Genomic DNA, 144,179 nt, shown 5'->3' with positions numbered 1-144,179 from the left:
AAAGTGGCCCGGCTCAGGGAGGAGATCAAAACCCTGAGAACCTTAGACCGAAGGGGTGACCGCCACTGGTGGAAGAGGGGGAGACAACCCCGCTAACTGTGATGGTGGGAGACGTGGAGGACTTGCTGAGGGGTCCTGAATTAGCAGACCTCAATGTCTCCGGGGATAATTTTGTTACTGCCCAATGTAGGGACCCAACCCTATCCCACGCCTGGAAAAATGTGTTAATAGTAGATGGAGAACCACGACAACCTGGGGCAGAGTCAGCATTTCTCCGTTTTGTGGTTCATCAGTATATGTTGTATCAGGTAAACCAACTACGGGGTGAGCCTATTGAACAGTTGGTGGTCCCCAAGGCTTATCACAAGCTTGTGTTAGATCTAGCCCACCAACACGTTCTCAGGGGTCACCTAGGGCTGCAGAAAACTCAGGATCGTATTCTACAGCGGTTTTACTGGCCCAGCATATTCAAAGAAGTGGAAGAGTTTTGTAAGTCTTGCCCGACCTGCCAGATAACTAGCCCCCAGCCACATTTCCATAGTCCCCTAGTTCCTTTCCCGATTATCAAAGTACTGTTTGACCGAATAGCTTTGGATCTCATAGGCCCAGTACCAAAGTCCGCCAAAGGGCATCAACACATCTTAGTCATTCTAGACTACGCCACTCGGTACCCGGAGGCGGTGCCACTGCGACATACCTCGGCCAAACTCATAGCTAAGCAATTAATGGAGATGTTTTCCCAAGTAGGACTACCTAAAGAGGTTCTGACTGACCAAGGGACCCCTTTATGTCCAAGGTGATGAGGGAACTCTGTGAGTTGCTGCACATAAAACTACGGATGTGAGTTTAACATCCGCAAATGGACAGTCTGGTAGAACGGTTTAACCAAATATTAAAAAATATGTTGAAAAAGGTGATGTCTAAAGATGGGAAGGACTGGGGCCTCCTTCTGCCCTATCTCATGTTCGCAAAAACAACCCACTCCACATAAAAGTGTCATTGAGTACATTACCCAGATGCAAGATCGGATGGAGACAGTGTTGCCTCTTGTTAGGGAGCATATGGAGGCATCTCAGCAAGCCCAGAGTCGGGTCTATAATCGGCAGGCTCGGGTCCGGATCTTTAACCCGGGAGATCAAGTTTTGGTTCTGGTGCCGACCGTGGACAGAAAGTTCCTGGCTAGGTGGCAGGGGCCCTACGAGGTACTCGAATTTGAAATGTAAACTTTAAGGTACACCAGCCAGGGCGGCGAAAGCCGGAGCGGGTTTACCATGTGAATTTACTCAAACCGTTGAAAGATAGGGAAACCTGTACAGAAGACAGCCCGCGGCCGTGTTTTCTAGAAGAGGTATCGGACCCCCTGTCTGATGCAAGAGAGGCGGCTGCCACAGTAAATATTGCTGACAGCCTCTCCTCTAAACAGACTCAGGAGGCCAGGGAGTTCATTAGTCATAACACGGATGTGTTCTCAGACCACCCTGGACGCTCTTCCATAATCCAGCATGACATTGTCACTGATCCTCAGGAAAAAGTCAGCTTAAGACCATATTGGGTACTCGGGGCTCGGCAACAAGCCATTTCGGAGGAGGTGCAGCTAGACGTCATTGAGGAGTCAAAAAGTGAGTGGGCCAGTCCTATAGTATTGATACCCAAGCCGGACGGGTCGTTATGGTTTTGTAACGACTTTCCAAAACTTAACAAGGTTTCCAAATTCAATGCGTATACCATGCCCTTGGTGGATGAGCTCATCGAGAGGTTTGGACAATCCCGGTATTTTTTTGTTTTGGACCTTACGAATGGGTACTGGCAGGTGCCCTTAACGGAGGCTGCCAAAGAGAAAACTACCTTCAACACGCCCGAGGTGCTGTATCAATATAAGGTCTTACCCTTTGGTCTGCATGGCGCCTCCGCCACTTTTCAGCGACTAATGGACATTGTGCTTCGTCCACATTGTCGGTGCGCTTCGGCTTACCTTGACGATATTGTCATGTACCGACTGGAAAAGTCACCTACCCAAAATGCAGGCTGTAGTGGACTCCCATTTGAAAGCTGGCCTAACCGCTAACCGCAAAAAATGTGCGATAGGGTCATAAGAGACTAAGTACCTGGGGTATGTCATTTCTAAATTTCACCTTTTTCGCAGATTATTGCTGACAGCGAAAACAAAACTTAATATTTATTACCCTGATTCTGCGGTTTACAAAAACACCCCACATGTGGTCGTAAACTGATGTAAGGCCACACGGCAGGGCGCAGAATAAAAGGAGCGCCGTATATTTTTTGGAAGGCAGATTTACCTGAACTGTTTTTTAGATGCCATGTCCCATTTGAAGATTTGAAGCTCCCCTGATGCACCCTTACAGTAGAAACTCCCAAAAAGTGACCCCCAAAGTTTGTCAAATCAGTTTTGAATATCTTAGGTGTATTTTCTAAAATGGGGTCACTTTTTGGGCGTTTCTACTCTAGGGGTGCATCAGGGGGTCTTCGAATGTGACATGGCAACTTAAAATGATCCCAGTGAAATCTGCCCTCCAAAAACCATATGGCGTTCCTTTCCTTCTGCGCAATGCCGTGTGCCCGTACAGCAGTTTAAGACCACATAAGTGGTGTTTCTGTAAACTACAGAATCAGGGCAATAAATATTGAGTTTTGTTTGGCTGTTAACACTTGCTTTGTTAGTGGAAATTCACTAGAAAAAGAGAAATTCCGTGGTGCCGTGGTATCCCGGCATGGCATCCTGCTGACAGCAGGAGCACACAGCGTCATTGGTTGCTATGACGCCGTGCGATTCATGCCGCTTGCTGCACTACAGTAATACACTCGTATAATCTATACGAGTGTATTACTGTAGTGCAGCATCGGCATGAAGCGCACTGCGTCATAGCAACCAATGACGCCATGGGCTCCTGCTGTCAGCAGGATGCCAGGCCAGGATACCACGGACCGCTCACGGCCGTGTGCATTTGGCCTTACTTATCCTGAAAAAATGTAGTGTGACTTCTGGTGCAGAGGGTGCAACAGTTGCAAAGAGAGCAGAGCCTCTAGGTGTAATGACAAGCCCCCGTTGCTCCTAGAGGCTCATTTGCATATAATAAAACATTATTTTTCAGCGTCCCAAAATACCCTCACTATTAACCCCTTTACTACCAGCCATGGGCAAACATGGTGCACCTTCGCGCATGCAGCAGGCGTCAAGGCCGGCAGGTCTCCATTGTTTCAAACAGCAGAGACCAGCAGCTAATCACCATGACTGGCACTAATGCTGATCGTGGTCATTAAAGCCTTTAGATTCAGTGATCAAGGCATCTAAAGGGTGAAAAACTTCTTAACGGTGCCCTATGCTGGAAATAAGGATGCCGTTAATTGATTTCAATACGCTGGGTCTCTCTGAAGAGAACCAGGGTATTGAAGCTGCAATTCTTATTTTGGCCAGCAGGTGGCAGGTCAACATAAGAAATTACCAATTCTGTACCAATATGGATATATAATAAACATAATGGTGCAGAATTGAAAAAATAAAATAAATTATATATATATATATATATATATATATATATAGAGAGAGAGAGAGAGAGAGAGAGAGAGTTTTGTAGCCTCAAACACGAGCTACAAAACCATTAAAAAGTTTTTTAAAAATGTACAAAAATATATAAAAAATTAAAACATTATAAGTATGAATCACCCCCCCTTTCCGTGGAATAAAAAAAAATACATAAATAACTAAAAATATAAACATCATGAGATTCACCGCATCCGAAAACGCTGTACTATTAAAATACAAAAATATTTTTTCAATACGGCGAATGGTGGAACGAAAAAAAAGGGTTAAATGGCCGATTTGCCATTTTTTCTTTATTTCTCCTACCCAAAAAAATGCAATAAACTGTGATCAAAAAGGTCACACACACTCCAAAATGGTATCACTAAAAATGAGCCCTCAAACAGCTCAGTAGACATAACTAGTGAAAAATCATGGGGGAGAATATGGCGATGTAAAAATGTTATAATTTATTTTTACACTATTTAGACATAATAAAAAACCTATACATATATGGTATCTAGGGCTGCAGTTAACTATTTGTCATGAGAAGGGGGGCGGAGAAGGTGCAAACTGACTCCACCCACGCCCCTGTCCCTGCCTACTTGCACTTACCCGTCCTAGGCAACGAAGCGCAACTGGGCGGCGATCCCTAACCTGAGTAAGTGCGTAGAGACAAACAAAACAGACAAACACAAAGAGGTCGAACTAGCAAGGTCCAAACCAGGAGGTCAAGGCGGTACCAGGGGTGATGCAGAGGCAGCGTCAATATACAACCGAGAGTCAAAACCAGGAGAAGCAAGTTAGACACGGGGAGCAAGCGAGGGACTAAGTCAAAAACAAGCCGAACTTCAAGTACCGAGTAGAATGTCAAACGGGAATATACACAGGGTATAGGACCTTAATCACAGGCAACCTGTGGCCAGCAGGCTGCCTGTAAAATAGGGGAGAGAAGGAGTCATGTGACGTGGCCAGCGTGACTCATTCCCTGCATACTGCTGAGCGCCGAGTGCCCAGTTCAGGGCTCAGACTTTTCGGCAAAACTACGGGAGCGGAAGACGCCGACCAAACTAAGGAGGTGTACTGCAGGCCGGGTCCTCTCCGCCCCCGTTGCCCTGGAGACGAGGACACAGCGCACGTCCTTGCTCCGAAGTTATCGCAGGGTGGCGGCGGCACAGAAGGGAAGGAGCGCGAAGTCGGCACCCTGTGACATGATTATTTCAGCAATCGAGTATTTTATCGATTATTTTTTACAATTAATCGAGTATTCTAATAAGAACAAATGAATTAATAGACTGTTTTCTTTTATAAAAACTCATCAGACCCCCTGCCATCAGTCTCCAACACCCTTTGTTCCCCCTGTGTGATCAGCCCAAGTGCTTCAGTTCCCCCAAGTGTCATCGGCTCCACTATCCTTCAGATCTTCCCCCCCTTGTGCCAGCAGCTCTTTCCACCCTTGTGCCAGCAGCTCTCCCCCCTTGTGTCATCATCTCACGCCCTTGTGCCCTGTGACAGCACCCCCCCTCCCTACTACGAGGGGCCACCGGACCCAAAATCGCTGGAGAAGGTTTTTCTGGATGAGCGAGATGAAATTTTCGAATCAACCTAGAAGCATTAATCTTATTCACTGGCACTAAGGACCTTTCCTCAGGTCCATAACCCTTTCAATAGACAAGGTATTGAAACGAGTTACGAACTCTCCTAACATCAATGATTTTATAAATAATAAATTCATTTTGACCATTCACTTGTACCGGGGAAAGGACTGCCTGAGACGGAACTACGGTTGAAATATATTTTTTAAGAAAAGCTTTATGAAATACATTGTGAATACGAAACGAGTCTGGCAGCTTCTATCTAAATGATACAGGATTAATGATGTCGAGAATTTCATATGGTCTAACAAATTGCGGCACAAATTTCCTAGAAGACACTTTTAAGGACAAATTTTTTGTGGACAAACAGGCTTTCTCCCTAACCTTAAATTCAACCCCTTTGGAACGCTTCCTATTAACTTTAATTTTCTGAACTTCCTGAGCTTTTTCCAGGTTTGATTGAACCCGAGCCCAAACTGTGCACAGTTCTGAAGTTACGCTATCAGCTTCAGGGTTAGGTGAAGAAATAGATGAACAAGAATTAAAATCGAGGATGGAAACCAAAATTACAGAAGAACGTCGAGACTCAAGTGGAAGAGTTCACACGGTTATTGATGGCGCACTCTGCCAAAGGAAGATATTTCACCTATAATTGCTGATTATCAGAGATGTAAGATCTTAAAAATTGTTCCACAGCCTGATTCAATTGTTCAGTCTGTCCATCAGTCTCGGGATGAAAAGGACAATGATATCTCACACCTCTGACAAAAGGCTCTCCAAAACTTAGAAACAAATAGAACACCCCTGTCAGATACAATGTTCTCCAGAACTCCATGCAATCGTACCACTTGCTCAATAAAAACAGAAGCCAGAGTCTTGGCATTTGGGAGCTTGGCCAGAGGAACAAAATGTACCATCTTACTAAACCTATCGACCACCACCCAAACCATAGATTTACCCTCAGAGGGTGGCAAGTCAGTAATGAAATCCATAGAAATATGTGACCAGGGTTTATTAGGAATAGGTAATAGTCGTAATTCACCAGCAGGAAGTGTTCTAGGAGTCTTGGACCTGGCACATACCTCACAAGCAGAGACAAAATAACTGACATCCCTAGATAACGTGGGCCACCAATAAGACTGGACACCAGTTCCCTGGTGGCCTCAATACCAGGATGACCACATAAAACAAAATCATTGCACTCACCTAGCAGCCGGAAATGACCAGGAACAAATAACTTATCTGTGGGTGTTTGCTCCAGAGCTAGGTGTTGTGCCGCCTCAATATCAGAAGCAAGATCCGCGGATAAAGATGCCACAATGATGTTAGCCGGCAAGATAGGTTCAGGAGGAGTGTCAGGAGGTTGAAACGCACAAAAACTTCGAGAAAAGTATCAGCTTTCACATTCTTACTTCCTGGCCTGAAAGTAATAGAGAAGTTAAAACGTGTGAAGAACAATGCCCATCTGGCCTGGCGAGGATTCAGGCGTTTTGCGGATTTTAGAAATAATACATTTTTATGATCAGTAAGAACAGTGATGCAATGTTTGACCCCCTCCCAAAAATGTCTCCACTCCTCAAATGCCCATTTAATGGCTAACAATTCACGATTACCAATATCGCAATTCCTCTCAGTAGGAGAGAATTTTCGTGAATAAAAAGCACAAGGTTTTAGATTAGGGAGGTTAGAGGGTCCCTGAGAAAGAATAGCCCCCACCCCATCCTCAGAAGCATCAACTTCCACCACAAAAGGTTTCTCCTGATCCGGCTGAATCAAGACTGGGGTGTTCCCAAAAGATTTCTTAGGAGTTTCGAAGGCTTCTATGGGCTCTACAGGCCAGTTAACAAGATCCGCCCCCTTTTTGGTTAAGTCGGTTAAGGGTCTAGCAATTACTGAAAATGTTTTAATAAATTTACGATAATAATTAGAGAACCCAAGGAACTGCTGTAATGCTTTAAGGGAAGATGGCCTCACCCAGTCTTGAATAGCCTGTACCTTACCAGGATCCATCTTAAACGAGTGTGGAGTAAGGATATAACCTAGATACAAAATTTCTTGTACCCCAAAAATAAATTTTTCTAACTTGGCAGATAATAGATTTTTTCTTAGAATTTCAAACACTTGTTTGATATGAATAACATGGAAATGCCAAGTCAAAGAAAAAAAAATCTAAATATCATCAAGATATACAATCATAAATTTACCAATTAATTCTCTAAATATGTAATTCATAAAAATTTGAAAGACTGCAGGAGTAGAGATGTCGCAAACATAAAATTTTCTGTTCGCGAACGCAAATTTTTGCAAATGTTCGCGAACGGGCGAACCGCCATTGACTTCAATAGGCAGGCGAATTTTATAACCCACAGGGACTCTTTCTAGCCACAGTAGTGATGGAAAAGTTGTTTCAAGGGGACTAACACCTGGACTGTGGCATGCCGGAGGGGGATCCATGGCAAAACTCCCATGGAAAATTACATAGTTGATGCAGAGTTGGGTTTTAATCCATAAAGGGCATAAATCACCTAACAATCCAATTTTTTTTTTAACAACGTGGTTTAAAACATCCAGTGTGTGTATACGATCAGGTATGATGTTGTATCGATCAGGTAGTGTAAGGGTTACGCCCGCTTCACAGACTTTGACAGACCAAACTACCCTTTTAATGCACCTCAAACAACTGCATACAGTCCATTTGCCCAACCGCAAACTCCCCATTTGCACAAGGTTGGATACCAAGCTAGCCATGTCCCATTGATGTCATTGAAGGTTTCTTCCTCCACCCAGCCACGTACAACACCAAGGGTCCCCGAAAGGTGAATTTAATTGATTTTTCGAACGGGGAGATGGTTAAAAAAACGCTGGCTCCGTCCCCTTTGTTTGAATCCACGCCAAGGTCACTGCGTCTGCGCCGTGCAATTTACTGTCACACCCGATATGAGTGGTATTTTCTGTAGTACTATTCTCATCAGTTTAATCCCTGTTACATGACGTCCCCAATCTGGGGTCCATTTATTAAATTGATTTTTCGAACGGGGAGATGGTTAAAAAAAACACTGGCTCCCTCCCCTTTGTTTGAATCTACGCCACGGTCACTGCGTCTGCGCCGTGCAATTTACTGTCACACCCGATATGAGTGGTATTTTCTGTAGTACTATTCTCATCAGTTTAATCCCTGTTACGTCCCCTATCCGGGGACGTGTGTTGAATTGATTAATCATTGTTGAATTAACGATATCCTGAAATAATTTTGTTCTGAGCTCTGTACTTGTTTTGTATTAGAATTGATGGGGATTTTTTAAATTGTGTGCATTATTTCTAATTAAAAAATCATAATAAAGTCTCTTAATAGTTTATTTTATGTATTAAAAACCCATACAACAAAAAAAAATAATAATAATAATAATGTTTTTTCTATGAAAAATTATCCAGCCGATCGCTTTTAGTCTGATCATAATGAAGCAATGGCCTTATCTGGGTTGTGGCAACATTGCCAACACACTCATAGAGGTGATGATCGCTTTATTGTGATACGCAACCCCCTTCACCACAATAAGGTACTGATCACGAAGGGGAATTGACACATGTCTGTGCCTTGTTTTTGCAGCCACAGTGCAGCACTAGAGGCCAGAAAAATTAGGCATGTACACATGCCTGAAAAATTAGGTATTGTTGCAGCAGCAGCAGCGGACGGAAAAATTAATGTTTTCCAGGCAGAAAGGTGACTAAAACATTGCGGCTTGAACCCTAGTTGGTGGCGGAGAATTCACGAAAGTCATCCGGTATGCAGACATTAAATACAGCAGCGTGGGGACCATTTTGAGGCCAAGGCATGTCATCAGGCATTTTGTTAGTCAAATGTATCCCCCACTGTCAGTCCCTTCGGGATCCATGCCTCATTCATCTTAATGAAGGTGAGGTAATCAACACTTTTTTGACCGAGGCGACTTCTTTTGTCAGTGACAATGCCTCCTGCTGCACTGAAGGTCCTTTCTGACAGGACACTTGAAGCGGGGCAGGCCAGAAGTTCTATCGCAAACTGGGATAGTTCAGGCCATGGCCGTGTAGGAACGCCTGAAATGGCCACACACCTTCCTGGCCTGCTTGAGAACGTCCTGTAAGCCTGGGTACTTAGACACAAAGTGTTGTACGATGAGATTCAACACATGTGCCATGCACGGCACATGTGACAACTTGCCTAAATTTAATGCCGCCAACTAATTGCTTCCATTGTCACACACCACTTTGCCGATCTCCAGTTAGTGCGGGGTCAGCCACTGATCCACCTGTGCGTTCAGGGCGGACAGGAGTGCTGGTCCGGTGTGGCTCTCTGCTTTCAGGCAAGTCAACCCCAAGACAGCGTGACACTGTCGTATCCGGGATGTGGAATAGCCCCTGGGGAGCTAGGGGGATTCAGTTGATGTGCAGCCAGACGCCGCAGCAGAAGAGGACTCAGCTGAGGGGGTCATGGAAGAGGATGGAGTAGGAGAAGTAGAGGAGGTGGCAGTAGGCCTGCCTGCAAGTCGTGGCGGTGTCACCAACTCCGCTGCAGAGCCACGCATTCCATGCTTGGCAGCCGCCAGCAGACGTGCTTTGCAGACCAGGTATCAGTGGTCAGACGGACCCTTGCCCCAACACTGTATGCCAGAGATGCCATGACATCCTTTTCAATCACTGAGTAGACGTTTGGGATTGCCTTATTTGAAAAACAAAATTGTCCGGGTACCTTCCACTGTGGTGTCCCAATAGCGACAAATTTTTTGAAGGCCTCAGACTCCACCAGCTGGTATGGTATAAGCTGGCGGGCTAAGAGTTCCGTCAACCCAGCTGTCAGACGCCTGGCAAGGGGGTGATTCTGTGACATTGGCTTCTTACGCTCAAACATTTCCTTTACAGACACCTGACTGTGGGCAGATGAGATGGAACTGCTGAAGGTGAGAGGCGGAGTTGCGGGTGGTTGAGAGGCGGCAAGGAGGACAGCAGTGGTTGACGTGGCTGAAGATGCTGGACCATGAGGAGGATGGTGGCTTTGAGCTTGTGTGCTGCTTTACTCGTCATCATGTGTTGATCCCATAGGCGTTTGTGATGTGCGATCGTGTGCCTTCACAAAGTAGTTGTACCTAGGTGGCTGTTGGATTTCCCACAACTCAGTTTCTTTTGGCACGGGTTGCAAATGACATCGCTGTTGTCAGAAGCAGACACACAAACAATAATGCCACACTGCTGAGCTTTGCAATGACGGCATTCTGGTGGTGGCAACAGCATGCGTTGATTGGCGTGCTGTCTGGCTGACCCCGGGTGCCGATACATGCTGTCTGACTGTGCCACTAGCTCCTTGTGACGACCTCCCCCTGCTTCCAACTCGTCTCCTCCTACTCTCTGTCTCCCCTTCTGAACTTTCCCCCTCTTCTTCTTCTCTTCGAGCAGGCACCCACGTGGCATCCACGGACACATCGTCACCATCAACCACTTCACTTGTATCTGACACGCAAATGAAGCAGCAGCGGGTACAACATCATCATCACACTGCACGTCCATGTGTGTAATGCTGCCTGACTGAGACATATCCCTGTTATCTACATCCCTTGGCAATAATGGTTGCGCATCACTAATTTCATAAAACTGATGTGTAAATAACTCCTCTGAGGGATCAAGTGAAGCGGCTGTGGTGGTAGTGGTGGTGGCGGCGGGCGGGAGAGTGGTAACTTGAGAGCAGGTGACCAAAGCTGAGCTGGAGGAGGATGGTGCGTCAAGGTTCTTAGCGGAAGCTGTTGAAGATTGGGTGTCCTGTGTAAGCCAGTCAACTATTTTCTCCGAATTTTTTGGGTTCAGGGTACGTGGCCTCTGAACACTGGGCATTATTCCAGGGCCAGTGGAAATCACAGCACCACGACGGCGCCTGAGGGGTGGCCTGCCTCTGCCTGTCATTTTTTTTAGATAAGTGGTACTATGCATGCAAGGTACTGTGCCACCCTATATAAGTGGTTGGCAGTGGGCACAGTACAGTCTGTGTGGGCCTGACACACACGGGGTTGCAATTTGCCAATGTAATTATATCACAGAAAAAATGTTAATAGAATTTGTTTTATCTGCAAGGTATTTGAGTGAATGACACCCTGTAACTGTATGAGTGGAGGCCTAGCCACTAGCCACAATACAGTCTGTGTGGGCCTGACACACACGGGCTTGCAATTTGCAAATGTAATTATATCACAGTATAATTTGAAATATAATTTTTTTATCTGCAAGGTATTTGAGTGAATGACACCCTGTAACAGTATGAGTGGAGGCCTAGCCAGTGGCCACAATACAGTCTGTGTGGGCCTGACACACACGGGATTGCAAATGTGATTATGTCACAGAAACATATTAAATAGAATTTTTTTTTATCTGCGAGGTATTTTCTGTCACACCCTTTATGAATGGTGTGTACTGTGCACACAGTGCTGTCTATGACTGAGCCTGCAGCCTTTCACACACGGGCAGCCAGGCAACTGCAATATATATATATATATATATATAAAAAAAGCAGACTGATATACCAGCCCTGAAAAGGGCTTTTTGGGGTGCTGTCAGGACGCTGCCCTTACAGCAGATGAGTCTGTGGACACAGAACATTGCCCTAGCAAACGCTTTCCCTATTGAATCAGCAGCAGCACTGTCCCTCCTCTCACTGTGAATGCAGCTTCCGAATGAATCTAAAATGGATGCTGTCCAGGAGGTGGGAGGGTCTGGGAGGGAGGGTCTGCTGCTGATTGGCTGGAATGTGTCTGCTGACTGTGAGGTACAGGGTCAAAGTTTATTCAATGATGATGTATAGGGGGCGGACCGAACATCGCATATGTTCACCCGCCGCGGCGAACGCGAACAAACTATGTTCGCCGGGAACTATTCGCCGGCGAATAGTTCGGGACATCACTATGCAGGAGCATTACTGAGCCCAAAAGGCATGACAGTGTATTCAAAGTGGTCTTCCATTCGTCCCCTTCTTTGATACGGATGAAATGATATGCCCCTCCTCAAATCAAGTTTGGAAAACCACTATGCCCCCAGAACCTGATTGAACAGATCAGGGATCAATGGAAGAGAGTATTGATATTTAATGGTGATTTTGTTCAATTCACGATAATCAATACATGGTCTGAGGTCTCCATCCTTCTTTTTGACAAAAAAGAACCTCGCCCCCATAGGAGACAAGGAGGGTCTGATGTGTCCCTTATTTAGACTTTCCCTAATATACTCCCTCAAAGAATTGCGCTCTGGACCAGATAAATGATATATCTGAACTGAGCTTAGCCCTGCCCAGGCAAGTTGATACCAGTGACGTCACTGGGCCTGCGGTAAACAGTGAGAAGGCCGCTGCGCTGCCTTCTCAAAAAGCTGATCGGCGGGGGTCCCTGGTGTCGGACCCCCGCCGATCAGATGATGATGATCTATCCATTGCGGAGCGCTCATTAGTGCAGCTTTTACCCCCCCCCCCCCCGTTATTTGAAAAAAACAAAAAACACTCACCTCCTCCATTTGCCCTCACTGCTGACTGGAAGCTCAGGACAAGACCTGGGAGACGTCCTCAGGCTGGAGCACAGGTCCTGCCCGGAGCTTCCAGTCAGCAGGGGGTGTTCACCACAGCGCGAGTAAATGGAGGAGGTGGGGGGCACTTATGGATGGCATTATTCTTCCTAGGGTGTACTAATAGGGGCATTACTCTTACTTGGGCGCACCAATGGGGGGCATTAATATTACAAGGGGCACTAATGTGGGCAGTATTAATTCTGGGGGGCGTTAATGGGGGCATTACTATTACTGAGGTTACTAATGGGGGCATTATTAATTCTGTGCGGCACTAATGGGGGCATTAATATTACTGGGGTCACTAATGTGGGCAGTATACATTTTGAGTGGTACCAATGGGAGCATTACTATTACTGGAGGCACTAATGGAGGGCATTATTAATTCTGGAGACAATAATGGGGGCATTATTATTATTGGGGGCCACAGTATGATAGCGACTAGGGATGAGCAAATCGACTTTGGATGAAACATCCGAAGTCGATTCGCATAAAACATTGTTCTAATACTGTACGGAACAGGAGCTCATTACAGTATAAAAAAGGAATTGGCTCTGATGAGCCGAAGTTATTGCTTTGCGAGACTTTGCGCAATAACTTCAGAAATTAATTTGTACTGTAAAAAAACATTTCCCGAACTCGGGTTCGGTTCCAAGGTACCGATAACTTCAGCTCATTGGAGCCAATACATTCTAATACTGTACGGAGCTCCTGCACCCTATGTTAAGCCAAGCCCTCATAACCACACACCCTTTGGGGTGTGGCTTAACTTATCCGGTATTTTTTGTTGGGAAAGGCGGCAACCCTAATTGTGTGGCCAGGGGCGTAACTACCATAGCTGCAGACCATGCGACTGCTATGGGGCCCAGGGCAAGAGGGGGCCCGGTCTTAGTTGGGATTTTCTACTGGAGGTAACTTGGTCAGGACTCTACCCTCTAAAGCAGGGATGCTCAACCTGCAGCCCCCCAGCTGTTGTAAAACTACAACTCCCACCATGCCCTGCTGTAGGTTGATAGCTGTAGGCTGTCAGTGCATGCTGGGAGTTGTAGTTTTGCAACAGCTGGAGGGCCGCAGTTTGAGGATGCCTGCACTAAAGGAACAACTTTTAGTAAATGAGGCAGTGGGAAAATGCCCAAGGGTCTTTGAAAGGGGTTTAGGCGGAAACCCTTCTGTCCTGTGTGGGGGGCCCTGGTTTGATCCTTGCTATGGGGCCCTTACTTCTCTGTGTACGTCACTGTGTGTGGCATATTAAAAGGTGGCATTAAAAAAGTACAACTTGTCCCACAAAAATTACGCCCTCATATGTCAATGGAAAAATAAAAAAGTTATGGCTCAAAGAAGATAGGGAAGAAAAATGAAAACGCCAAAACATCCGGTATCTTAATGGTTAACCGGTTCCATTAGAAAGTACAACTTGTCCAACCATCTCCTCAGACTGCTCACAGAGCAGAGACTAGAGGCAGCTTGTCAGCAGAGTCCGACTATCTCTTCACAGACTTCTCCTCACACAGCCGGATCCAGCCGCCGCGCCAGGCTTCACTACCATGGCAACCCTCCGCTGACGTCACCACGCAGGCGGCCCTTCACGTCCCGGTGTCTCGAACCTCCACTGCGCATGCGTTCTCTTCCCGCCACATTGACCTTTAAACCTGACGTCACAGGCGGGTTTCGCGCGTAAACACAAAGCGCGGGAGAGTGCGAGGGGGCGGAGTCACGTGATCCCGGGGCCATTTGAAAAGCTGGAGGGTTAGCGTGCTGCCTGGTATCTCTGTGATTCCGTTAATCGGTTGGTGACGGTGCACAGTTCCGGTGGGCCCTGTCGTCTTGTTTCGGCTCTGTTATTCTTGCACGGCTCCTGTGTTGGCGGGAAAGGCGGCTATTCCCGCGTTATTTTTACCTGGTGCTCTAGTTTTGTTTTTACCTTCCCGTTTCTTGAAGGATCCTTAGTCCGTGTGCCCCCCGCGTCATGCCTGCCCAGGCCTCCTCTCCCGCCTTGCCCGCTGACGTCAGAAAGCGGTAAGTGGCTCATGTCGTCAGAGCTCTGCGTGTATGACGTCACTGTGCTTGGGGAGGGGGCTGACTGCAGAGCCTGACTACACCCAGGTGTGTGTGTGTGGAAACCATGGTTGGCCTACACCCCTAGCATGCTGAGACTTGTAGTTCCACCGCAGTGCCAGCCTGTCAGTACTCTATGAGGGAGCTATAAGTGCCAGCCTAGCTGCTGACGTCATGCAGTGCGACATGCTGGGTGCACTGCAAGTCCAAGCATGCACCCAGCACAAGAAGTCTCAGCAATGTCACTGTCTGGAGCTCACATGGGCCAAGCTGACTGGGAGCGCTGTAGTGTTTTTGCTGTGTTCAGTAACACTGCTTGCTGTTAGTGAATGGAAACTATCTTGTTTATCGGCTGGGGGTAGTAGTACCACTGCAGGTGATGGCAATTGGTTCTGACCCTGCAGTGTTATTAGTCACCTCCTCCAAATGTGATGTCCTGTGCTGCTGTCATTGAATAGTGCATTGCTGCATACTGTTGTGCCATGTATCGGCCTCCTGATGTCACTGTGTAATGGACGCCGGTCATATCTGATCATGTGTCTAGAAGACGGCTGTCAGTGAGTGGAAACCTGGATTACTCTGAACTGTCCTAAACCTTCACACTTTAAGCTTTTTGTAAATGTGATGGAAATTGCTGTCATTTATCAAACTGGTGTGAAGCAGAACTGGCCTAGTTGCCCATAGCAACCAATTAGATTCCACTTCTTATTTTTCAAAGGAGTTGTGGAATCTTGTTGGTTGCTATGGGCAACTGAGCCAGTTCTAGTTGACAGGACTCTGAGCTGCACCTGACACCCCCTGCCCTGCTGTGTGCAGTGGAGAGGGCTCCTGTGCGGGGTAGTCGAAAGCAAAACAAAAAAAATCTGCAGAAAACCCTTTTGTAAGGCCTGGTTCAGGTGACACTTCTGTGCTATCCACACTGCACCCATCTAAGGCTACTTTCACACTCGCGTTTCGTGCGGGTCCGTCATGGATCGGTTCAGATAATACTACCGTCTGCATCAGTTCAGAACTGATCCATTTGTATTATCTTGAACACCATTGAAAGTCAATGGGGGCGCGGGGGTCTGTTTTCGATTCAGTGAAAACGGATCAGTCCCCATTGACTTGCATTGTGTGCCAGGACGGATCCGTTTGGCTCAGTTTTGACAAGCGGACAGCAAAACTGTCTGCCTTTGAAGCGGAATGGAGACGGATCGGAGGCAAACTGATGCATTCTGAGCGGATCCTTTTCCATTCAGAATGCATTGGGGCTAAACTGATCCATTCAGGGATCTCGCAAGCGATCCAAAACGTATCTCAGACGGAAAGCCAAAACTCCAGTGTGACAGTAGCCTAATGCACAGAGTTCAAATAAATGGTGCCGTTCACACGAGTTTCTCGCACTGTTCACTTTTCCATCAGGTTCACTCCAATACGTCGGGGGGGGGGGGGGGGGGGGAGACGGTGACGCACCTAGATATCGACTACTGGACAAAAATATCTGTCATCGGTCGGCTGAAATTGTTCATAACCATTGTTTTGCTTTAAGCCATCTATTTTGGTGTGCAGGTGACTTGAAGGTCTTTTCCCATTTAAGACAATGGGGGACTATCCTTAGGGTATGACCCTGTTGTCTGGTGGGGCAGGACCTGCCCATATATTGAGAACTAAGCAGGGAAAATTGCTGGGTTTCACCAAGCGCTCTCCCCATAGTGGGTTGGAGTGACCTGTGCATGCGCGTCCACCGCTCCCATTCACTTCTGTGGGCCCAACGGAAATAGCCACGCTCAGCAACCTCATAGGAAGGCTTGGAAGGTGGCTGCGCTTGGCTAGTGCACACTCCACCGTTTCGGGGCTCTCTTCAGTGTAGGTCCGAATGGTGGGACCTGCACCCATCAGCGATATTCCCCCTCTGCTGTCGGTGGGGGGGGGGGGGGGTGGTAAACACCCAGGGTCCCTGACGATCAGCTGTTTGAGAAGGCTGCGGTGCTTCTCCTAGCTTATTGATCACGTGGCCTAGGAGCGCATTACGAAGCACGGCCGCTATACAGTGTACCGTGAGCAAGGAAAAGGCCGGTGCCTTCTCAAGCAGCTTATTGGAGGGGGTGTCAGACCCGCCACAGATATTGAGGACCTCTCCTGAGGATAATCGGTATAAAAATGTCAGAAATAAAGGAACACCGCATCAGTAGTGACTGGCACAAATGGTGGTTGAACTGCGCTGCCGATGCTGCTCTCAGATCGGAGTCCCGACACACGTTGATTGCGCAAGGACTCGCGGGGGGCGGACGGACGGACACTTTGGCCGAATGTGATGCGGTGATTGAACAGTGAAGTGGACTTGGGATACAATTGTAGAAAAACAGTGGCACTACCACGTAGCGCTGCCTTAACAAGATGTGAGTGTTTCTAGCTTTGTCTTACTGAGTTCTTGTTTCTCTTTTGTGCAGGCTGAAGGCTTTGGATAAAGAACAGGACAGGCTGTCTGAGAAGGTATGGGTGTCACTCAGCCTTGGGGTCAGTTCACATGGAGGCAGGTTGTCTGCAGAATCTTGCTGAAAACCTGCCCGTGTCATTTCTGCCTCTTTAATTTCAATGGGCGGCAGCTCTGAGAACTGAAGTGGCAGCTTAAAGTCGTGGCAGCATTCTTCCATTCCTTTATTCCTGCTAGGATTTATGACCTAGTAGTTTGCAGTGAAGATCCTCCTGGGTGTTACCACCTGATGGTGGCAGTGCTCATTGGATGATGTAAAAACTGTGCAGGGACACGCCCACAACTGGTAACATCCTGACCGCTGGTAATTCATTCATAAACTTCTTGTAGGGATATGAGTAATGGCATAACAGTCATAAGAGTAACAATTCTGGAGTATTATCTGGGGACTAGGGTTGTCCCAATACCAAAGATTTGATTTCAATACCTTTTAAAAAAAAAAATAATAATAATTCATGCTCCAATACCACGTGGGGAAAAAAAATATCCAAAAAAAAGCTGTGTGCATTCCGCATTTTATAGAACATCCTGCCCATAATCGAGCAGTCCTAGCATAATTTTTGGGTGGACAAGGTGACTAAAAGATGGTGAATTGTGCTATTTTTATTTTCCCTGTTACAGCAGTCACTGCGTGTGTGGTGGGCGGGTGTTAATGATTAACCTTTAATACAGGAGGCAGGTGCCGGTGGTAGAAACGCATATCTGCTGAAGGAACATGGAGCAGCACGCTCCATGTTCTGTGATGCTAGGCTGCCGGTACAATAGTAGCGATTGGGTATTGATATTTCGATACCCGGTGCACCCTTAGTGGGGAATGGCAGTTACTAAATCAGATGTCAGGGTAGGTGATCTGGGGCTGTAGAGGGTAACTTGCTTCTAGGCCTTGATAACTTTCAGTAAATGTCTGATAGTCGGTGCCATGATGTGAATGGCCGCCCTGGTACTGTCGTGCACAGTGGAAGACTTCACAGCTGGTATTGTACCTGGATGCTCTGCAGTGGTCCTGAGCATTAACCTCTTCCTGACACATGACATACTATTACATCATGGAAGTCAGTGCGTTCCCGCATCATGATCTAATAGTACGTCATGGGTGGGCACCGGATCGGTGCATGCCCAATCACTGCAGGGGTCTGGCAGTCCCTGATAGCTGGGCCCCAGCTGTATCTGCTGGCATCGATGGCGGATTAACCCCTCCTATGCCGCAGTCAGCGCTGACCGTGACATCGAAAGAGTTTGGTGAGGGAGCCCATCAGGTCCCTGTGCTGCTGTGGCGGGAACCCAATGGGTAAGAAGGCAGCCTGATGCCATGCAGAGGCTGCCCAATGCCTGGGCATTGGGGCAGGGGAGATCCAGGCTTGGTCTCCTAGGCAACCTGTTAGTGTATTACAGAGTAATACCCAAACTGGCAATGCATTACAATACAGAGGGGATCAGAACCCCAAGGTGACGTTCCAGAGTGGGACAGAAATAAAGTGAAAAAAAAAAAGCAAACATGAAGTTTCACATAAACTCCCCTTTCCCCAGAATTTATAATTTAAAAAAAATGCACCTATTGGGTATCGCCGCATCCGTAACGACCGGCTCTAGATATATCGCATGAGCCATCCGCCCAATAAACGCCATAAAAATAAACTGTCAAAAGCTATTTTTTTTATTTTTTGTTTCGAAAATGCTGTTGTGTGAAACTTAAATAAATAAGAAAGTATACATATTGGGTATTGTCACGTTGTAACATTTTATAGAGCAGATTGTTACATGATCTACCCTGTCAGACGTAATATAGAGCAATCTAAAATTATATGTACCCCAAAATAGTACCAATAAAACTGGCACCTTATCCTCTAGTAAGGGTGCATCAGGGGGGCTTCAAATGGGACACTGCATCTAAAAACCAGTTCAGCAAAATCTGCCTTCCAAAAACCACACAGCGCTTTTCTTCTGCTCTGTGGTGTGCCGTTACATCCGTTTACAACCACATGTGGGGTGTTTCTGTAAACCGCAGAATTGGGGTAAAAAATATTGAGTTTTGTTTGGCCGTTAACCCTCAATGTGTTAAAGAAAAAATTGAGTAAAATGGAAAATCTGCCAAAAAAGGAAATTTAGACATTTTATCTCAATTTTCCTTATTCTTGTGGAACACCAAAAGGATTAGCAAAATATGTAAAATCAGTTTAGTTACTTGAGGGGTGTAGTTTCTACAATGGGGTAATTTATGGGGGCGGTTTCCATTATGTAAGCCCACAGTGACTTCAGACCTGAACTGGTCCTTAAGAAGTGGGTTTTGAAAATGTTCTTAAATTTAAGAATTGCTTCTAAAATTCGAAGCCTTCTAACATCCTAAAATGGCATTTCCAAAATGATGCTAACATAAAGTAGACATACAGGGAATGAGAAGTAGTAAATATTTTGAGGTATCGCACTGCGCCACCAATGAAGTTTAAATCTCTAATTTATTCATATACAGGAGGCGGGAGCTGGCTGCAGAATGACATAGCCGGCTCCCGACCTCTGAGTGGTAGCTGTGATCTGCGGCACCTGAGGGGTTAACCGAGGATCGCAGCTACAGCTCATAGAGGTCGGGAGCTGGCTGTCATTCTGCAGCTCCCGCCTCCTGTTCAATATATCGGCAAAATAAATGCCGATACCGATAAGTCCAAATCCTCTATTGGCCGATAATATCGGTAAAACCGATAATCGGTCGATCCCTACTACTTTCACACTTGCGGCAGAGGATTCTGGCAGGTGGTTCCACCACCGAAACTGCCTGCCATATCCGTCTAAACGCATGCAAAAGAAATGCTGGATCCGTCTCTCCGGTGTCCGGAAAAAAAACAGATCCGGCATTTTCTCTCACACTTTTTTTTTTTTTTTTTTTTTTTTTTGCAGTCTGAGCAGACAATGCCGGATCAGTTTTGCCCAGACACTCTGGGCCGGATCCAGCATTAATGCAAGTGTTCCGGAATTTTGGACAGGGATAAAACCGCAGAATGCTGCGGTATTATCTCTGTCCTGAAAAGGCAAAAAAATACTGAAGACATCCTGAGCAGATTGCTCTCCTTCAGAATGCATTTGGATAAAACTGATCAGTCCTCTTCCGGTATTGAGCCCCTAGGACTGAACTCTGTGCCGGAAAAGAAAACCGCTAGTGTGAAAGTATCCAAAGGCATTTTAAAAACTGATGTACGTCTCCTGCGCATGAAGGAGATTTGCTGCTGGAAACATTACATGGGTTATGTAGAGGAAAATCCCTCTTACCAAGGGTTAAAAAGTCATCATTTTTCTTTGAGACCTTCCTCAGGTCTTTTGCCCCCTTATGTCTTAATGAATCTCTGGGCCTCCCTGTAGGAATGTGTAGAGCAGAAGCTGAGTCTGGTGCTGGAGTACCTGGAAGCAGATGTGAAGGCTGAACTGACTGACCTGGAAACCAAGCTGAACAAAGAGGAGCTGTCTGAGGTAAGACCTTGTAGGAGAAGGATGGCGCCTGCCTGTTCTGCACAGAGCCTTCCATAGGGCCTCTTCCGCTGTCTTTGCCTTGGGTTTTCTGTCCTATTTTGAAGCACTGGCTCTATGGGACTCTTTGCATGAGCCTTAATCTGACCCCCATGCAGTGCAGGAAGCTGCTGCTGCTTCATCTGGTGACGGATGGGACACTGCATGAAGTGTTTGGCCCAGTTTTCTGGAGTCTCTGGCTGTTGTCAGACAGTTATTTCCTGCTGTACTGACGCTGCTTGTGTGAAGTGAACTCAAAACATTTCTGAGTTCTGGTCTCGCTGCTCGTTTACTGAATGACCCTCCATGTAATGCAGTGACCACAGTTTAGTAGATCAGCAGTTGGACTGGAACTCGCATCATAAATGGTTTTAATGCTGTGAGTAGGGATGAGCGAATTGACTTCAGATGAAACATCCAAAGTCTATTCGCCCAAAACTTCATTTCAATTCTGTACAGAGCGCCCGCTCATACAGTACTAGAATGCGTTGGACCCAATGAGCCAAAGTTATTACTTTGCGAAGTCTTGTGTGACTTTGCATAATTCCAGAAATTGATTTATACTGTAAAAAAACATTTCCCGGACTCTGGTTCAGTTCCATGGTACCACTTGGAACCGAATCTGAGTTCGGGAAATTTTATTTGTTTTCATACATTGTTTCATCCGAAGTAGATTCGCTCATCCCCAGCTGTGCGCCCACTTCACAGGAGCAGCGTTCACACTGGGGATGATCACTCGCACAGAGCTCATTTCTGGAATGAATGTCGTCTGAAACTAGAATGGTGCTCAGTCTACTCCTTCTCTCCATCCAGGAACGGTATCTGAAAAAGGTGAAGGTCCTGCTCGGGAAAGAACTAGGCATTGAGAACGGGGCTCTGAATGGCGAGACTAATGGCTGCTCTCCAAACGGCACTTGTGGTAGTGAAGAGGAGGATGTGGAGATGGAGGCGGTGACGCCTAGTTCTAAGGGGCGCAGGGGCAGGAAAAGCAAGACTAATGGAGAAAACAAAAGTAACTCGCTTATTATGCTAGTCACCCCCCCCCCATGTTTTTGAGAGCATGAGGATCCCAAGCTATGTTCAGATTGCCATGTAATGTTTCTCCAGCATAGGAAATGTATGGCTGGAAATAAGATGACTGTTGCTGGAATTTCCAGCAACAATCGGTGGAACTCTTCATTGTAGCATGGCATCCCTGATGGAACATCCAGTCATATTTGCTTGGCTTCATTGTGTTTTGTTTTTTGTTTTTTTTAATGCAGAGTCTTCTAGTCGTGTCCGACCTGCAAAAAATGGAAGTAAACAGCCAACCATCATGTCTATGTTCTCCAAAGGGTTAGTAATGTGTGGGCCAAATGGGGAGTCCTGTGCTGTACTAGTGGGAAGTACTTAAGTTAATCTGGGGGGGTCTGCCCATGTCTTAGGAAAATGGGGTCATGTGTTTCCCCCAAACCCCAAGTGCGACTGCAATACATCACTGTCTGCTCCCTCCAGCCTATTTATTGTGTCCTTCATATGTAATGAGAATACTTGGGCTTGTACAAGGAGTTGTATTGAGCTGTAATTTTTATTTTTTATTTTTCTCTCTTCCACCTGCAGTCCGGGGAAGCGCAAGTCTAATGATGTTGTCAATGGTGATGTGAAACTGGAAAATGAGGTGTCGGAAGAGGAGCCCGCTGAAGAGGTGTGTTGGAATAGAGCAGGGATGCCCAAACTGCGGCCCTCCAGCTGTTGCAAAACTTACAACTCCCACCATGCTCTGATGGCTGAATACTGGGCATGCTGGGAGTTGGTTTTGCAGGGGCTGGTTGGGCATCCTCAGAATGGTGTTTGAAGGGTACCCACTACTGGCTTGGGCTAGTTTCAGATCGATGCATTCACTGGGAGAGCATTATTTTGCACACAGAACTCTGCTTCTGTGACCTCATGGCACTTATAATGTATAACTGTGTCCCTGCCTTAACCACCTCCGGACCGCCTAACGCAGATGTGCGGTCCGGAGGTGGCAGCGCTGCGCACAGTCACGCATATACGCGTCATCTCGCGAGATGACGCGAATATGCGCATGCGCAGTTCGCGCTGGCATTTCGCACAGCAGTATTTCGTCAGCAACCTGCCAGCCAATGATCGTGGCTGGCAGGTTGCTGATTTTTAAAAAATCCAATCAAAGTGCCAGATATCAGATCATATTAGTAAATATGATCTGTTATATGGCTGCCTGCTCCTCTGCTGGTTCTTTTCGTCGGTTGGATCCAGTAGAGGAGCAGGCTTCACAGTGAGTACACCAAACACTACACTTTAGCCCCTGATCACCCCAATTAACCCTTTGATCACCCCTGTCAATCACAAGTGAAAAGAAAAAAGTGATCAGTGCAAACTGTCACTTTTTTTTTTTTCACTGTTATTGACCGTTAGGTATAGTTTAGGTCCCTTGGTTAGGTAGTTAGCGCCCACCGCACCGCAGTCCGTTATTCGCTGATTAGCGTATCGCTAATCAGCATTTGTACTTTTATAGTATCTGGAAGTGATCAAAACTGATCACGGTCAGATCTATAATAGTACTAGTGTCACTTTAGTTCGCCCTCCACCCAAAACACAGTGTTTGCCCGATCAGGCCTGATCGGTCGCCCACACCTGCCCCACCGCAGTGACAAAAAAAAATTGTTCAGTTAAATGTTCAGTTAATGTTCAGTTAAAGTTAAAGTTTATATGTTCTGTTGCACAGTTAATAAAATTATTGCGTTGCAGCCTTGTGTTTTTTTTTTTTTTTCTTTTTTTACCTTCCAGGTGGACCAACCGATCGACTAGCTGCAGCACCGATGTGCATTCTGACAGAAGCATTGCGCTGCTGTCAGATTACACACAAGTCGGTGTATGCGGCGCTGCAAGACGGGATTTTCTCCTCTGCAGTGACAGATACGTTTGCCGAGGCATATGAGCTGAGGAGGAGGCGGCGTTCCTATGCTTTGGCAAGCACTTTGTGTATATATATATAAAAAAAAAAAAAAATCCCAGCAATGATTTATTCATCCACATCGATTGATGTGAATGGAGAAATCTGGTTTGCCAGGGCATACGAGCTAAGTGGGTATGGATGTAGGGCGGAGCTCCTATGTCCTGGCAGACGCCTTTCCCCTCCCTTTTTTTTTTTTTTTTGGCAGAGATTTTTTCATCCACATTGATCGATGCGAATGAAGAAATCTGTGCCGTTCATTTTTTTTTCTTTCAGCCCAGAGGCTGAACGGAAAAAAAAATCTCATTACCTGTATGCTCAATATAAGGAGAATAGCAGAAACTCCTAATGCTGGCCATACATGTAATGATTGCGGAGACCCTCAAATGCCAGGGCAGTACAAACACCCCACAACTGACCCCATTTTGGAAAGAAGACACCCCAAGGTATTTGCTGAGGGGCATATTGAGTCCATGAAAGATTTAAATTTTTGTCCTAAGTTAGCGGAAAGTGAGACTTTGTGAGAAAAAAAAAAAATCTATTTCCGCTAACTTATGCAAAAAAAAAATTTCTAGGAACTCGCCAGGCCCCTCATTGGATACCTTGGGGTGTCTTCTTTCCAAAGTGGGGTCACATGTGGGGTATTTATACTGCCCTGGCTTTTTAGGGGCCCTAAAGCATGAGAAGAAGTCTGGGATCCAAATGTCTAAATGCCCTTCTAAAAGGAATTTGGGCCCCTTTGCGCATCTAGGCTGCAAAAAAGTGTCACACATGTGGTATCGCCGTACTCAGGAGAAGTTGGGCAATGTGTTTTGGGGTGTCATTTTACATATACCCATGCTGGGTGAGATAAACATCTTGATCAAATGCCAACTTTGTATAAAAAAATGGGAAAAGTTGTCTTTTGCCAAGATATTTCTCTCACCCAGCATGGGTATATGTAAAATGACACCCCAAAACACATTCCCCAACTTCTCCTGAGTACGGCGATACCAGATGTGTCACACTTTTTTGCTGCCAAGGTGGGCAAAGGGGCACATATTCCAAAGTGCACCTTTCGGATTTCACCAGTCATTTTTTACAGATTTTGATTGCAAAGTACTTCTCACATATGGGCCCCTAAATTGCCAGGGCAGTATAACTACGCCACAAGTGACCCCATTTTGGAAAGAAGACACCCCAAGGTATTCCGTGAGGGGCATGGTGAGTTCCTAGAATTTTTTATTTTTTGTTGCAAGTTAGTGGAATATGAGACTTTGTAAGGAAAAAATAAAAAAAATAAAATCATCATCATTTTCCGCTAACTTGTGACAAAAAATAAAAAGTTCTATGAACTCGCCATGCCCCTCACGGAATACCTTAGGGTGTCTACTTTCCGAAATGGGGTCATTTGTGGGGTTTTCTACTGTTTGGGCATTGTAGAACCTCAGGAAACATGACAGGTGCTCAGAAAGTCAGAGCTGCTTCAAAAAGCAGAAATTCACATTTTTGTACCATAGTTTGTAAATGCTATAACTTTTACCCAAACCATTTTTATTTTATTTTTTATCAGACATGTAGAACAATAAATTTGGCGAAAAATTTATATATAGATGTTTTTTTTTTGCAAAATTTTACAGCTGAAAGTGAAAAATCATTTTTTTGCAAAAAAATCGTTACATTTTGATTAATAACAAAAAAAGTAAAAATGCCAGCAGCAATGAAATACCACCAAATGAAAGCTCCATTAGTGAGAAGAAAAGGAGGTAAAATTCATTTGGGTGGTAAGTTGCATGACCGAGCGATAAACGGTGAAAGTAGTGTAGTGCCGAAGTGTAAAGTGCTCTGGTCATGAAGGGGGTTTCACCTAGCGGGGCTGAAGTGGTTAAAATGGCTGTAACAAATCGTACTGACTGCCTTATGTCAGTACAGCGCAAGCCAGGAGGACATATCGCAGGAGCAGAGTTCTGTATGCAAAATGACTTCCATGGGAGCGTGTTTCGTGCATGCGCTTATCTGAAACCGGCCTCAGGACCCACTAAACCAGCATGTCGTGTGGTTGGGGGATAGCTCCCTAGATATGCCTGTGTGAATACCAGCTGTAAGCATTGGTGTGTAAACTTCTAAGTTGCACAAGATAGTAGTGGCTGTAGTTTAGCAGCATCAGGAGCCTTGTGTTAAGGATGCAGAGGACCATGTTGTGAAGTCTCAGTGCATTGTTCTGAAATATATTTAATCTTTTTCCTTCTTTAGGAGCAAGTGGAGAAGAGGCTGAAAGTAGAGCCAAAGGAGGAAGATGGGTAAGGACGGCTAATGCTATGTCTTGGAATTGGAGGCTTAAGATTTGACCCTTTTACTATGTAACCAGAATGTTATATAGACATATAAATATTTTTATTTTTTCAGATCTGTCAAAGGGGAAACTCCAAAGCCCAAATCTGTTCAGGCACCAAAGGTAAACCCTTGCCTCACATCTGACACGGCATGATCAGAAGAGCAGAACTTGTGTATCTTCATTGTGTAACTCTTCTCTTTACAGACACCACCTCCAAAGTGTATGGACTGCAGGCAATATCTTGATGACCCTGATCTTAAGTACTTTCAGGGTGACCCAGATGATGCTGTAAGTAATGCTACATGGTGTGCACATGCTGTACTGTTAGAGGGCTTTTATACTAATGGAAATGTCTGGTGCACTGAGTTTACCAAGCCTGGCATTTCATAGGATGAATTAATCATGGGTACATAAATTCAATAATCTACTAGTAGAGCATTTATCTACCGAGCTCGTGGTCACACATGCTCAGTCAGCCTCTTCATAATCAATGACAAGGACTCTCCTGCTTGTTAGGGAGGCAGAGTGTCTGCAGTAGCATAGCCATGTAACTGAGATGATGCCTTCTGAGGTGGAAGCAGGAAAAGGACTGGACTATAGTGTTAGCTGCCAGAGCAGGAAGGAAAATGATTCTGTTCAAACCTTGCAGCATTTCAGGACTTTTTCACATGAATATAACTTGAGGCATCCCATCTAAGACAAGCAAAGGTAAGACAGTAGGAGTCTTCTCTAATGGCATGCTCTGCTTCACAGCTGGAGGAACCAGAGATGTTAACCGATGAGCGCTTGTCGCTGTTTGATGCCAATGAAGATGGGTTTGAGAGCTATGAGGATCTTCCCCAGCACAAGGTCACCTGCTTCAGGTCTGTGGATTGCTGCTGCTCTTCCTATGTTAGTGGTCTCTGCACTGTACTTTAATTCTATAATGTCCTTTATTTTTAGCATTTACGACAAGAAGGGACATCTCTGTCCTTTTGATTCTGGCCTGATTGAGAAGAATGTGGAGCTATACTTCAGTGGTGTTGTGAAGCCCATATATGATGACAATCCGTCTCTGGATGGTAAGTGGTCACTTGAAGAGGATTCAGAAGTAAAGCAGATATGTTAAATTATACATTATTTCCATAATGCTAGTCCTTAAATATCCACTCTTTACAAGAGCCATGCAGATCATATGGAAATATAGCGTGATTTGGAGCATGGACTGACCTTATGGAGATCAGCAGTGTCTAAGAGTGGAGTTAAGATGAGCATATCTTTATTTTATAAATCATACAATTAACTTGGTTTTGGCTTGCAGGAGGAGTAAGGGCGAAGAAGCTAGGACCCATTAATGCCTGGTGGATAACTGGTTTTGATGGCGGAGAAAGGGCATTGATTGGCTTTACAACAGGTAAGTGTTCTCCTTCTACAGACAATGGAGTGTCTTACACTATATAGGATCTCAATCATCCATGTCTCCATACATGTTCTCTTCAGCTTTTGCCGATTACTTCCTTATGGACCCCAGTGAAGAGTACAGCACAATCTTTGCCTTGATGCAAGAGAAGATCTATATGAGCAAAATAGTGGTCGAATTCCTGCAAAACAATCCAGATGTTGCCTATGAAGATCTGCTGAACAAGATTGAGGTGAGTCGAGATGGGTGGGGAAGAAAAAACCTGAGGTTTGCCAGTCAGCAGACCTGGGGTGTAAACCCTTCTCTCCTCCTTCCTGTTTCAGACGACCGTCCCTCCGGCAGGACTGAACTTCAACCGCTTCACTGAAGACTCTCTCCTGAGGCATGCGCAGTTTGTGGTGGAGCAGGTGGAGAGCTACGATGATGCTGCTGACAGTGATGAGCAGCCGGTCATTATCACTCCCTGCATGAGGGACCTGATCAAACTTGCTGGGGTCACACTGGGAAAGAGGTGGGTGACTTGTATCTTAATTTTGAAGTTTAAATGGTGTGGTGCTCCTCTAGATGCAATGAATGCTCAGGAGAGGCGCTGTGAACACTCTTAAGTCCTCATGCGTATTTTTTTTTTATATTTTTTTTACGGATCGCACACAGTAACTTCTGTTTTTTGCAGACCATTACAGTGAATGTGGGGGGGGGGCAATTTCTCCAGTTTTGTTCCCATGGCATTTTGTTTGCAGCAAAACTGACCCATGCCCTTAATTCTGCCATAACAATTACAATACCCCATATGTATAGTTTTTTTTGTTAAATAGCGTAAATTTTACTTTTTTTTACATCACCATAACTTATACTTATGTCTACTGAGCTATATTAGGGCTTTTTGCAGGACAATCCATAGTTTGATACATTTTGGAGTGACTTTAGTTTTTTTTTTTTTTTTTTTTAAGAAGCAATGATGCGCATGATTTATATTTGGCTATTTTTTTTATACAAAGTCTTTGTTTTAAACTTTGTTTTTTTTTATATACTTTTATTTTGATGCTCATATGAGCCTATAATTTCTATTTTAAATTTTGTTCTATTGGGGATTTTTAAAATTAGCTTTTTCTTATCCTGGCCTGCCCTCTGGTGGACAAAAGAATTGCAGCATGAATACTATAAGCCTTGTCATCCTATTTGGATGCTGTGATCTCGCCTTATTACAGCATTTAATTATTGCTGGGCACGGTAATTGGCCGCAGGTCTCTTCTGTATGAAACAGCAGAGACCTGCCGCCCATGGCACCCGCTGCACATGTGAGCAGGCGCCATGTTTACACACCGATCTAGTGACTTGCATGTACGGTGCTGGTAGCGAAGGGGGTTAAACCAGCAAATATTTAATCAAGACTGATGTGGATTCATAGCCTTGTATTGGAGGGAGGCTTGCACATATATAGTGAAAGCAATCTGTTTTATCTTTTTCTATGCAGACGAGCTGTAAGGAGACAAGCCATCAGACATCCTACCAAGATTGTTAAGGACAAGGGGCCAACAAAGGCCACCACAACCAGACTGGTGTACCATATCTTCGACACTTTCTTCTCTGAACAGATTGAGAACGATGATGAAAAGGAGAACTCAAAGCGAAGGCGCTGTGGAGTATGTGAGGTAAGAGGCGCCTGTGTAGAGCGCCCTACAATTGTGTCTCCTGTAGCGGCTTATTAACAGGCGGTAACTTGAGTGTCTCTACCCAGGTATGCCAGCAGCCAGACTGTGGCAAATGTAGAGCTTGCCAAGATATGGTGAAGTTTGGAGGAGCAGGCCGCAATAAACAAGCTTGTCTCCAGAGGAGGTAAGTTCCTAATATACACTTGCCCTTTTTTAAATTGTGAAACTCTAGAATACAACCTGACTTAACTCTTTCAGGTGTCCAAATCTGGCTGTTAAGGAGGCTGATGAAGATGAGGAGCTGGATGACAATATCCCTGAAATGCCTTCTCCCAAGAAGATCCTCCAGGGTCGTAAGAAGAAACAGGAGAAAAAGAACAGAATCTCTTGGCGCGGGGAACCAGTCAAGGTAACAAGTCTCTACTGTCATGGACTTCTATGGAAGAAATGTCTGATGGAAGGATTGACCTAATTGTCCATTTTAAGGTTGAAGGGAAGAAGGAATATTACCTTAAAGTTTCTATTGATGACGAGATCCTTGAAGTTGGTGACTGTGTATCTGTGAGTCCGGATAATCCCACAGAACCTCTGTATTTGGCAAGGTTTGTACGATCGCCTTATAGCTGTATATAGTATGGTATGTCAGCTTGATATAAAGTGCAAACAGTCTTGAATGCTCTTTGACCCTGAATCCTGCAGACAAAATATATGGATCCATTCCACGTGCATGCATTTTGGGCATTGGTGACTTTTTTTTTTTTTGTACCTTCCAAGAGCTTTAACTCCATCTTTCCATAGATGCAGCTGTATGAGGACTTGTTTTTTGCAGGAAAAATTGTAGTTTTTAATGGCACCATTAGATTCTAAAGCTTATTTTATATTTTCTAACCGCTCCAGAGGATAGGCCATCAGTCTAATCGGTGGGGGTCTGAAACGTGGGACCCTGTCCAGTAAACTATTTGAGAAGGCAGCAGTGCACACACTAGTTCCATGGCTGGCCCTTCTACTTTTCCTTAGGCCAGTGAAAACACATTCATGTATCGCATGGCCTAGGAGCAGCTCATAGAAGGAAGCATAGCCGCTATACAATGTATGGCACTGTGAGAAGGCCACATTGCTCACAGGAGCACCGGTGCCTTCTCAAATCGGCAGACTTGGGTGTCAGACTCCACTGATCAGTTACTGGTTACCTATCCTCTGGATGGGTCATCGGTTAAAAAACTCAGAAAACCCATTTAAGGGGAGGCTTTTTGGTCTGTAATCCTTGCTCAGACTTATACTTTTACTCTAGAATTACATCTATGTGGGAAGATGCCAATGGCCCCATGTTCCATGCACACTGGTTCTGCCTGAGTACAGACACCGTCCTGGGGGCCACATCTGATCCTCTAGAACTTTTCCTTGTGGATGAATGTGAAGACATGCAGTTGTCGTATATTCATGGCAAGGTTAATGTGGTCTACAAAGCTCCATCAGAAAACTGGTTTATGGAGGTGAGCTGTGAACAGATCTATATGTAGGATTTACTGTGAACCGATCTATATGTAGGATTTACTGTCCACTTCATATCCTTCTCTCACCTCTCTTCTCTCGTGCCTAAACTTAGGGTGGCGCTGACCAGTATGAAAACATAGTGGAAGATGATGGAAAATCCTACTTCTACCAGTTGTGGTATGATCCAGAGTATTCTCGGTTTGAGACTCCTCCAAAGGTGCAGCCAACAGAGGACAACAAATACAAGTAGGAGGCTTTGACTTCAAAGGTCTGAAAATCTGGTGAAATGGAGAACTATTATTCAGACACCCTGTCCACCTTTTTACTCAGGTTTTGTGCCAGCTGTACCAGGCTAGCAGAAATAAGGCAGAGGGAGATGCCCAGGGTGTTTGACATCGCGGAAGATTTGGATGGAAAAGTCTGCTACAACATGGCCACAAAGAACGGCGTCCAGTACAAGATTGGCGATGGAGTCTTACTCCTGCCTGATGCTTTTAACTTTAGGTATGAGACACAACAAGCAAAGTCTGAGTATTACTGATGTGTAATCATATGGGTATGGGAGGCCAAATGAGCCTGTTAGACTAGCAGGCATTTACGTGCCACGTTGTCAATTGTTGTGGACAGACTTCTTCATAATGCCACATGTTAAGGGACAAACCCTCAGATTGAAGACCCTTTGGATAGCCTAGATCTGTAATCTAGTTGCATGCATGACCCATTTAAAGGGGTATTTCCATCTGAGACACTTTTGGGATATCCACATGCCATAACTGTCCAGTAGGTGCAGTTCCCACCCCTAGGACCCTCTCCTATCAGATGTTTGACATCTTGTGGATATGCCATAAATGTCCCAGGTGGGACAGCCCCTTTAAGCATACCACTGTTCCCACTAGAGGACCCAGCTCAAGGAAAGACAAAGGATTTGGTTCTCTGGCCCTTTTTTGGCATTGGTGGGGGTTTCTATAGGTTGCCTTCCCCCACAAAAAAATCAGTCATGTTATCACTTTACAAGATGTAAATGTCTGTCTATTAACATTGTCTGCTTTTAGTGTCAAACTAAGCAGTCCTGTGAAGAGGTCTCACAGGAAAGATGATGTGGATGAAGATCTGTACCCTGAGTATTACCGCAAGTCCTCAGACTACATCAAGGGTAGTAATCTGGATGCCCCAGAGCCATACCGGCTAGGCCGCATCAAGGAGATCTACTGCAACAAAAGAAGCAATGGGAAGCCCAATGAGGCGGATGTCAAACTGCGGGTGTACAAGTTCTACAGGTATCTGACTGAGCAGAAGACTCGGGTGGCTCTGCTTTATCAAAGCCAATGGGAAAACTGGTATACCCCCTTTAACAACCAGAGGCCTGCTTTTTATTTAACCTCTTGGCTACCTGAGGTTTTCACATCTTTATTTTTCTTCCCTGTCAGAGCCATAACTTATATTTTTTTCGCATAGCCATGCATTATTTTATTTTTTAATGCATGCAATGTAGTATTCCTAATGGGGTGGTATGGGAAAAATGCAGTTATACATGATTTATCCCTACAGTGTTCCCTATGTGACAAAACTGACCTGCTGGCTAACATAGGAACTGCAGAGACTCGGTGTATTAGAGCCAAGGACCTGCTTCCCCAATAGCGGCACAGGGAGCTGGTCTTGACACAGAGCATGCTTCTGGGTTCTTTGCCATTTAGTTCCTGTGGTCACACTTGAGCACACTATCTAAAGGGTTAAATGCCTGCACTTGATGTTTTTGAAACAGCAGAGATCCACCAGCTAGGCACTCATGAGCGGGCTCCATATATGCTATGTATGGTGGAGTTCCTGATTGCTTTGGCCAAGAAGGCAAATGTTTATAACCTCTAAATGTCTTCTCAGGCCTGAGAACACCCACAAGGGCTTGAAGGCAAGTTACCATGCAGACATTAACTTGCTGTACTGGAGCGATGAGTATGCACTGGTGGACTTGAAAGATGTTCAGGGTCGATGTACCATAGAATATGGGGAGGATCTGACAGAGTCTCTACAGGAATACTCCGCTGGAGGAGCGGACAGGTTCTACTTCCTGGAGGTAAGTGGATAGTCTTTTGTTGAAGATCCTAAGAAAGTGCAAGGCGATGTGGCCCAGAAATGTCCACTGTTTAAAGGTATATTCCAGTTATCCCTTACCCACAGGATAACTATTGATTTTGTGGACCCTGTGACAATCGTGAAACAAACCTGACAGCAGGAGAGCCAAAAATCATGGCTCTGAAGTGCATTGTGAATTGTGTTCCTTTTAGCTAAGCTGTAGACATCATACAGGGACTGACTTCTTTTGTTTCAGGCTTACAATGCAAAAACCAAGACCTTTGAAGATCCACCTAATCATGCCCGTAGCGCTATAAACAAAGGCAAGGGGAAGGGCAAAGGAAAAGGTAAGACTTCTGTAGATATTACATATTCTGTTCTGAAGGTTTCTTATGGCTTAAATCCTAAACTCGCCTCTTGTATCTGCAGGAAAGGGAAAAATGTCATCGGCACAGTCTGAAGATGACAGGAGGCCGGAGGATCGCGTGCCTAAACTCCATACTCTGGATGTGTTCTCTGGCTGCGGTGGTCTGTCTGAAGGCTTCCACCAAGCAGGTGAAGACCCTGGCATCTCACCTGCTTATTCTCTATACCGCTCCTTCTCTTCTACATTGTATTAACACTTTCATTTGTTTCTAAGGCGTTTCAGAAACTAAGTGGGCCATAGAGATGTGGGACCCAGCCGCACAAGCCTTCCGACTAAATAATCCAGGGGCCACAGTGTTTACGGAGGACTGTAATGTCCTGCTGAAGCTGGTCATGTCGGGGGAGAAGACCAACTCTCTGGGCCAGCGGCTACCTCAGAAGGGAGATGTTGAAATGTTGTGTGGGGGCCCACCCTGCCAAGGCTTCAGTGGGATGAACCGATTCAACTCCAGAACTTATTCCAAGTTCAAGAACTCCTTAGTGGTTTCTTATCTCAGGTGAGTAAGTGGAGCTGTGATGTAGCGTGGTCACTGTTTGCTGCCTTCTAGAACTAGCAATGACTGTGGCTGGGTAGACACATGTGCACACAGGAGTACTTGCATATTCATATGAAGCGTCTAGTGCTGCCACTAACCCCAGCCTGTTAACTTTTCACTTAGTGTTTTTTGTTTTTTCTGTTCCCCAGTTACTGTGACTATTATCGGCCCAAATTCTTCCTGCTGGAAAATGTGAGGAACTTTGTTTCGTTTAAGAGCTCCATGGTGCTGAAACTAACCCTGCGCTGTCTTGTCCGGATGGGATACCAGTGTACCTTTGGCGTGCTGCAGGTAACGCTCACTCTCCAGGGTCAAATTCCTGCTTCGTCTTCCATTCGTGTGCCAGAATTGGATCATATAATGAAATTTGCAGTTTTTTAATCTACTACTCCAAAGAGCTTTGTCAGTGGACAGGGCTGGTTATTTACCCAGGAGTCCTGAACTCTTGTGTCATCTGGCACATGCACCCTGGGCTGAAGAGTCCTGGACTCTCGGCGTATGTTCACATGGCGTCTTCTTGCCGCAGATACAACACTAATGTTTGGCCAGTGGCTTCTTGCTGGTTTCTGCCTCCAGCTTGCTTCAATAGGAGGAAGCGCTGAGTATTACAGAGCAGCGACTAAAAACTGCAGCTGAAAAGGGACTTGTCTGGTTTCGTTAGCTTTCAACCGCCGCTCGGTAATCTTCAGCACAGCCTCCTATTGGGATGGATGGGAGGCAGGAAGGACACAATTCTGCTATAAAACCCCCTGTGTGAACAGCCCCTTAGTCTGAGATTCTAGCTCTTGAGGGGATGGCTACAGTCGCTCTCTCAAAGCTGCAATAGAAAAGTTATTCTGGAATAATTATTGGCTTTTAGACTATGTAGGTAGGACTCCTGACTGGATTTATAAAAGACCTGCAGACACTAAATGGCAGCTTTTTCGTTTCAGGCCGGCCAGTATGGTGTGGCACAGACCCGTAGAAGAGCCATCATTCTTGCTGCTGCCCCAGGGGAGAAGTTACCAATGTTCCCTGAGCCCTTGCATGTGTTTGCACCTCGTGCCTGCCAGCTTAGTGTTGTGGTGGATGAGAAGAAATATGTGAGCAACATTACAAGGTGACTAGGTTCTACAGCACCGTGCCTACAGACCTTCCTGCTGCTTCTATCAGTGCCTTCTCTAACGTTTATTTTCTCTTCAATAGGACAAACTCCAGCCTCTTCAGAACAATCACTGTGCGGGATACTATGTCAGACCTGCCCGAGATCCGTAACGGAGCCTCTGCCCTTGAAATTTCCTATAACGGCGAGCCTCAGTCGTGGTTTCAGAGGCAAATTAGAGGCTCCCAATATCAGCCGATTCTCAGGGACCACGTATGCAAGGTGAATGTTGTGTATAAGCCAGACACTTATATATATTTTTTTTCTGGATCACCAACTCCCTCTGTTAACTTGTCACTGGCACAAATCATATGCTGAACTGCCTCTGCTGTGTGAAAGGTCCTTGAAGGGCTTTAGTGACACTACCTGTCTACGTTCACTCTCTCGTTTTGGCTTTCTGTTCATGAGATCAGTTTCAGGGCTCTCACAAGTGGTCCAAAACGGATCAGTTTTGCCCTAATGCAATCTGAATGGAAAAGGATCTGCTCAGAATGCATCAGTTCAGTCTCAATTCTGCTTTGGAGATGTTTTCGTGTCTGAAACTGAGCAAAACGGATCTGTCCTGGCACACAACGTGTCAGTGGAAATGGATCCATCCCCCAATCTGGCACAATAGAAAACAGATCCATCCTCTATTGACTTTCAATGGTGTTTAAGACTGATCTGTCTTGGCAATGTTAAAGATAATGCGACCTTCTACATCCGTTTGTATTATCTGAATGGATCTGCACAAAACACGAGTGTGAAAGTAGCCCTTGAATCTGCAGTTCAGGAGAGAGCCACTTGCTAGCATTCTGATCTGGTTTTCAGACCGTCTGCTTGAACAAATTGTAAATTGGTTAAAATAGGTTTACACTTGGTCACTGTATCATGTCTTTCCAGGACATGAGCACCCTGGTAGCTGCCAGAATGAGGCACGTACCTCTTGCCCCTGGCTCAGACTGGCGGGATCTGCCTAACATCGAGGTTCGCTTATCTGATGGCACAACCACCCGCAAGCTTCGGTACGCTCACAGTGACAAGAAGAATGGGCGCAGCAGCACTGGAGCGCTGAGGGGTGTCTGTTCCTGTGCTGAAGGTACTGATGTGACCTTGGTTATGCTGAAGTGCTAGACACTAGAATGAGCTTATGTACATATAAAAATAATAATTTTCCCCTCAGGTAAACAGTGTGACCCTGCAGACCGCCAGTTCAACACACTCATTCCCTGGTGCCTGCCACACACCGGGAACCGACACAATCACTGGGCAGGCTTGTACGGCAGGTTGGAGTGGGACGGCTTCTTCAGCACAACGGTCACTAACCCTGAGCCTATGGGTAAACAGGTATGTCGGCCTAAGCATCTGCTGGTGGCATGGAGTTGCCATCAGTCTAGAAGATGCTAAGTTTGGCCACATTTAAAGGGGTTATGCCATGATGTAAAATTGGATGACATAGATGACCCTAAGGATGGGTTTGCACTAGCATTATGGCATTCCATTATAGGTTCTGGTTATAACTGAGTGCATAATGGCACCTTTTAGGAGGCATTCTGTTTTGCTCCATCCTAATAGTCTATGGGCTAGCATGAGGGATCTGTCAACAGGACTTTTTTCTGTGCTGTATAACAGAAACCAGACCTGTTATGCTTTCCTTAGCCTTCTATTAGGACCAAGCAAAACGGAATGCCTCTTAAAGGCTTCTGTTTAGCTATAAACGGAACCTATAACGTAATTCTAGTGCAAACCCACCTTAAAGGGCTTCAGTCACCCCCCAAACTCATTTTTCATTTTTGGGCATATTAAAATCCTTATTATACGACTATTCCCTATACAGGGCTCTTACCTTGTTCTGTGGCTTAGTTTAATTAAAAATCAAGCTTTTAAAATATGCAAATTGCTTCACTACCAGAAAGTAGGGCATCTACTTGCTGGTGGCCGCCGCATCCTCCGATTAAAAAAAACGCCCCCTCTTCCAGTTGATTGACAGGGCCAGCAAGCGCTCTCCTCCTCCGGCTGGCCCTGTCAGCATTTCAAATCCCGTGCCTGCGCCTTACGTGTCTTCATTTGGCGCAGGCACTCTGAGAAGGACGCTCGCTTCCTCAGTGCGCCTGCACCGATGACGTCGGGTTTAGAGGTGACGTCATAGGGAGTGTTGATTAAGCAACCGTCCTTCTCTGAGCGCCTGATCAACACTCCCGATGTCACCTCTAAACCTGAAAGAGAAGACGTCATCGGTGCAGGCGCACCGAGGAAGCGAGCGTCCTGAGTGCCTGCACCGAATGAAGACGCGTCGGGCGTGGGATTTGAATTGCAGACATGGCCAGCCGGTGGAGAGCACTTGCTGGCCCTGTCAATCAACTGGAGGGGGTGTTGACCCTCCCCCCCCTTGTCTTATGACCCAATCCCTTCAAGTCGATGCTCTTGGTTAGAATAGTTCAGTTTACAGCAGGGAATGGCAATCTTTGGCGCTCCAGGTGTATTGAAACTGACTCCGCATGAACAAATGCTTGGCTATTCTTGGAATTATTATAGAAGTGAATGGAGCATTTTTTTTCACAATAGCTGTAGTGCCTGAAGTTGCAGACCCCTGGTCTACAGTGACTTGTGTGAGATTGTCTGGTCCCAGCAGAGGTTTCTTCTAATGCCCTTTCAAATGTTAAAAGGGTTTCCTAACAACCAGAGTTGAGGACTACAGTGCAGTATCAACAGTAAGGCTATGTCCTGCCCTTGTTGTTATAATGTTTGAAGGACCAGCAGTTGTACCTGTAACATGATGTGGCTAGACAGATGAGAATACCTTCATTTTTAGACCCAGTCTTCTACAGTGTGTGGTTATGATGCCAAAGAACCAGCATGGACCTCATGTCTCCCATAATCAAATATGCTATGCTGGAGCAAGTCTAACCCTGATCTCCTTCCTTCCACCAGGGTCGTGTCCTCCACCCAGAGCAGCATCGTGTGGTAAGCGTAAGGGAGTGTGCCCGATCTCAAGGCTTCCCGGACACCTACAGACTGTTTGGAAACGTCTTGGACAAACACAGACAGGTAAGTGTCAGCAAACTGCTTGCTGTTTGTCATCCCATTACAAACAGATGACTAATCCTCTGACATTGGGTTTTAAGGTGGGTAATGCCGTGCCACCGCCGCTGTCCAAATCAATTGGCTTGGAGATCAAGGCCTGCGTCTTGGCAAAGCTCAAGGAGAAAGAAACAGGTAGGTACAACCCTTCCTTGGTGGTTATTCTTGGAAACCCTTAGTGCCTAGGTTGGCAATAACTAGGGGAGCAGATTTTAGGAGAGATAATTGCAGACTAGAGGCCCATGGCCCTGCCTAGGAGTTGTAGACCTAAAACGTCAGGTGTCCTCACATGGTGCGGTCAGAATTCTAAACGTGCAGCATTTTTCTTGACTCAGTGGTGACCTATCACAAACTGTGGGTTGTGGCATTGCTGCATTCTTGTAGCTTCCATGGCGGAGTATATACAGTATACACATGTAACACTTCTTCACCTTGTCTTGTTTCAGATGTTGTAAAGCAGGAGAAGATGGAGATGGATTAATCCTCCTCCAGGAATTCTACCTCTACTGCACTTCAAGGTCCATCCTGTATTTTATTTTTTACATCTGTGCACTGCAGACATCTGCTCGGTCCGGCTCCTCGCGTGGCTTTATCTGGCTTTTTAGCTGGACCAGAGCACTTTTTGATAAAATGTTTTTATTACGAACCATCAACTTTTATCCGCTGTATTGCATTTTATCCACTTTGTATCTGTGGAAATCTAGTAAGTAGGTTTTATATGTTGTAATATTTCCAATAAAAAAACTTGTATTGAAGAGTGTACACTGAGCTGTATATCTGGAGCAGATCCTGTACATTGCCATGGGATTTATTGTTGCAAAACTACAACACCCAGCATGCTCTGACAGTTGCAGACTTGTAATGGGTTCTGATTTAATCTGAAGGGTAAGGGGAGGGTACCAGTCAAACAAATATTACATATGGTGGATCTCTACTGGCATCTTTGAATACACATATGGATGATGCAGGGGACATAGACCAAATACTATGTACTAGGGGTAGTCTTGGCTGTTTGCCTGATAACTAACCCAATTTTGAGGGACAGTAGATGCCAGGACTATGGGTTGGGCACCAAATGTTCAGACTTATCTCCCACAACCATATGAAGGTTAATAAGTCACTGCAGGGGGTGGGGGCCCTGTTTGATCAGTGGGTTTCCCAACAGCAAACATTGAGGGACAGCCATGGTCTACAAATTTTCACTGCTGAACAAGATGTCAGTACAGGAACTGTACATTTAGGAGCTTCATTAAATGGGTTTCTATGGTGGAGCGTCTGCACACCAGCCTAAGACCACCAGCAAGGCCAGGCATTAGATGGAGGTGTAAAACACATTGTGACTCCAGTCTACTAATGGAAACTCTATCTGAATGGTGAATCTCCTCTCGCTATTTGGCAGTCTAATAGAGGAGTCTAAGTTTGACAGATACCCAGTGGATGCTGCACTATAAAGTATTGGGACACAGCTCTTGGTGACTTCAGGTGTCCCATTTCCACTGGTGTACATCATCCAACCCTTAGCCATGCAGTCTCCATATTAAACAGGTTGGCCTATCTTGTAAAATTCTAGGATTTGAGGCAAATGTCTGATGGGTGCATGTCCCACCTCTAGGACCTGCACCTATTCCTACAACAGTGAAGGAGAGCAGTTCCATAAAAATGGACGGTTGGCCACCCATGCGCTGTCTACCCTCCAATTTGCTGGCTCCATCCTACAGAAGTGTGGGACCCAAACCTAGCAGACATTGGTTGCAATAAATCTTTCCCCCCAATTGTGAGATGGGCCATCCCCTTTTAATGTCTGGCTTTAGAACGGGATGTCATGAAAGCTGCTGTAGGTGTCTCATATTAGATAGAGATATATAGATAGAGAGATATATATATATATATATATATATATATATATATATATATATATATATATATATAAAAAAAAAAATCTGGTAGAGTAACATACCAGGCTGTACCTCAACATTTGTCCCCTTGACTCTGAAGGCTAATGTTAATGTTTAGACCTTTGTGGTAACCTTTTGGCAAAGACCCTCTGCTGGACCATCATGACTGGCTTGTACATAAAGTGAGCTCTGTAAAGCATGGTGTGATGGGACTATTGTGGAGGCTTTTGAGTGCATGAAGGCCTGACCTCAGCACCTTCCAACACCTGTCTCCAGAACTTCTCCCCCAAAAATCTGCATCTGACCCTACAAATTCTTGGCAACTTGGATAGAATCTCCACAAGTGAGAAGTCTTCCTAGAGGAGTCTGCCATAGTCCCAAATGGGACGCAACTCCATAATATGTCCCACATGTTGTCTACATAACTGACCATACAGAGGATAGTGCTGGAGACCTGATACCAACAGAATGGATTATACAGATGTGATCAGGGATGAGCAAATTTACTCTGGATGCTTCATCTGAAGTCAATTAGCATAAAACTTCATTAGAATACTGTACAGAGCAAGCACTTTGTAAGTATTACGTTGTATTACTTTGAAGTCTCATAACTTTGTGTCTGGATCGACCAATATTTTATTTTTTTTTTTGTTTAGGGCCGATAATTTGTGAACTTTCAGGCCGATAATTTATACCGATATTCTGGGAATTTTCATTTTTGTAAAATTTTCTACACATCTGCTGAAAATTAATGTTTAATGTGTAGCTTTTTTTTTAAAATCTTTTCTTCATTTTTTTTTTTTTTTTTTTGTTAGTAAAGAAACAAACTTTTATCCCCCTTAGGGACTAGAACCTTTGTCCTATTCACCCTGATAGCTCCTATTCACCCTGAGAGAGCTCTAACACTGTCCCTGCTGCTTTGTGCACACAGCAGCATGGAGCTTACTATGATGGCCAGGGCTTCAATAGCATCCTGGCTGCCATGGTAACCAATCGGAGCCCCAGGCTTACACTGCTGGGGCTCCGAGCAGGGGAGAGGGGGTCCTGTGGCCACTGCCACCAATGATTAATACTGGGGGGGTGCACTGTGCCACCAATGAAGAGAAATGGCTGGCTGCAGAATCACATAGCCGGCTCCTGACCTCTATGAGCAAACCCAGCAGATTTATAGAAGGAAAAAAAGCAACCTTTGTCAGTATTAAGAAACGTCTGCGTGACTGCAATATTCAGTATTCCATGGCGTATCCGGCTCGCCTGAGTGATGGATGGCGGGAAATCGCTTTTCTTCTCCAGTCCCAGGAAGCTGAAAACTGGCTTTCTGTGAGACCAAGAAGATCTCCTTCCAGATGAACAGACCTCTCCACTGCGCCGATGACGTCATAGTGCTCCATAGGCGCAGTGGAGATGTCTGAGCAGGGAAGCGGTCGGACATTCACTGCGCATGCGCCGAATACAGCCGCGCACGGCGCATGCGCGCAAAGTCATCCGTTTGATCGCATTCCGGAGGAGATGGGCGGGCTGGAGGAAGGCGCTGGGCGGCGGCATCTTGAGAAGGTAGACCGATCCTCTAGGTGCTAATGACGCCCCCATAGCACCTAGAGGGTCATTAGCATATTAATATAAGTTCTTTTTTTAGGTAAACGGCTGCCCCAAAAGCAATTATATTAGGATGGTTTGGCAGAGCAGACGCTAGCGGATCGCTAGTGTCTGACACCTAATTATGTGAAACCGAAGTGGTAGAAACCCTTTAATGGGGTGTTATCTGCTTGATTTGTGTAGGTGGCAAAGACCCCCCAAAAAGCGGCCTCTAAAACGAAGCATAAGGAGTGTGCAGGATGTAAGGCCCCCCTAGCATCCTCCTATTCTAAGCCGTTATGCACACCATGTATTGATAAGTTGGTGGCGGAGGAATCCCAGAGCCTTTCCAAGAATATGAGATCTTTAATAAGATCTGAGGTCAAAGCCTCCTTAAAATCCTTGAGTAAGATTCGCCCGTGGTCTCCGGATATTAGGAATTCGGATATAGACCATTCTGACGTGGAGGAAAGAGAAGCAGGCCAGTTACTCTCTAATGACGCTACTTCGTCAGCAGAGGAAGAAACGGGGTTCCTATTTCTCGCCCGAAGATACCCAAAACCTCCTTAAAGCGGTCAGAGCAACCATGCAACTAGTAGAGGTGAAACAGGCCAAGTCTACAGCAGATATTGCCTTTCAGGGGTTAGGTCCCAGGAAGCAGAGGGTTTTTACCATTCACGAGAATGTTCAGGCATTAATTAAAAAGGAATGGAAAAATCCTGATAGGAAGTTTTTATTCCAAGCTCTGTTAAAAGAAAATATCCCTTTGATGAGAAAGTAGCAGCCTGTTGGGACAAGGCCCCTACAGTTGACGCTCCGGTGGCGAAGATCGCCAAGAAGTCTGCTCTACCGTTTGATGACCTGGGTAGCCTGTCTGATCCTCTTGATAAAAAAGCGGATTTTTATTTAAAAAAGCCCTGGGAATCGTCCTCTACCTGCTTGAGACCGGCGGTTGCAGCATCATGGGTTTCTAGGTCACTGCATATCTGGCTGGAACAGTTAGAGCAGCATCTCAGTGAGAAGAAGCCAAGAGAAGAAGTTTTGGCCTCCCTTCCTACCTTTTTTAAGGCTGTCGATTTTTTTTGCCGATGCCTCCACGGATATAGTTAGGTTCTCAGCCAGATCATCCGCCATGTCCAATGCGGCTAGAAGAGCTATTTGGCTGAAGTCCTGGAAAGCTGATCAGGGTTCAAAGGCTAGATTGTGCTCCATCCCCTGTGAGGGTGACAGGCTCTTTGGGTCTTCCCTTGACGATATACTTGAAAAAGCCTCAGACAAGAAGGGTTTTTCAGCTCCTCAACGCCCCCTTTTTTTCGTAGGTACCAAAGTAAAAAGCAAAAGGGTAGGCAGTATGACAGAAAGGAAAAGGATAAATTTCCTAAGAAATCCGGAGGTTTCCTTTTTAAACCCCAAGACCAAAGACCCAAAGATAAGCAATGACGCTGAAACCCCAGGTAGGGGGAAGATTATCTCTCTTTCTCCCAGCCTGGAAAACAATAACCAAGAACGGCTGGATCCTGGGAGGGATTGGAGAGGGGTTCCGGCTAAAGCTTCTGACCCGTCCCCAGGATTCATTCATACTGACAGATTACCCCAAGGATCTAGTCAAGAGACAGGCCTTAGAGTCAGAGGTCTTGCTGCTTCTGCGAAAAGGGGTGGTTGTCCCGGTTCCGCAGGCAGAGCGGGGCAGGGGTTTTTACTCCCCTCTTTTTTTAGTAAAAAAACCCAATGGCTCCTTCCGGGTAATCCTGAACCTGAAGAAATTAAACAGATTCCTCAGCTACAAGAGATTTCGCATGGAGACCATAAGATCGGCCATAGATCTCCTATCAAAGAATTGCTGGATGGCGACTCTGGACTTAGAGGATGCGTACTACCACGTGCCAATTCATGTGTCCTCCCAAAAATATTTGAGGACAGCAGTCTGGGTTGAGGGGGAATGTCTGCACCTGCAATACAGAGCCCTGCCTTTTGGGGTTTCACAAGCCCCCAGAATCTTCACAAAAGTGATTGCGGAAGTAGCCTCCTTCCTAAGGTTGTCAGGGGTTCCGTTGCTGCCATATTTAGACGACTTCCTGTTTATTTCCCAGACCAAGGAAGGCTTGATTCAAAACATCGGGGTTTCCTGCGCCCTGTTAAAGAGCCTGGGCTGGAAAATAAATTGGGAAAAGTCTTGCCTAACACCATCTCAGAATTGTGTATTTTTAGGCATCCTTTTAGACTCCCGAGTAGAAAGGACCTTCCTCCCGTCCGCCAAGATATTCTCCATCAGGGAGCATGTTTGGAATCTTTTCAGATCCTACCTCTGCTCGTTCAGGAGGGCAATGGCAGTACTGGGCCACCTGACAGCAACCTTTCCAGCGGTCCTATATGCACAGGCTCACACAAGGAAGCTACAGTCATGCATCCTGCGGCAATGGGACGGCTGCAAGCAGTCGTTGGACCGGCTTTTCCACTTATCCGCAGAGGCAAGAGTATCTCTTCTTTGGTGGACTGTGGCGGAGAATCTCTCAGCAGGAGTACCATGGTCCTTTCAGGATCCGATAGTAATAACGACGGATGCCAGCCCGTGGGGTTGGGGGGCTCACTCGGAGAACAAAGGTTGGCAAGGGAGGTGGGATTTGAATACCAGAAAAGCCACCTCGAACTTCAAAGAACTAAAAGCAGTAGAAATGGCCTTAAAAGCGATAGTTCCGGACATATCCTTCAGGAACATAATTCTATACTCGGACAATTTGACAACAGTGGCATACATCAACCATCAAGGCGGAACAAGAGTACCTTCTCTGGCAACACTCTGTCACCAGATCTTTCAGTTAGCGGAACAGAAACATCTATCCCTGTCGGCAGTCCACATAAAAGGGAAAGAGAACATAGTAGCCGATTTTCTGAGTTGCACCCAGCTAAAACAGGGAGACTGGTGCCTAAACCCAGAGGTCTTCTCCCAGTTAACGCAGAAATTCGGCCTCCCCACGGTCGACCTATTTGCCTCCAGGAAGAACAGGAAAGTGGAAAGGTTCTTCTCCATAAATCGTCTGGACGATCCAACAGCTTTAGACGGATTCACACAGAACTGGTCTCAGGAGGAGGGTTACGCCTTCCCTCCTTTTTCCCTAATTCCGCAGGTCCTGAAAAAAGTCCAGAGGGAGAAAGCAACAATTACCCTAGTGGCCCCAGTGTGGCCAAAAAGGTCCTGGTACTCCTGCCTCCTAGACCTAGCAATAGCCCCCCCTTTGATTCGGCCTCCTCGGGAGGATCTATTATATCAAGGCCCGATCCTGCATCCCAATCCAGAAATTTTGCATCTGGCAGCATGGAGACTGAGAGGGAGGTTTGGTTAGGTCGGGGTCTGTCCCAATCTGTAGTGTCCACCATTTTGGGAAGTAGGAAAGCTACCACAGCTAGAAAATATAATAAGATCTGGGAAGTCTTCTCCTCCTTTTTAGGGATCAATCCTGACCCCTTCTCTCTTCCAAATGTCTCTAGGGTCCTAGACTTTTTACAAGCCGGCTTGGATAAGGGGCTTAGGGCTTCGACCCTAAGAGTACATGTGGCAGCCTTAAGTTACTTCTTTGATTCCCAGCTGGCCCTGCATCCTTGGGTTAAAAGGTTTCTGTCAGCAGCCTCCCGGATCCGCCCTTCGATAAGACCCTTGTCCCCTCCTTGGGACCTAAACACGGTCTTGACGGCCCTGTCACAGAAACCTTTTGAGCCCTTGTCAGACATACCCATAGATATGCTCTCCTTTAAGATGTCCTTTTTACTGGCCATTACTTCAGCTAGGAGTATTTCAGAGATTCAAGCCTTCTCGGCTTTTCCTCCTTATACCCAGATCTTGGACGACAAAGTTATTATTAGGCCTCTCCTGTCCTTACAGCCAAAGGTGGTTTCGGACTTCCATAGAAGTCAGGATGTTGTCCTTCCATCCTTTTGCCCAAATCCCTCTAATAATTTAGAAAGGGGGTATCATTGCCTGGACGTCAAAAGATGCTTGCTTGCTTATTTGGAGTCTACCTCGGCCTGGAGGTTGGAAGAAAACCTCCTTATTCAGTTTTGGGGTAGGAATAAGGGGCGGAAAGTGTCCTCGGCAGTTATTGCTAGATGGGTTAAAAGGGCCATTTCCGAAGCCTATTTAGCGCAGGGTCTCTCGCCCCCTTCAGGGTTTGGAGCCCACTCCACCCGAGCGGTGGCTACGTCCTGGGCCGAGAAGGCGGATGCCTCTCTGGCTCAAATTTGTAGAGCAGCAACTTGGAGCTCTCAACATACCTTTTTAAAGCATTACAGGCTCCAACTTCACGCGGATTCCGCCTTTGGTAGGAAGGTGCTTGAGGCGGTTGTCCCCCCCTAGTTCCTCATTAATAGTCTATCTCGCATGGGGTGCCGTCAGGGGAGAGGGGAAAACAACATTGCTTACCGGTAATTGTTTTTCTCGATACCCATGACGGCACCCCCAAAATTTTTCCCTTCCCCCCAAAAAAACAAACAAAAAAAAAACTTCATAGGCTTTTTAGTTACCCTTTATTAGGTTATATGCGGAGTAGCCCGCTACTTCTTTATAGGTTTCTGAGAGTATCTCTCTTGAGTATTGAAGAGATATAATGTACCGTATTGGATCTCTCTCTCTCCCTCTCTCTTTTTCTTACGTGTATTCACCTCCGGAGTACTGTTTATTACTATCACTGGTGCTTGGTGGGGGTGTGAACCTTTTATCTTCTCAGGTTTTCTGTCCCGGATGGGAGGTCCCTGGTCGCATGGGGTGCCGTCATGGGTATCGAGAAAAACAATTACCGGTAAGCAATGTTGTTTTCCCTATCCTCAATAGTGCCCCCTTAGAGGGAGTAAAGCAGGAGTATACCAATTGGACTGGTTTTTTTTCACTTTCCCATTTCGTCCTACGGCAGCACAGAATGGGATTTTATAGATCTCAAAGGGGGGATTTTCAGAAAGAGCTGCCTACAATACTCCAGTGCCAAAGGCTGAGCTTCTAGCATTGATGTCTAGACGGTAGTGCTTCACGAAGGTGAGAGATGAAGACCAAGATGCTGCATTGCAAATTTCGGAACTTGTGCAATCTCTCCCTAAGAAGTAGCTGTGGCTCTGGTGGAATGTGCTCTAACAGGAAATAGAGGAGGTACGGCCTCTAGGGAATAAGCTTCCAGAATTGTGGATTTTATCCATCTCGCGAGAGTATCTTTGGAAGGCGAGAGTCCTTTTCTCGGACCAGAAAAAAAGACAAATAGGTTCTCACTGCTTCTAAATTCCTTTGATCTTTAGAGAGAAATCTGTAGCGCTCTCTTCACATCCAAGGTATGACAGCGATTCTGTTGTTCATTAAGCTCAGGACAAAATACTGGAAGAAACGCTTCTCTCATTTTGTTTACCGAAGACGGGACCTTGGGCAGGAAAAATGGCATGGTGCGAAGCAATATTCCATCTGGCAGGAAACGTAAGTATGGAAACTTGGATGATTAGGCTTGAAGTTCTCCAAGCCTCTTTGCGGAAGTAATAGCTGTGAGAAAAAGCGCCTTATAAGAAAGCCACTTGAGGTCAGCGTCTTCCAATGGTTCAAATGGAGAGAGAGTCAGTCTTTTCAGAACCAAGGAAAGATCCCAAACCGGAAAAGGATCTCTCTGTATAGGCTTAAATCTTCTGACTGCCTTAAAAAAAATCTGAGCATTAACGGATGATGGAGGTATTTATTCTTAGTCATGGAATTAATAGCGGTCATATGCGATCTTAGGGTATTGGGCTTCAGCCCCTTCTGGAACCCATCTTGAAGAAACTGAAGGATGGAGAAAATATTAATATTTTCATGGCCAGTCTCCGACATCCAGGACATAAATCTTCTCCAAACTTTAGCATATTTTGTGTTCATAGAATCTTTTCTTGAAGAAAGCAGAGAATTGACAACCAACTGTGAAAGACCTTTTCCCTCTAATCTAATTCTTTCAGCCTCCAAGCAGTAAGGTGTAGACGGTCTAGACTCTGGTGATACAGCCCGTTCTGAATCAGAAGATCTGGATGTAGAGGAAGTTTCCAGAAGTTCCCCTTGGACAGCTGGAGTAGGAGAGGAAACCATGACCTTCTTGGCCAAAAAGGAGTTATTATTATAGCTTGAGGTTTCTCCTCTACTATTTTCCTCATGACTCTTGGGATAAGGGGAACTGGAGGGAAGATGTAGACTGACAGGTGTTCAGCTTCTTGTTCTTTGCTGATGCCATCAGATCCCAGTTTGGGGACCCCCATCTGGCTATGATCTGATGAAAGATAATTGGGTTGAGCTCCCAATCTGCTTGATTTATCGTCTTCCTGCTCAGATGGTCCGCTCGAGTATTGAAGCAGGCTCTGATATGCATTGCTTTTAATTCCCGCAGATGTAATTCTGCCCAATTGAATATCTTCTTGCATAATTTCAGAAGTCGAGAGCTTCTTGTTCCACCTTGTTTGTTTAAATAAAACACAGTCGATAGGTTGTCCGACCGGATCAATACAGGTTTCCCTAATACATAGGTTTTGAACTGGTAGAGGGCTAACAGGACTGCTTTCATCTCCTTGTAGTTTGAGGACTGCTTCTTCTCCCTGGGAGACCAGAGGCCCTGAACCTATTTGTCCTGGAGATGAGCACCCCCACCCTCGACCAGAAGCATCCGTGGTGATGATCACTGGGGTAAGAAATTGGAAACTCTTCCCTATAGATAGATGGTCTTGTGTGTAACCACCATCTGAGGCTCTGGATAGTAGAGGGTCTCATCCTTATTCTTGCGTCCAACTTCAATCTGCTGTGACACCAGAATCTGAAGATTCCTGCTGTGAATATTTGCCCAGGGAACAGCATCCGAGACCGATGTGAGATGTCTAAGCATCCTCATCACTCTGCGGACTGACGGTAAATGAAGAGACATTAATATTTTTATTTCCTTCTTTAATGCCTTTATTTTCCCAGGAGGGAGATAGAGCTTCATGGCCATTGTTGAGGAAGGGTTGAGACGTATGCATATATGTCCATGCATGCCTGCAAACACGGGCGGGCATGTATGGTATATATGCATACTTTTACCACCGCGTCAGGGGAAGATGTGTGCGGATGTGCCCAGCATCTGCTCACATCTGCCCATGGTGACCCCCAGGGGCTCATGGTGGTCCCTGGGGGAAATATGTGCCCCCTTAGTGTGTTGTGTATATATATTAATGTGTATATAGATATATATATATATATATATATATATATATGGTGGGTATATATATCTATATACATGTATGGCCCCACGTTCACATAATCCCCCTTAAGAATATGTGTCTCCCCTCCCCTCTCCACACCAGAAACCAGATGCATCGGTGTGAATGTGCCCAAGCATTCACACAGATGCAATCTGGTTATTTACATCATAATGACCGAAATGTCCGGTCATCCTGATGACTACAAAGGACTCAGGTTCAATAGAATCTGAGCCCTTTGTTGTAATTATCCCCAGCACGGCTGGAGATAATTACACATGATAGAAGAAGTGGAGAAACCTCTCCTCCTTCTATTATGCGCATTCCGGCAGCAAAATTAGCATCTCGCTGGCCGGAATGCAGAGCGCCACAGGTGGGAGATCTAAGGCTTCTCCCGCCTGTTGGCGCGCGCGCGGCTCCGATGCGCTCGTTCTGGAGACGCTCGGGCCGGCGCAAGTGACGTCATCTCACTGCGCCGGCCCTCGTGTCTCCAACGGTGGCGCGCGCGCGCGCCACCTTGTGGGCGGTGCGGCAGTGCGGGCCGCCGGACTTAAATAGCTGGCGGTCCCAGCACTAAGGAGAAGAGCCGTGCCGCCCCTTGATGAGAAGGAGCCGACCACCCCTAGACGAACGAGCATACCATAAGTATCATTAAACCCTTTGATTCCTTCATCTACCTACCGCTATCCCACCAACGTTAACCCCTTATAATACTCTTGATTATAACCCCTTTTTATACCCTTGATTCCCACTACCCCTGCTAGTCCCTGCCCTGGTACCCTTGATCCCCTTCCCTGATCCTACCACCCTGTATCCCTGTTTCCCCATTTCTCCTGATGTCAATTCTTAAAAATTTCCTCAATTCTTGACTTATTGGGACATGAAGGTATTTTAGGCCCAAAGATGCCATAAACCCATTCTTCCTGAGGACAGCCGAGATGGATCTTATTGTCTCCATTTTGAAGTGAATTTTCTTCATATAATGGTTCAGGTAGCGGAGGTCTATAATCAACCGACTTTTGCCGTCTCTTTTTGAGATACAGAAAATCCTGGAATATACGCCTGAATTTTTTTGATAATTTGGAACTTTCTCCAGAGCTCCTTTTTCTAGAAACTCATTCAACAGTAGGAAAATTTGTGGATCTTCCCCTTTGCTGAGAACGAATCTGTCTCTTGGCAAGTGGTCGAGTTCTAGTTGATAACCTCTTCGTATAATTTCCAGGACCCAGATGTCTGAAGTGATGTGGCACCAATTTTCGTAGGAGAGAGTTAAACTACCTCCTACTTTCTGCCTTCTGGCGTCAGAACTGTGATTTTGGAGGTCTATTATCCTCCCCTATTTTTCTTAGATTTCTCTGAGGGGGCCCAGGATCTACGATCAGATCTTCCTCGGCCAGAACGTCCTCTGAAGTTTGATCTTCTTGAGTCTTGTCCTCTATAGGGACGAAAAAAATCTGGATTTGTCCTTGCGCCTGGGTTGCGGAAAGTTCAATGCTTTATCCTCTGTGTTAGCCTCAAGCAGTTTATCTTTAAGTGCGATCCAAACAACTTCCCAGGCTCAAAAGGAAGGGCACACAGATTATTCTTTGAAGAAGATTCACCAGACCAAATCTTCAGCCAGAGAGATCTACGGATCGAGCTAGCGAATGCCATGTTCTTGGCACACAGTCTTATGGTGTCAACCGGAAAATCACAGAGAAATTCCGCTGCCAATTTGAGGGTAGGCAATTGCTTGAGAAGTTCTTCTCTTGATACCCCATCCTCAATGTCACTGCCCAGATGGCTGAGCCATACTCTAAGCGCCCGGGCTACAGGAACGGTTGCCATAGCAGCCTTATTGAGAGAGGCGAGGTAAGTATATTGTCTTTTGAGGAGGCCATCAGCCTTCTTCTCCATAGGATCTTTCAGAAGAGCTGAATCGTTCGAGGGAAAGAACGATCTTTTGGCCAATCTAGTTACAGCCGGATCGACTTTAGCAGGGGTTCCCCAGGATGATGATTCTGCAGGATTTTCTGAGAAAGGATTTAAAGAGGGATATCATCTTACTCGTCTCATCTTCGGATGAAACATCAGAATGAGAACATTGCTCACAAATATTAGAGGAGTGATTATCCGGTAGGGGTTGAAGGCAGGAGATGCAGAGGGGAGAACTAGAGCTCTGTTTTTTCCTTGGTGGGGCAGGTTCCTGATAGCACCTTACGCAGTGATCCTGAAGGAAATCATCTGGGAGTGGCTGTACACAGGACTGGCACATCCTGTCCCTGCTCTTGCGGGAACTCTTCTCTCCCCTGCTGGGTACACTGGACTACTGTATAAAGAAAGGGCAGTGAGAAAAAACTGCAGGAAAACATGTTCAACAGAAGGTTTGCCTGACAACAGGACAGGCCTATACCTTAAAAATGCTAGAGCTCGGCTGCCAGGCACAACAGGCACTGGAGCTCAGCAAACACCACTACTTAACTTTGAATTTGGCGCCAAGATCGGGAGTGAGGCGGCGGGCCAGTGACGTCAGACGCACTGCGCCTGCGTTCCACAGTGCGTTCCTGCATGCCGGAAGTTCGGGTACATCTCGGTTTCCGCAGTTAAGTACTTTGCGGCCCGCCATGTACACGCGCCGCCTGACAGTTTCAACCCCCGATGAGTGTAGAGATGGCGTTAGCAGGTCAGAGTGGAGCCAGGGAGAATACATGGCTATTCCCACTCTGAGGCCTATAACCTTGACACAACAAGGTATCACAGCCGAGAAAACATAGGTGGGCTTCATCCTCAGATGAGGACAAAAAAAAACACAAGGAGGCATTATGGGAGAGCGGATCTTATAGGGAGAGTGAATTAATATGTTCTAGGTGGGCGGTCCTGGGAAAAGATGATGACAAGATTAACCCATTCTGTGCTGCCGTAGGACGAAATCGGAAAGATTATATGTTTGGTACAGTAAACACTCATGTCGGTGCGCAGGGCCCTTCTGACCACGCGCCTATCATCGCACTGTCCGCTACGTCGGACATGAGCCTACGTACAACTAAAAGACGCATTCACCCATTCTGGCTGTCGTTAATGAATGTAAATGATCGTATTCCAGATCAACTTTGTGTATTTTTAGATATGAATGAGGTGGATGGAAACTTCTCTCTATTGTGGGATACTCTAAAGGCCTTTCTGCGTGGCTGTCTCAAATCCTTTATCTCATACATAAAAAAGTCTTTGCAACGCAGAGAGGAGGAGTTGGACGAGCTCTGTAGGAATGCTGAGAGAACGTATACATCTGACCCAACGGAAGCTAATAGGCTAGACTGGATGTTAAAAGGGAGATCATATAAGAATCATCTTAAAGAGAAAAGTGATCGTAAACTTTTATTCCTACAGCAGCAATCATTTGAGCAGGGTTTCATTTGAGCAGGGTAATAAAACTAGGAAAGTATTGGCGCAGGTGATACGCAGAAACAACACGACCCCCCCCGTACTACGCATTGCTAGAGTCACAGGTGATGTGGTAGAGGAGCCTGAAGGGATTTTAGATAGGTTCAACGAGTTCTATCGGGATCTGTATAGATCTGTGGCTCGGTACACGGACTCTGACTTGAGGGAGTATATGCAGGAAGTGACGCATCCCCAATTAGACGTCCCAGATAAGGAGCTTTTAGATTAGGAAATTACACTTCAAGAGATTGAGGAGGCTGTTAAAATATTAGCCTCAGGCAAATCCCCAGGCCCGGATGAGATTCCACTGGAGGTCTATTCTAAATACATAGACATACTTGGACCTCAGTTGCACAGAGGGGTTTCCTCCCTGATTCATTATATGAAGTATTGTCATACTGTTAAAACCTGACAAACTTCCCTTGGAATGTGGGTCCTATTGCCCCATATCCTTATTGAATTTAGATTATAAAATATTAACTAAAATACTGGCGAACAGGTTAAACAAGGTAATAACCTCCATAATACATGAAAACCAGTCGGGCTTCATCCCAGGCCGATCCACTTCCAGTAACATACGAAGAGCACAGGTTGTCACACATATAGGCTATGCAGGTAATAAAAGATGGGCTCTAGCAGCTTTAGATACGGCCAAAGCGTTTGACTTGGTTGAGTGGCCCTATTTATTGCAAGCTTTAGAAAGCTTTGGTCCAGTATTTATATGGTGGATTTCTATAATATATGCTAAACCTACAGCTAACATTTTAATTAATGGGTCCTTATCTCCGACATTCCCATTGAACAGAGGAACTAGGCAGGGGTGTCCATTATCACCCCTATTGTTTGCGGTAGCCATAGAACATTTGGCTCTTAGAATCCGACAAGATTCGTTGTTTAAAGGGATCTCCTTGGGTGATAGAGAAGAGAGGATAGGTCTTTATGCAGATGACCTAATTATATATATGGATGAAGTAGAGTCAACGTTGCCAAGAGTAATAGATCTTATGAGCACTTTGGTTATTACTCAGGTCTGCGTATTAATTGGACCAAGTCGGCCCTTATGCCCCTGTGGTCTGCGGGATGGCCTTCTGTATTCCATAATCTTATGGTAGTTGATCAGTTCAAATACCTGGGAGTCATCGTTACAAGGGACCCATACCTTTCTCGTGACCGGAACATAGTCCCCATACTCACTTTGTGGATAAATTCAGGTCGTGGACTCTACCTTTGTCTATCATGGGGAGACTAAACTTGATCAAAATGATATTGCTGCCTAAAGCACTGTATCTACTTGAACACGCGTGTACTCCAGTCCACAAAATATTTTTTGCTTGACTGCACACTTTAATGGCCTCCTTCGTGTGGGGGAAAGAAAGAAAGAAGGAAGTTGGCATTGGGGACCCTGCAGAGGAGCTGGCAGCAGGGGAGGGGGGGGGGGGGGGGGGGCAGGACTTCCAGATTTACACCTGTATTTTCCAGCTGGTCAATTAAGGTACTTGGCATCATGGGTTTCACATGATGTGCTCCCTAATTCAGAGTATTATTTACAATATTATTTGCAGCTTTCTAGCCTGTGGCCTGTATTGGAAGACTTAACATCAGTCTCTGGACAACCTCTGCCTGTCCCTAAACTAGCACATCAGGTCTGGAAGGCTGCAAAGCTTCAACAATATGCTGACCTCCCAGATGAGGTGCCATTATGGGATAATCCATTATTGCCAATGTTGCTGCAGTGCGAGGGGAGAGGTATTTGGCAAGGGTATGGAGTACTTACGCTGAAGGATCTATATGAGAATGGGATCCTTTTTTCCTTTACTCAGCTTCAAACAAAGGTGGGAATAGTGCGTCCTAATTTTTTTTTAGATACTTACAGTTGTGCCATGCACTTCAGGCGCAGCTGAGGTCTCTGAAAAAAAACATTTCAAACTACCCGCTCATTGGTATTCTTAAAAGTCAGGGCCCCAGGGGCAGGATTTCGGCCTTATATACACACCTTCTGAATCTCAAAATGATCTCAAGCTCTCTGCTAGCGGAGACTAGGTGGAGAGAGTGCATACCATACCAAACCTTACTAAAGAAGAGTGGAACGAGGCATTAGATGCCCCGTCAAGAGTATCGCCTTCCCTTAACAATAGACTTATACAGTTATTTATACTTCATAAGAGCTACCTTACTCCGTTCAGATTATATAAGATGGGCAGAATATCACATACCGAGTGCCACAGATGTGCACAACCAGATGCGGGCTTTTGGCACCTGGTGTAGGAATGTAACTATATTTAGAATTTCTGGAGGGATGTGGTGACAGTATTGTCCTGGAATTGTGTCCTAAAAAGTGTATTTTGGGAGTAGTTGACGATGAGGCGCTATCACATAATGACTGTGAGGGAGACTCTCTTCATGGCTAGGAAAGCGGTTGATCTCAGGTGGATGGCACAGTCACTTCCATAGAAAATGTCCTCAGAAATTTGAGAAGGTATGGGGATCATGGTACTCCTCGCCACTGACTGTTTCCTCAATGCATATGTATTCTACAGAGTAAAGTCATATATAAACATATGTCTCCCGTAAACAACACAAATGAGATGACGCATAATGCCCTGCTGTTGAACCTCCTTTATTGATATTTGGCATTAATGTGATAAGGATTTGTAATCTGATGTCATTAATGTGTAACTTGCCAATGGAACCTTATGTGGAATTGTGCATAAACAGAAATGGAACACAGCGGCACTGCAAGCGACAGGTAAGAACTCCGGTCCTCGATACTGGCTAGAATGGCAGCAATGTAGCAAGTCGTGCTTCATATGTGGCGCTCAGCATGGAGAAGGGAAGCCGTATCAAATGTGACAATGTAGCGAAAGTCAAAGAAATATGCGGCACTCACCGAAGCATACAAAACTGTGTCTTTTTATTCAATCCTTCACATCGGACGAACAGGTGGGGTTCTGAGGCGGACAAGCTCCTGCAGATGAATGGCGGCTACGGCCGTTTTCGTCACCGGCTACTCCTGCAGAGGGAAGCAAGGTGGATTCTCCGTACCAAAGCCACCGGCGCCGCAGGATTAAAAGATAGGAATGACATGTCCGTATTCCTTTAAGAGTGGGGTATTCAAGAATATAGTCAAAGGGGTGGGCCTGTTGTGTCATTAATAGATCTTATGGCCCTTTAAGAGATTTACCCCTTCGGATCCTGTCCTCCCCGCACCCGCGTTGTTTTAATTTAAAATCGCTGTCCACAGGAATTATTCCTGCATGTATGAGTAGTTGCTGCTGCCGGATCTGTTAACCTAACCTTTGTTTTTCTGTTTATATTTTGGCATGTTTTTCCCTCCCCCTCTATCACATGGATATGTTTTTACGTCACTTACTGACGGCGCACAGCTGCTGCACATGATGCCGGCTGATGGGCGTCGCTTATATATGGCGTAGTATTGCGCCTTGACTATCTGAGCGGCCAGAAGAAGCGCAATACATTGCGCGAAACGGCCGTAGCCGCCATTCATCTGCAGGAGCTTGTCCGCCTCAGAACCCCACCTGTTCGTCCGATGTGAAGGATTGAATAAAAAGACACAGTTTTGTGCCGCATATTTCTTTGACTTTTCGCTTGTCACCTTATGTGGAATTGTGACTAAATGTGAAGTGTATAAGTATATTGTATATAACATACCAAACTTTGCTTGTTATATTTCAATAAAACGAGTTTAGAAAAAGAAAAAAGGATTGAGCAGATAAGCTGATAAAACACTTGAAATGTTGTCTTGAAACTAATGAGGAAGAAGAGTCTGTTCAAGATGAGGGTAATCTGTATTATTTTCCCAAAAAGAAATCAAGAGTTTTTCCTGCTCATTTAGTTTTAAAGACTATCATGGAGAGCGAGTGGAAAAAGCCAGACAGACGCTTGGAATAAGGCCCTCGCTTCAAGTCCCTGTATAGGCTTGATCCTGCAGTGTCAGAAGAATGGGAATTGCCGGCCAGAATTGACCCGGCTGTTGCACGTTTGTCTAAGAGATCTTTTTTTCCTTCAGAAGACTCTACCCTACTAAAAGACCTGATGGATTGGAAGGCTGACACCCTTCTTAAAAGATCCCAGTGTAATCTAGCCTCCTTACAAAAGGGGGCGATGTCATTGGTTCCGGTTGCAAGAGCATTAAGGGTCTGGCTTAGCGAACTTTCAAGAGATATCCAAGCGGGGGTATCGAGACAAGAATTGTCAGACCAAGTATCTGCTCTAAAGACAGCCGCAGAGTTCCTCTGCAAATTTCCTCTGGACGTTATAAAGATTGCAGCTAAGAACATGGATTTAGCAAATTCAACCAGAAGAGCGATATGGTTGAAGCCTTGGACGGAAGACTCCACCTCCAAATCTAATTTTTGCTCACTTCCATTCGAGCCTGGTAGACTGATAGGTTCTCAATTAGACAAGATCTTAGAAGATAATAAAAAGGAAAAGGCGTTTGCATTTCCTCAAACTTTTAGGTCTAGACCTTTAAGATTTCGGGGCCAAAGAGGAAGATCGTCCTTTCGAGGACAGAATACTGAGGAGCCACCAGGAAGACAGTTTCGTTCCCGTTATCAAGACAAAGGAAAGAAGAAGCCCTCAGATACCCCTGCCGCTAGCTCAAAGTTCTGACATCAGGCCTGCACTCGCTGTAGGCGCAAGGTTGAGAGACATTTCCACGATATGGGAAGGTGTCACTTCAGACAGTTGGGTTTGGAACTTCATCAAGAACGGTTAATCTATTGAGTTCAATCATCTTCCAAGAGAAAGATTCCTGTTAAACACTACAGAAGATCTAAGAATTATGCCTCCTCAGGAGTTTCTGCAGAAGGGCGCTCTGGAAAGAGTTCCAGAAGAAGAAGAGTTTTCAGGTGTCTATTCGAGAGTCTTTCCAGTACCCAAACCAGAAGGCAAGTGGCGCCTCATTATAGACTTAAGGTTTCTAAACAACCATTTAAAGAAGCTGAACTTCAAGATGGACAACATAAGATCTGTCTTAAGCATCCTGCAACCCAGAGAAGTAATGGCATCAATAGATCTAAGGCAGGGGTGCAAAAGCATGCGGCCCCCAGAGCCATGGTTTGCGGCCCCCGCCCTGCTGGGCAGAAACACAGCTGATCCTGCAATCAGCTGTGTTTCTGCACAGAGCGCCGCACAGCAGATGGATCACAGGTTTTTCTCCTGCACTGTAGCAGGAGCAGAAAGGATCCCCGGCTATAAGTGAGAGCGGGGAAGCCGAGGAGAAGACAGAAGCGCTTTATTAGGGTGTCTCAGGAACAGAGGAGCGCTGCCCTGGTACAAAGCCTCCGCAGCAGGCTGGTTTCCCTGTAACTGGGGCTCCTTTGGATGCTCCAGTTACAGGGGAAATAGTACAAAAAAAAAGTCACTTATTGTCTCCCAAAGGTCTTTCAGTGACCTCTTGGGGACAAATTATGTGGTAAAAATATATTTAAAAAAAAAGTTACAAAATGATTTAAAAAATTTGAAAACTAAATAAAATTAAAAAATAAAATAAAAAGGAAAAAGTACTTAATAAAAGAGTGTTCACTGTCCCACCACAGTCTTTTTATGAAAAAGTGCAAAATTTAAAAAAGTGACAGTGTCCCCCAAGGTCTTTTTATGACCTCTTGGGGGACATATTATGTAGCGGAAACCAATCAAAACCGTCACCATTACCGCCCCATTCATGTGAAACGTTTCATATTATATAGCAAAATACACAAAATACAAAACTAATTATAATAATTTATTTTGGTGTCAGTTTGCATATTTAAAGAATAAGGAGCTATAGTTTGAAAAAATATATACTTTTTAAAAACGTTTTGTACAGTTTCCCCCAAATAAAAATTGTCGCAAAAATGATCTTGGTAGTCCAACAAATAAAATAGTTACAACCATTTGAACCACCACACGCGCTAAATAACAAAAAAGTGTCTGGTCATGAAGGCCGTTTCGGGCCTGGTCATTCAAGCATTAAACAATAGGCGCCTCCCCCACTAGCAAGGTTATGTGCTTACTGGTTGCTGCAGGACGCCTATAACTGGATTGGCAGGAGATGGTAGTAACCAGTGAGCTCCGTCCTCTGCAGTGAAGGAAAATGCTGATTTATAAATAGGAGGCAGGATGGAAGGCAATATCACCACTTTTCTGGTAAAAATGATTTTTAACAAGTTCCTGCAGCATGGCCTCTGAAATAGAAAATTCAGAATTACCTGCTCAACTCCGCTCTGGTCCTCTGCGCTGCCTCCGTCTTCCGTTTCCTGCTCTGTTTACACCTGTCAGTGCATGGCCATGGTCACTTGCACGGCTCCAGTCAATGACTGGCTTCAGCAGTGACACGTTGCTTGTGACCACATCACCGCCTAAGCCAGTCATTGTCTGGAGTGGTGTATGACCATGTCCATGCACTGCCAGGTGTAAACAGCGGAGGCAATTTCGAAGGACCAGAGCGGTGGGGAGCAGGTAAGTATAACTCTTCGGTTTCAGGGGTTATGCTGCAGCACGATATTTGGGAAAATTACTGGGAACAAGTGTTCATAAGGAGCGCGTATATCTTATATCTGGCCGGTATAATCGTGCAGCTGATCAGTCGATAAACAAGGAATTGCTCATTTGTCGGCTGATTTGCATATTTTATCAGGATGAAAGATGTCCGATTATCTGCAGCACATCTCCTGTGTACAGTGGCGTCTCTAGCTTTCAAATTTTGGGGGGGCACACTGGGGGCCAGGACAAAAGTAGGGGGGGCAGCTATAACAACGATACATTTACACAAGTACACTTAGAAATGCTGCGATACTTTACCCAATACCTAAAACCGCAACAGGGAAGAAAAGTCCAGCTGTCTGTGGATGACACTGCTATGGGGGGGGATCTGTGGATGCCACATACCGTGTAATGTATAGCATCTTATGCTATATGTGTCATCCACAGATCCACCCCATGACAGTGTCATCCCCATTTCCCCCTCCATAACAGTGTCATCCACAGATCCCCCTCCCCGCCACTCACAGGAGTGTACATTTGACATTTCTAAACCGTAATCCATATCCTGCAGTAACTTTAACTTTAAATCAGGATTAAGCGGCCGCTCATCTCTACTAGTACCTTAACCTTACACCACTCGGCTAGCTTCGGTAACAGGGCCAGGCTACAGCCTACAGGTCCTGCCTGTTAGTTCTTATCGAGCGAGTGCTGATTTCTGCAGGTCAGAGGATACGGATTACAGTTTAGAAGAAATGTACACTCCTGTGAGCGGTCCAGACCAGTGGCGGATCAGAGCCTGGTCTCGGGAGGGGCACTTCCAGATTATTTTCTGTCCGCCACCACAGAACAAGGGTGCTTATAGAACAGACTGCACAGTGTACCGGTATACTATATATTGTGGGGCACAGCGTGGCGGTATACTGTATATTGTGGGGCACAGTGTAGGCTATATGTGTATAACAAACATATTTGACATGAAGACTTACAGTTACTTGGCTTGGCCCTTGGGGGTCTCGGACGCCACTTCCACACTTTGGCTGGGGGCTCGGCGGAGCTGATGTGTTTTATCCTATGAGAAATATTTCATAATAAGGATTTGGAGAAGAGGCAGAGGGATAGCAGAGCAGGGAGAGGCTGGTGCTGCTACTAGGGGGTCATACCATGGGGGAGTAATAAAGCCCACCATAATGCCCCCCGGTAGTAATAATTCTCCTTATAATGTGACAATGCAAAAAATACCCCCTTATGCCCCCAGTTGAGCTAATGTCCCCCATAATGTGCCAGTATAAAATACCCCTATATAGTGCCCCCAGTAAATGCCCCATAGTGCTCCTCTCCCCCTTCCTCCTAGTGCCCCCATAATGTACCAGTATAAAATGCCCCAGTAGATGCCCTCAATGTCCCCCATAATTTTGCAAGTATAAATTACCCCTTCTTAGTGCCCCCGTAGATGACTCCACGTGCCAGTAATAAGACCCACATTACGTGCCAGTAATAAGCCCCCCATCATGTGCCAGTATTAGGTCCCCCCATCATGTGCCAGTATTAGGTCCCCCCATCATGTGCCAGTATTAAGCCCCCCATCATGTGCCAGTATTAAGGCCCCCCCATCATGTGCCATTATTAAGTAAGTACCCCCCCTTCATGTGCCATTATTAAGTAAGTCCCCCCCAATGTGCCATCATTAAGTAAGTCCCCCCCAATGTGCCATTTTTAAGTAAGCCCCCCCATCATTTTTAAGTCCCCCCCCCCCCCCCAAGTATCACTATTGTAAAAAAAAAAAAAAAAAAATTATACTTACCTCAGTGTCAGCGATGCGATGCGATGCAGGCCTCTTCTGGCCTGTGTCCCACGCTGTATGGCTCAGGCGGCGCGATGACGTCATCGCGCGCCTGCCTCTGATAGGCTGCAGGCACTAGACCGGCAGCCTATCAGAGCAAGGGGAAGGGACACGCCTCTCCCTCCCCTGCACCGCCGCTTAGTGATGGGAAGTTCGGATCTTTTAGGTGAATCGGTTCATTTGAATCAGCTTATTCAAATGAACCAATTCATGAATCGGATATTCGGTTCACTTGGTGAGTCAGACTGCTGAGCTGACTCGCAAGTGAACCGAAGACTCTAGGTGCCGATGCGCATGCGCAGATGCTTGATACATTCGATTCACTCACTACTTGCTGCGCTGCTGACTCAGTGCAGTCGGCTCGTCTTCTTCAGCTCTCTCTGAACTCTGATTACTAGTATAGTGAAGGGAAGCTGAGGCTGACGCCGGACAGGAGGACTCAGGAGTCAGAAGCTGTCACTGTGGTGTGCAATGTGAATTGTTGTCTGTTGTGCATTGTTACCCACAGTGACAACAGTCTGACACTGACAGTACAATCCATAAAGGTGATGTGAACCCACCCTTAGGCCCCTTTCACACTTGCGTTGTCCGGATCCGGCATAGAGTTCTGTCGTCGGGGCTCTATGCCGGAAGAATCCTGATCAGGATTATACCCATGCATTCTGAATGGAGAAAAATCCGTTCAGGATGTCTTCCGTTCCGGAACGGAACGTTTTTTGGCTGGAGAAAATACTGCAGCATGCAGTACTTTTTGCTCCGGCCAAAAATCCTGAAGACTTGCCGCAAGGCCGGATCCGGAATTAATGCCCATTGAAAGGCATTGATCCGGATCTGGCCTTAAGCTAAACGTCGTTTCGGCGCATTGCCGGATACGACGTTTAGCTTTTTCTGAATGGTTACCATGGATGCCGGGACGCTAAAGTCCTGGCAGCCATGGTAAAGTGCAGCGGGGAGCGGCATACTTACCGTCCGTGCGGCTCCCGGGGCGCTCCAGAGTGACGTCAGGGCGCCCCAGGCGCATGGATGACGTGATCGCATGTACACATCATCCATGCGCATGGGGCGCTCTGACGTCATTCTGGAGCGCCCCGGGAGCCGCACGGATGGTAAGTATGCCGCTCCCCCGCTCCTACTATGGCAACCAGGACTTTAATAGCGTCCTGGCTGCCATAGTAACACTGAAAGCATTTTGAAGACGGATCCGTCTTCAAATGCTTTCAGTACACTTGCGTTTTTCCGGATCCGGCGTGTAATTCCGGCAAGTGGAGTACACGTCGGATCCGGACAACGCAAGTGTGAAAGGGCCCTTAGTTATATAGCTACTGAATGAGATGCCTTTAACATATATATCTCCTGAGAAGCCAATTTGATTCTAAAGGGTTAATTTAATTCAAACTCAGTGTAAGGCTACTTTCACACTAGCGTTCGTCGGTCCGCTCGTGAGTTCCGTTTGAAGGAGCTCACGAGCGGACCCAAACGCCTCCGTCCAGCCCTGATGCAGTCTGAATGGAGCGGATCCGCTCAGACTGCATCAGTCTGGCGGCGTTCAGCCTCCGCTCCGCTCGCCTCCGCACGGACAGGCGGACAGCTGAACGCTGCTTGCAGCGCTCAGCTGTCCGCCTGGCCGTGCGGATCCGTTCAGACTTAGGCTACTTTCACACTAGCGTTCGGGCGGATCCGTTCTGAACGGATCCGATCATAATAATGCAGACGGAGGCTCCGTTCAGAACGGATCCGTCTGCATTATATTAGCATATAAAAGCTAAGTGTGAAAGTAGCCTCGTACGGATCCGTCCAGACTTTCAATGTAAAGTCAATGGGGGACGGATCCGCTTGAAGATTGAGCCATATTGTGGCATCTTCAAACGGATCCGTCCCCATTGACTTACATTGTAAGTCTGAACGGATCCGCTCGCCTCCGCACGGCTAGGCGGACACCCGAACGCTGCAAGCAGCGTTCAGCTGTCCGCCTGTCCGTGCGGAGGCGAGCGGAGCGGAGGCTGAACGCCGCCAGACTGATGCAGTCTGAGCGGATCCGCATCCATTCAGACTGCATCAGGGCTGGACGGCTGCGTTCGGGTCCGCTCGTGAGCCCCTTCAAACGGAGCTCACGAGCGGACCGACGAACGTTAGTGTGAAAGTAGCCTAACAATGTAAGTCAATGGGAACGGATCCGCTTGAAGAGGTCACCATATGGCTCAATCTTCAAGCGGATCCGTCCCCCATTGACTTTACATTGAAAGTCTGAACGGATCCGCTCAGGCTGCTTTCACACTTTGCATTAATAACTTAGAAAAAATTCTAAGTGTGAAAGCAGCCTGAGCGGATCCGTTCAGACTTTCAATGTAAAGTCAATGGGGGACGGATCCGCTTGAAGATTGAGCCATATGGTGACCTCTTCAAGCGGATCCGTTCCCATTGACTTACATTGTTAGGCTACTTTCACACTAACGTTCGTCGGTCCGCTCGTGAGCCCCTTCAAACGGAGCTCACGAGCGGACCGACGAACGTTAGTGTGAAAGTAGCCTAACAATGTAAGTCAATGGGAACGGATCCGCTTGAAGAGGTCACCATATGGCTCAATCTTCAAGCGGATCCGTCCCCCATTGACTTTACATTGAAAGTCTGAACGGATCCGCTCAGGCTGCTTTCACACTTAGAATTTTTTCTAAGTTATTAATGCAGACGGATCCGTACTGAACGGAGCCTCCGTCTGCATTAATATGATCGGATCCGTTCAGAACGGATCCGATCAAGCGCAAGTGTGAAAGTAGCCTCAGCCTCAGTGTAATGTAACCTGTTCTACCCTCTGACTCACTGCTCTTTTAACTCAATGAATCAAATGAGTCACAAGTCGGATCTTTAGATTCTTTTAACTTGTGACTCATTCGATTCCTTTCTATTCTTAGACTCCCTGCACTTGTGTGACTCAGACGACTCGATTCAGAGAGCTGCTGGTGTGCTTGCCCTGCCCCCTCAGCTCTGGTCGGTGATTGGTTGGTGGGTGCGGAGGGGTGGGGCTGGCAGAAGCAGCCTCCACTCTGAGATCATATTAGGCTCCTCCCCGTCCCTCCCTCAGGCTCCGGCTCCCTGCGTCCCTGCTGCCAGCAGCGTGAGGTGAGAGAGACTGTGACTGAGCTGAGCTGAACTCGGATCAGTCAAGTGAATGGGGGGGGGGGCGCATTTTAGTTGGGGGGGCACAGCATGATGTTGGGGGGGCCGTGGCCCCCTCTGGCCCCCCCCTGGCGACGCCACTGCCTGTGTAATCTAAATGAAGGCGGAATGACTGTGGCAGCGATCACTCCTCCCCAGTCACTTTGCACTGGCTTGTGTAATAGGCAGATGAGCGCCAATCAACATTTTTTTATTTGCGGCCCCTTGAAATAGAGCGATGTGACAATGCGGCCCCCAGACCAAAAAAGGTTGTGCACCCCCTGATCTAAGGGATGCGTATCTTCATGTACCAATCCACAGAGGTTCAAGAAGATTTCTCAGAGTAGCGATCAAGACACATCATCAGATGCGGCATTGTCAATTCAGAGCACTCTCCTTCGATCTATCTCCGGCCCCTCGAATATTTACGAAGATTGTCTTAGTTCTGGTGGCTGCGCTGAGGATTCAGAGATTAAGAATAGTCCCATATCTGGACGACTGGCTATTTATAGCAGCGTCCCCAGAAATTCTGAAGTCATATTTAAACACTGCTTTGAGTCTGATTCAGCAAGCAGGTTTTATTGTGAACCTAATGAAATCTCAGCTGATCCCTACCACAAGAATTCAGTTCTTGGGTCTTCTAATAGACTGAGTTGATGAAGGTGTTTCCTCCCTCCTACAGGGTGTCTCAGATCATTCAGAGAATCCACTCATTGATCTCTACGGAAAGAACATCTATCCGGACAGCGATGAGCACCCTAGGATTGTTAACTGCTGCAATATAAGCTATTCCTTGGGCGAATGCTCATATGAGAGATCTACAGAAAGAGATTCTGTATTGTTGGGACAATAATCCCAAGTCTTTAACATCTACAATGAAAATATCATCTGCAACTCGCAAGAGCCTTCTTTGGTGGACAATGGACAAAGAGAATGTAGTGAAAGGAAGAGAATTTTGCTTCATGAGAAGAGTGGTGATAACCACAGATGCATCCCGCAAGGGATGGGGTGCTCACATGGGAGATCTTTGGATTCAAGGAGAGTGGTCGTCAGCCATAACAGACAGATCTTCAAACTTCAGGGAACTGAAGGCTATTCGGTTAGCTCTGCAGCATTTCGAGCCTTATCTCCACAAGAAAGCAGTTCTCGTACAGACGGACAACGCTATGGCGACATACTATGTGAACAAGCAAGGGGGAACTCGTTGCCAGTCTCTCCAGACCATTTGCAGCAAGATCATGGCTTGGGCGGAACCAGTGCTACACAGTCTGGTAGCGGTTCACATCAGGGGTTCCAAGAACGTTACTGCAGATCTTCTCAGTCGAAAAAGAATGGGGTTGTCCAGAATGGGATCTGTTTGAAACGAAGAACAACAAGAAAGTATTGAATTTTTGTTCACTCAGGCGAAAAGACTGACCCGACTGTCTGGATGCCTTCTCTCTCAATTGGAGTCACAAGTTTGTATATCTGTTTCCTCCCATAGCGCTAATGCCTCAGATTATAACCAAGTTGATCACGGAAGCACCAGAAGCGATACCGGTAGCCCCATATTGGCCCCGCAGGGCTTGGTTTTCTGTCTTGTCACAGCTATTGAGGATCGATCACTGGACTTTTCCTCTGTACCCGGATCTGCTTTTACAGGGAGACTGCTACCATCCTCAGCTCAAAAAGCTACATCTAACCGTCTGGTACCTGAGAGGGAAAGATTAAGAGAGAAAGGCCTATCGGATGAGGTCATAACTACCTTATTATCTTCCAGGAAGCAATCTACAAACTCTGTCTACAACAAGTTATGGAAAATATTTTCATCATGGTTACAAGAGAAAGATTTGCAGATATCAATTCTATTCTGCAATTCCTGCAAGAAGGATACCAAAAAGGGTTAAAACCTAATACTTTGAGGGTACACATGACTGCAATTAATACTTTAACAGATGGCCTATATGCAGGAAATGCTTTGATAACAAGATTCTTTAAGGCCTGAAAGAATTTAAGATCATCCATTAGAGCACCCCTTCCATCTGGGATTTGTCGTTTGTTCTAAACAGGCTGACTGTTCTTCCCTTCGAACCTTTATCGGAAATAGATCTCAGTTGGTTGTCCTACAAGTTACTTTTTCTCATCGCGATTACATGTGCAAAAAGATTGGGTGAGCTACAAGCTTTGTCCTCAAGAGAACCGTATTTTTAAAGATTCTGCCAAACGGTGTCCGAATTAGAACTGTACCATCATTCATTCTTAAAGTTGCGTCTGTTAGTAACATTAATAGAGAATCGGTTGTTCTGGTTTTCTTCCCCGAACCAAGATCAGACGAAGAAAGATTTCAGATTCTGGATATTCATACATCATTAGTTCGAAAGATCGAAATTCTCTTACTCTTTCTAAAAGAAGAAAATTTATTCATTTTGTTTTTAGGCCTAAGAAAAGGGTATGAAGGCTTCAAAGGACACTCTGGGTCGATGGATAAAAGCTATGATCTCGGAAGCCTATAGTCTAGAGGGAAAAGAGCCATCTCAACCCTTAAGAGCTCATTCCACCAGAGCGACCTCTACTTTATGGGCGGAGAGACAAAAAGTTCATCTCTTGGACATTTGCAATGCAGCTTCCTGGACGCCATCTTCCACGTTTGTTCGACATTATAGACTCGACACTCAAACCGGGAACTCAGCCTTCAGCACAACAGTATTGTCGGAAGTAAAAAAGATTTTCCCCCTATTTAATTTCTATGTTATATCCCTTCTGTGCTGCTGTAGAACGAAGAAGAAAGTGGGAATTTTACTCACATAATTGTACACTAACCCTCCCAATCCATTTTTACAAAGGTTTTTGAACAATCATTTAAAAAAACTGAAGTTCAAAATGGACAACATAAGATCCGTCTCTTATGTTGTCCATTTTGAACTTCAGTTTTTTTTAATGATTGTTTAAAAACCTTAGGTCTATGATGAGTCGCCACCTGCCGTCTGGCTTGGGTACTGGAAAGATTCTCGAATATATGCCTGAAAACTCTTCTTCTGGAACTCTTTCCAGCGCGCCCATCTGTAGAAACAACTGGAGCAGTGGCATAATTCCTATATCTTCTGTGGTATTTACTAGGAATCTTTCTCTTGGAAGATGACTGAATTCGAGAGAGTAACCGTTCTTGATAAGATTCAAAACCCAACTGTCTGACATGACACCTTCCCATATCGCGTAAAAGTTTCCCAACCTTGCGCCTAAAGTGACAGCAGGCCTGATGTCAGAATTTTAAGCTGGGAGCAGGGGTATCTGAGGGTTTCTTCTTTCCTTCATCTTGGTAGCGGGAACGAAATCTTCTTCCTGCTGGTTCCTGAGTATTACGTCCACGAAAGGAAATCCTTCCTCTTTGGCTACGAAATCTTGACGATCTAGATCTAAAAGTTTGCGGGAATGCCTTCTCCTTTTTATTCTCTTCCAGGATCTTGTCCAATTGGGAACCCATCAGTTTACCCAGTTCAAAGGGAAGAGAACAAAAGTTAGCCTTGGAGGCTTTAACCAAATTGCTTTTCTGGTTGAATTTGCTAAAGCCAGGTTTTTAGCAGTGATTCTTATTGCGTCCAGAGGAAAATCGCAAAGAAACTCTGCGGCTGTTTTCAAAGATGATACTTGGTCTGATAGCTTCTGTCTTGATACTCCCGCTTGAATATCTCTTGATAGCTCACTAAGTCAGACCCTCAATGCTCTCGCAACCGGCACAGAAGACATTGCCCCTTTTTGTAAAGAGGCAAGATTACAATTAGATTTTTTTAAGGAAGGTGTCTGCCTTCCGATCCATCGGGTCTTTTAGTAAGGAAGAATCTTCTGAGGGAAAAAAAATACCTTTTTGACAAACGTGCAACTGCTGGGTCAATTTTTGCCGGGAATTCCCATTCTTCAGAAGCTACTGGATCCAGCAGCCGATTTACGGCTCGTAAATCGAAGGTACCCTCCCTCCGTGCGCGTTCACAGCCGCTGAAAGTAAAATTACGGTACCCAGGTTGGTTGTTCCTCCCCTCCCTTCCCATGCACGTTCACAGGCGCGGAATGTAAAATTACGGTCCCTGCGTGCGTCACTTCCTCCCTATGCGCATTCACATGCCCGGAATGTAAAATGATAGTACCCAGGTTGGTTGTGCGCAGGCGCCAACAAGCCTTCTTTTCAGCCAATCTGGTGCCGACTTGAACGATCACACCTCCTTTTCAAGCGGTACGTCATAGCGGAAGTGACGAGGGTACCAGATTTTAACAGGTACCATAATTTAACAGAACACCGGCGTTAAGGGTTGAAGACACGTAATACATAAATTAGCTGTAGGCTGCGGAACAGGAGTGCACAATTTTTCTGCACATAAATCACAGATGTCATCTTGGAAATCCTCTGGAATTGGCAATTTGCATCCTGCACAAATACGATGCTTGGACTTTTGCTTTCTTTTCCTCTGATGATCTTTATGGATCGACATCTGAAATAAGAAAAACATTTACTACAGTATAATTTTTGTGTAGAATATACATCTATGCCTAAGGAGAAAAATCTACCTGAGACAAACCCAGACTCAGCTGCCTGGCACATCAGCGGCGTGGGCAACTGAGGCTTTATATAGGGAACAGAATATACCCCGATATAGCCACACACAACCCCACCCTCCCCCAGAGGCACGTCATAAGCCAGCCTGCAGAGGAGGAAGGGAGCAAAGCGCGCATGCGCACGGAGGTCGGAGCCTAGGCTGGAGCAGAGGACATAAAAGCTTTGAGCGCGGGCCCTAGTAAGCTTCACCAGCGGCACCGGAAGAGAGCGCTCATCGCATATTACCAGGAAAAAGGTAAGTGTACATGGTCCGGCAGCACAACTATAAGCCAGACTATGAACTGGCAGACAGCACACTTACCGCACCGCTGTGAAGGAATCTTGCTTACCAGGACCAGGTCAGCCAGGCAACCGCACTGGACGTAGACAGGTGACCTGGTACAGGCATTATCAGACAACAAATAGCCACCATACACTATAACAGGTCTGGGCCAGGAACACACTAGCCACACAAGGATGGAGCCTGAACAACGCAAGGCCCAAAGTCCATTCCTAGGTGGGTAGCAAGGTGAGGTATACAACTGCTGGAGTGAAGGACTGAAAAAAATAACTAATTGGTGCAGTACTCTGGATCCTCATACAAGGTTACCTAAGGTGTGTTCAATCTTGTTAATTGGTTTATTATTTCATTATTTCTAGGTGGGCGGTCGTAGAATGGAGCACTGGGACAGAAATATCCCTTCTGTGCTGCTGTAGGACGAAGGAGAAGTACAATTACATAAGTAAAATTCCCACTTTATATAGACCGGAGTACTGTAACCACCATCATTGCTCCTGGCCAAACACTGTGCTATTGAGAGAATATTGCATTGTTATATACTGTGGGACTGTGTCTTGCCGCTATTTGTACTACTACCGCCATCATCGACTTTATTACAATACATGGGCCTGATCATTGTCTCCACTATCTGCCTGACCTGCTTTACACTCAAGGGCACCCCAACTATCACTAGGTAGGAGCTCCAGTACCAGGATTTGCCCTCAGGGAAGAAAGGGCGCTCCCTCCAGTCATTGCACAGCCCTAGAGAGCACCAGACTGGAGACTGCCACTGTGAGGAGGACTAATACCACCAGACAGGAGCCCCAGTACCAGGGTGTGCCCTGAGGGAAGCAAGGACACTCCCTCCAGTCACTGCATGGCCTAAGAGAGCACCAGACTGGAGACCGCTACCATGAGGACTACTACCACCAGACAGGAGCCCCAGTACTAGGGTGTGCCCACCATTTTGGAGACTGCCACCATGAGGCCTACTACCAAAAGACAGAAGCCCCAGTACTAGGGTGTGACCGCCACCATGAGGACTACTACCACCAGACAGAAGCCCCAGTACCAGGGTGTGCCCTGAGGGAAGCAAGGATACTCCCTCCAGTCACTGCATGGCCTAAGAGAGCACCAGACTGGAGACCGCCACCAAGAGGACTACTACCACCAGACAAGAGCCCCAGTACTAGGGTGTGACCGGCACCATGAGGACTACTACCACCAGACAGGAGCCCGAGTACTAGAGTGTGCCCACCAGACTGGAGACTGCCACCATTAGGACTACTACCACCAGACAGGAGCCCCAGTACTAGGGTGTGCCCACCAGACTAGAGACTGCCACCATTAGAACTACTACCACCAGACAGGGGCCCCAGTACTAGGGTGTGCCCACCAGACTGGAGACTGCCACCATGAGGTCTACTACCAAAAGACAGAAGCCCCAGTACTAAGGTGTGACCACCACCATGAGGACTACTACCACCAGACAGGAGCCCCAGTACTAGGGTGTGACCGGCACCATGAGGACTACTACCACCAGACAGGAGCCCCAGTACTAGGGTGTGTCTGTCAGACTGGAGACTGCCACCATTAGGACTACTACCACCAGACAGGAGCCCCAGTACCAGGGTGTGCCCTGAGGGAAGCAAGGACACTCCCTCCAGTCACTGCATGGCCTAAGAGAGCACCAGACTGGAGACCGCCACCAAGAGGACTACTACCACCAGACAAGAGCCCCAGTACTAGGGTGTGACCGGCACCATGAGGACTACTACCACCAGACAGGAGCCCCAGTACTAGGGTGTGCCCACCAGACTGGAGACTGCCACCATTAGAACTACTACCACCAGACAGGAGCCCCAGTACTAGGGTGTGCCCACCAGACTGGAGACTGCCACTATGAGGTCTACTACCAATAGAAAGAAGCCCCAGTACTAAGGTGTGACCGGCACCATGAGGACTACTACCACCAGACAGGAGCCCCAGTACTAGGGTGTGCCCACCAGACTGGAGACTGCCACCATTAGGACTACTACCACCAGACAGGAGCCCCAGTACTAGAGTGTGACCGCCACCATGAGGACTACTACCACCAGACAGGAGCTCCAGTTCTAGGGTGTGCCCACCAGACTGGAGACTGACACCATTAGGACTACTACCACCAGACAGGAGCCCCAGTACTAGGGTGTGACTGCCACCATGAGGACTACTACCACCAGACAGGAGCCCCAGTACCAGGGTGTGACCGGCACCATGAGGACTACTACCACCAGACAGGAGCCCCAGTACTAGGGTGTGACCGCCACCATGAGGACTACTACCACCAGACAGGAGCCCCAGTACCAGGGTGTGACCGCCACTATGAGGACTACTACCACCAGACAGGAGCCCCAATACCAGGGTGTGCCCTGAGGGAAGGACACTCCCTCCAGTCACTGCATGGCCCAAGAGAGCCCCAGACTGGAGACCGCTACCATGAGGACTACTACCACCCTTTAGAGCCATTACAACTATCACTCCCATTCTCCACACACTCCCCCTGGGCTGCTGCACATGTGCTTCTCTATGGTTCCTTCCTGTGTTTTACTGATTCAGTGACAATTGGTTTGGGGTTGGTGACTATATATAACATTAACCCTTTCGCTGATGTCCTCTTTAAACATTATGCACGCAAAAAACAAGCCCTGACACGGATACGTGAAAGGAAAAATAAAAAAGGTATTGCTCAGGGAAGAAAAATAAAAACCCAAAAATGAAGCCTCTGGTATCCTAAGGGTTAAGGGGCGCAGACATTACACAGTAGACTTTCCCCAGCATTCCCTGCGCTCCATGGCATACAGCTGGCCCGGGTCTCTCCCTCTCTCCCCAGCCGTCCACCCTGCTGTCACGTGACCCGCTACTCCGCCACCACCACCGAGAGGCGCAGTTACAGGCTAGAGCGGCACCGGAAGTGCGCTGCTCTCGCCTTCCTCTTGTGTGCAGTGCGGCTTGCCGTGTGTCTCTTCAACTTCCGGCGACGCCATCAGGCCAAGCAGAGCCATGCCGACCGGAGACTACGAGTAAGTGCCGGCTGGAGCCACCGCCGGGATTAGCCTGTGGGATGGGGGAGGAAATATAAGAGCCAGGGGGACGAGCAGCGCGGAGGAGGGCGGGGTTGTCGCAGCAGCAGATTCTCCTGGTGCTGTTTTTATGCGACGTTTGCCCTGTCTCTATAGAGCCGGACAGGTGTGTGTGAAAGGAGTCGCATCAGAACTAGCGCGGGGGCAGGGAGCAGATGTGTACAGGAACCAATCAGGCTGCGGCTTTCTTATGCCCAAGGGTTTCTAATAAATGAGAGCTGGAATCTGATTGGTCGTTAGGTGTAGCCCCTCCTCTTCTCCCTTGCACTAGTGTTCACACTGTCCTGTCAGATGACCCGGCTCCCATATGTGATTGGGGGGTCCATCTGGTGCCGCGGTTAATGGGTCCTCCAGGGCTTCTGTGTGCAGGGGACTTTGTAAAATAAAAAACTTTAAAATGTCCTGATCCTTTCTACTTTCAGCTGTCGTGACCACTGACAGCCACTGGCCTCTGTGGTCATGTGCTATTCATGGTCTTTGAGGACCGCTGAACGTGATGTCATCAGTACAGGCCCAGCGGGGTCCTGGAGAGAGGGAGTTTTTTTAATATATATAATTTAAAGGGCACCTGTCAGCAGTTTTGTTGGGTTGGGCGATATCAGAAATATTCAGGTGATAACGATATGAACAAAATTATTGCGATAACGATATATATCGCAATAAATACCCGTTTAAAAGAAAAAAAAAACACAAGGAGACGTTGCACTGTAAGGGGGCCGTGGCCACAAGGAGACGTTGCACTGTAGGGGGGCCGTGGGCCACAAGGAGACGTTGCACTGTAGGGGGGCCGTGGGCCACAAGGAGACGTTGCACTGTAGGGGGGCCGTGGGCCACAAGGAGACGTTGCACTGTAGGGGGGCCGTGGGCCACAAGGAGACGTTGCACTGTAGGGGGGCCGTGGGCCACAAGGAGACGTTGCACTGTAGGGGGGCGGGGGCCACAAGGAGATGTTGCACTGTAGGGGGGCGGGGGCCACAAGGAGACGTTGCACTGTAGGGGGGCGGGGGCCACAAGGAGACGTTGCACAGTAGGGGGGCGGGGGCCACAAGGAGACGTTGCACAGTAGGGGGGCGGGGGCCACAAGGAGACGTTGCACAGTAGGGGGGCGGGGGCCACAAGGAGACGTTGCACAGTAGGGGGGCGGGGGCCACAAGGAGACGTTGCACAGTAGGGGGGCGGGGGCCACAAGGAGACGTTGCACTGTAGGGGGGCGGGGGCCACAAGGAGACGTTGCACTGTAGGGGGGCGGGGGCCACCATACATACAATAATACTTTACGATATACTTTTCCCGCGGCTGCCCCGCTTGTGTGCTTCGATTCTGACATCGGATGTCTATGGGAGGAGGGAGAGCCGGGGGCAGCCGCTGCGGGAAGTAATACGTTTGTAATTCCGTCATCGGAGCACACGAGCGAGGCAGCCGCGGGAACAGTCTCTCCAGAGACACCCAGTACTCACACAGAGTTCGCCACATAGAACCGGTCCCGGGTGGGTGACGGAAGGTGATGTCAGATGGTGGGTGGAGTCTGGAGACTTGACTTAGGGAGGCGGAGCAAGAAGGAGCCAAGTGCCAGTGGAAGTAATGTGTTTGTACTTCTCAGCGCTATGCAAGGTGCAGGGGCGGGCGGATGCAGATTTAGAAGCGGTCAGCACACATGACCGCTTTGATGACATCACAAAGAGAGCAGAGCCATATCGCCGTTTTTTTTAATACCGCGGTATATCGTGATACCGGTATATCGCCCAACCATGAGCCCCTGTGACGGAACTCTGCCGGAAATGAAAAACGCTAATGTGAAAGTACCATAAAATATTAAGTTTAAATCCTCCCTTTCCCAATTTTACATATAAAATAAATAAACATATTACATAACGCAACTCTGAAAAGTCCAAACTATTAAATTATTTAAAAATATCTCCTATGCGGTGAGCGCCGTAACAGACATTAATAAATAAAAACCATGCGATACGCATTTTTTTGTAACCTTGTCACCCCAAAAAATAGGATAGGACTTCTATTATGGGCAGAACGTTTCATAAAATGCGAAATGCAGGCAGCTTTTTTTTTTCTTTTTTGCATGGTATTGAGTATTGCAATACTTTTTTATGGTGACGAAAGCAAATCAAAATTTTGGTATTGAAACAACCCTACGCTGATCTGATCGGCGTAGGGTTGTCACAATACCAAAATTTTGATTCCATTTGGCGACTAAAAATTAAATTTGGCTCCTAAAATTTTCAGTTCAGGAGCCAATGGCTACTAGGTATTTTTTATTTATTTTTTGTCTGGAGCATTGTGAAGGCATCTATGTTGGTCCCATGTTCATATGTGCCCGCATTGCTGAGAAAAATGTTTAAGTATATGCAAATGAGCCTCTACGAGCAACGGGGGCGTTGCCATTACACCTAGAGGCTCCGCTCTCTCTGACTGCCTCTCCCTCTGCACTTTGATAGGTCCAGGTATGATGATGATTTCACTTCCTGGCCCTGTCAAAGTCCGGGGGGCACGGCAGTTGCAGAGAGAGCAGAGCCTCTAGGTGTAATGACAACGCCCCCGTTGCTCCTAGAGGCTCATTTGCATAAATTAAAACATCATTTTCCTCAGCAATGCGGCACATATGAACATGGGCCCAGCACAGATGCCTTCAGCTGCCATGCGCACATGTAACAGGTCAGACCGTGTCATAGGGACAAAACTGCTGACAGATGCCCTTTAAATTACTCTGATCCCTGACAAATTTTACACAATATTGGAGAACCCCTTGAAAGGTGTTGGACATATCCCCTTCTTCGCCCAGGCAGCCCCCTGATATGAACACTTCATGGTCCGATGCTCTTGTGTGGCAAGGGCTGTTTGTTTACATTCTTACACCATTCTACAGGGGAGGGCAGCGCTAAAGCCCGCTCATTAGTGGCGGTGACGTCATCGGGAACACTGCTAGGCAGGAGCCTCCACCTAGCAGAGACCCGATACATCACCGGATCTGCTGAAAAAGCCTTTTCCCTGCGCGATTCATGTTTATCTCAGTGCTGAGTGGGTGAAGGGGATCTCTCTGGGTTCAGAGCTTTAAGTGGAGGAGGAAGGGGTAAAGTGGAGCGACCGGCTGCCTCACCCGTCACTTCTAGCCTGTGGCTACGAGGTGACGTGTCAGCATTGTTGTCGCATTAAAGGGCATGTTCGCCCACCCATACACAGCAGCATATGTTGAGTCTCTTTATAAATACATTACTAATCCTGAGGATCAGTGGAGGTCCCAGGCGTCGGACCCCCGTCGATCATAGTGACATAGTATATAAGGCTGAAAAAGTCATTTGTCCATCCAGTTCGGCCTGTCATCCTGCAAGATGACCCAGAGGAAGGCAAAAACCCCTGTGAGGTAGAAGCCAATTTTCTCCACTTTAGGGTCCATTCACACGTCCGTTGTTTCTTTCCTGATCTGTTCCGTTTTTTGCGGAACAGATCTGGACCCATTCATTTTCAATGGGTCCTGAAAAAAAAAAATCAGACATTGTGCTGTCCGATTTTTTTTTTTCAGGACCCATTGAAAATGAATGGGTCCAGATCTGTTCCGCAAAAAACTGAACAGATCAGGAAAGAAACAACGGACGTGTGAATGGCCCCTTAGGGGAATAAAAATTCCTTCCCGACTCCAATCAGGCAATCAGAATAAATCCCTGGATCAGCGACCCCTCTCTAGTAGCTATAGCCTGTAATATTACACTCCAGAAATACGTCCAGGGCCCTCTTGAATTCCTTTATTGTACTCACCATCACCACCTCCTCAGGCAGAGAGCTCCATAGTCTCACTGCTCTTACCGTAAAGAACCCTTTTCTATGTTTGTGTACAAACCTTCTTTCCTCCAGGCGCAGAGGATGTCCCCTCGTCACAGTCACAGTCCTGGGGATGAATAGATGATGGGATAGATCTCTGTACTGACCCCTGATATATTTATACATATTAATTAGATCTCCCCTCAGTCGTCTTTTTTCTAAAGTGAATAACCCTAATTTTGATAATCTTTCAGGGTACTGTAGTCCACCTATTCCCATTACTTTAGTTGCCCTCCTCTGGACCCTCTCCAGCTCTGCTATGTCTGCCTTGTTCACAGGAGCCCAGAACTGTACACAGTACTCCATGTGTGGTCTGACTAATGATTTGTATAGTGGTAGGACTATGTTCTCATCACTGGCATCTATGCCCCTTCTGATGCAACCCTTTATCTTATTGGCCTTGGCAGCAGCTGCCTGACACTGGTTTCTACAGCTTAGTTTGCTGTTCACCAAAATTCCTAGGTCCTTTTCCATGTCAGTGTTACCGAGTGTTTTACCATTTAGTATGTACGGGTGACTTGCATTATTCCTTCCCATGTGCATAACCTTACATTTGTCAGTGTTAAAGGGCTTCTGTCACCCCCAAAACAATTTTTTTTTTTTGGGGCTTGTTAAAATCCTTATTTAACAACTATTCCCTATACCAGACGGATCCGCACCTTTACGCAGGTGTGACAGTAGCCTTACTGGCCTATAGTTTCCGGGCTCTGTTTTTGGACCCTTTTTGAATATTGGCACCACATTTGCCATGCGCCAATCCTGTGGGACATTCCCTGTCAGTATAGAGTCCGCAAATATCAGAAATAAGGGTCTGGCTATGACATTGCTTAATGCAGGATAGGCCATCTATATCAAAACTAGGGATCGACCGATTATTGGTTTTACCGATATTATCGGCCGATATTCAGTATTTTGACAGTTATCGGCATCTATTTTGCCGATATTCCTATAACTTATTGGGAACACAGATCGCGCTGCTGTCAGCGCTCTCCGTGTTCCCTCAGCAGCACAGGGGAGAAGGAAGCAGCGTCTCCCTCCCCCTGTAATGCTGCTGCCACCAATTAGAGGAGGGAGGACAAGAGGAGGGGGGGGGGGGGCTGTGGTCACTGCTACACGTTAACAATAAACATTGATTTTCAGCAGATTTGTGTAGGAATTTTAATTTTTTTTCAAAAATGAAAATTCCCAGAATATCAGTATAAATTATCAGCTATCGGCCTGAAAGTTCACAAATTATCGGTATCGGCCCTAAAAAATTAATATCGGTCGATCCCTAATGAAAACAATATAAAGACAACCCCTTTAAATGCAGAAGGGTACAATATATGCTGGCAGGTGACCTCTGAGCAGTCGGAGGTGACGGGTTGACTATCCACAATAACATGCACATGTCTTCTGTTACAGTTCCAAGCCCAGCTGGGCTGACCAGGTGGAGGAAGGAGAAGAAGATGTGGAGCCCTTAGTTCATGTGGAGCCCGTGATTCCAGTCGTCGAGAAAGTCATCGATCATGACTGTGAGTATAACCCGTGGTCCTGTATTCCCGGTGCACTATGGGAATTGGTGTTCATTGGTCAGGATACTCCATCAGTGGCATCTTTCTGTCATGTCCATGCCGCACGCTCAGTGTAAACTGTCGAATCTGGGACCAGTGTCCCCTCTAGTTCATACAGTGAGGATTTGTAATCCCCAGCAAGGGGCCACATGCAGACTAGTCCATTGGATGGGGCAAAATCCCTTTGCAGGTCTGAAGAACATCCCCAAGTTTCTGCAGTTAATTCATCTGGCAAAAAGAAAGGTAGTCAGTGGCAACATCCCTGGTGGTGTAGGGTAGTGAGGGGTTTAGGGCCTGCATCCCTGGTGGACTAGGATAGTGAGGGGTTTAGGGTCTGCATCCCTGGTGGACTAGGATAGTGAGGGGTTTAGGGTCTGCATCCCTGGTGGTGTAGGGTAGTGAGGGGTTTAGGGTCTGCATCCCTGGTGGTGTAGGGCATAGGAATTAAAGACTGTATCCCTGGTGGGGTCATTATCCACATCCCTGTTGGAGGGTAGAAAATACTGACAACATCCCCGGTGGTCTAGGCCAGGGATGCTCAACTTGAGGCCCCCCAGCTTTTGTAAAACTACAACTCCCATCATGCCCTGTTGTAGGATGTCCGCACATGCTGGGAGTTGTAGTTTTGCAACTGCAGGTTGGACATACCTGGTGGTTACTCGCCCCTTGAAGCCTCAGCATTGTCCTACCTGTAGCAGGAGGATGACCACTGGTGAGGGCAGGGAGGGTATGGAGAGGGCTGTGCACCTGTAACCGGACAACCGCTCAGTTCCCAAAATATGGAGAAAAAAAATAATGGCCACAAGTTGTGTGTTCCCTGAAATGTAACAAGCCCTCACAGATTAGTAGACAGAAAACTAAAAAAGTTATGGCTCTTGGGAGGCAAAGACAAAACAGTCCTGAAGGGGTTAAAGCTTCTCTGCACCCAGATGATAAGACATTGTGGATTTTTTTAACCTGTCCTCCTCCACAGTTGTCCTGGACAGCCCTCGAGAGATCATCAATGGAAACATAAAGACCATCATAGAATACAAGCTGGATGAGAATGACAAGAAGATTAAGGTGGGTGCCGCCACGTGCTCTTATCTCCGCGCCCACGTGATAAGTGTGCGCTCTGCAGAGCGGAGTGTGTGTCTGGTGCACATTTGCTGTGGAGGGAGGAGAGCAGGATGTTTTAAGGCAAGGGTGCAGGGCAAGCGGCCCCCATTATGAATAGTGCCATCAGTGTGCCCCCTCTTTATTAATGCTGACAGGCGTCTGATGGTGACAGCTCACGGGCATCAGGACGGGGGTCCCTGGCAGTTGGACCCCCCCCAGACTAGTTATAAACTTGGCACAATGCCCTTAACTGCTGCCCCCTGAAGTAACAGAACACGACGGTGCGGCCTTCAGTCTGAGGTCTCCTGTTTTTAACCGTTTCCTGTTTTTAACCAGAGTGCTTGCCCTCCTTCCTTACCAGGCCAATTTTGCCTGTTTTAGCAATGGCCAAATAACAGATTTCTGAGCCGCCTGCCTGTATTCTATCTGATTCTTCATGGGACACCTTACACCTTTCTTTTTGGTGACAAAGTATTTTTATGAAAAAATTGAAGGAAAAACTGAGAATTAGGCCAAATGCACACGGCCGTGTTCCGCGGCCGAGAGCGGTCCGTGGTATGCCGGGCTGGATTCCTGTTCAGAGCAGGAGCGCACGGCGTCATTGGTTGCTATGGCCGTGTGCATTCGACTTTATGAGAATAATACATCTACTGTAAGATTTCAAGAAAAAAAACAGTGCGCACGTTTGTATATTTTACAGTCTGCTCTCCTAGTGCTAAAACTCATAAATATATATATTTTTTTTTATTTAATTTTTTTTATGAATGAAAAAGGGGTGGAAAAATATGTGCATGTTTGTACTTAGTCAGCTCTATTGCGAAAACTAGTAACTATAACTTTAGTTTTTTCACTTTCTTAAGTTTTTTCTTTTTAAATAATAAAAAAAAAAAGTTAATTAACCGCTTCCCGCCAGTCAGGACAGGAAGGGGGTTAAAGGGTTTCTGTCCCCAGACTTAACCCTATTAAACTGTCTGACACTAGAGATGTGCTAATGCCAGCAGACCCTGACTCTGCTCTTCTTATGCTTACTGATGCCCCCTTACTGCACTATTCTTACTTTTGTAATATGCTAATTCGCCTCTAGGAGCGGGTTAAATCTGGGGACAGAATCCCTTTAATTCGCAGCCTGCAGGCTCACAGTCAGGGTCCATTCACATGTCCGTATGTGCTTTGCGGATCCGTAAAACATGGACACCGGCAATATGCGTTAACGCATTTTGCGGACCACACATCACCGGCACTTTCTTTGAAAATGCCTTTTCTTGTCCGCAATTGAAGAATAGGACATGTTCAATTTTTTTGCCGAACGGAAGTGCAGATCCGCAGATGCAGAATGGGTCCGCACCTGGAATTTGCGGAACGGATGTCGACCCATTTTGCGGACGTGTGAATGGACCCTTAAAGGGGTTGTCCGGGCTTTTTACTATTGATGACCTATCCTCAGGATAGGTCATCAATATCAGATCGGCGGGGGTCCGACACCCAGCACTCCCACAGATCAGCTGGTTGAAGAGAAAGCGGCTCTCATACAAGTGCCGCCTTCTCTGCTCTGTTTACCTGCTCGCCGCAGTGTAACTACAAGTATGGCGTCCCCATCCACTTCTATGGGACAGCTCCGTCCTAGTCACTTGAACAGACAGAGCATCCCATAGAAGTGAATGGGGACGCCATACTTGTAATTCTAAACAGAGAAGAGAAAGCAGCGCTTGTATGAACGCTGCTTTCTCTTCCAACAGCTGATCAATGGGGGTGTCAGATGTCGGATCTCCACCGATCTGATATTGATGACCTATCCCAAGGATGAGTCCTCAATAGCAAAAAGCAGACAACCCCTTTCATTTTACAGCCAGCAAGGGGGCGCTCTGACATCAAGAATGGCGCTCCCCTGCCGGCTTTTACAACTGACACTGCGATGGCTTGTTGTAGCACCCTGCTGCATCTGCTGGTCTCTGGCATACTTACTGTGACAGCAGCGGCCATGTGGCGCAAGCAGATCGCAATGTAACCCAACGCTTTCATACTTCAGGTTGCAGTTAAGAGCTTACATCCGCGACACACACACTCATGCAGCAGTAGGCAAAAGCTTAAAGGGGGTTTGATATGGACGACCTAGCACCGTGGCCTCTTCACAGCGCATGCTTCGTGCAGCTCAGGCCCATTCGCTTCAATGGAAATGAGCCGCGTGAGAAGGACTGTGATGTCACTGGCCTAGGAAGAGCCCGCAGCCGCCGGCGACAGTGGAGTTGGCATCTACAAATTTGACACCTAATTTTACTTTTGGGCTATAGAAGATTTGTCTTGCATCCAAAAATGTGTTTTGTGCACCTGAATGGGGTTGTCCCATGCGACAAGAACGTGGAGAGTCAGTACCTGATCGGCGGGGGTCTGACACCCCCACCCTCTTCATCATCCAGTATGTAGTGGATGCAGCTGGAGTTGTCTGTTTTTTACATAAATGCCATCTACTACCACTGTGTCACATCTGAGCCCAGTAGAAGGCAGGGAACCCCTTTAAAGGGGTTGTCTGGTTTCCTATATTAGGATCAAGCAAGCCGGTACACAATGAGAAGGCATGCCCTGCTTTCTCTTCAAACAGCTGGTCGGTGGGGGGGCGCTGGGAGTCAGACCCCCCCACTGATCTGATATAGGTCATCAATATAGTAAGTCTTTTTTAGGGGAAAAAAATAATAGTTTGATCACCAGTGGCCACTAGAGGTCACCATTACTACATTTAGTCTCCAGCTTCTATCTGAGGCTCTGTTCACACCTCGTTCTATGAACATGTCAGCGTATGCGCCAGGAAGCCGCCTATACCGTGCAGTATATAAGAAACCTGGAGAGCATTTCATTACACAGACGTTACGTGTGACTTGCAGGAAAGCTCCTTTACTCCAAGTGACAGGTCTTTACCGGGCAGAGGCCTGGCACTGACATCCTGGGTACATCGCTTGTCGCAATATATAGGATAGGGGATGAGCGGACCTAATACCACCCCATGCACACCAGCAGGGTTTCTGTTATCAGCCTCTTCATCTCTGCTCGCCTTTCATTACAGATCATCCGCACCTTTAAAATCGAAAACCGCAAAGCTTCCAAAGTGGTGGCTCGCAGGAAGGTGAGTGCAGACGTGACATAGACGTGTCCCCCCAGGAGTAGATGGCAGAATGATCGGACCACTCTGGAACATGATTAACCCAATGCTTTGCCTTTTTTTTTTTTTTCCAGAATTGGAAGAAATTTGGGAATTCTGAATTCGACCCACCAGGACCAAATGTCGCCACCACCACAGTCAGTGATGACGTCTTAATGACCTTTATCACCAGTAAAGAGGTGAGCGCGCTGACCCTGCGACAAGACGTGATACATGGTTGGTACATATGAACCTACCTGTGTTGGTTTAGAGCCGCCACCAAGTCTTCTGCTTTTACAGGATCTGAATAATCAGGAAGAAGAAGACCCAATGAACAAGCTGAAGGGTCAGAAGATCGTGTCTTGCAGAATTTGCAAGGGAGACCATTGGACCACAAGATGTCCCTACAAAGACACTCTGGGTCCCATGCAGAAGGAGCTGGCCGAGCAGCTGGGTCTTTCCACAGCAGACAAGGAAAAAGTGCCGGGATCTGGTAGGTGCTGGGTGCACTTAATGGGGTTGTCCATCCTAGTTTCTCTAGGCCAGGGATGCTCAACCTGCGGTCCTCCTGCTGTTGTAAAACTACAACTCCCACTATGCCCTTCTGTAGGCTGTCTGGGAATGATGGGAGTTGTAGTTTTGCAACAGCTGGAGGGCCGCAGGTTGAGCATGCCTGCTTTGTGGTATTACATAGTGTCCATTGAAGTCTAGCTTAGGGCTCGTGCGCATGACCATATCCGTTTTGCAGTCCGCAAATCGTGGCTCCACAAAACGCAGTGCATGCCACCATTTCTTTAACTCCTTTAGAAATGTCCTATCCTTCTCCACATGTACGCAGAACGGACATACGGATGGGGACCGCACACATTGTTCTGTCTGCATCTTTTGCAATCCCATTGAGCGGAATGGGTCCGCATCCAATCGTCAAAAAATGTTGACTGAAAAATACAATTGTGTGCATAAGGCCTTATAGAGGGTATCCTGAGCAGTGGACCCCTTCTATGTCTGGTGTGTGTTGTCTTGAGCGGCCAGCCCCTATAGCAGGGCTGGCCAACCTGCGCCCCTCCAGCTGTTGCAAAACTACGACTGCCAGCATGCCCAGACTGCTTACAGCTATCAGCTGGGCATGGTGGGAATTGTAGTTTTACAACAGCTGGAGAGCCGCTGGTTGACCAGCCCTGCCCTATAGCAGGCATGCTCAACGTGCGGCCCTCCAGCTCTTGCAAAACTACAACTCCCATCATTCCCTGAAAGCCTACAAATATCATCCTACAGAAGGGCATCGTGGGAATTGTAGTTTTACAACAGCTGGAGGGCCACAGTTTGAGCATTCCTGCCCTATAGCATCTGGAAGGGAGAGACGTCTGCTCAGCAGTGTGTATCATTAACCTCTTCACAACATTTCATGTACATGGTGGAAGAGTTGTATGGAGCGGGCAGCCCCTTTAGTATGTGGAAGAGAGAGACGTCTGCTCAGCAGGGTGTGTCATCAATAAGTGTATTCTTAATGCTATGTTCTTCCATTTTGTGCAGAACCTGAACCAGCGCAGGCTCCAGTGAGCAAGACAGGAAAGTACGTTCCACCCAGTTTGAGAGATGGAGGAAGCCGGAGAGGAGAGTCCATGCAGCCTAACCGCAGAGGTATAGACATCACTTGGCTGAGACAGTCGCTTATGTCCCCCCGATACTCGGGACCCTGACATAGAAATGACTCCTCGGCTAATTTCAAGCAAATGTGTTCACCTCCTGTGTGGGAGCATTCTATCTTGGCCTGGACTCTGCTCCTGTGACAGGACCCCACAACATTATAACTATTTCTCTTGAATGCTGTGTGTCCCTGCCACACGTTGGCTTTAAGGATTTGTAATGACATATTGTCGTCAGTACAATTCATTACAGCCGATGTTGGGCAGGGGGACACAGGATTCGTTATAACTAGAATGCTGTGAGGTCCTGTCCAAGGAGCAGAGTTCAGGATGGGAAATAATGGAGCATGTACACGCTCGTCTGAGACTGGTCTTAAGCTTTGTTCAAACACTGCAGTTTTTTAAATCCACTTTTGGATTTGATACTCAGACTGCACTATGTAAACAAGTGGTAACAGGATGAAGTGAGCATACATGTGTGTGTGTGTGGGCTGTTATGTGGTGGAGAGGGTATGGTACTACTTTCCCATCTCCGAAGTATCTGTCATACGGAAATGTTTTGGTTGGGGGGGCAACATGCTCATGAAATGTTTGTACTGGGCCCACCAATGTGTTAAATTGGCCCTCCACATCCACAAGGGTGAGTGTTCTCTATAGGGTTGAGGTAAATGTCTGCATTCTCTCCATAGCTGATGACAACGCTACTATCCGTGTTACCAACTTATCTGAAGATACCCGGGAAACTGACCTCCAGGAGCTCTTCAGGCCTTTTGGATCCATCTCTCGTATCTACCTGGCCAAGGACAAAACTACTGGACAGTCAAAGGTAACCGATACAAATGGTATCTCCCAATCTGGGACCTTGATGGCAATATCAGGTGCAGGTCCAGCTTGTGGGACCCATTCCTATCTCCAGATCACCCGCCTCCCCCAAAGTGAATTATTGCGGCCACCCTCTGTTCACCACTGTGGGAGTTCCGAAAGTAGCAGATCGCTTTTTCGGTAGTCCCGTAGGAGTGAATATATAGAGCAAGCCATGCTTGCATGGTTTGCTCTCCTTCACTTTGGGGGGGGGGGGGGGGGGGGCGGGGGCATTCTACATATAGGAGTGGGTCCCTGCAAAGTAAAGGAGAGAACACTGCGCATGCATGCCATGCTCTCCATCTATTGCTATGGGAGTTCTGAAAATAGCTGAGCTGGTCTTTCCGCCCCCCCACACACCCCTCCCAAACATGACTGACAGGTTTCTTTCCTATGCTTAACAGCAAAGAAACCTGCCAATCAGCCACAAGGTGGGAAGGCCGTGGCCAGCGAGTCTCATCAGACTTGTCTTCCTCCCAGCGCTGGCACACATTGAGAGGTTTGGCATGTCAGTACTATAAAAGTACTGAATGCCAGCTGAAAAGTAACAGACCGCTGAAATCAATGGGCCTGTCACTATACTATTCCATCCTCAGTGAGGACAGCATAGTACAGGTGACAGGTTCCATTCTAAGCAGATTTTCAGTGATATTTAAAGGGATATTCCTATATACAAATCCTGACCTCTGTTGAAATAATGCGAGGCCACGCCATGTAAACTGCGGCATGGATTCTTCTGATGTGAATTTTCCGTCATGTGAGCATACCCTTAGCATTCAGAATGGCCTGATAACCCCTGTGTCATATATGCCTACCGTGGGGCGGTGTAAGTTTCCGTTTTGCTCGTAGTGTTCCTATGCGATCAGGTAGGCTGTGTCCCTCATACCTAACACATGTCTTCCACACTTTACAGGGTTTTGCCTTTATCAGTTTTCACCGCAGAGAAGATGCAGCGCGCGCCATCGCTGGCGTTTCTGGATTTGGTTACGACCATCTAATTCTGAATGTGGAATGGGCTAAGTATGTTCTTACCTCCCCTGATTTTTGCCATGTTTTAATATACAGGGTGTGTAAAATTGCTTCTTTCACTTTCAGCTGTATTCACTGCATCCCGATTTTTCTAACAGTGGTAAATTCCCATGTACTGATGCTGTCATTCTGGTATTGTTTGAAAGCTTGGAATGCCAGCTTTCAAACAATACAACGCCAAACCAGAGATATGAGCAGCTAAAGCAGCTGCATTCTGGAGGAGGATGGGAGCTGACAGCCTGGAAAAATATATAGAAATGTGATATTATGACTGTACATAAAATAATTTTTACCACACAGTGAACGTTGAAAATAAATTCCACAAAATGTTTTTCATCTTTCACCCTAAAAATAAAATAATAGTTATCGACAACTAATCCCACAAAATACAAAAATATAAAAATTTGAGAAAGTTATGACTGCTGGAGCACAAAGGGGGGAAATATTATTGGTCCTTAAAGGGGTTGTCTCACTTCAGCAAGTGTCATGTAGAGAAAGTGAATACAAGGCACTTACTAATGTATTTTTATTATCCATATTGCTCCCTTTGCTGTCCAGATTTATTTTTCCATCACATTATACACTGCTTGTTTCCATGGTTACAACCATCCTGCAATCCATCAGTGGTGGTCATGCTTGCACACTATAGGAAAAAGCATCAGCCTCTTTGGTGGCCAGGACCATGGGGATCGCACATAGGCTAGTGCTTTTCCCTATAGTGTGCCGGCACGGCCACTACTGATGGATTGCAGGGTGGTCGTAACCATGGAAACGAGCAGTGTATAATGTGATGGGAAAATGAATCCGGGAAGCAATATTGACAATCGGAATACATTAGTAAGTGCCTTGTATTAACTTTCTCTACATGATAAATGCCACTTACTGAAGTGAGACAACCCTTTTAAGGCTAAAATTGTTACTAAGGGGTTAAATCCAGTAGTGTTCCCTGAGTTGTGCACCAACAAGATTTACTACAGACGGTAATGCAATAAAAAAAAAGTGACATTTTTGGGAGAGTGTTTACAATTTTATTGTGACTGTTGGGAGGTTAAGAGGCATCTGAGTGGCGTATGGGAGCACAAGTCTTGATAAATGTCTCTCTTCAATTTTAACACTCTCCCAATCTGTTCTCTTCCCACAGACCATCAACCAACTGAGTGGAAAACTGTGGAAGGTCAAAAGAAGATGGAAGCTTTTCTTATCTCGATGCTAATAAATCAGTTGAACATCCGAGAAGCCTCTGATTATTTCTAAGCGCAGCTTTCACTTCTGCTTTTTGGTCGTCTGTTGTCAGATGCCATCTGCAGCCTAAACCGTCACCACCGCTCATAAGTGCTGATCTGTGGCATCCGCCTGTAGGGACATCAGTTGAATATTCTATAGGCCTGTGGCACCCGCATGTCAAAGCCAAAGTACTGGCAGTTAACACCAGGGTAAGGCCTCATGCAGTCACCAGTTTTTTGGTTCATGTGCGATCCGCCAAAAAATCCAGATTGGAGATGGACCCAAAAAAATTGGTCGTGTGCATGAGGCCTTACCCTGGTGTTAACTGACTTCGGTTCGGGTTTTATTTTGGTGCCCATTCATTTCTACGGGTCTGCAAAAAAATAAAAAAACTGACAGCACACGCACCACAAATTATAGAACCTGTCCTATTCTTGTCCATTTTTCAGATCCGTGATTTGCTGACCGCAAAACTGATATGGTCGTGTGCAGGAGGCCTAAGGCTACAGCCGCACAGCCTTTATGGGGAAGGTAGATCTGCCTGCAGGATTTTCAGTCAAGGCCAGAAGTGGATCCAGCAGGAAGTATGAATCCTTCCTTTATTCCTTTCAAATCTACTTCTGGCTTTGGCTGAGAAACCTCCTCTAAAAAGAAGTGTGAAACCACGTGGCTCAGTGGAATAAACAAGAGACATGCATTACTTTGGTGCATGCCCATTGAAGTTTTGTGAAGACCACAAGGATGGCGTCGGAATTCTGTCAGTGATTTTCACAGGTCTACCCACTACATCGTCTGCTATATAAAATGGTGCCATAGAAAATACTTGTCCCGCAAAAAACAACCCCCATCATGGCTATGTGAATGGGAAAAATTTAAAAAAGTTATGTCTTTGAGAAGGCAGGGAGTAAGAAGGGGGAAAAGAAAATAGAAAATCGGTGCCTCAGGAAGGGGTTAATGTAACATCCAGCTGCATAAATGCCACAAAATGACTTTCCTCAAAATCTCTGTGTGAAACCAGCCTTGGAGGGTAGGTCCACAGCAGCCGGGATTGATGTGGATTTACACAGGTTAAATCCACAGTGGAATAAAGTAGTAGGAAGCGGATGAAAGTTTATGAATCTTAGGCCTCCTGCACACGACCATATCCGTTTTGTGGTCTGTAAAATGGTTCGTGTGCATCCCACAATTTTCATGGGCCCCCTGATGAAGCAAAACGTGCGTCGAGGTATTCTTTGGTCCCTCTACCCCAGATCATGTCTACAGGTGGGTTTGTGTTTTGGGTGGGAGTTTTTCGCTAATATGCTATCTTGGTAGCTACTTTATTATATAGTTTGAGGGTTTTATGGACGTCCACCCCTCCATATTTGACATCTTTTTCGGGTGTATCGGAATTAGTGGTCAGTGATTCGGTACAGCTACCCTATAGTGTCTCTGATGTTTTGTCCCACATTTTATGATTTTGATCATGTATCTTTGATTATCTATTCAATAAATTGAGGATATTACTCTCGTTTGGGCATTGTGTCTTTGTGCTCCTTTTGTGAGCAATTTTGGTAGTTTTGGTTTTAGTGAATGGTGAGGCAGGTGCAGCACTATGAAGTGCCTTTTGCGCTGCGGCATTAGAAGAATTTCTCAGACTTTTAGTCTAACCAGACTGTCTATTACTCTGTAATTCTCTAGCGCCGTTCTATGGAAACAGTAGGTTTTCCTATCGCCCATGACAGCACCACCAGAGAGAGGAGGATCCGCCCCCCGAGACAGGAAACCTGCAGAATAAAAAGGGCGGACACTCTCCTCCCCTTCAGTGTGGTTTCCTGTCTTGGTGGGAAGCCTGCAGCATGGATGCTTCGGATCCCTCTCCCTGGTGGCGCTCCGTTACTGACCTGCGGTCCCTGTAAGATTGGCGGCATCGTTATGCGCGGGGGTCCGTTCAGAGGCACAGCTGAGCTCCGGAGGGAGTAGTCAGTGTGCTGGAGCTGGAAGCCGGCGCCTCTGTGGAGGTGCCGTGAAGACTGACGCGGGCTGCCTGGGGGAGGAAGAGGAGGGGCTTCGGCAGTGAGTGCCGGATAGCGCTCCTGCTGTCAGGTGACCGGCGCAGGCGTCGGGCGGTGACGTCATCAGTATGCGCCCTATGAGAGGAGCTCGATTTTCCAGGGGCCGGCGTCCTTTTGCGACTTGGCTGAAGCCTGCATCATGGAGGAAGACAAGCCATCTGAAGAGCTTGCGGTCCCTCCTGCTCCTGTACCTCTGAAGGGGTGAGTGGGGTCTCTTATGACCTAGATTCCCTTTATACTAATTGGCGTTACTGTTTGTTTTCAGGTTAAGCCTAAAAAAGTGGTGACCAAAAAGAAAAACAGAGAATGTGCTCTGTGCAAAGTGGGTTTGCCCTCTGAGTGGGATAAAAAGTTATGCCAGGCCTGTATAGACAGAACGGTTGCGGAGGAATCCCCTTCCTTTTATAAATGTCTGCAGGCGTTAGTTCGGTCAGAGGTTAACTCCTCGTTAACTGCCAAGAAGGATCAGAGGCCGGTCCGTAAAGAGACCTGGCGTAATCCCAGTGTTTCAGAGGGAGAGGAAGAGTTGCCTTCTTCAATGATTGAATTTTCGGACATCTCAGAACAGTCCTCTCCGGATGAGGAAGAAGGTCAGGGGCGGAGACCATGTTTTCCTGTAGAAGATACGGAAAAGCTGTTAAAAGCGGTTTGTTCTACGATGGGCATAGAAGAGACCCGAGAGCCCCGTTCCTTTCAGGACATTATGTTTGAGGGTTTAGAGGCCAGACAACATGGTACTTTTCCGGTACACAAAAATGTAGCCGCATTGATTAGAGGCGAGTGGAAGAAACCAAATAAAAGGGTATTTATCTCCAAAAACCTCAAACGCAAATACCCCTTCAAAGAAGAGGACTCTGCCTCCTGGGATAGGGCTCCTCGCATTGACGTAGCCATCTCCAAGGTCTCTAGGAAGACGGCCTTGCCTTTTGAGGATATGGGTATATTAAAAGATCCTCTGGATAAAAAAAGCAGACGCCTTTCTTAAGGGGGCTTGGGAGGCATCTACCTCATCATTTAGGCCCAGTATAGCCTCCACCTGTACGGCCCGTTCTTTAATAGTTTGGCTTTCCGAATTAGAAGTTCAGCTAAAAAACAGAAGTCCCTGTGAGGAGATACTGGCCTCCCTCCCTACTATTAAAAAAGCAGCCGATTTTTTAGCGGACGCTTCTGCTGACTCTCAGACTAGCCGCTAAGTCAGCAGCCTTATCCAACTCTGCTCGGAGAGCTCTATGGATAAAGAATTGGAGTGGCGATACGGCCTCCAAGACAAAGCTTTGCGGAGTTCCATGTGAGGGGGAGTATCTTTTTGGTCCTAGTTTGGACGACCTCCTGGATAAGGCGGCTGATAGGAAGAGAAAGTTTCCCGGTTTTCAGAGCTCCTTCCCCAGTAACATAGTAACAAAGTAACATAGTACATAAGGCCGAAAAAAGACATTTGTCCATCCAGTTCGGCCTGTTATCCCGCAAGTTGATCCAGAGGAAGACCCCTCTCTAGTAGCTATAGCCTGTAATATTATTAAGCTCCAGAAATACGTCCAGGCCCCTCTTGAATTCCTTTATTGTACTCACCATCACCACCTCCTCAGGCAGAGAGTTCCATATTCTCACTGCTCTTACCGTAAAGAATCCTTTTCTATGTTTGTGTACAAACCTTCTTTCCTCCAGGCGCAGAGGATGTCCCCTTGTCACAGTCACAGTCCTGGGGATAAATAGCTGATGGGATAGATCTCTGTACTGACCCCTGATATATTTATACATATTAATTAGATCTCCCCTCAGTCGTCTTTTTTCTAAAGTGAATAACTCTAATTTTGATAATCTTTCAGGGTACTGTAGTTGCCCCATTCCAGTTATTACTTTAGTTGCCCTCCTCTGGACCTTCTCCAGCTCTGCTATGTCTGCCTTGTTTACAGGAGCCCAGAACTGTACACAGTACTCCATGTGTGGTCTGACTAGCGATTTGTAAAGTGGTAGGACTATGTTCTTATCACGGGAATCTATGCCCCTTCTGATGCAACCCATTATCTTGTTGGCCTTGGCAGCAGCTGCCTGACACTGGTTTTTGCAGCTTAGTTTGCTGTTTATTAAAATTCCTAGATCCTTTTCCATGTCAGTGTTACCGAGTGTTTTACCATTTAGTATGTACGGTTGACTTGCATTTTTCCTTCCCATGTGCATAACTTTACATTTATCAGTGTTAAACCTCATCTGCCACTTATCTGCCCAAGCCTCCAGTCTATCCAGATCCATCTGTAGTAGTATACTGTCCTCATCAGTGTAAATTACTTTACACAGTTTAGTGTCATCTGCGAAAATTGATACTTTACTATGCAAGCCTTCTACAAGATCATTAATAAATATATTGGAGAATAGGGCCTAATACTGACCCCTGAGGTACCCCACTAGTGACAGTGACCCAATCTGAGTGTGTACCGTTAATAACCACCCTCTGTTTTCTATCACTGAGCCAGTTACTTACCCACTTACAGATGTTTTCTCCCAGTCCGAGCATTCTCATTTTATATACTAACCTTTTATGTGGTACAGTGTCAAATGCTTTGGAGAAGTCCAGATATACGACATCCATTGATTCGCCGCTGTCAAGTCTAGAACTTACCTCCTCATAGAAACTGATTAAATTAGTCTGACATGACCGATCCCTCACGAAGCCATGCTGATATGGCGTTATTTGCTTATTTCTGTTGAGATGCTCTAATATAGCATCTCTCAGAAAACCTTCAAACAGTTTACCCACAACAGATGTTAAACTTACCGGCCTATAGTTTCCAGGGTCTGTTTTTGGCCCCTTTTTGAATATTGGCACCACATATGCCATGCGCCAATCCTGTGGGACATTCCCTGTCAGTAAAAAACAGGTTTAGCCGTTCCTTTCGTCCCTTTAAAGGTAACCAGGAACAGGATAGAAGACCTAGGGAAGACCGGTTAAGGGGTCAGAGAAGGAGCAGAAACTTTTTCTTTAGTCAGTCCTCCTCAGACAAAAAGAAGCCTGATCAGCAATGACTCCAGCATTCCGGTAGGGGACAGACTGAAGGCTTTCGCTTTGGAGTGGAGGAGAATTTCCTCGAGCCCTTGGGTTCTCGATACCATTTCCAGAGGCCTAAACCTAGAATTCCTTCAGTCTCCTCCTGCCAGATTCCTACCCACCATAGTTCCGGGTTCCGTGCAGGGCAGATCCATCATGGAAAAGGAGGTGGTGAAACTAGTAGGAAAGTCCGTTTTAATCCCGGTATCAGAAGAGGAAAGGGGGGAAAGGATTCTATTCCCCGCTTTTTCTGGTCAAGAAACCAGACGGTTCCTGGAGAACCATCATAAATCTAAAGAGACTAAATCTTTTTCTTCAGCCGAAGAAATTCAGGATGGAGACGATAAAATCAGCAATCAATCTCTTATACCCTCAGTGTTTTATGGCGGTTCTCGACTTAAAGGACGCGTATTACCACGTTCCCATTGCTGTAGAACATCAAAAGTTCCTAAGAGTAGCAGTGTTTCTGGATGGTCATCTGGAACATTTTCAGTACCAGGCGCTCCCCTTCGGGCTTTCCATGGCTCCGAGAGTCTTTACAAAATTGGTAGCAGAGATGGCGGCCCACATAAGGGAAAGAGACATCCTTTTCATCCCTTACTTAGACGACTTTTTAATTGTTGCCCAGTCAGAAGCTTGCAATCTTGCAGTTCTAGAGGTCCGTTCCATCCTAGGCAAACTGGGCTGGGTGATAAACGAGGAAAAGTCAAGACCCCATCCGCTAAGAAAGCAGGTGTTCCTGGGCCTAATTTTGGACTCCTCTCTCCAGAGATGTTTTTTACCCGTGGAAAAAATACAGACCGTTCAGAACAAGGTTGCGAGTCTATCCCACAGGCCAGTGACTTCCATAAGGAAAGCCATGTCAGTCCTGGGCTCCCTCACGTCTTGTATCCCTGCAGTGAGGTGGGCACAGCTTCATTCCAGGACCTTACAATGGGAGATTCTGGCCAGTTGGGGGAAGAACAGGTCACTGGATGCCAGTCTAGAAGTCTCCTCCCAGACTATCCAGGAACTAGCCTGGTGGCTAGTAGAAAGAAATCTAACACAGGGGTCCCCCTGGAAGATCGAGAATTTGGTCTGTCTAACTACGGATGCAAGCCCTTGGGGGTGGGGAGCTCACATTCAAGGTTCTTACTATCAGGGCCGTTGGAATTCCCTTCAGAAAATGCATTCCTCAAATCTAAAGGAACTGATGGCAGTGGGCTTAGCTATGAAGAGTTCACTTCCAGAGATAAAAGGAAGGAATTTGAGAGTTTTGTCAGACAACAGGACAGTAGTGTCCTATTTAAACAGGCAGGGAGGAACAAGATGCAAAACCCTCATGAAAGAAGCCTTCTCTATTCTGCAGTTAGCAGAGAGAACATGTCCCTCGATCTCAGCCGTTCACATAAGGGGAGTGGAGAACAAACAAGCCGATTTCCTGAGCCGTCATACCCTGTCTCAGGGGAAGTGGTCTTTGGACCCGGTAGTCTTACAGAAGATTGTACATCTTTGGGGTCTTCCTGAAATCGACTTGTTTGCTACCCATTCGAACAAAAAAGTTCCCAAGTTCTTTTCTCTAGACCGGTCGGGGTCCCCTTGTGGGATGGATGCTCTGTCCCAAAAGTGGAATTTTCAGCTAGCTTACGCCTTCCCCCCCCCCCCCCCCCCCCTTTCCCCTCATTCCCCGGGTTCTGAGGAAGATTCGGGAAGAAAAGGCCAGAGTTATCCTGATAGCCCCCTTTTGGCCCAGGAGAGCCTGGTTCACGGGACTCAGAACCATGTCAGTGTCCGATCCTTGGGTTCTCCCTTCAGTCAAGGGGCTTCTAAGCCAGGGGCCGGTGTTACATCCGACCGTAGAGAACCTACACTTAACGGCCTGGAATTTGAGAGGTGGTTGCTGAACAAGGAAGGGTTTTCTGACGCCCTAGTCTCTACCCTGTTAAAAAGTAAAAAAGAGGTCACGGTTGGAATTTATAGCAGGATTTGGCATAAGTTTCTTGGCTTCGCTCAGATCCAGTTAGGGAACCTCCCGGCGGTAGCCCCGGTACAGACTATCCTGGAGTTTCTCCAGAAGGGGTTAGAGCTGGGCCTAGCAGCCAGCACTCTAAGAGTTCAGGTCTCTGCCCTGTCTGCCTTGTTCAATCTAAACCTAGCTGGGAATCCGTGGGTTTCCAGGTTTTTTAGGGCCGTGGATAGAGCCTCCCTTGTGTCAGTACCTAAGCCTCCTCTGTGGAGTTTAGAGGTAGTACTAAAAGCCTTGGCAGTACCCCCCCTTTGAGCCTATTGAGTCCTCCTCTATCAAATTTCTGACCTTAAAATTGGCCCTCTTAGCATATCTATCGGCCACATCTACCTGGCGGAAGTCTTCTTCACTGTTTCTGCAATATCAGGGAGTGAATAAGGGTTCGGCAGCCTCTAAAAATTCCATCGCCCGATGGATTGTTGCTGCTATTTCCTTATCCTATCTTTCCTCTGGTCTGTCCCCTCCTGTTGGCTTAAGGGCTCACTCAACCAGAGCAGTGGCGGCATCTTGGGCAGAGAGGTCTGCGGTTCCAATTGAGAGAATTTGCAAGGCTGCCACTTGGTCTTCACCCTCTACCTTCTTTAAACACTATAGGTTGGACTTGAACCTTTCGGGGGATACTTCCTTTGGTGAGGGGGTCCTTCTTTCTACATCCCACCCTTAGAGCTCCTCTGGTAAGTCTCTGGTGGTGCTGTCATGGGCTATAGGAAAAAATGGTATTACTTACCGGTAATTTTATTTTACGGAGCCCATGACAGCACCACGGCTTTCCCTCCCTAGGTGTCCTTTTTTTGCACGGGTGATATATATTAAAAAAAAAAGAAAAAGAGGTGATATGGAAAAAAAGAAAAAGAAAATGTTCATTTACATGTCTAATATATATTGGCGGCCTTCCTCCGGTACTTGAAAAACTCACTGAAGGGGAGGAGAGTGTCTGCCCTTTTTATTCTGCAGGTTTCCTGTCTCGGGGGGCGGATCCTCCTCTCTCTGGTGGTGCTGTCATGGGCTCCGTAAAATAAAATTACCGGTAAGTAATACCATTTTTAAAGAGCACACCAAATGCTTGAAATAACTTCTTTATTAACTTCAACTTTTCTTCATATAAAACACTGCCGCCTCCGCAGCAGATAGTCCATGTACATAACACGTGATGAAAAGATATCACAGAATGGCAGTATACATAAGATGATGGTTCAACTGTTCAATCTTTTCATTCAACATAAAATGGTGGATATATTTCTCTCTTCAGTATCTGTACTCTCACTTTAAGTTATTTAAGCACTTTATGATCTCTCTGAGAGGTATATCTGAGGTTAACCAATAGTTTATTTGCTCTACTTGGTTTGCAGTTTGCTCTATACAAATGCGAACTGCTCATAAGCAATTGTATGCAATTTGGATTGTATGGCTCAGTAGTTCGTTTGTATGCAATTGGTGGAACTGTAAGTAATCACACATATAACTGGTTAAGTATACAGTTCTAATCAGTATATTAACAGTAGTAACATTTTATAACTGGTTTAAATACCTATTTTGGCCTCTCTGCTTCCATAAAACACAGCTCTTAGTGGAGTAAATGTATGTTCAGCTTCTCTCTGGTGAATAATAATTTCTAGCAGATCCTGCAAGTGGGATTTCCCACACAGGCTGTGTGTGAGGCTGGCTGTGATGGTCTGACTAAGAGAGACTGCTTGGAATTTTAGCCCAACAGGATTTCCTGTTAACCTTCTTAAATAGGATGGCTACAGTCAATCGCTGCCCAGCCGGAAATGGCTGATGACCAGGAACAATAGACTGCCATTATCTGGATAGCAATGGTAGAGCGATGGCTGCGGCAGTATATACATTAGGGGAGACTTATCAAAACTAGTGTAAAGTAGAACCGGCTTAGTTGCTCATAGCAACCAATCAGCTCCTTTGGAAAATGAAAGATGGAATCTGGTTGCTATGGGCGACAGTTTTCCAACTATGTCACCTTTGACGCTAGAAGGACTTAAAGGAACTCTAACTGTAGAAATGGATGCTAAAGGTACACAAGTAATCTCATTGCCACTACTGCAGACATTTGTAGAAATCCTGCAAGAGAACACAGGGTTAATCTGCTCCATATTCAGCCAGTTGTCTTACAGCCAGACATAGGCCATTGAGAAGTGTATTAAAGGGCTTCTGTCACCCCACTAAAGAGAGATAGAGAGGAGCGTCCTCCTCTCAGTGCGCCTGCGCCGACTGAAGACAGGTACGGCGCAGGCACCAGATTTTGAACGCAGACAGGGCCAGCCAGAAGACGAGCGCGTTCGCTGACCCTGTCAATCAACATGAGGAGGGGGGCGTCTTTATGATAGGAGGATGCGGCTGCTACCAGCAAGTAGCCGCCCTACTTGCTGGTAGAGAGGTCATCTACCTGTTATAAAAGTCAGTTTTTTTTTTTTAAGAAACTGCTGAAGGAAAAATGAGTAAAAACATTATATATTGATATATCGCAGTATAAGGAATTTAAGTAGCCAAAAAAATGACTTTAGTGGGGTGAAAAAAGCCCTTTAAGGCTGAGATCCTGGGATATAGATTTCTTTATGTACTTCTCAGTTTTAATTGTAACATAAGACAAAATAGAGGGATGGGAGGAGGTGCTGGATTATCAGACCTTACAGGTTACCAGCCTGTAATAGAAAAAGTTGTGAACCTTGGAGAAGAAAACCAAAAATAATGTAATAGATCAACAGGAAATGATTAGATCAGTAGGGTTCCTCCCACTAGGGCCCTCACTGTTTCACAAGAATGGGGGCCCCACAACCCCTGCAGCCCCCATGAAATAAATGGAGCGACCAGTCGGGCATGTGTCCAGCTGCTACATTCATTCCTATGGAAAGTCTGGGGATAGGTGAGCGCTGTACTCGCCTATCTCCTGAACGCCCATAAAAATAAATGGAGCGACCATGAGTATTATTGTAACCGGAATACCCCCTTAAGCAGAGATCTTCACAGGCATCTGCTGACAGAAAGCAGTGAATTGGGAAATAGGTCCCACCCCTGAGGAACCTTCTGTACCCAATGTAATAACTCTGAACCTGTCAAGTATTTGGGGCAGCAGACTCTCCAAACCTTACAAAGGAATTCCTGACTAACCTAACCTCGCAAAATTTAAATCTGCAGTATTGAATGGGTCATCAAAACATGGCAAAAAGTTACACGGTAAACTAAAGAAATTGGGGGGGGTGGAGGGTTAATAAGCTGAATGCACCCAAATTTTTGCTCAGTTTGTGCCAAAAGAAATGTTGTACATGCCTTGCAGCACGTTTTGTGTGTTTTGGACACTTTTTGCTCCTTGCTTGACAAGAGAGCATGGTTTAGGAGAAATGGGGCGAGGCTCAGCAGGAAAACTTTTGCCACAAATTTTGACTGGTATGAAGTAAGACATGTCTTAAGACCAAATTTATTATATGTGAACCACTGTGGTATATTTGGTGTATCTTCGACTGCCGGATCTGAGGTTTACACTCTCTCTCTCAAATATTTAGTTGTAGTAAATCTTCCCCAATGTTGTCGCACTTTTCAACGTAAAGTAAAAATAATGTCTGTGATAACATAAAAATAACTTTAAAACATAAAAAGCACAGAACAATTTTCTTTTAACAATTACAATTGTTACCACAGGTTAAAATTTCCCCCAAAAAAATCCACTGTAGCCATCATGGGTCAGTAACTAGTTATTTTAGAGAGACACTAGTGTGAACGAGGCCTTGGAGCTGTACAATAAATTACTGCAAGATAAAAGGTGGAGTATAGGAGTTGTACAGGATTAGAAGAAGATGGCTGCTGTGTTTCAGGTGCATGTAAACATTTCACAACTATACATAAATACTAAGGCTTTACAAGCCTCTTACAGGCATTGGTTGAATGACTTTGTCCTAGGCAGATCTAATGATCAAGGAAAGTATTGGACTTCGTCTTTAATATGATGTTTCTCCCCATAAGTTCCCCTGACTTGACCATTTCCATGTCCCGTTCTTCCAACGCTTTGACCAGCTCTGTACATCTGGGTCTATTTCTTGTCTTTTTTTCCACCCTAAACAAAGTCTCATATCACAGTCCGATTTCCTCTGCTTTCTGGTCTACATGTTCCTGGCAGCAACCAAGCTTTGCCCGCACGTTGTCCATGACTGAAGTGTACAACAATGGGTGAATGCAAGGGTTTAAAGCCACCAAACCTCTGGTTATCTGAAAGGCTGAGTGGACAGACGAAGACCTTGCACAAGACGGTGGCTTCAATCTGTTCATGAGGTTGAGGTTCCTCAGAATGTGGTAAGGCAGAAAAGAGATGGAGTAAAGGGCCACCACAATGCAGACCATGGTGACCACCTTCCTCTTCTCCCACGACTCAAGTCCATGGCTTTTCCATACTGCCCTTGCAATGCCAATGTATGAAAAAAGAGTGATCACAAAAGGTAGGCCACAGCCGAATCCAGCAAGAAACAAACTATATGGCAAGTAAGATGCCAACATACTATCAATGGCTGTTCCTATGCATTCCGTCACATGAAGTTCAGTCTTTATTGTTGAAAATTTAAAAACGGGGGATGAGATGGTAGCCACCATCAGCCATACAATCACACTGACCACCTTGGCATGCTTACTTTCTACCTTACCTCTGGCATAGAATGGGTACACTACCCCCAGGCAGCGGTTGGCACTGATACAAGTTATGAAGAAGATACTGCCGTATAGATTGCAGTTGAAAAGAAACCTTTCCACTTTACACAGGGCAAGGCCGAAGATCCAATTTTTGCCCATTGTGTAGTAGGCAACAAGAAGGGGCAGAGACAAGGCATAAGCCAAGTCACTGACTGCAAGATTCAGAGAGAAAATTATTCCGGCATGGGTTTTCTTGGATCCTCTAGGCACCAGTAACCAGATAGCAAATCCATTTCCCAGAAAAGCTATAAAGAACTCCACTCCGTACACTGGAGCCAGGTAGTTGACTTGAACATTAGAGAAGGAGATGTTGCACTTGTGGGACTCCATGTATCAATGTCCTTGTGGATGACAAGGAGTCCTGCATCCAAAGAAAAGAACATGAATTACAAATAAGCAAAAGTCATACATATAAAGATGTGCATAATACCAAGGGGCATCACTAGAGAATCCAGGTAACATCGGCAATGTCCAAAAAGAGACACCACCCAGTGCACATAAAAAATGTATTTTTACTGTACAATTTCTCTTTATTTCATTAACCAGTGAACACTACTATACTGAGTATGATAATATTACCGTATAATCACTGAATAAGGCTGGATTCACATTGGGGCATGTTCATTATACGGTGTAATTATCATCAGTGTATAGATACTACCATTATACTGTGTGATTATTACCAGTGTATAGATACTACCATTATACGGTGTGATTATTACCAGTGTATAGATACTACCATTATACGGTGTGATTATTACCAGTGTATAGATACTACCATTATACGGTGTGATTATTACCAGTGTATAGATACTACCATTATACGGTGTGATTAATACCAGTGTATAGATACTACCATTATACGGTGTGATTATTACCAGTGTATAGATACTACCATTATACGGTGTGATTATTATCAGTGTATAGATGCTACCATTATACAGTGCGGTGTGAGTATTATCAGAGTATACAGTATACCACTGCTGTACACAGTTGATGTTGGGCAGTGCCCGTTAGTTTCCGGTACACTTCCTGTAAGCTGGTTACGCTGTCTTCTGTCAGTCTGGTTATTATGACAGGATTTCCTATGGTATTCACACCGCACATATAAACAGAAGTGATTACAAATTACAGGAAAACCCAACCATTCGGCTCAGTCAAGAATCGGGGCCTCGGTGCTGTTGCTCTTGATTTTAAGCCAAAACCAGAAGTGGACTAAACACAATTACAGAAGTTGTATTAATTGTGCTTTTTTCTTATCTTCCTTTTATGGTCTGCACCTCATTATGGCTTTAACATTTTTATAATTTTTTTTTTAAAACTGCATGTTTAAATGCCCTCGGAAAAAAAAAAGAACGTTGCAGGGTGAGCCTGCCAGTGTGCCTAGGTCAGTCATAAGGAACCTCTGTCACCCCAGCTGTTCTGAAACTACAACTCCCAGAATCCTCCTTTCACTAATAGTGGAATTACAAGAACAGTCGAGTAAGCGTGCATACTGGGAGTTATAGTTTCACAGCAGCTGAAGGCCATTTCGAAGTGCGTAACTCAGGAATTTGTCTGAAGGAGTGAGCAGGGGTGGACTAGGAACTTAATGTGGCCCTGTAAAAAAACAAAAAACTAAAAGTGGCCCCTGTGTTGTAGGCAGGTCCAAATTGAAAGAAGGTGGGGCAACACAAGTAGATGGGGCCAATACAAGTAGACCGGGTTAGTAATACCATAGTGCAGCACAGAATACAATCCCACAGAACCAAATACCACAGTGCAGCACAAAATACATCCCCAGAAGTTGTCCCTCTGTGGTGGCCATTAATAGCTGCCACTTTCTGTCCTCCTTTTCCATTTGTCTCTAATATGGATATGGAGCAGGGGGCTTAGGAGGTGAGATGTGGGCCACAGCACCAAGCTAGTCCTACCTTCAGCATGCTGCCTGGACTTCCTCTAATAATAACCCCTATAGTGCCCCCAGTAGTATGTACCCGGCCAGCATCAGTGAGGAGGGCTCGGGTGGCCCAAAGGGCATCAGCCCACCAGGAAAATTCCCTGTAGGGTCTATGGACAGTCCATTCCTGGTCGAGAGAGAATCTGTAAGGTGTCCTGAACTAAGAAACAGCATAAATGGAGTTGGCTACAGACCTAAAACGTGTGACCTGCTGAAGGATGCAGCGATTGTTTTGTTTTCTCATCTATGCATTTTATAAGCGCTATCTTTTCTATTTTTCCATTTTTTCATGGCACTATTTTGGGGTCCATCTAATGTATTGTACAACTTTAAATACAAACCGGATTCCTAAAAGGTTGGGACACTAAACAAATTGTGAATAAAAACTGAATGCAATGATGTGGAGATGGCAAATGTCAATATTTTATTTATAATAGAACGTAGATGACAGATCAAACGTTTAATCCGAGTAAATGTATCATTTTAAAGGAAAAATACGTTGATTCAAATTTTCACGGTGTCAACAAATCCCAAAAAAGTTGGGACAAGTAGCAATAAGTAGATTTGAGCATAACGAAGAGCTGGAAGACCAATTAACACTAATTAGGTCAATTGGCAACATGATTGGGTATAAAAAGAGCTTCTCAGAGTGGCAGTGTCTCTCAGAAGCCAAGATGGGTAGAGGATCACCAATTCCCACAATGTTGCGCAGAAAGATAGTGGAGCAATATCAGAAAGGTGTTACCCAGCGAAAAATTGCAAAGACTTTGCATCTATCATCATCAACTGTGCGAAACATCATCCGAAGATTCAGAGAATCTGGAACAATCTCTGTGCGTAAGGGTCAAGGCCGTAAAACCATTCTGGATGCCCGTGATCTCCGGGCCCTTAAACGACACTGCACCACAAACAGGAATGCTACTGTAAAGGAAATCACAGAATGGGCTCAGGAATACTTCCAGAAACCATTGTCAGTGAACACAATCCACCGTGCCATCCACCGTTCCCAGCTGAAACTCTACAGTGCAAAGAAGAAGCCATTTCTAAGCAAGATCCACAAGCTCAGACGTTTTCACTGGGCCAGGGATCATTTAAAATGGAGTGTGGCAAAATGGAAGACTGTTCTGTGGTCAGACGAGTCACGATTCGAAGTTCTTTTTGGAAATCTGGGACGCCATGTCTTCCGGACCAAAGAGGACAAGGACAACCCAAGTTGTTATCAACGCTCAGTTCAGAAGCCTGCATCTCTGATGGTATGGGGTTGCATGAGTGCGTGTGGCATGGGCAGCTTGCATGTCTGGAAAGGCACCATCAATGCAGAAAAATATATTCAGGTTCTAGAACAACATCTGCTCCCATCCAGACGTCATCTCTTTCAGGGAAGACCCTGCATTTTTCAACAAGATAATGCCAGACTACATTCTGCATCAATCACAACATCATGGCTGCGTAGGAGAAGGATCCGGGTACTGAAATGGCCAGTCTGCAGTCCAGATCTTTCACCTATAGAGAACATTTAGCGCATCATAAAGAGGAAGGTGCAACAAAGAAGGCCCAAGACGATTGAACAGTTAGAGGCCTGTATTAGACAAGAATGGGAGAGCATTCCTCTTTCTAAACTTGAGAAACTGGTCTCCTCGGTTCCCAGACGTCTGTTGAGTGTTGTAAGAAGAAGGGGAGATGCCACACAGTGGTGAAAATGGCCTTGTCCCAACTTTTTGGGGATTTGTTGACACCATGAAATTCTGATTCAACATATTTTTCCCTTAAAATGGTACATTTTCTCAGTTTAAACTTTTGTTCCGTGATTTATGTTCTATTCTGAATAAAATATTAGAAGTTGGCACCTCCACATCATTGCATTCAGTATTTATTCACGATTTGTATAGTGTCCCAACTTTTTTGGAATCCGGTTTGTACATGAGCGTTGTTTTTCACGCATCACTTGTGCATTGCATGAAAATCGCAGCATGTTCTATATTCTGCGTTTTTCACGCAACACTGGCCCCCATAGAAGTGAATGGGGCTGCGTGAAAAATGCATCGCATCTGCACTTGCTTGTTTTTCACTGATGGTTGCTAAGAGATGTTGTTTGTAAACATTCAGTTTTGTATCACGCACATGAAAAACGCATCAATGCGCATTTCACCCGCGCGATAAAAACTGGACAACTCACTGCAACTGCTTGCGAAATGGTGTAAGATTTCCTGAACGCATCCAGACCGTGTAAAAGGAGAACAGGGTCCAATAGGGGAGTGCACAGCATGGGTAATATGAGCAATCCAATTACACCTTGCTGCACTGACTGTTGATCCAAATTGACATTATACTGCTGCTTTCAGGTTTGCAATAGATGATTCCAGCAAACCGTTCTTGTTATTGGGGTGCAAGTGCTGTGTGATACAGCCATTAAAATGGTGTATTACTAGGAAATATTTGTAACTCTTATTAGCCGTTCAGCGGTGCAATTATATGTTTTAAAGCCTTTTTGGGGGTGTATTAGTGGTGGAAAAAAGATGATGTAGCCGATTGCAATTGGGAATCGGGTGACGAAGGGGCTTCATCATCATCGGGAGAAGAGGGTGGCAGCTTATGCGTGAGGCAGCAAGTCGGTAGCGTGGCCGGGTGTCAGCAGGGTGGCAGCAATGGGAGGTTGGGAGCCAAACGTGCCGGGAAAGTAGTGGTGCAGGGGTTCATGGAGGCAGCGGCTGTAGCAGTCAGTCACTGTGGAGTGTTGGGGGTAAAATCACCTACTCAGCGGTGTGGTAGTTTTTTGTTAAGCCGTCGGAGGAGGTGAACATGGCCATTTGCCGAATCTGTGGGCAGAAGGTGAAGTGTGGTCAGGGTGCCAATGTTGGCACCACGGCCCTGCGTCAAAATATGCAGCGTCACCATAAAGTGGCCTGGGAGAACCATGGCTCCGATGTGGTTGTCCAGCCTGCCACAGCAACCACTGCATCACCTAGTGGCACGCACCTGATTTCAGGCAGTCAAGGCTCCACCACCTCAGCTGAAGGATGGTGTCTGTCCTTCCCATCATCTACCGGTCCTGATGCTCCTGCTCCTTGTCCTCCTACTCCTCGTCAGTCATTTCGTCAGCGGTCAATCACCGAATCGATTGCCAAGAGACAGTAATACGCATGTGGTCATCCAATGGTGCAGAAGCTGAACGTGCTCCTGACCAAGTTTCTGGTACTGCAGCAGGGGCATGCTAGGGTCTGAAAACATCCGGGGCACAAGCCCACTGTGTTGAAATTGCACATTAAAGGAATGCTTAAAGGGGTGTTCTGGTTTACGCAAATGAAGTGCAATACTGCAGACTGCAGGCATTATATAATACAAAATTCGGTAACTTTCCAATATCTGTTATGTTTCATTTTCTCACAACTGCAGAAATCTTTGCTTGGGCCCTTTAATATTGATGGGAGTGGACCTTGGGCAGTCCCACAGATCATCCCCCCACCCCCCTTGTACTTGTTCCGCTATATGTGGGCTGCATGGGCATGAGTTCAGTCACTTCGGTGCACAATCCCGCAAGACCTGTGACTTCCCGCGGCGGGTCTTGCGGGATTATGCACCGCAGGAAGGGAGTGCACACCGAAGTGACTGAACTAATGCCCGCGCAGCCCGCAAGTAGTAGAATAAGTACAAGCGGGGTGGGAGGATGATCTGTGGTGGGTTGGCCAGGTCCAATCAATATTAAAGGGCCCTGGAATAGCCAAATAAATAAAAAAAAATGCTACCAGGCCAGCCTAACATTTGGGGCACTGGACAAAACATCCAGGGCTCAATGTTTTGACCCAAAAACACCTCTGTACTGCACGTTTCAGAGAACTGATGGCTTGTGCCGAGCTGGAAAGTCCCAAGCCGTCATTTCTTTGTGAAAAAGGCAGTACCAGCCCTGCACACATATGTAGAACAGAAGGTGGGCCAGTGCTTGACCCTGTCGGTTCCTGCCAAAGTGGATGGCAGCGCTGACGTTTGGAGCTGTAACTAAGGTCAGGGACAATACATGTCCTTTATGGCCCACTGGGTGAATGTGGTTCCTGCGCAGCCACACCAGCAACTTAGCCAGGTCACGCCGCTTCCGCCTCCACGTTCTTACGCCGTTGGTCCAGAGACAATGTCCGCCTCTGCCTCCTCATCCTCCACTGTGTCCTCAGCCTCCACTGCAGGGACAATTCACATTGCACCTCCAGCATACCACATGTGCAGGGTACGGCGGTGTCATGCTGTTCTGCACCTCGTTTGCCTGGGCGAATGGAGTCACACAGGGGAGGAACTGCTCCGTGTCCTTCATCAAGAAATCGAACACGCGACAACTCAAAATCAGAACCATGGTGACCGACAACGGAAAGAACATAGTGTTGGCGCTGTGTCAAGGAGGGCTGAGCCATGCGCCCTGCATGGCGCATGTGTTCAATCTGGTTGTCAAGCGGTTCCTGAAGTCTTTCATCCATCTGCAAGACATCCTAAAAATGGCCAGGAAACTTTGCATGCACTTTAGCCACTCGTACACTGCCAAGCACACCTTCCTTGAGCTTCAGAACAGCGTCCACCAACATAGGCTGATATGCGACGTTTCCACCCTCCATATGTTGGAGGCCATAAATTATTTTTTTGATAAACCAAGCGGACAGGAGTACTCCCCTGTGCAACTTCGATGTCAGCCAGTGGCAGCTCATGCGTGACACCTGCCATTTGCTCATGCCTTTTGGAGGCCTCATTATTTGTCAGTCGCCAGGACTACGGGATGAACAACATAATTCCACTGCTTCATGTCCTAGAAACAGATGCTGATAAATCTGGCTGGTCAGGGGACTGGAGACATGGCGCCTAGATCTCACGGCCACATGAGCTCTATGGGGCCTGAACTGAAGGAGGAGAAGGAGTACATTGGAGCACAAGCAATGTATAGCGAAATGGTTGGTTTTTCTACACAGGTGACAGGAGAGGAGGAGCAGGAGCAGCCGAAGGAGCAAGAGGGAGATGAGAAAGACGAGGAATATGACTCCGGCACCCTGTGGCAGTATGCAGTGGAGATGGAGGCAGGGAGTCCCTCCAAGTCACTTGCGCACGGCCCGCTGCATGCTCACTTGCTTGGGTAGTGACAGCCAAAATTGTCAACATTCGGCAGGGGATGACTACTGGCTCTCCGCCATGTTAGACCATCGCTACCGGTCCAAAATGGGGGCCTTTTTTACACCCGCTGAGAGGGAGGATAAACTGAACTACTATAGAGACATCCTCTCGCAGGTCTGACCGGGGGGGGGGGGGGCCCTCTGCGCTCTCGTTCCACTGCCATGGCTGCTGTGGTGGGTTGGAGGGGTAGGAGCAGTAACAGCCCCATCAGCAGCAGCTTGAGTCTACAGTTACTGATAAGCAGCTTTCTTCACCCGCCTAGTGAAGAAACTACTCACCAGCAGCAGCAGCTAGACCTGGAGCAGAACCTGAACCAGCAGGTGGTGGCATACTTGGACAGTACCCTGTCACCCCACATTGAATATCCACTGGACTACTGGGCAGCCAAACTGGATTTGAGGCCACAACTGGCTGATTTTGCCCAGGAAAAGCTGTCCTGCCTAGCCAGTAGTGTGGCATCAGAGCGTGTGTTTCGTGTGGTGGGGGCCATAGTTACCCCAAGGAGAACTCACCTGTCCATCCAAAATGTGGAGAGACTGACCTTTGTCAAGATGAATCAGGCGTGGATCAGCCAGGATTTACACCCACCAATGCCTGATGAATCAGATTAGATCATCCATGCTGCCTTACCCAAACCTTGACAAAAGAGACTGGTTTCTTTTGGCTACCCGCCTCAGCTACTTTTTTTTATCTCATGCTGCTGTTGCTGTCATTGTTCCACTCTGTGGTCTCCTCATGCTGCTGCCACTTCACCGCTCTGTGGTCTCCTCATGCTGCTGTTGCCACCTCCACTCTCTGTCATTGTGTCACTCTGTGGCCTCCTAATGCTGTTGCCATCTCACAACTGTGTCTCTGGGCCACTCTGTGGTCTCCTCATTCTGCTGCCAACTCACAACTGTGTCTCTGGGCCACTCTGTGGTCTGCTAATGATGCTGCCATTTCCACACTCTGTCATTGTGCCACTCTGTGGTCTCCTCGTGCTGCTGCCACTTCACCACTCTGTGGTCTCCCCATGCTGCTGCAATATCACTAATCTGTGGTCTCATCATGCTGCTGCTACCTCAACACTATGTCACTGGGCCACTCTGTGGTCTCCTCATGCTGCTGCCACCTCACCACTATGTCACTGGGCCACCCTGTGGTCTCCTCATGCTGCTGCCACCACCTCACCACTATGTCACTGGGCCACTCTGTGATCTCCTCATGCTGCTGCCACCTCACCACTATGTCACTGGGCCACTCTGTGGTATTCTCATGCTGCTGCCACCTCACCTCTATGTCACTGGGCCACTCTGTGGTCTCCTCATGCTGCTTCCACCTCACCACTATGTCATTGGGCCACTCTGTGGACTTCTCATGCTGTTCCCACCCTTTCCACTCCATGACTGGGCCACTATTTTGCTTTTTTGGCCTGGTTGACATCATCATTTATTTGACCCTTCTAGACGCAAAACGGATCCGCTCTGTGTAGCAGCTGTAAGGCCTGTATGGTCCCATCAGAATTGGCTTATGATTTGGTAGCCAAAAGCAGGAGTGGGTGGCCAAATGCTGACCGAGTAATGGCATATGCTCAACAGACAGGATCTGTTTTTTTCTTCTTCAATCTAACATTGACCTGTAAGGCTGAGTTCATACTTGAGTTTTTTGGTCAGTTTTGACTGCAGTGATTCTAAGAGCGACGCCTGTCATCTGCAAGTCATACAGACTCACAGTATTGTTTCACTACCACAGCAGACTCCCTATGCGTGTACTGCAAAGCACTGTGTTCTACACCCCTATACAGGCTCTCTGCAGCCAGGAAATAGCAGTTTTTTAAACTATTCACCGCAAATAAATTTGTATCGAATCAAATCTTTTCGGAAAATTTGGCAAACCGGCCGAATCGAATTTTGGAGAAATTCGCTCATCTCTACTAATAATTCATCAATAAATCCTTGTAGGAATAATAGAGGAATGGCACAACATACAGTCATAAGAATAGAAACTCCAAAATTGTTATTACAAGGGGGATGTCAGGAGAGGTGATGGATCCTCTAAGATAACAGCTCTTTTAATGGCTAGGAATGTCATAGGGCCCCTCCTGTCTGGGGCCCTCACACCTTCACAGATGTAAACAAGGTAAAGCTGGCATAAGACGGCAGATGTTTGTAGAGATCGTTTGGCCGCAGGGCTTTTGTTTCTGTCAGCTTGTTTGGTTTTATGTACAATAAGCTCAATCACTATGTAAGGGCTCATTCACGCGACCGTGTGACCCGTGCCCGTATTGCGGTCCGCAATATACGGGCATCGGCCACGTGCAGGCCGTACTGCCATTGACTTGAATGGGTCCAGGATCCGCAAGATACGACCGAAGATAAGACTTTACCTATCTTTTGCGGTGCAGAGGCACAGATCAGAAGCCCAACAAAGCACTACGAAGCACTTCCGTGGGATTTCGGTCTGTGCCTCCGCACCGCCCAAAAAAGAAACAAAAAAAAAACCAATGAACATGTTCTGTTACTTTGCGGCACGGAACGTATCTTGTGGATCGCGGACCCATTCAAGTGAATCGATCCGCATCTGCAAACGGCGTGTGCTCGGTTCTTTCATAACTTCTAGCAGGAATAATAGAGGAAAGGCAAATCATAGAGTCATAAGAATAGACGCTCCAGACCTGTTATTACATTGGGCATGCAATACTAATACGGACATGCTAGTGCTCCCTGGTATCAGCCAGGTTACTGGCGAGGGGAAGAATGACTGGAGGATTCATCGGTGGGATGTTTTTAGAAATCACTGCCCCATGATAACTACTTTGTGTCACTTTCAGAAGGACCCTCATATGTAGCAGAATGAATCGGGCCCCAGGATCATCCCTCAGGGGCCTCTTTATAACACAGCTAGGATGCTATAGTCTCTCTGTATCTTAAGGAGTGCTTTTAAACTCCTCGAAGATGGTCGCCCGATGAGATTATCTGATGCCTACATCCTCCCTAGAAGTCATCAGATTGGCAGCCCTGAGTGTAAGCTCCTGGGGCTCGTATGTTGGAGGAAGTCTGCCCAGGATGTGAGGAAGATCTGAAGCGTCAGGAAATCTTTTATCTTTGCTAAGTACGATGTGTACTGGGGACAACATACAGGAAGAACCAGAAGTAAAGGGCCACCATGTCACCCTCATCCCCCCGCAGTAGTGGTATGGTCCAGCCACAGTCAGAACACTATCCGGAGGTCCTTTACAACTCGGGCATGGAGCAGATTTCATCTGCTTCATCATAATTGGCAATTGCATTTAGTATTTTTCAACAACCCTGCTTGCTGTCAATGAATAGGAATCTGGAAAAACACTTAAACCCTGTTACATATTCATTGTACAGTGAAAAGTTCTGCAGCTTTCTAATATACTTTATGCATTAATTCTTCCATATTGTGAAGACCCCTGCTTGGTGTCAATGAATGGCAGTATGTACATCCTGGCCTAAATATCACCCACAGCTGAGGGTTTGTTACACTTATATACAGTCTTTGAGCGATAAACATCTTCCTGTCCTTATTTTTACAATTGTAGCAAATCCTCAGCTGTGAGAAGCATTCGGTCTGTAGGGGTTTTCCCATTCACAGACAGCAAGCAGAGATCTCAATATTGCCTAGGGTGTGCAGTAGATTAGAAAGTCGCAGAACTTTTCATCAGGGTATGACCACACGGCGCGGTCATGTCGCAGCTGTGCGGCTGTACAGGTAGATCATAGCGCCCCTTGTCCGCATTGTTAATAGCCGCGTGGCCATTAACAACGCAGACTGACTAAACATTGTGGCCCTCATTCATTTAATTAGGGCCCAATGAGGCCTGGTACCCAACGATTTATCAAGACTGGTGGAAAGTAGAACAGGCTTAGTTGCCCCTAGCAACCAATCAGATTGCATCTTTCATTTTTCACAGCAGCTCTGGAAAATGAAAGGAGGAATCTGATTGGTTGCTAGGGGCAACTAAGCCTGTTATCCCTTAGCCCAGTTTTGTAAGGGTTTATGTCCAATGTGGTGGTCATGTTTTGTTATTTTCCTGCGACTTTTCCGAAATTGCGTCCAATGCACTGAATTTTGCCCCAAAAAATTTGTCTCAAAACCCGTCATAGAACCACCGTGTACAAATTAACCAGCTGACCACAAGCAAGCCTAAACTAAGGGGTGTCACATGTATGGCGTACCCTAAAAATGTGTCTCATAGGTGGGCGGAATGGAAAAAATTTAAACTCCTGTACTCCACTAGATTGCTTCAAGTGTTGTATTTAACAAGCGGATTTCCAGTCCAAATGAAATGTACTGAACGTTTTCGTCATTTCGCCTCCTTCAGAACATAATGTAAGGTGATATACACACAATCATCCATCAGAAAATGTTCCAGTCAAAACATCAAATCACTAAATGAGTAATCCCGAGAGACCATAAACAATAATAGTCTCTATACAGCGATCGGCTGAATGGGGGAGGGATGTCTTCTGCTGGATCCAGGTGGTTAGCTGGAGAACATCCGTATACCTGGGTATGTAGTATGTGGGAAAGAGATCCAAAACACAGCAGACTATCAGAGCAATGAGGCGACAATATTAGGTGGGGTATCGTCAGTGGCAACACGGGTGGGCGGCCCATTTTTTGGGCACCCATTCTGTCAGGTGATTCTGGACTCGGCTCTCTCCATTGTAGTCTATGAGAGTTACATAAACAGCAGAGCGCTCTTGTAATACCCCTTTCTGAAAGTGGGTCTCCGGTGTTTGAGAGACTACAACTCCGAGCAGGTGTCAGAGCATGCTGAGTGTTGTAGTTTCCAAACAGCCCGAGAGCCACAATAGATCAACATTATTGAAAGTCACATTTGTACGTCAGGGAATTGCGTTCTTAACAATTGCTGAATAAAAAAAAAAAAAAAAAAAGGAATAGACCGGTAACTAGACTCCATATACTAAGACAACCCAAGAGATGACTTACCTGGGTCTTCTTGTAATGCTGTGGGTTCTTCTCAGTTGACCCTCTCAGGCTTTTTTGGGATTTCCGGTCACCACATTCCTTCACCTCGTGTTTGTGAGTGCGGTCCTCTCCACCCCCCTCCTAGCACAGGCTCTGTATTCTCACCGTCCTCCTCCTCCTCCCCCTCTTCATCCTCCTCCTCTGTACACATAAGGGCCCTCCTGCCAAACAGAATGAGCGCAAATTACAAATGGATGAGAATTCTGGGGCCAAAACTTATAGACAGAGAAGTGATCGGAATATAAAACCAGTGTAAATGACAAAACAACATAAAAATAGAATAAATAATAGAAATAATTTTTTTTAAAATATGTTTTAAAAAGGCTGTTAATTTGGGGCATCAGGTATGACTGACTGTTACGATAGGTAATGTCTGACTCGAACCAATTGTGGTTCTGTGCGATTTGGTGCCAAACGCAGAAATCTACATGCTCATACACATCTCCAGTTTCGTAGTCGTGCTCGCTGAGACGCCATATGGCGCCACACTGGGTGTCTACCGACCCATATTACAGAACCATAGGAACTTTGTGCCTTTGTAGCGGCTCAGTGTACACAGCAATCGTTAGACGCACAGTCCCAGGAACATCCCTACGTCAGTTTTTGGCGTAAAAAAAAAGTCACAAGACTTTTTAAATGACCGTACAACAATCCTTTGTCACACGGGCATTTTTATGCCAGTCTTTGTAAATGACCCCCATAGATTGTCACAGTTTTAGACCCCCTCGCTGCCGGCAAAAGCTCACCTGCACCTTTTTGCTTCTTTTTTATTTAATGTTTTGAACACTGTGGGGGTCATTTACTATGACATTATATTTCAAAAACTGGGGTAAAAAAAGTTACAAAACCGCCAGTTCTCAGACACCATTGCACAAAAACACCAGGAGCAAAAAACAAAAAAAAAACACTTGTGTTTCCTGTATTTCATATTTTCTAAAAACATCGACTGCACAAAGCGATCTCAGGTGACATTCACATGAACGAAATACGGATATCGGTCCGTCTACATCCTCAAAGCGGACAAGATAAAGACTTTGTTCTCCGATTGGCGGTACAGATGTGGGCAGCACATATTTACCAAATTTAAGTCGTCTTAGTGGATCTTTGGGGTCCCAGCTTACATAGTAACATAGTTTATAAGGCGGAAAAAAGACATCTGTCCATCAGCCTGTTATCCTGCAAGTTGACCCAGAGGAAGGCAAATAAAACCCTGTGAGGTAGAAGCCAATTTTCCCCACTTTAGGGGAATAAGAAATTCCTTCCCGACTCCAATCAGGCAATTAGAATAACTCCCTGGATCAACGACCCCTCTCTAGTAGCTATAGCCTGTAATATTATTAAGCTCCAGAAATACGTCCAGGCCCCTCTTGAATTCCTTTATTGTACTCACCATCACCACCTCCTCAGGCAGAGAGCTCCATAGTCTCACTGCTCTTACTGTAAAGAATCCTCTTCTATGTTTGTGTACAAACCTTCTTTCCTCCAGACGCAGAGGATGTCCCCTCGTCACAGTCACAGTCCTGGGGATGAATAGATGATGGGAGAGATCTCTGTACTGACCCCTGATATATTTATACATAGTAATTAGATCTCCTCTCGGTCGTCTTTTTTCTAAAGTGAATAGCCCTAATGCTGATAATCTTTCAGGGTACTGTAGTTGCCCCATTCCAGTTATTACTTTAGTTTCCCTCCTCTGGACCCTCTCCAGCTCTGCTATGTCTGCCTTGTTCACAGGAGCCCAGAACTGTACACAGTACTCCATGTGTGGTCTGACTAGTGATTTGTAAAGTGGTAGGACTATGTTCTCATCACGGGCATCTATGCCCCTTTTGATGAAACCCATTATCTTATTGGCCTTGGCAGCAGCTGCCTGACACTGGTTTTTTGCAGCTTAGTTTGCTGTTTATTAATATTCCTAGCTCCTTTTCCATGTCAGTGTTAGGGCTCATGCACACGACCTTATGCCCTCCGAGACATACAGTCCGTGAGCAGGCCATATGTCCCGGAGCGGCATACATAGGTTACTATGATGCTGTGCGCATCGGACCGCCCGCCAGACTATTGTTCTGCACTTATATGATATGATGAGTGCAGGGCAATAGCCCCACGGGCGGCCCAATGCGCACAACATCATAGTAACTAGAGTTGAGCGAACACCTGGATGTTCGGGTTCGAGAAGTTCGGCCGAACATCCCGGAAATGTTCGGGTTCGGGATCCGAACCCGATCCGAACTTCGTCCCGAACCCGAACCCCATTGAAGTCAATGGGGACCCGAACTTTTCGGCACTAAAAAGGCTGTAAAACAGCCCAGGAAAGAGCTAGAGGGCTGCAAAAGGCAGCAACATGTAGGTAAATCCCCTGCAAACAAATGTGGATAGGGAAATGAATTAAAATAAAAATTAAATAAATAAAAATTAACCAAAATCAATTGGAGAGAGGTTCCATAGCAGAGAATCTGGCTTCCCGTCACCCACCACTGGAACAGTCCATTCTCAGATATTTAGGCCCCGGCACCCAGGCAGAGGAGAGAGGTCCCGTAACAGAGAATCTGTCTTCATGTCAGCAGAGAATTAGTCTGCATGTCATAGCAGAGAATGAGGCTTCACGTCAGCCACCACTGCAACAGTCCATTGGCATATATTTAGGCCCAGCACCCAGGCAGAGGAGGGAGGTCCCGTAACAGAGAATCTGTCTTCATGTCAGCAGAGAATTAGTCTGCATGTCATAGCAGAGAATGAGGCTTCACGTCAGCCACCACTGCAACAGTCCATTGGCATATATTTAGGCCCAGCACACACACAGGCAGAGGAGAGAGGTCCCGTAACAGAGAATCTGGCTTCATGTCAGCAGAGAATCAGTCTGCATGTCATAGCAGAGAATGAGGCTTCACGTCAGCCACCACTGCAACAGTCCATTGGCATATATTTAGGCCCAGCACACACACAGGCAGAGGAGAGAGGTCCCGTAACAGAGAATCTGGCTTCATGTCAGCAGAGAATCAGTCTGCATGTCATAGCAGAGAATGAGGCTTCACGTCAGCCACCACTGCAACAGTCCATTGGCATATATTTAGGCCCAGCACCCAGGCAGAGGAGGGAGGTCCCGTAACAGAGAATCTGTCTTCATGTCAGCAGAGAATTAGTCTGCATGTCATAGCAGAGAATGAGGCTTCACGTCAGCCACCACTGCAACAGTCCATTGGCATATATTTAGGCCCAGCACACACACAGGCAGAGGAGAGAGGTCCCGTAACAGAGAATCTGGCTTCATGTCAGCAGAGAATCAGTCTGCATGTCATAGCAGAGAATGAGGCTTCACGTCAGCCACCACTGCAACAGTCCATTGGCATATATTTAGGCCCAGCACACACACAGGCAGAGGAGAGAGGTCCCGTAACAGAGAATCTGGCTTCATGTCAGCAGAGAATCAGTCTGCATGTCATAGCAGAGAATGAGGCTTCACGTCAGCCACCACTGCAACAGTCCATTGGCATATATTTAGGCCCAGCACACACACAGGCAGAGGAGAGAGGTCCCGTAACAGAGAATCTGGCTTCATGTCAGCAGAGAATCAGTCTGCATGTCATAGCAGAGAATGAGGCTTCACGTCAGCCACCACTGCAACAGTCCATTGGCATATATTTAGGCCCAGCACCCAGGCAGAGGAGGGAGGTCCCGTAACAGAGAATCTGTCTTCATGTCAGCAGAGAATTAGTCTGCATGTCATAGCAGAGAATGAGGCTTCACGTCAGCCACCACTGCAACAGTCCATTGGCATATATTTAGGCCCAGCACCCAGGCAGAGGAGGGAGGTCCCGTAACAGAGAATCTGTCTTCATGTCAGCAGAGAATTAGTCTGCATGTCATAGCAGAGAATGAGGCTTCACGTCAGCCACCACTGGAACAGTCCATTCTCAGATATTTAGGCCCCGGCACCCAGGCAGAGGAGAGAGGTCCCGTAACAGAGAATCTGTCTTCATGTCAGCAGAGAATTAGTCTGCATGTCATAGCAGAGAATGAGGCTTCACGTCAGCCACCACTGCAACAGTCCATTGGCATATATTTAGGCCCAGCACCCAGGCAGAGGAGAGAGGTCCCGTAACAGACAATCTGGCTTCATGTCAGCAGAGAATCAGTCTTCATATCATAGCAGAGAATCAGGCTTCACGTCACCCACCACTGTAAGAGTCAATTTTCATAAATTTAGGCCCAGAACCCAGGCAGAGGAGAAAGGTCCCGTAACAGACAATCTGGCTTCATGTCAGCAGAGAATCAGTCTTCATATCATAGCAGAGAATCAGGCTTCACGTCACCCACCACTGTAAGAGTCAATTTTCATAAATTTAGGCCCAGAACCCAGGCAGAGGAGAAAGGTCCCGTAACAGACAATCTGGCTTCATGTCAGCAGAGAATCAGTCTTCATATCATAGCAGAGAATCAGGCTTCACGTCACCCACCACTGTAAGAGTCAATTTTCATAAATTTAGGCCCAGAACCCAGGCAGAGGAGAAAGGTCCCGTAACAGACAATCTGGCTTCATGTCAGCAGAGAATCAGTCTTCATATCATAGCAGAGAATCAGGCTTCACGTCACCCACCACTGTAAGAGTCAATTTTCATAAATTTAGGCCCAGAACCCAGGCAGAGGAGAAAGGTCCCGTAACAGACAATCTGGCTTCATGTCAGCAGAGAATCAGTCTTCATATCATAGCAGAGAATCAGGCTTCACGTCACCCACCACTGTAAGAGTCAATTTTCATAAATTTAGGCCCAGAACCCAGGCAGAGGAGAAAGGTCCCGTAACAGACAATCTGGCTTCATGTCAGCAGAGAATCAGTCTTCATATCATAGCAGAGAATCAGGCTTCACGTCACCCACCACTGTAAGAGTCAATTTTCATAAATTTAGGCCCAGAACCCAGGTAGAGGAGAAAGGTCCCGTAACAGACAATCTGGCTTCATGACAGCAGAGAATCAGTCTGCATGTCATAGCAGAGAATCAGGCTTCACGTCAGCCACCACTGCAACAGTCCATTGTCATAAATTTAGGCCCAGCACCCAGGCAGAGGAGAGAGGTCCCGTAACAGACAATCTGGCTTCATGTCAGCAGAGAATTAGTCTGCATGTCATAGCAGAGAATCAGGCTTCATGTCAGCCACCACTGCAACAGTCCATTGGCATATATTTAGGCCTAGCACACAGGCAGAGGAGAGGTTCATTCAACTTTGGGTAGCATCGCAATATAATGGTAAAATGAAAATAAAAATAGGATTGAATGAGGAAGTGCCCTGGAGTCCAATAATATATGGTTATGGGGAGGTAGTTAATGTCTAATCTGGACAAGGGACGGACAGGTCCTGTGGGATCCATGCCTGGTTCATTTTTATGAACGTCAGCTTGTCCACATTGGCTGTAGACAGGCGGCTGCGTTTGTCTGTAATGACGCCCCCTGCCGTGCTGAATACACGTTCAGACAAAACGCTGGCTGCCGGGCAGGCCAGCACCTCCAAGGCATAAAAGGCTAGCTCTGGCCACGTGGACAATTTAGAGACCCAGAAGTTGAATGGGGCCGAACCATCAGTCAGTACGTGGAGGGGTGTGCACACGTACTGTTCCACCATGTTAGTAAAATGTTGCCTCCTGCTAACACGTTGCGTATCAGGTGGTGGTGCAGTTAGCTGTGGCGTGTTGACAAAAGTTTTCCACATCTCTGCCATGCTAACCCTGCCCTCAGAGGAGCTGGCCGTGACACAGCTGCCTTGGCGACCTCTTGCTCCTCCTCTGCCTTGGCCTTGGGCTTCCACTTGTTCCCCTGTGACATTTGGGAATGCTCTCAGTAGCGCGTCTACCAACGTGCGCTTGTACTCGCGCATCTTCCTATCACGCTCCAGTGCAGGAAGTAAGGTGGGCACATTGTCTTTGTAGCGTGGATCCAGCAGGGTGGCAACCCAGTAGTCCGCACAGGTTAAAATGTGGGCAACTCTGCTGTCGTTGCGCAGGCACTGCAGCATGTAGTCGCTCATGTGTGCCAGGCTGCCCAGGGGTAAGGACAAGCTGTCCTCTGTGGGAGGCGTATCGTCATCGTCCTGCCTTTCCCCCCAGCCACGCACCAGTGATGGACCCGAGCTGCGTTGGGTGCCACCCCGCTGTGACCATGCTTCATCCTCATCCTCCTCCACCTCCTCCTCATCCTCGTCCTCCTCGTCCTCCAGTAGTGGGCCCTGGCTGGCCACATTTGTACCTGGCCTCTGCTGTTGCAAAAAACCTCCCTCTGAGTCACTTCGAAGAGACTGGCCTGAAAGTGCTAAAAATGACCCCTCTTCCTCATCCTCCTCCTCCTCCTCCTGGGCCACCTCCTGTTCCATCATCGCCCTAAGTGTTTTCTCAAGGAGACATAGAAGTGGTATTGTAACGCTGATAACGGTGTCATCGCCACTGGCCATGTTGGTGGAGTACTCGAAACAGCGCAACAGGGCACACAGGTCTCGCATGGAGGCCCAGTCATTGGTGGTGAAGTGGTGCTGTTCTGTAGTGCGACTGACCCGTGCGTGCTGCAGCTGAAACTCCACTATGGCCTGCTGCTGCTCGCACAGTCTGTCCAGCATGTGCAAGGTGGAGTTCCACCTGGTGGGCACGTCGCATATGAGGCGGTGAGCGGGAAGGCCGAAGTTACGCTGTAGCGCAGACAGGCGAGCAGCAGCAGGATGTGAACGCCGGAAGCGCGAACAGACGGCCCGCACTTTATGCAGCAGCTCTGACATGTCGGGGTAGTTGTGAATGAACTTCTGCACCACCAAATTCAGCACATGCGCCAAGCAAGGGATGTGCGTCAAATTGGCTAGTCCCAGAGCTGCAACGAGATTTCGCCCATTATCACACACCACCAGGCCGGGCTTGAGGCTCACCGGCAGCAACCACTCGTCGGTCTGTTGTTCTATACCCCGCCACAACTCCTGTGCGGTGTGGGGCCTGTCCCCCAAACATATGAGTTTCAGAATGGCCTGCTGACGTTTACCCCGGGCTGTGCTGAAGTTGGTGGTGAAGGTGTGTGGCTGACTGGATGAGCAGGTGGAAGAAGAGGAGGAGGAAGCCGAGAAGGAGGAGGTGGCAACAGGAGGCAAAGAATGTTGCCCTGCGATCCTTGGCGGCGGAAGGACGTGCGCCAAACAGCTCTCCGCCTGGGGCCCAGCTGCCACTACATTTACCCAGTGTGCAGTTAGGGAGATATAGCGTCCCTGGCCGTGCTTACTGGTCCACGTATCTGTGGTTAGGTGGACCTTGCTACAGATGGCGTTGCGCAGTGCACACTTGATTTTATCGGATACTTGGTTGTGCAGGGAAGGCACGGCTCTCTTGGAGAAGTAGTGCCGGCTGGGAACAACATACTGTGGGACAGCAAGCGACATGAGCTGTTTGAAGCTGTCTGTGTCCACCAGCCTAAATGACAGCATTTCATAGGCCAGTAGTTTAGAAATGCTGGCATTCAGGGCCAGGGATCGAGGGTGGCTAGGTGGGAATTTACGCTTTCTATCAAATGTTTGTGAGATGGAGAGCTGAACGCTGGCGTGTGACATGGTTGAGACGCTTGGTGACGGAGGTGGTGGTGGTGGTGTTGGTGGTACATCCCCTGTTTGCTGGGCGGCAGGTGCCAACGTTCCTCCAGAGGCGGAGGAAGAGGCCGAGGCGGCAGCAGCAGAATAGGCCGAGGCGGCAGCAGCAGAAGAGGTAGCAGGGGGAGCCTGAGTGACTTCCTTGGTTTTAAGGTGTTTACTCCACTGCAGTTCATGCTTTGCATGCAGGTGCCTGGTCATGCAGGTTGTGCTCAGGTTCAGAACGTTAATGCCTCGCTTCAGGCTCTGATGGCACAGCGTGCAAACCACTCGGGTCTTGTCGTCAGCACATTGTTTGAAGAAGTGCCATGCCAGGGAACTCCTTGAAGCTGCCTTTGGGGTGCTCGGTCCCAGATGGCGGCGGTCAGTAGCAGGCGGAGTCTCTTGGCGGCGGGTGTTCTGCTTTTGCCCACTGCTCCCTCTTTTGCTACGCTGTTGGCTCGGTCTCACCACTGCCTCTTCCTCCGAACTGTGAAAGTCAGTGGCACGACCTTCATTCCATGTGGGGTCTAGGACCTCATCGTCCCCTGCATCGTCTTCCACCCAGTCTTGATCCCTGACCTCCTGTTCAGTCTGCACACTGCAGAAAGACGCAGCAGTTGGCACCTGTGTTTCGTCATCATCAGAGACATGCTGAGGTGGTATTCCCATGTCCTCATCATCAGGAAACATAAGTGGTTGTGCGTCAGTGCATTCTATGTCTTTCACCGCTGGGGAAGGGCTAGGTGGATGCCCTTGGGAAACCCTGCCAGCGGAGTCTTCAAACAGCATAAGAGACTGCTGCATAACTTGAGGCTGAGACAGTTTCCCTGGTATGCATGGGGGTGATGTGACAGACTGATGGGGTTGGTTTTCAGGCGCCATCTGTGCGCTTTCTGCAGAAGACTGGGTGGGAGATAATGTGAACGTGCTGGATCCACTGTCGGCCACCCAATTGACTAATGCCTGTACCTGCTCAGGCCTTACCATCCTTAGAACGGCATTGGGCCCCACCATATATCGCTGTAAATTCTGGCGGCTACTGGGACCTGAAGTAGTTGGTACACTAGGACGTGTGGATGTGGCAGAACGGCCACGTCCTCTCCCAGCACCAGAGGGTCCACTAACACCACCACGACCATGTCCACGTCCGCGTCCCTTACTAGATGTTTTTCTCATTGTTATGGTTCACCACAACAACAAATATATTATTTGGCCCAATGTATTGTATTCAAATTCAGCGGGATATAAATTTGAGGCCTAGTATTTAGGCGCTGGGTGACCGGTATGGATTTAGTGACAGAATTAGACTTGGAAATGCACAGAAGCGTGTGTGTGTGAAGTTATTCTGAATGACCCAATGTGCACCTTGAATATTATATACCCTTTTAGGGATAGATTTCAAATAGCTCTGATATAGCAGAAACCACTAAATTATGAAATTGCTAAATTGGGAATTGTACTTCAACCCAGAACAAAAAATGTGCTTTGACGGACACTAAATATCTTGCCCAGCAACAACAGTACAACGGTGGGTAACGAGAGATTTAGAGGGAATTAAATTTGAGGCCTAGTATTTAGGCGCTGGGTCACCGGTATGGATTTAGTGACAGAATTAGACTTGGAAATACACAGTAGCGGGTGTGTGAAGTTATTCTGAATGACCCTATGTGCACCTTCAATATTATATACCCTTTTAGGGATAGATTTCAAATAGCTCTGATATAGCAGAAACCACTAAATTATGAAATTGCTAAATTGGGAATTGTACTTCAACCCAGAACAAAAAATGTGCTTTGACGGACACTAAATATCTTGCCCAGCAACAACAGTACAGCGGTGGGTAACGAGAGATTTAGAGGGAATTAAATTTGAGGCCTAGTATTTAGGCGCTGGGTCACCGGTATGGATTTAGTGACAGAATTAGACTTGGAAATGCACAGAAGCGTGTGTGTGAAGTTATTCTGAATGACCCAATGTGCACCTTCAATATTATATACCCTTTTTGGGATAGATTTCAAATAGCTCTGATATAGCAGAAACCACTAAATTATGAAATTGCTAAATTGGGAATTGTACTTCAACCCAGAACAAAAAATGTGCTTTGACGGGCACTAAATAACTTTCCCAGCTACAACAGGACAACGGTAACGAGAGATTTAGAGGGATTTAAATTTGAGGCCTAGTATTTAGGCGCTGGGTGACAGGTATGGGTTTAGTGACAGAATTAGACTTGGAAATACACAGTAGCGGGTGTGTGTGAAGTTATTCTGAATGACCCTATGTGCACCTTCAATATTATATACCCTTTTAGGGATAGATTTCAAATAGCTCTGATATAGCAGAAACCACTAAATTATGAAATTGCTAAATTGGGAATTGTACTTCAACCCAGAACAAAAAATGTGCTTTGACGGACACTAAATATCTTGCCCAGCAACAACAGTACAGCGGTGGGTAACGAGAGATTTAGAGGGAATTAAATTTGAGGCCTAGTATTTAGGCGCTGGGTCACCGGTATGGATTTAGTGACAGAATTAGACTTGGAAATACACAGTAGCGGGTGTGTGTGAAGTTATTCTGAATGACCCTATGTGCACCTTCAATATTATATACCCTTTTTGGGATAGATTTCAAATAGCTCTGATATAGCAGGAACCACTAAATTATGAAATTGCTAAATTGGGAATTGTACTTCAACCCAGAACAAAAAATGTGCTTTGACGGGCACTAAATAACTTTCCCAGCTACAACAGGACAACGGTAACGAGAGATTTAGAGGGATTTAAATTTGAGGCCTAGTATTTAGGCGCTGGGTGACAGGTATGGGTTTAGTGACAGAATTAGACTTGGAAATACACAGTAGCGGGTGTGTGTGAAGTTATTCTGAATGACCCTATGTGCACCTTCAATATTATATACCCTTTTTGGGATAGATTTCAAATAGCTCTGATATAGCAGAAACCACTAAATTATGAAATTGCTAAATTGGGAATTGTACTTCAACCCAGAACAAAAAATGTGCTTTGACGGACACTAAATATCTTGCCCAGCAACAACAGTACACCGGTGGGTAACGAGAGATTTAGAGGGAATTAAATTTGAGGCCTAGTATTTAGGCGCTGGGTCACCGGTATGGATTTAGTGACAGAATTAGACTTGGAAATACACAGTAGCGGGTGTGTGTGAAGTTATTCTGAATGACCCTATGTGCACCTTCAATATTATATACCCTTTTTGGGATAGATTTCAAATAGCTCTGATATAGCAGGAACCACTAAATTATGAAATTGCTAAATTGGGAATTGTACTTCAACCCAGAACAAAAAATGTGCTTTGACGGGCACTAAATAACTTTCCCAGCTACAACAGGACAACGGTAACGAGAGATTTAGAGGGATTTAAATTTGAGGCCTAGTATTTAGGCGCTGGGTGACAGGTATGGGTTTAGTGACAGAATTAGACTTGGAAATACACAGTAGCGGGTGTGTGTGAAGTTATTCTGAATGACCCTATGTGCACCTTCAATATTATATACCCTTTTAGGGATAGATTTCAAATAGCTCTGATATAGCAGAAACCACTAAATTATGAAATTGCTAAATTGGGAATTGTACTTCAACCCAGAACAAAAAATGTGCTTTGACGGACACTAAATATCTTGCCCAGCAACAACAGTACAGCGGTGGGTAACGAGAGATTTAGAGGGAATTAAATTTGAGGCCTAGTATTTAGGCGCTGGGTCACCGGTATGGATTTAGTGACAGAATTAGACTTGGAAATGCACAGAAGCGTGTGTGTGAAGTTACTCTGAATGACCCTATGTGCACCTTCAATATTATATACCCTTTTTGGGATAGATTTCAAATAGCTCTGATATAGCAGGAACCACTAAATTATGAAATTGCTAAATTGGGAATTGTACTTCAACCCAGAACAAAAAATGTGCTTTGACGGGCACTAAATAACTTTCCCAGCTACAACAGGACAACGGTAACGAGAGATTTAGAGGGATTTAAATTTGAGGCCTAGTATTTAGGCGCTGGGTGACAGGTATGGGTTTAGTGACAGAATTAGACTTGGAAATACACAGTAGCGGGTGTGTGTGAAGTTATTCTGAATGACCCTATGTGCACCTTCAATATTATATACCCTTTTTGGGATAGATTTCAAATAGCTCTGATATAGCAGAAACCACTAAATTATGAAATTGCTAAATTGGGAATTGTACTTCAACCCAGAACAAAAAATGTGCTTTGACGGACACTAAATATCTTGCCCAGCAACAACAGTACACCGGTGGGTAACGAGAGATTTAGAGGGAATTAAATTTGAGGCCTAGTATTTAGGCGCTGGGTCACCGGTATGGATTTAGTGACAGAATTAGACTTGGAAATACACAGTAGCGGGTGTGTGTGAAGTTACTCTGAATGACCCTATGTGCACCTTCAATATTATATACCCTTTTTGGGATAGATTTCAAAGAGCTCTGATATAGCAGGAACCACTAAATTATGAAATTGCTAAATTGGGAATTGTATTTCAACCCAGAACAAGAAATGTGCTTGAACGGACACTAAATAACTCGCCCAGCTACAGCACTAGGGACAGATTTAGCTGGATATAAATTTGAGGCCTAGTATTTAGGCGCTGGGTGACCGGTATGGATTTAGTGACAGAATTAGACTGGGATATGGCCAAAAAATGAACAGACTATTGCTGGTTAAATGCACTTGGTGTGACAGCTTCACCCTGATGTAGGCTTTAGCCAAAAAACAACCACACCATTGAGGGTTAAATGCACTTGGTGACAGGCGCAGCTTGCCCCTGATTTTGTATATGGCCAAAAAATGAACAGACTATTGCTGGTTAAATGCACTTGGTGTGACAGCTTCACCCTGATGTAGGCTTTAGCCAAAAAACAACCACACCATTGAGGGTTAAATGCACTTGGTGACAGGCGCAGCTTGCCCCTGATTTTGTATATGGCCAAAAAATGAACAGACTATTGCTGGTTAAATGCACTTGGTGTGACAGCTTCACCCTGATGTAGGCTTTAGCCAAAAAACAACCACACCATTGAGGGTTAAATGCACTTGGTGACAGGCGCAGCTTGCCCCTGATTTTGTATATGGCCAAAAAATGAACAGACTATTGCTGGTTAAATGCACTTGGTGTCACAGCTTCACCCTGATGTAGGCTTTAGCCAAAAAACAACCACACCATTGAGGGTTAAATGCACTTGGTCGCAGCTTGTGCTGGCGCACCACAAGACACAAAATGGCCGCCGATCACCCCAGAAAAATGAGACTGACAAACGGTCTGTGCAGCCTAAAAACAGTGAGCAATTGAGGATCAGCAGCTCAATGATCCACAGCTGCAGATCGATCAGTTAATCAAGTCCTTTGGAGGAGTTAATCTGCCTAATCTCGCCCTACTGTCGCAGCCGCAACCTCTCCCTACGCTAATCAGAGCAGAGTGACGGGCGGCGCTATGTGACTCCAGCTTAAATAGAGGCTGGGTCACATGGTGCTCTGGCCAATCACAGCCATGCCAATAGTAGGCATGGCTGTGATGGCCTCTTGGGGCAAGTAGTATGACGCTTGTTGATTGGCTGCTTTGCAGCCTTTCAAAAAGCGCCAAGAAAGCGTCACAAAAGCGCGAAGAAAGCGACGAACACCGAACCCGAACCCGGACTTTTACGAAAATGTCCGGGTTCGGGTCCGTGTCACGGACACCCCAAAATTCGGTACGAACCCGAACTATACAGTTCGAGTTCGCTCATCCCTAATAGTAACCTATGTATGCCGCTCCGGGACATATGGCCTGCTCATGGATTGTATGTCTCGGAGGGCATACGGTCATGTGCTTGAGCCCTTACCCAGTGTTTTACCATTTAGTATGTACGGGTGACTTGCATTATTCCTTCCCATGTGTATAACTTTACATTTGTCAGTGTTAAACCTCATCTGCCACTTATCTGCCCAAGCCTCCAATCTATCCAGATCGCTCTGTAGTAGTATACTGTCCTCTTCAGTGTTAATTACTTTACACAGTTTAGTGTCATCTGCGAAAATTGATACTTTACTATGCAAGCCTTCTACAAGATCATTAATAAATATATTGAAGAGAATATGGCCCAATACTGACCCCTGAGGTGCCCCACTAGTGACAGTGACCCAATCTGAGTGTGTACCGTTAATAACCACCCTCTGTTTTCTATCACTGAGCCAGTTACTTACCCACATACAGACGTTTTCTCCCAGTCCGAGCATTCTCATTTTATGTACTAACCTTTTATGTGGTACAGTGTCAAATGCTTTGGAGAAGTCCAGATATACGACATCCATTGATTCTCCGCTGTCAAGTCTAGAACTTACCTCCTCATAGTAACTGATTAAATTAGTCTGGCATGACCGATCCCTCATGAAGCCATGCTGATATGGCGTTATTTGCTTATTTCCGTTAAGATGCTCTAACATAGCATCTCTCAGAAAACCTTCAAACAGTTTACCCACAACAGATGTTGGGCTATAGTTTCCAGGCTCTGTTTTTGGACCCTTTTTGAATATTGGCACCACATTTGCTATGCGCCAATCCTGCGGAACAGACCATGTCAGTATAGAGTCTGCAAATATCAGAAATAAGGGTCTGGCTATGTATCTAAATGCCCTGGCCAAGGGGCCCCCAAAAGTCCCCAGACATCTAGAAACGAGCATGTAGGTTGACAGGGTCTCTTTAAGGTTACTATACAGTGCCAACCTATACTACAGCGCAGTACAAAGAATGCATTCCGCACCAGCAGAGCTTGTAGTCCAATAAACCTGTTCACCCTGCAGTACCAGACACGGCCTATAGAGAAGAGTGGCGCTGTTGCTGTAAAAATGCAGGAAGTAACTGGGGAAGTATAATATAGTTTTATATATTATTTATGTTGGTATTGGCTGATGATAATTGCACAAAGTAAACTCAAAACAATAAGTATTCACGCCCCCTAACTGATACTAAGGGCTTGTTCACACAACCGTGTGATGCCCGTGCTGTGGACCGCAAATTGCGGTCCGCAATGCACGGGCACCGTCCGTGGGGCAGCCGCATGGGGATCGCAGACCCATTCACTTGAATGGGTCCGCGAGCCGTCCGTTCCGCAAAAAGATAGAGCAAGTTCTATCTTTTTGCAGTGCAGAGGCACGGCAAGGAACCCCAGAAAGCACTCCGTAGTGTTCTATTCCGCACCGTTCCGCATCTCCGGATTTGCGGACCAATTGAAGTGAATGGGTCTGCATCCGTGATGCAGAATGCACACGGAACGGTGCCCGTGTATTACGGCAACGGGCAGCACACGTTCGTGTAAATGAGCCCTAACAGTAATGTCAATACTTTTGAAGATATCTGGTCACAGGAATAAACATCGTGTGATATCCATGGCTGATCCCATTGTTCTCACCCCCTCCCCTGATATGTGGAGCAGGGACGGCCCCGCAGTCTGGTCAAGATTAACATCCCCAATCTAGGGGGCGAGAACTTTCAGGCTATGTTCACGCGATCAAAATCTGCCGCAGATTCCATTACTGAAAACTGAGGATTGAGTTTTTGGTGCTGATTTTGGAGCGTTTCTACCTCAAAATCAGCTCCAAAAAATGCCTCAAAACAGCCTCTCATTTATTTTAATGGGAAACATCACTTGTTTTTCCACTTGGAAAAAAGCAGCAGCATGCTGTATCCTGGGGCAGAACCTGCGCAAAAAAAAAAAAAGAGCTCCATGCGTGTCTATGCGTTTTTCTGGCTTTTTGATTTCCAAAAACCACAAGCTGAAAATTAAGTTTTGTGTGGAAGTAAACACTAACTGGTTTAAAAAAAAATATTAATAAAAAAATGCGTTAAAAAATATGCAGAAAAAAAAACATGCATGAATTTCGCACTGAATTTTGCAGGCGGATTTTCAAAATCCGTTGTGTGAACATACCCTAAAACCAAAAACTCTTCTAAAATGCTTGTAAAAAGCTGATTTTTCAGCTGTGGATTTTGCCGGGAGGAGATTGGCTGGACAGCTGCCATCTCAGATGATCGCCTTGTTAGAGGGAGGCTGTCACCAGTGACATCCCTATTTAAGCAACGGCAAATCGGATTTCCTCATCTGGTTACAATGCTGTCCTTGGTTTTAGCAATATGCAAATGAGGCTTTAGGGCAACAAGGGCACCACCGTTGCTCTCATGCACCACCCCTCTCCTTTGCCAGCCCCTACCTCGAATCACTGATTGACAGAGCTGAGCAAGACTATGGGGGGTCATAGATATATGCCACCTTTGTGGAGTATATCTGGCACGAATTCTGTCGCACGCCATGATGTGGCAGAATCTGCGACTCCCCCCCCCCCCGCCAGATGTAGAAAAGTGGGCGTCGTGTGGGCAGGGAAGGGGGCAGGCCAGTCTCATTCATTTTCTACGCCTGGTTTAGGCATAGAAAATGGTCTAAATGTAAGACAGCAAGGAAGCTGGGTCATCTACATAACTTTGGCAGATCCACCGCCATACATAGGGCCTATTAAGACGGTCTAAAATGCTGGTCTTAATAAATGTGCCCCTATGTCTCTACTGCCTGGCTCTGACAATTAACCTTTGATTGCATCCTCTTCAGTGAAGTTGATTGTTGTTGCAGCACTAACTGCCCCTTGATTGCACCTACACTGCACGGGTGTGTTCACAGGCGGAAAGGACCTTAGAGATCAGAACCTGGAGGAGAGTACCTAAGAGATAAGAACCTGGGTAAGAGGTTCCATGAGATCAGAACCTGGAGAAAAGGACCAATGAGATCACAACCTGAAGGAGAAGTCCTAATAGATCAGAACCTGGAGGAAAGGACCTAAGAGACCACAGCATGGAGGAGAGGTCCTAAGAAAACAGAACTTGGAGAGGTCCTAAGAGATAAGAACCTGGATGAGAGGTTCCATGAGATCAGAACCTGGAGGAAAGGGACCAAAGAGAGCACAACATGGACGAGAGGTCCTAAGATATCAGAACTTGAAGGAGAGGTCTTAAGAGATCAGAATCTGGAGGAAAGGACCTAAGAAATCACAACATGAAGCTGAGGACCTAAGCAATCGGAATCTAGTAAAAGGATCTAAAAAATATGAACTTAGAGGAGAGGACCTCATGTCACTCTTACACAGGTGTAAGATTGGGGCAAATATTGGGAACAAACAAGGGGGGACTGGCCATAGACCCTACTGGAATGATTCCTGAAGGACCTATGCCAGGGGTGCTCCCTGAGCCCTTCACATGGCTGCTGACTGGTTACAGAACGATCTGGCGTATTTTATACTGGGTGCACTATAGGTGGCTTTACTAAAGGCACTGGGGCATTACTGTGGGCATTATTATTACTGAGGTAACAATAGGAGGGCGTTATTATTGCTGGAGGCACTATAGGAGACATTATTAGTATTTTGTGGTAGGCTGTGGTATTTGTTTCTGCTGGGACAGTATATATTGGTATTGGCAGAACGGTTTCATTTCTACTTATTTTTAATTTTCTTTTGTCCCAAGGTTGTGTGAAGTGGATTAAAGGGTTAATGCCTTGGCCCCTTGGAGACAGTTGCTGGGTGTGGGCTGGCCCCACCCATATAGATGGAAGCTGTAGCTAGAGGGTGTAACCAGCAGCTAAAGTGTGTAGCTGGTGTTTTAGAGAGAAGCAGCTGACAGAGATCCGAAAGCACTGCGAATCAAGAGCAACTACAAAATTGGTGGCACATTTAGGGTACATGCACACGTTCAGGATTCGCGTGAGGAGAATCCGCACTGAAATCCGCAGGTGTTCACAGACAAATCTGTGCGGTCAAAACGCATCAATTGGTGCGGATTTTACTAAGTGAATGAAGAAAAACGGTCAGGAAAAATAAAATAAATTGACTTGCTGCGGATTTTAAAATCCGCCCCGAAAAAAATCTGCATCATGTGCATTGAGAATTTCAAATTCTCATAGAATACAATGTACATGACCTACGGTGCGTATTTTCCGCACGCAATCCTGATCGTGTGCATTTATGCCTTACAATCATCGGAAGTGATCTCTCCTAGGAAAGCTGCTTCCCAATAATTTCACCTATCAATGTGTTGTGTAAAAGGGCCTTAGGGCTGTATTACACGGACAGATTATCTGACCAATATCTGTCCAATCAGACCAGTAACAAAAGATCTGTGTGTGTAATTGGCCATCTGACCAACGATTACCTGACCAATCTGTTGGTGCACTACAGCCAGTGCCACTTTCACCTCTTAATCCCAATTAGTTGCCTTAATTTGCATTAGAAAGTGACGATAGGATAGAATAAAACCGGAGACACGCTGTGTACAGGGAGGGCCTGGCTAGGACATCACCAGGGGGTGAAATTCCTCACATAACTCTTTCTTTTGGACCCCTTCCCCCAAGCAGTCATGTTATAGCTGCCTACTACAAAGCAGATGTCCACCACTGATGGAAGGGAAGCCTGAGAGATGTCTGCTGCTGTGCTCTGGGGGAGGGGGTAAGAACGCTGCAGATATGGCACGCATTGCTAGGCCTTTAATCAGTTCCTGCTCCATCGGCTACCAGATGAGATTTAAGAAATCAAGAAATCCACAGCATAAATTAAATTCCAGTGCAGATTTAAAATCCATAGCACGTCAATGTATGCTGCAGATTTCTCCCTCTGCAGTGGACAAAGCGGCAAAATCTGCATGCAAATCATGCGTATTTGTCTCCGCTGTAAAGTACATCCCTGAGGACTCGCCCTTATAGGGGCTAGACTCCCAGGTTTTATGATACAAAACTCTAAATCTCCTGCTTCCTATCACACAGCAATAGAGTTATGATGCTTGCGTCCGCCACTAGAGGGAGCTCACTGCATACATACATGTATACACTGCTGGTTAAAGGAAATAGATTCAGTAAAAACACGTATGAAGAGAATCAGATCCACGGATCATTCATTCCACCAGAGATTCATGATAAGAAGAATACCAGATCCTGGTCAGTGCTGTCCAGTCACAGCGAGGTGTATTATTCCTGTGTTCACCCACTAGTCATGGGAAATGTTAAAAAGATGATAGGTCTTACTACTTTTTTAGGTGGAGCTTTCCTTTAAATTTCCATTGACTAGAGCAGAGAAAAAGTGGCCATAGGTTTGGCTAGATCTTCCTTCTTAAAACTGAAAGGACGCCCCCACTCCCCAATGCCAATTTCTTAACTTAACCCCTTCCCTTCAGCCCAGGGCGCTTCAGCTGCCCCACTCTTGCCCCTACCTGGTGCTGCCCGAGGCGATCTCCTCACCTGGCCTCTTTGGTGGTGCACCCTTGCTTGAATTCTCACTACACCCAACCTAGGAGTTCCTATTAAATATTGTTTGTCTAATCCCAGTATTATGCGTTCTGTGTAGATTTAGTTCTAGGTCAGTTATTTAAATACATACATGATATAATCCCTGGTGTTTGGCATCAGTCACATCCTAAACCGACAACCGATGAGAAGTGCTTGGTGTATATTTACAGGGAGATATGTGGCAGCACCTTTATAAATATAGCGAAATTCCATTAATCTGGTATCTGATAATCCGGAAAGCCTCATGTGACCTGATCTAAGCACTGCACATGGAAGGGGCCAGGAGGTTGCAGTTCCCCTGTAGCCCTAGCGTATTAACCAAATGGCCTGCTCCTGGTAGCAGATATGGTAGTAACATGATAACATGATCGAGCAGAGGCCTTAGTCAGTAATGAGAGAGGAGATGGAGTTCAGATTAAGGTATGGATGGTAAGGTTCAAGTGAGAAGAGAGGGTGTGGATGGTAAGAAAGGATGAGGACAGTGAGAAAGGATGAGGAACGCAAGAGAGGATGAGGAACGTAAGAGAGGCTGAAGACAATAATAAAAGATGAGGACAGGAAGAGAGGATGAGGACAGTATGGGAGCATGAGGATGGTCATGAGGATGGTAAGAAAGGAATGAAGATGATGAGAAAGACTATGAGGATGGTGAAAAAAGATGGGGGACAGGAAGAGAAGATGAGGACAATAATAGAAGACGAGGACAGTAAGAAAGGATAGTGAGAAAGGATGAGGATGGGGAGAAAGGATGAGGAATACAAGAGAGGCTGAAGACAATAATAAAGGATAAGGAAGGGAAGAAAGGAGGAGGATGGTAAGAAAGGAATGAAGGTGAAGAGAAAGGATGAGGATGATGAGAAAGAATAAGGACTGTGACAGAAGTAATGAAGCCTCCAGTAGTACTCATGCCTCTTATGTGTGTGAGAACGCACCGATGTGGTCTGCAGGCCATTAGCGGAGTGAGTGCTGGGCAGGAGCTTCCATATCACATCGCGCTCCTGCCTGTGCCTGGCTTCAGATGCTATGGATTTTACCAGGAGCTCACAGGTGACGGGTCAAATCCCCTCAAAGGTTCTGGTCACAGACTAAAATACACGTTAGCTGTTTGGTCTAAAAACACTTCCAGACCGCGGTCTGCCAGCCAGGCTTTAGGCTACTTTTAGATCTGTGTCTTTGCCGAATCCGTCATGGATCAGCAAAAACGCTTCTGTCTGCATCTGTTGTATTATCTCTAAAAAAGCCATGACGGATCAGACACTAAAACCATTGTAAGTCAATGGGCGCTGGATTGTGTCTGAGAAAACGGATCCGGCACCGTTGACTTACATTGTGTTTCATGCCAGATCCATCTTGCTCCGTATACCATGACACACTCAACAACGCTGCTTGCAGCACTTTTGCGTGCGTCATGGGAACACAATGTAATGGAACGGAATACATTATGGTTATGTTACCGTAAGTTCTGTCTTGTCCCCATTGACAATGACTGGGGACGGATCCTATGACAGGTTTCCAAACTTATGTTGATAAGGTTGAGGGATACATTGGAGAAGCCTTCTCCCCCCCCCCCCCCCCATGCAGAACCTCGTATCTCAGGGCAGGCAGCTCTGCTATATTCTAAGGGCAATCGACCTCACTGCCTGAAAATTGACAGGACCTTACTAAAATCCAAAGGGTTTCATCACAAGGCACATAAGGGGAGATGAAGACTGTGTATGGTCTTGATATATTTTGCGCTGGTGGGAGATGCACCACAGTTATTAAGGCGCTAGAGATGTCTGGGGTTATGTACACCAGTTTTCTGAAGCACATGAGTCGGTCCACAAAAGTCCTTGCTGTGGCCTCTCCTGTCCCCAAAAAGGGTCAGGGCCTAGTTAAAAGGGGGGTGCCCCCACCCTGCCGCCATCTCCTGCTAGCCAACTACTAAAAGTTGGCAAGTATACAATATATATATAGATGTGCTGCCGGCACATTTTTGGTGCCACATAAATGATGCGATGGGCTGATATATGAGCGTTTGTTTCTTTGTCGGGTTATCATCGGCCTGTGTGAACACGTGTGTAATCGCCAGCAGACTGCACAACATGAAAAACCATAACTTGCATTTTTATAAGGAATTGGGCAGAAAATTTGCAAACACTGGAGCCGAGAGTGAAGGTTTTAGTGGTAGGATAAAGACGATCAACAGATGACTGCCCTAATTGGACAAGTGGGGGCACCCAGGAAACAGGCCCCCCATTGGTGAAAGCAGGCTATAGGTAATCACACTCTTTGTAAATCTGCAGAGCAGGGTCTCCCGACCCATAGTCTTTTAAATGCCCAATTTTGTGTTTTTTCCACTTGTGATTATGTTGACATTTAAATGAAACCTAGTGTGTCTATGGCGCCATCTGCGGGTAATGTGTTTTCTACCCTTGTGCAGGTAAGGTGTGGTGTTTTCTTTCTTTGTGACTATGGCGCCATCTGCAGGGTAGATGTGTTTTTTTTTATCCTCCTAAGAGTATGTCACCATCTGCAGGTGCAGGGGCATAACTACCATAGCGGCAGACCATGCAACTGCTATGGGGCCCAGGAAAAGAGGGGGCCCAGTCTTAGTTGGGATTATCTCCTCTTCTACTGGAAGTGAAAACTTGGTCAGGACTCTACCCTCTAAAAGGAACAACTTTTAGCAAACAAGGCAGTGGAAAAATGGCCCAAGGGTCATTGAAAAGGGTTTAGGCAGAAACCCTTCTGTCCTGTGTGGGGGGCCTGGTTTGATCCTTGCTATGGGGCCCTTACTTCTCTATGTACGCCACTGTGCAGGTAATTTGGTGGCTGCCTCCATTTGTGACTATGGAACAATCTATAGATATATGGGATGTCGTTAGGCATGTAGATTCGGGGCTTGGACTACAAGCACATTGCCCCAAATCTCTGGCCGATAGCTGTATTTTGGCAGCTTTTTTTTATGGTTATATTGAGCCACCAGTGTAGGGCTGCAGTGGGGCCCCAAATGACATCAGCCAGGCGCATATTAACCCCTTCACGCCCGATGACGTACATGTATGTCATTGGGACGGTCTTTAAACATCGCACCCGGTTGGGGGCGCCATAGCCGCCTGCTTCTTATAGCAGACACCCGCGGCTCATGTCCACAACCGGCAGTAATGCCGATCGAAGACATTTAGCACCTTAGATGCCATGGTCAACCCTGATCACAGCATCTGAGCGCTTTGAAAACCGAAAGTGCGCGCTTCTGGTGGTGCTTCAGCTCCCCCATGCACCGATTGGAGGAGCCGAAGCTTGTGTACAGGCTTGCAGCAGTCCCTGTCTTTGTAAATGACAGGAGGCTGATGCATAGTATTTCCTATAGAGCCCTTGCCTGTAATACGGCTCCATAGGAAAGTAGTAAAATCATAATAGACTCCAATGCTAGTGCATTGGAGTCTATGAGAATAGCAATCTAGTGATTGCTGTCACCATCAGATCTTTGATAAGTTCTGTTAGACGTTCTTTAGTACCTTCTGCATGATCTTCTTTTGTTTTGCTTTTGTTTTGACATCTCTCCTCCCTCTCCCAGCTGTCATCTATTAGCAGTGATTGCCTCCCTATATATCTCCTCCCCATACTGCCTTAGCTTGCGGTTTATACAACTTCCTGGAGTGTGCTGATGCTAGAAGCTGTTACTGCTGCATCCACAAGATAAGTCTGTTTCTTTATTTCTGTTTTCCTGTGGGCTTGATCCTAGGTGACCCTGACTCCCTCCGTATTAAGTGTAGGGAATCGGTGGTCGTGTCCCCTCACTATTATAGGGTGTTCAGGTGTCATACAGTCAAGGAACGAGGGTATGCAATTTTCTACCATTGAGATTTTTGCATAGGCTGAGCAGTATGGGAGAGAGCTAGGGCTGTTACAGGGCTTACCCTTTTGTTCCTTAGTTTTGGATCAAGTCAGTCGGATCTTCATTTGTGTCTTCTAGTTTTCTGTAACACCATCTGTGACAATTGCATGTTATAATTCTTAGGGGAGCCTATGTATATACTGCTAGGGGAGCCTATGTATATACTACTAGGGGAGCCTATGTACATACTGCTAGGGGAGCCTATGTACATACTGCTAGGGTAGCCTATGTATATACTGCTATGGGAGCCTGTGTATATACTGCTAGGGGAACCTATGTATATACTGCTAGGGGAGCCTATGTATATACTGCTAGGAGAGGCTGTGTATATACTGCTAGGGGAGCCTATGTATATACTGCTAGGAGAGGCTGTGTATATACTGCTAGGGGAGCCTATGTATATACTGCTAGGGGAGCCTATGTACATACTGCTAGGAGAAGCTGTGTATATACTGCTAGGGGAGCCTATGTATATACTGCTAGGGGAGCCTATGTACATACTGCTAGAAGAGGCTGTGTATATACTGCTAGGGGAGCCTATGTATATACTGCTAGGAGAGGCTGTGTATATACTGCTAGGGGATCCTATGTATATACTGCTAGGAGAGGCTGTGTATATACTACTAGGGGAGCCTGTGTACACACTGCTAGGGGAGCCTGTGTACATACTGCTAGGGGAGCCTATGTATATACTGCTAGGGGAGCCTATGTATATACTGCTAGGGGTTAGGTCATGTGATATTTTTATAGAGCTAGTTGTTACGGATGTGGCGATACCTAATATATATATTTTTTTATGTACGGTATTTCACTTTAGCACAATAATAGCAGTTTTAAAACAAAAAAAAAGATGTTTTAGTGTCTCCATGTTCTAAGAGCTATAGTTATTTTTTTTTTTTGTGTGCGATTGTCTTAGGTAGGGGCCTTATTTTTTGCGGGATGAGGTGACTGTTTTATGGATACCATTTTGTGGGACATACGCCTTTTTGATCGCTTGGTGTTGCACTTTTTGTGATGTAAGGTGACCAAAATGGCTTTTTGTTACACATTTTTTTTATGGTGTTTATCGGACAGGGTGGATCATGTGATACATTTATAGAGCCGATCATTACGGACGCGGCGATACCTAATATGTGTGGGTTTTTTTCTTTCTGTTTTTTATTATAAAATAAGGGGAAAGGGGCGTTTTTTTTCTTTTTTACTTTATTCATTTTATTAAAAACATTTTTTTTAAAACTTTTTTTTACTTTACTTTATTTCTGATGTTCACTTTTGGGGTCTGATCCCCTCTGCAATGCATTACAATACATCTGTATTGTAATGCATTGCCTGTTAGTGTATTACACTGAGTCATACACTAACAGGCTGCCTAGGAGACCGGGCCTTGAAAAACATGCATATGTGTCCTTTTATATAGTGTATGTAAAGTTCTGGTTTTAACTATATATACTGCTAGGAGAGGCTGTGTATATACTGTGAGCGGAGGGGCTGTTCATCCAGTATATACTGTGAATGAAGGAGCTGTGTATGTTCTTTGTGTGTTCTAGGGGGAACTGTAATGTGGCTTTAGTGGTCCAATTTATGCTGCATTCTGGCATTTGGTAGTGGTGGTGGCGGTGTTAGAATTATGTGCTATGAGGAGGTCTTGGCGCTTGAAGATTATATATATATATATATATATATATATATATCAGGGCTGGCCAACCTGCGGCTCTCCAGCTGTTGCAAAACTACAACTTCCAGCATGCCCAGACAGCCTACAACTATCAGCCTACAGCAGGGCATGGTGGGAATTGTAGTTTTACAACAGCTGGAGAGCCACAGGTTGGCCAGCCCTGATATATATACACACACACAGTATATATTCCAGTATATTTTAATTGTTTTCTGGGGGTAGGCATGGGCCTTGGGGCATGTGCCCCAGATTTTTTTAAGACCCTAAAAACGCCCCTGGTGCCAGTTGCAGGTCACGTGGTTTGAACTACAGGGCTACTCTAATTTCTTAATGTATAAGCCTCTAATAAACTATGGATGTGAGGGCCCCAGCTCCTGTATGGCTGCAGAACTTGGCAGATTTGTAAACAGGATATTGAGAAATATGTCTGCCAGCACTTGTAAAGGCTGTTATGGCAGCTGCTAAAGGAGTTCTCCACTTTGCACAATACCTTTTTGTTAGAAGGGTCTCCAAAAGGGATCCCACTGTTGGGACCCACAGCTCTCAGCTATAACCTGTCAGAGAACATGGCTTCAAATTTCCCTGCAGGCCTCACAGAGCACTATCTCAGTGTAGAGGAAAGGAGGGCAATAAATAATTGAAATCCAACAAAAATATCATCATCAAACCAGCGGATAAATGTGGCGCTGTAGTGATTATGAAGACATTGCATTATGTTCAAGGCACAGACATCTCTAGAACAAAAGATACTACACACTGCTTAAGGAAGACCCTACCAGAAGGTTTACAGAAGGGCTTATACAAATTATAAACAACTTCAACTGGGAATTGCCCACCCTACTGGATCTTATACCGGATAGCCCTTAAATGGGGACCTTTTTATGTGACTGAAAATACATAAAGAAGGGAATCCTGGCAGACCAATCATTTCAGATATCGGGACCTTATCTAAAGGTATCTCACGATGAACAGAGAATATGCTGAAACCCTTGGTGAAAAGGACACCCAGTTATATCCAGGACACCACAGACATTCTGCGCAAACTGTCAGCCATTGAACCATTTCCAGAAGACACAAATTTGTGACTATGGATGTAGAGTCCCTGTACTCTAATATCCCTCACAAGGATTACATAGACACATGTCAGTACATCTTGCAAAAAAATAAAATATTGCCACGGAACTGGCCGTGCAACTGATCGGGTATGTACTTCACCACAATTACTTTTCTTTTGGGGAAGACATATACCTACGGGTAGCACCACGCGCAGTAGATTGTCACCACAGTATGCCAACCTTTTTATGGCCAAACTAGAGGAGGATTTTCTAACGACCTGCACCACCAAACCTCTGGTGTACTTTTGGTATATCGATGATCTACTGCTTATCTGGTCTGGCTCAGAAGAAGAACTACTGACATTTCATAAAAACTTCACCTGACCATCAGGCTCACTCTCAGGTACCACTTGGAACTGAACCCGAGTTCGGAAATGTTTTTTTTTTTACAGTATAAATCAATTTCTAAAGTTATTATGCAAAGTTTTGCGAGACTTCGCGAAGTAATAACTTCGGCTTATCGGAGCCAATACATTCTAATACTTTATGGAGCGCTCGCTCTGTACAGTATTGAAACAAAGTTTTATGCGAATCGACTTCGGATGTTTCATCCCTTCGCTCATCCCTAAATGATAGAGACCGGAAAAATTGGGAACTTAAAATGATGACTACATTCCAGTCATTAAGTGATGGACTGACCCACTATTTAGACACAATTCAATCCTCCCTCAGTAGGACTCCCAATCAGTGGCGTTGCTAGGGCTGGTGTCACCCGGTGCGGTAGAAAATGGTGTCACCCCCCCTGGGTGACACCTGACAGTGTAGGCTATATGTATATAACAAACATATTTCATATGAAAACTTACAATTACTTGGCTTGGCCCTTGGGGATCTCGGACGCCACTTCCACACTTTGGCCGGGGGCTCGGCGGAGCTGATGATGTGTTTTATCCTAATGAGAAAGATTTCATAAGTATTTGGAGAAGGGGCAGAGGGATAGCAGAGCAGGGAGAGGCTGGTGCTGCTACTAGGGGGTCATACCATGGGGGAGTAATAACACCCACCATAATGCCCCCCCCCCCAGTAGAAATAATTCTCCTTATAATGTGTCAGTGCAAAAAATACCCCCCTGTAATGTCCCCAGTTGAGCTAATGTCCCCATAGTGCCCCCATAATGTGCCAGTTTAAAATACCCCTATATAGTGACCCCAGTAAATGCCCCCATAGTGCTCCTCTCCCCCCTAGTGCCCCCATAATGTACCAGTATAAAATGCCCGATATATAGTGCGCCAGTAGATGCCCTCAGTGTCCCCCATAATTTGTAAGCATAAAATACCCCTTCTCAGTGCCCCGTAGTAGTCCTCTCCCCCCTTCCCCATAGTACCCAACACAATGTGTCCCAGTATAAAATGCCCCTATACAGAGCCCCCATATAAAATAACCGTTCTTTGTGGCCTCAGTAGATGCCCCTATAGTGCCACCAATAATGTGCCAGTAAGAAGTGCCCCCATAGATGTCCCCCAATAATGTGCCAGTGAAATGTGCCGTCATAGATGCCCCTTAATCATGTGCCAGTAGCCTAAGCCCCCCATCAACATGTGCCAGTAGCCATAGGCGCCCCCCCTATCATGTGCCAGTAGCCATAGGGCCCCTCTATCATGTGCCAGTAGCCATAGGGCCCCTCTATCATGTGCCAGTAGCCATAGGGCCCCCCTATCATGTGCCAGTAGCCATAGGGCCCCTCTATCATGTGCCAATAGCCATAGGGCCCCCTATCATGTGCCAGTAGCCATAGGGCCCCCCTATCATGTGCCAGTAGCCATAGGGCCCCCCTATCATGTGCCAGTAGCCATAGGCGGCCCCCCCTATCATGTGCCAGTAGCCATAGGGCCCCAACTATCATGTGCCACTAGCCATAGGGCCTCTCCTAACATGTGCCACTAGCCATCAGTATTGTACAGAAAAAAAAAAAAGGAAAAAAACACTTACCTCTTTGGCAGCGATGCGATGCAGGCCTCTTCTGGCCTGTGTCCCGCGCTGTGTACGGCCTGCGCCGGCCTCTGATAGCAGGGCTCCAGACTATAAAAAATACCTAGTAGCCATTGGCTCCTGAACTGAAAAATTTAGGAGCCAAATTACATTTTTAGTCGCCAAATCAAAACCGAATGAAAATTTTGGTATCGTGACAACGCTACGCCGATCAGATCGGCGTAGGGTTGTTTCAATACCAAAATTTTGATTCGCTTTCATCACCATAAAAAAGTATTGCGATACTCGATACCAAGCAAAAAAGCCACGTGCATTTCGCATTTTATGAAACGTTCGTCCCATAATAGAGCAGTCCTATCCTATTTTTTGGGGTGACAAGGTGACTAAAAAATGGCGAATGCTCACCGCATAGGAGATATTTTTTAATAATTTAATAGTTTGGACTTTTCGGACGCAGCGCTATGTAATATGTTTATTGTATATATTTTTTATATGTAAAATTGGGAAAGGGGGGATTTAAACTTAATATTTTAGAGTACTTTCACACTAGCGTTTTTCTTTTTCGGCACTGAGTTCCGTCACAGGGGCTCTATACCGGAAAAGAACTGATCAGGCATATTCCCATGCATTCTGAATGGAGTAATCCGTCCAGGATGCATCAGGATGTCTTCAGTTCAGTCATTTTGACTGATCAGGCAAAAGAGAAAACCGTAGCATGCTACGGTTTTATCTCCGGCGAAAAAAACTGAAGACTTGCCTGAATGCCGGCATTTTTCCCTATAGGAACGTATTAGTGCCAGATCCGGCATTCAAAATACCGGAATGCAGGATCCGTCCTTCCGGTCTGCGCATGCCGGTAAAAATGTGTAAAAAGATACAAGACGGATCCGTCTGCATGACAAGCGGAGACATGGATTCATTCTTGCAATGCATTTGTGAGATGGATCCGCATCCGGATGCATCTCATAAATGCTTTCAGTCACATCAAGATCGGCGGATCTGGCACGCAGTTCTGACAACGGAACTGCCCGCCGCATCACACTACCGCAAGTGTGAAAGTAGCCTTAGTGTTTGTGTTTTATTTTCACTTACTATTAGCCCCCTTAGGGGCTGGAACCCTTGTCCTATTAACCCTTAGGCCGCTTTCACATGGGTGAGGTTTCTGCGCGGGTGCAATGCGTGAGGTGAACGCATTGCACCCGCACTGAATCTGGACCCATTCACTTCTATGGGGCTGTGCAGATGAGCGGTGATTTTCACGCATCACTTGTGCGCTGCTTGAAAATCGCAACATGCTTTATGTTGTGCGTTTTCATGCAACGCAGACCCCATAGAAGTTAATGGGGCTGCGTGAAAATCGCATTGTATCCGCAAGCAAGTGTGGATGCGGTGCGATTTTCACGCTTGGTTGCTAAGATGAAAGTCTATTCACTGTGTTATTTTCCCTTATAACATGGTTATAAGGGAAAATAATAGCATTCTGACTACAGACTGCATAGTAGAAGGTCAATATAATAAACATTATATACACCCCAGTATAATAAACATTGAGAGCGCCCCCCCAGTATAATAAACATTGAGAGCGCCCCCCCAGTATAATAAACATTGAGTGCGCCCCCCCAGTATAATAAACATTGAGTGCGCCCCCCAGTATAATAAACATTGAGAGCGCCCCCCCAGTATAATAAACATTGAGTGCGCCCCCCCAGTATAATAAACATTGAGAGCGCCCCCCCCAGTATAATAAAGATTGAGAGCGCCCCCCCAGTATAATAAACATTGAGTGCGCCCCCCCAGTATAATAAACATTGAGAGCATCCCCCCAGTATAATAAACATTAAGTGCGCCCCCCCAGTATAATAAACATTAAGTGCGCCCCCCCAGTATAATAAACATTGAGTGCGCCCCCCGGTATAATAAACATTGAGAGCGCCCCCCCAGTATATCAAACATTGAGAGCGCCCCCCCCCCCAGTATAATATACATTGAGAGCGCCCCCCCAGTATATCAAACATTGAGTGCGGCCACCCCCCCAGTATAATATACATTGAGAGCGCCCCCCCCCCCCCAGTATAATAAACATTGAGTGCGGCCACCCCCCCCAGTATAATATACATTGAGAGCGCCCCCCCCCCCCAGTATAATATACATTGAGAGCGCCCCCCCCCCCCAGTATAATATACATTGAGAGCGCCCCCCCCCCAGTATAATAAACATTGAGTGCGGCACCCTCCCAGTATAATAAACATTGAGTGCGGCCACCCCCCCAGTATAATATACATTGAGAGCGCCCCCCCCCCCCAGTATAATAAACATTGAGAGCGCCCCCCCCAGTATATCAAACATTGAGTGCGGCCACCCCCCCAATATAATATACATTGAGAGCGCCCCCCCCAGTATAATAAACATTGAGTGCGGCCACCCCCCCAGTATAATATACATTGAGAGCGCCCCCCCCCCAGTATATCAAACATTGAGTGCGGCCACCCCCCAGTATAATATACATTGAGAGCGCCCCCCCAGTATAATAAACATTGAGTGCGGCCACCCCCCCAGTATAATATACATTGAGAGCGCCCCCCCCAGTATAATATACATTGAGTGCGGCACCCTCCCAGTATAATAAACATTGAGTGCGGCCACCCCCCAGTATAATATACATTGAGAGCGCCCCCCCCAGTATAATAAATATTGAGTGCGGCCACCCCCCCAGTATAATATACATTGAGAGCGCCCCCCCCAGTATAATATACATTGAGTGCGGCACCCTCCCAGTATAATAAACATTGAGTGCGGCCACCCCCCAGTATAATATACATTGAGAGCGCCCCCCCAGTATAATAAACATTGAGAGCGCCCCCCCAGTATATCAAACATTGAGAGCGCCCCCCCCCAGTATAATATACATTGAGAGCGCCCCCCCAGTATATCAAACATTGAGAGCGCCCCCCCAGTATAATAAACATTGAGAGCACCCCCCAGTATAATAAACATTGAGTGCGCCCCCCCAGTATAATAAACATTGAGAGCGCCCCCCCAGTATAATAAACATTGAGAGCACCCCCCAGTATAATAAACATTGAGTGCGGCCACCCCCCCAGTATAATATACATTGAGAGCGCCCCCCCCCCAGTATAATAAACATTGAGAGCGCCCCCCCCCCAGTATATCAAACATTGAGTGCGGCCACCCCCCAGTATAATATACATTGAGAGCGCCCCCCCCCCAGTATAATAAACATTGAGTGCGGCCACCCCCCCAGTATAATATACATTGAGAGCGCCCCCCCCAGTATAATATACATTGAGAGCGCCCCCCCCCCCCCAGTATAATATACATTGAGTGCGGCACCCTCCCAGTATAATAAACATTGAGTGCGGCCACCCCCCCAGTATAATATACATTGAGAGCGCCCCCCCCCCCAGTATAATAAACATTGAGAGCGCCCCCCCCCCAGTATATCAAACATTGAGTGCGGCCACCCCCCCCCCCCCAGTATATCAAACATTGAGTGCGGCCACCCCCCCAGTATAATATACATTGAGAGCGCCCCCCCCAGTATAATAAACATTGAGTGCGGCCACCCCCCCAGTATAATATACATTGAGAGCGCCCCCCCAGTATAATATACATTGGTGGCGCAGTGGGAAGTGCCAATGAGGGTTAAAAAAATAAAAAATAAATTAACTCACCTCCACCAATTGATCGCATAGCTGCCGGTCTCCTGTTCTATCTTCAGGACCTGTGAAAGGACCTGTGGTGACATCACTGTAGTCATCACATGGTACATCATATGATCCATCACCATGGTAATGGACCATGTGATTAGCTCAGTGATGTCACCACAGGTCCTGAAGATAGAACAGGAGACCGGCAGTTACGGGATCAATTGGAGGAGGTGAGTTCATTTTTTTTTTTTTTTTTTTAACCCTCATTGGCACTTCCCACTGCGCCACCAATGTTTATTATACTGGGGGGGGGGGGGGGGGGGTGTGCACAAAATGTTAATTATACTGGGGGGGGGGGGGGTTTGCACAAAATGTTTATTATAGGGGGGGGGGGGGCGCACTCAATGTTAATACAAATACAGGAGGCGGGTGCCGGAATGAAATAGCCGGCATCCGACCTCTATGATAGGGGGCTGCGATCAGTGGCAGTTAACCCCTCAGGTGCCGCTCACTGTCATAGAGGTCGGGTGCCGGCTATTTGATTCCGGCACCCGCCTCCTGTATTTGTATTACAGGTCAGTTTTCTTCATTGGTGGCGCAGTGGCCACAGCCCCTCCCCTCCTCCTCCCATCCCTCTTCTCATTGGCGGAGGCAGCGGCAGCAGCACAGGGGGAGAGAGAGAGCCCCCGCCCCCTCCCTGCCTCTATGGAAGTTAGTTAGGAGAACTCCGGCGGCCGGCGGGTGACACCCCATCAGACTGGTGTCACCCGGTGCGGCCCGCACCCCCCGCACCCCCCTCGCAACGCCACTGCTCCCAATCCTTAATCTACATTGTCTCTGCTGACGATGTCCACTTGTTGCTCGGCCTTATCCTAATTATGCATTCCCCCATGTCCGTGTTATGCTGTAACATCCTTTAAAGCCTGTATTACACTGCCCGATTTTTCGTCAGATAATCGCTAACAAGTGTTTGCAAAAACACTCGTTAGAGATCATCTGGCAGTGTAATACTGTCGCCGATTGCCCGATGAACGATCATTGGGAAATCCAAATCTTTTGACATGTTAAAAAATGATCGTTTGCAGGTGGCAGATTGTGCTGCGGAGAAGATCGCTGCATGTAATAGCAGCAGTCTCCTCCCTTAGTGAGCATCCTATTGCTGGGAGGGAATGCTTCCCTCACGACAATCGTCCGCCATATCAGGCTGTGTAATACAGTCTTAAAGGGATTATTCAAAGTCTAAAACATGCCCCCCAATGCCCGGGCCCCTCATATAAATTATACTTACCTGCTCTCCGACACCCGCATCAATCCTTATTCCCGCACGGCCAGCCGCTGTATCTCCATAGCAGGCCGCGATGGTGACGAGCCTCCCTAGCATCGTGGAGCTTTTGTGATCTAAAAAGCTTACAATTTTTTTTCTGGTTAGCCTATAATGGTATCACTCCCTTGTAGTTTTTAACGCAAAGGTATTCAGCGTCACATACAATGGGCTCTCCATGTAATGCACAGACCTACCAGGTCCTCCAGAGCGAGACACAGTCTTTGTAGATGATCTAGCTAACACATGACTCTGACTATGAGATCTTCCATTATGTCCAAGAATTCTCTAAGTAGGGTATTTAAAGTAATGAAAAGACAACCCTATAAAATATAGCAGCGGTAATGGTGGCCATATTGATTGTCACCCAGTCTTGCCTAAATCATAAAACAAATAGAATCATCAAAACAAATACCAAGAACTGCAGGAAAATAAACTATAGTCCAGAAATCTGAGAAAATCAAGGGAAATTCTAAAACGGTGACAATGGTTGACCATCCGAGGACTTACCATCATGATGTGTCCATCACCACATGAATCTGTACAGAGCTTTCTTCCATCAGTTGTATGTCATAAATGTTCAGGCAGCCTCCTGGCTCTGAGGTGATGTGGTTACATTGATGATGACATACAGGGGGCTGAACCCAAGAAAGAGGAACCGCCAACATAAAAATACAGGCATCTAAAGAATGTCAAAAAACGTGTGACCAGCTTTCGTCAGTTCTTCAGGCTGGTGCCAGTATTGAGCAATATGATGTTATTAAAGGTCAGATTAACTATTCTATAAAATACAATCATAGGCAGGGCTGTAGCAATAGGGGGTGCAGAGATAGTCACATCTGGGTTTTGGTGGGTGAGGATCTAAAGATTTTTCTGTCAAATGGTCCATGGTAGGTGGGAGGCCTTGATACAGATTTTGCTTTGGGCCCAGGAGCTTCAAGTTAGACCTTTGGTTACAGATGCAGCCCTGCCAGTCAATGATAATCATATCTGACGTGAGCTTTCAGATTCTTTAGAAAGTGAGGGCCATCCATTATGGGCGATTGAAACCCACTATCTGTTAGACCAACATAGCTCAAAAATGCAGAGTAGACATTGTCAGTATTTGGACCAAAAAAGAAAGAAGATCCAAATTATACCCTGAATGGATCCCTGCTATGTAAGTCTACAATAGAGGACTAAACGCTCAGTGCCAGTCTGTTCCATAAAAAGCTAAAAATGTCATCCTGTATTAGAATGTCAAAGTCAGAAAAAGCATCATGGTACCCTTTGGCTGGAAGAAGATCTGAGCAATAAACAGGATACCAGTAAAGTTTCAGAGTTCGGTCACTGGGTGCATAAAAGTCACCAACACTCTTCTGACTCCATAACTGCAAACCTCCTCTGCAAGTCCAAACCTCCTCTGGTATTAAAATCATCAAAAATTGTCCCAGGAGCTTCATGACATGGATTTCCATGGCCAAGCAGCTGCATGCAAGCCATACATCAAGCACAATGCCAATGGAGTTATTTACATGGAGTCATGTAAATAACATCACCACTGGACTCACGAGCAGTAGAAACGTCTTCTGTGGAGTGATGAATTACGCTTCTCTATCTGGTGGTCTGATGGACGAGTCTGGGTTGGTGAATACCAGGAGAATGTTACCTGCCAGACTGCAGTGTGCGAACTGTAAAGATGGTGAAGAAAGGGTAATGCTATGGGGGTGTTCTTAAGGGGTTGGCCGTGGCACCTTAGTTCCAGTGAAGGAAAATTTTAAAGGGGCTGTTTACCCCTCCTGGTCAGACCTCAAAAGGAAAGCATACTTACCTGCTCCCTGCTGCTGGGTTCCATCTCCTTTACTGCCTGGCCACCGCTACCTCACTCAGGTCCCCTGTTGTCAACATCCGCTTTGACAGCGTTGCAGCCATGACCTGTTCTACTTGCATCATGTTAAAGGAGTTGTCCGGGTTCAGAGCTGAACCCGGACATATCCTCATTGTCACCCAGGCAGCCCCCCTGACTTGAGCATCGGAGCAGTTCATGCTCCGATGCTCTCCTTTGCCCTACCGTAAATCGCGCAGCGCAAAGGCATTTTTTGGAGTT

At 46.3% G+C, this 144,179-nt stretch overlaps 3 protein-coding genes across 3 annotated transcripts; 2 read left to right on the top strand and 1 right to left on the bottom strand.

Moving 5' to 3' along the window:
- Positions 1 to 14,338: 14,338 nt before the first annotated feature.
- Positions 14,339 to 38,524, top strand: DNMT1 (DNA methyltransferase 1). Its single transcript, XM_044278777.1, has 34 exons — positions 14,339 to 14,718; positions 17,190 to 17,232; positions 20,582 to 20,689; positions 21,539 to 21,737; positions 21,988 to 22,060; positions 22,325 to 22,409; positions 25,911 to 25,957; positions 26,064 to 26,112; positions 26,197 to 26,280; positions 26,746 to 26,855; positions 26,935 to 27,053; positions 27,293 to 27,385; positions 27,472 to 27,623; positions 27,715 to 27,902; positions 28,866 to 29,043; positions 29,130 to 29,227; positions 29,302 to 29,452; positions 29,530 to 29,645; positions 30,335 to 30,536; positions 30,650 to 30,783; positions 30,868 to 31,041; positions 31,590 to 31,814; positions 32,416 to 32,608; positions 32,864 to 32,954; positions 33,037 to 33,162; positions 33,248 to 33,530; positions 33,719 to 33,860; positions 34,502 to 34,668; positions 34,755 to 34,932; positions 35,593 to 35,788; positions 35,873 to 36,036; positions 37,621 to 37,737; positions 37,815 to 37,905; positions 38,217 to 38,524. Exons 1-34 carry the CDS (start codon positions 14,669 to 14,671, stop codon positions 38,249 to 38,251), a joined length of 4,461 nt encoding a protein of 1,486 aa, XP_044134712.1. The 5' UTR covers positions 14,339 to 14,668; the 3' UTR covers positions 38,252 to 38,524.
- A 32,585-nt stretch (positions 38,525 to 71,109) lies between these two features.
- Positions 71,110 to 85,699, top strand: EIF3G (eukaryotic translation initiation factor 3 subunit G). Its single transcript, XM_044278776.1, has 10 exons — positions 71,110 to 71,260; positions 76,556 to 76,665; positions 77,678 to 77,766; positions 80,858 to 80,917; positions 81,028 to 81,132; positions 81,233 to 81,425; positions 82,466 to 82,573; positions 83,268 to 83,404; positions 84,353 to 84,459; positions 85,610 to 85,699. Exons 1-10 carry the CDS (start codon positions 71,241 to 71,243, stop codon positions 85,623 to 85,625), a joined length of 945 nt encoding a protein of 314 aa, XP_044134711.1. The 5' UTR covers positions 71,110 to 71,240; the 3' UTR covers positions 85,626 to 85,699.
- Positions 85,700 to 95,206: 9,507 nt separating this feature from the next.
- On the bottom strand, positions 95,207 to 142,674 carry P2RY11 (purinergic receptor P2Y11). Its single transcript, XM_044278775.1, has 3 exons — positions 142,604 to 142,674; positions 109,524 to 109,723; positions 95,207 to 97,844 (listed from the first exon to the last, which is right to left on the bottom strand). Exon 3 carries the CDS (start codon positions 97,811 to 97,813, stop codon positions 96,875 to 96,877), a length of 939 nt encoding a protein of 312 aa, XP_044134710.1. The 5' UTR covers positions 97,814 to 97,844; positions 109,524 to 109,723; positions 142,604 to 142,674; the 3' UTR covers positions 95,207 to 96,874.
- Between the last annotated feature and the right edge of the window lie 1,505 nt (positions 142,675 to 144,179).

Source organism: Bufo gargarizans, chromosome 2 (assembly GCF_014858855.1).
Source record: "Bufo gargarizans isolate SCDJY-AF-19 chromosome 2, ASM1485885v1, whole genome shotgun sequence".
Classification (NCBI taxonomy): domain Eukaryota; kingdom Metazoa; phylum Chordata; class Amphibia; order Anura; family Bufonidae; genus Bufo; species Bufo gargarizans.
Note: the sequence above shows the minus strand (reverse complement) of the source record. Positions and strands in the feature narration are given on the sequence as shown.

Coding starts and splice junctions, on each gene's coding strand:
- DNMT1 (XM_044278777.1), top strand. CDS start 14,669: ATGCCTGCCCAGGCCTCCTCTCCCGCCTTGCCCGCTGACGTCAGAAAG. Junction 26,856..26,934: donor CACAAGGTCACCTGCTTCAG/GTCTGTGGATTG, acceptor CTTTATTTTTAG/CATTTACGACAAGAAGGGAC. Junction 33,531..33,718: donor TTAGTGGTTTCTTATCTCAG/GTGAGTAAGTGG, acceptor TCTGTTCCCCAG/TTACTGTGACTATTATCGGC.
- EIF3G (XM_044278776.1), top strand. CDS start 71,241: ATGCCGACCGGAGACTACGA. Junction 77,767..80,857: donor AGAATGACAAGAAGATTAAG/GTGGGTGCCGCC, acceptor CTTTCATTACAG/ATCATCCGCACCTTTAAAAT. Junction 82,574..83,267: donor CATGCAGCCTAACCGCAGAG/GTATAGACATCA, acceptor TTCTCTCCATAG/CTGATGACAACGCTACTATC.
- P2RY11 (XM_044278775.1), bottom strand. CDS start 97,813: ATGGAGTCCCACAAGTGCAACATCTCCTTCTCTAATGTTCAAGTCAAC.